This window comes from Ascaphus truei, chromosome 7 (assembly GCF_040206685.1).
Source record: "Ascaphus truei isolate aAscTru1 chromosome 7, aAscTru1.hap1, whole genome shotgun sequence".
Taxonomy (NCBI): domain Eukaryota; kingdom Metazoa; phylum Chordata; class Amphibia; order Anura; family Ascaphidae; genus Ascaphus; species Ascaphus truei.
The window spans coordinates 68,344,513-68,488,691 of record NC_134489.1 but is presented as its reverse complement, the minus strand read 5'-3'; the positions used below and the strand labels follow the sequence as shown (position 1 = coordinate 68,488,691).

At 42.1% G+C, this 144,179-nt stretch overlaps 1 protein-coding gene across 2 annotated transcripts; it reads right to left on the bottom strand.

The window, feature by feature from the left end:
* Positions 1 to 23,409: 23,409 nt before the first annotated feature.
* CWC22 (CWC22 spliceosome associated protein) lies at positions 23,410 to 95,451 on the bottom strand. Of its 2 annotated transcripts, none has more exons than XM_075608920.1 (19): positions 95,172 to 95,451; positions 81,115 to 81,182; positions 80,201 to 80,434; positions 78,421 to 78,654; positions 74,380 to 74,508; positions 73,726 to 73,894; positions 73,002 to 73,055; positions 71,426 to 71,561; positions 69,144 to 69,350; positions 68,230 to 68,292; positions 67,672 to 67,794; positions 64,648 to 64,729; positions 58,363 to 58,423; positions 41,072 to 41,149; positions 35,189 to 35,341; positions 34,698 to 34,825; positions 31,719 to 31,820; positions 31,454 to 31,620; positions 23,410 to 24,100 (listed from the first exon to the last, which is right to left on the bottom strand). In XM_075608920.1, exons 1-19 carry the CDS (start codon positions 95,196 to 95,198, stop codon positions 23,880 to 23,882), a joined length of 2,436 nt encoding a protein of 811 aa, XP_075465035.1. In that variant the 5' UTR covers positions 95,199 to 95,451; the 3' UTR covers positions 23,410 to 23,879. The 2 variants fall into 2 exon arrangements, with proteins under 2 accessions (XP_075465035.1, XP_075465036.1); XM_075608921.1 differs by having other exon boundaries at positions 31,457 to 31,620.
* Positions 95,452 to 144,179: the final 48,728 nt, after the last annotated feature.

The window sequence follows — 144,179 nt, the reverse complement described above, 5'->3', positions numbered from 1 at the left end:
TAACAGTGACTGTGGGTGTGGGACAGTAACCATGAGTGCAGGCTATTGGGATGTGTGGGGCAAGTTTTATGGTTAGTCAGTATTAAAATGAGAGGGTTAACACAATTTACAGGGGAAGAGATGGCAGGGAGGCATGGGTGAAATTAGGTGTGTATGTCTGGCTTCAGGCTTCGGGAGATCCCCAGCAGCAGGAAGGAGTAGATAGAGGGTTTGAATAAAGGATTTTTGTGGGTGTTTTTTATTGAAGGGTAAAGAAGTTGCTGGGAGAGAGTTGTATAAATAATGGTGCAGTGGGGAGTGGGGAAGTTTGAGAGAACAGAGACGTTCACAAAGGAGTGAGGAAACAGTAAATAGAAAAAGCAGTAGGGAGGGCATAGTGAGATGCAGGACAAGAGACTTCCCAGGTACTGGAGGATAGAAAGAGTACAAAGAATCACAGCTTTGGAAAGTTAATTTCTCACAGTTGCAAAGTTGTTGTGCAGAGTCCCGATCTTCCTCAAATCTTCACCTCCAATTTCAACTCCAAAATTAACTCTGCCACACACTTTAAATGTGAGACTTTTGATGTTACACAGCCATATGGCTCACAGCCAAGACAGTCTGTCTTAAATACTCAGATCACATGCAATTGAATAAAAATAAAGGTAGGGGTCTGCCTATCAACTCACAGAAACATACACCAATAGTTAATTAAATCTTAATTTCTCTTGATGCTAGAATTCAGCTTAAGGAAACATACCTGTTTGAAGAAATAAATCAGAATGTTAATCCAGATAATCAGAATGCATCCATGATTAAAGATATAGAAATAAACATCCAGAGATGATATTCATTTATATTTATACTTATATTTATATTCTCTCTCTCTCGACAAACAAACTGGGCAAAAACCCACTCGCGCCCCCCCTCAAAAAAAATCAGTCGCCCCCCCCCAAAACACTACCTCATGACACTTACCTGTGGCGGGGTCCTGATGGTGTCTCCTGGCCTTCTCCTGTCTTGTCCCCTTCAAATTCAGGTTTTTCCCCTGCAGCAGTAGTTAAAATGGCTGTGTGGCGTCATATGACGCTGCGTTGCCATGGCAACAGGACACGTGATGTCACTGCATCACGTGGCGTCCCGTTTCCATTTTGACTACTGCTGCAGGGGAAAAATATGAATTAGAAGACCAAGACGGAGAAGACCGGGAGACACCGGGGGACACCACCGCAGGTAAGCTCTCAACAGCGGCCAAAATGCACACGCGGTGACCGGGCGAGTGCTTTTGTCGAGCCCTGTATATGTAAGTGTATATATATATATATATATATATATATATATACATATATACACACAGTATATACAGTATGTGAAACAATAGTGTTTCATTTGTAATCTTATAATTTTTTCACATTTATTTTATATTTTTGTTTAATTTATAATGCATTTTAAATTTGGTTGATTTTTTAATGTTTTGCAACACTTTGTCACTTTACGGTCAGACTGCATTTGCAGCACTGACGTCATAGCGCTTTTCTCACCTTTTTTCACTTGATGCAGGGTATTTATAGCACAACTTCCATGACCATTGTATCTTAAGAAAGGCCCGCAAACGGACTGAAATGTCGATCAACTACCAATAAATCCTTTGATACTTTTTCACAAGACCACACGAGTGCCAACTGTATTATACTCTTGGACTGTCTGATATAAAATACAGTACACCGTTGTCAATATACTGTATGTATGAGCGGTCCCTGTGTTTGGGGACACTTTTTAAATGATAGTTGTACTACAAAAGTTCCTGCCACCCATTTTTATACATTCTTACAACATCATCGCCAAGCCGCCTGAATCCAGCACCCCGAGTCAAGGTAATCCATGCTGAGTAGTCAACCTTTGCACAGCGATGTAAACTCCCTAGGAGCCGGGCAGGAAGGGTTACACTGGTATCCCCCCGTTGCATATAGGTTTTGGGATGCCAGCAATAATAGCTGCTATAAACTACTAGAAAAGCAGAATATTCATTAGAGCTTATTAACCTAATGGCTGTACCATGTGTGCTATAACCATTCACCTCAATAGGCTCACGATGTACGCTACTAAATTGTTTCCATAAGACCTGATATTCTCATTAACTTATCAAAGTTTAAGAACTACTTCTATAATGAAGGAGGTAGTGGTGCATTGTTTCAACATGACAGACTACTGCAACACGAAGCAGCAACATGATATTAAATGCCACAGTATAACAACTGATCTAAAAATAGAACCAGAACCAGTAATACTTTATGTAGTTGAAGAGGCAGAGCTGCTGCTATATAAATTCTCTATTCCTGGCTCTTTTCCTCCCAAATATTTTCTCATCACTTCAAACCACTCTCCCATCCCACTGCACACACAAATTGTTCTCTTTTAGATATGTAAAATATACCAGCAAAAATTACACTGTTTGATATCAATACAAAGGGCCAGTGACCATCATGTATAAAATTATCTAAAGCAAAGGTGCTCAACTCCAGTCCTCAAACCCCCCCCCCCCTCCCAACAGGTCAGGTTTTAAGGATATCCCAGCTTCAGCACAGGTGGCTAAATCAGTGAATCAGTTGAACACTGATTGAGCCAGCTGTGCTGAAGCAGGGACTGATTGAGCCAGCTGTGCTGAAGCAGGGACTGATTGAGCCAGCTGTGCTGTATCCTGGAAACCTGATCTGGAGGGGGTGTCTTGAGGACTGGAGTTGAGCACCACTGAACTACTGAAAGTTTTCTTATTTCTTTACACCATTCACTGAAGCAAATCATTTATTGGCTAACAATGAGAGTGATGATATAGGAAGATGTAATGTAGAAAGGTGATTATACTTGTGACATTGAAAGGAACAAAACAAACAACAACAACAACAAAAAATATATATATATATATATATATATATATATAAAATTAAAAATGAATAGACGATACCGTTCCGTGGCTAACAAAATGCTTTTATTTGTGCGAGCTTTCGAGATACACTGATCTCTTCTTCCGGCGATGTTACAATGAATGAAGCAAAAAAAAAAAAGGGTTTTAACTTTAAAACAGTGCATACTGGAATGTGTAAATAAATTAACGACTTGGATACATAAAAAAAGCTTTTTAGCAATGTCACCACAAATATGTAATACAATCAATTTGCATATTTTTTATCCTCTCAGAATTGAAAGTAAAACAAAAGTACATCAGAGTTCAAATATTCCTTTCTATTTCTACACTTTCAAAGAAGGGGGACAGAAAATCTATTTGCAGCATAGCTAAATACTCCACCCAGTGCAACGTATGCTCAAGTGGTAAAAATAACAAGGAACTTTGCCACTTGTAATTATGGCATATGCTAAATTTAGTGTGTGACTGAAAAGTTTTATGCTATTTCTATCTGTAACCTTTAAAAAAACACATATATAGATGAAAGATGTAGAGATGAGCAATATCATAACAGAAAATGAAGGCTGGTGCCAGGCAAAAATAGCTCAAATAAAGATCCAATAAAATGAACAGATAAATACTAGTAAATCCCTATATTAATAAAAAAAAATCTAACAATACAAATTGAATATCAAAAAAAGTGCTTTATATATTATTTATTGCACATCTGTGATTTGCATTCGTGACCATTTATTACATTTAACATTTCCTTTTAGGGCTGAATATAAATATATATTTATGGATTTATGAAATTGTTCAGGCTGATATGTATGCTGCTGGGGATTTGGATGTTAGAGAAGCACTTTTTTATATTCTATTTGTAATTAGGATTTTTATTAATATAGGGATTTACTAATATGTATCTGTTAATTTTATTGGATCTTTATTAGAGCTATTTGTACTTGGCATCAGCCTTCATTTTGTGTAATGATATTGCTCAGTGGCCACTGAGGTTTAGAATGTGTCTCTCTTATAAGAGCAGTGAAGTGTTGGATCATTGGAGCAACACATTCCTATAGGTAAGCATAGGTTACCTGAGAGTATTTAATGGAATTTATGACCGGAGAGAACCACACCCCTGACGAAGAAGATACCCTCGAAATGCGTTGGGTGGTTCTCTATTGGTCATTGCAAAGGCTTTGGGAGTGGAGGTGATGGAGTGGCATGGGAGATAGATTAACTGAGGCTATCCTAGATCCTCCCATTGAGTGGCGTCAGGACGTTGGGACACATCACACATGGTGCGGAAGAACTGCCAGGTTGTCCACACTGGCAGACGTGCCTGGGAAGACGGGAGGATCTGCTCCGCACAGCTGACTTGGACTAGAGGACTCCACAGCCCCTGTTTTTATGCTGTTACTTAGTAAGTGTGTTTTTATTGTGTCATAAGCCCAGTAAAGTGACTTATTGCACTATGAGGTGTGTGCTCTTTTCTTCCTTTGTTTTTCTGTAGTATCTTTGGGACGCCTGGGTTGCGTTTGGGATCCTGTTTGAAGAGAGCAGCACCCTCTGAATTGGACTTGATACCATTTGTCTGGTTATTGTTTGAAGATATGTATATCCCTTTTTATGTGTGACATTATTTGATACCATTTTTATTGTGGTACCTGATTTTTATTTGAATTTTATTTAATTCTTATGTGCTTCACTTTGCAGACTCTTTTCTGTGAGCCATTCACACTGTTTTTTCTGAGCGCCCGAGGCTGAGGCTTTTTAAATATTTGTTACATATTAGGGGTACTATATTGTATGTCCCCTTATTTTCCAATTGAAGCCTTGGAGTATATGTTATTTATCCATTTTTAGGTTTGTGTCGTCAGCTTGTATTAGTTGATTTTTCAGATATTCAAATTATCAGCTAAAATGTTTTAATGACAGTTTTCCTTGTAATGTAAGTCCCCCAAATTAGCTTATGTTATTTGTTTATTGTTATGTTATTTCCCATTTATTGCTATCCCAATGGGAGAAGCGCAGGGATTCACTTTCTGTTATTAACTGGATAAGGAAGAATATTGGAAATATTTAGACATTTAGCATAATCAATTATATTGGGAACGGGATCTTATGGGAAAGACTCCATTCAAGACCTTTTACTTGAATTAAGCTGGGCTGAGCTATGGCGTCTTATCTATCTACAGGCTTCTATTCTCTACGCATGACTCCACCAAACCAGGTTATACCACCAATTGGGAGAGGGATTTGGGGATGGAGTTGACATGCTAAAAAAAAGCTCTATGCACACATTTAAAAGAAAATATAAGAACCTAATGCGCTTGTATTTAACCCCCTTTAGACTGAGAAAGATTTATCCTAAAACGTCTGGAGGGGATGTGGGCACTCTGGTACAATGCCTCATCATTAGGAAATACTGGACCGACATTCAAAAGCTTTCCTCAAATGTATTGGGGACTCAGGTCTTTTCTTACTAGTTAAGCTCCCACAGGGGATGACCACATCTAGCTTCTTTAAGCCTTACTACATCTTCTAAAGGTTACCAGCTTTTTTAAGGAAGAAAAAAAAACGCATGCCCCTCTCTTAGACATATTGCACCAACAAATCTGGGACTTGATGCCAATGGAGAAAGTCTCTCATTCCATACAAGATTTAACAGACAGGTTCCTTTTAATTGGGGCTCCATGGATAGCTTTTCATGAATATATGTAACCCCTCCTAATAAATAATGCCGATCCAGTCTTTTCTTGATTGATCACAGTTAAATCCCTCTGGAACGTTTTAATGTTTGTCTTTGTTCTTTGCTTTCTCCTCTTGACCTCTTTCAAAGGTATCTGTCACGGTTGTGCTCGCCACAAACCAGGGTCGGACCGCGTGGCTGAGGTGGGGTTGTATAAGCACCGACCTTAGACCGTGCAGGCTGATCCGGATTGCGCAGTTCGTAGTCGTACATAGCAGGGTCAGGACTGGAGAGAGCAGCGTAGTCAGTGGACGCGCCAGGGTCAGGATTGGAGACATCATGGTAAACTTAGTCCAAGCAGGGAGTCGGCAGCAGGAGATCAAGCAGGTCTTCCTGCTTCAGCGAAATGGCTGCAGGTCGGGAACGGGGTTTGCGCGAGTGGGTCTACGGCCCATGGTGCCGGTCTCAGGAAGAGGAAGGCTGACTGGAGTGGGCACACCGCCAGGCAGCACTGGTAAACCAATGCTTCAGCGCAGGAGACCAGAAAGAGCCTGTGCGGGGAGAGAGAGCTACAGGCCTCAGGACTCAGAGACAGACCTCTGCTATGGGAAGGGCAGCAGGTCTCAGGAAACAGGGAGCTGAAGTTACGCTGGAGATCCACTGCTTCAGCACAGGAACCAGGACACGGTCTCTGCAATGGAGAGAGAGCAGCAGGCCCCAGGAACCAGAGAAAGGCCTCTGCTATGGGAAGGGCAGCAGTCCTCAGGAAACAGGAAGCTGAAGTTACGCTTGAGATCCACCACTTCAGCACAGGAACCAGGAACATGAACTAGGACAATAACAGAGTTAGTAACAAGAGAAAACAAGCCAGGGGCTTGTGGCAGAACACTTGGTAACATCCAAGAAGGATTATGCTCGGCAGAGAAGCATTGTGGGAAAGCTGTATTTAAAGGTCAGCGAACCTATAGCAAAAGGGGCGTGTGAGAGCATTGCTCTAATGACTGAACCCAAGCTGGGGCTGCAGTAATAGCTTGCACAGCTGCAGAATATATTATGTGGAGTGTTCCAGGACTGCACAGGTCTGTAAGGCAAGGTAAGCAGTAAACTGAGGTGTGGATTCCTTACAGTATCTTTATAGATGATTATACATAATGTATTCTAACTACCGGACATATTGAATATATTTGCATAAATGTATTTTGACCTGATATTACATTTTTCTGTTAATGTTTATAAATTGACTGAAAACCAATAAAAACATTTTTGGGAAACAAAAAATACTGGTTAAACTAATTCTACATGAGTAAAAACTAGCAATATAGGAGAAGTGTTGCCTCTTGGGATATCAACATACAGGTAATGAATCTATAAGTAATAAAATATTATGGCTCGTGGCAATAGCTAAACATTAAAAATGTCTTCAATTTTGACAAAAGCATATACAGTAGTTGAAAAACTTTTTGCACTGATGATTGGATTGCCATTTGTGTCCAATATTGTGAATTTAATCTTCTCAAACAATTCCCTTTCACAACCTTAAAGTCACCTGACTACTTGGTTGTTAATTTTGTTTTTTAGTGTTGAAAAAATTGGATCAGTCTACAAGAAATCTAACTCGCATATAAACTGTACTGGATCTCATAGAATAACTTAGCATTATTTCCCCTTTGCCCAGGTAACATTTACATTTGATAAAGTTTAACACATATGGGAGCTGTATGATGCACTATTAAATAAAACCTTATTGTTCTAAATAAACATGCCAGACAGAGGCATAATTAAGGCGCTAGCAACACTGCAGCACATTTATTAAAATCAAAACCAAACAACATTTCTTTCCATATAAACTGAAATCTTAACCCCCTCGCCTCCCCAACCAGAGAGAACACACAACACTCACTTAACCATGGCCACGAAACCCAGCCAGGAACCTGACATTAAACATACAGTAAACTGAAATTGGATTAAGAATGAAAAAAGACACTCGGGTGCATAAATGTTACTGATGAATTGAAGTATTGTGGTATACCAAGTTTTCTTCGGAATAACCAGATTATGCTATATGTTGATATATAAACAAAAAATATTTATTTAAAGTATACTAAAATAAGCACAAAAAGACTCCCATGTATGGAAGTAAATGAAATATGGAGACCTGTAACTTGCTTAAGCTTAATCAAACCCGCATTAATGCATGAAAATATAACAAAACAAATATAACCAAAACTTGAATCGGATCTTACATATATTGGACCCCTTATACTGTTTAAGATACTAAACTCTAGTCATAACAACAAATTTAGGATTAGGGTTGAATTTACACACAATAAACACCACTTGTGATATTAATCTCTTATGTCCAGAGAGTTTTGTATTCAAGTCCGTGTAAATTGTTTGTACCAAAGGTAGCTGTGACCTGGTAGCCTGAAGTTCTCTGTATGTTATCCTTTTAGAAACAATTGTAGATATTTGCAGAGTCTGATGGATACAATATGAAGTGCTGGATTACTTGTACTAGTAGAGATGTTGATGTATTGCGATATATGACATGGATGATGATCAAATATTGGCAATGTAATGCTGCATACAGGACAATCTGGTGGGTATTTTTGCCAGTAACAGTATATGCACAGTTTTTACTCATGGACTCCCAACGGTAAGGGCAGGAACCTCCACCGCATGATTCGGTGCGATTTTGCACTAGAGTCTGCTTCCTATGCTTGCAGATTTCTCCCGTTTGTAGATTCAAATTCAAAGAGGATGTACTTTCTTTTTTCACACAACTGTATATATGTATATATATATATATATATATATATATATATATATATATATAGGTTTACTGGCTATGCATCTTAATCCAGGCTGTGCTCAAAAGCTGTGCATTGCAGCAAGCATAAGCCATAAGCTTATAGGGGACCATGTCATATGGTTTTGAAGCAAAAGGTGGCACTGTGTTCATTTGCATGTAATTTCCCAGAATCCCTTGATGCAGTGGAAGCACTGTATGCTGGGTGATAATGGTGAAAGGCAGGGTTGCAGACCTGTCTAAGAGATGCAAATGAGCACACAGTAATACACATACACACACACACACACACACAGACACACACACACACACACACACACACATCAATAACTTCTGAAACAGAAGGGAGCAATTCAGCTCCCACCTGAATCACTCAAGAAATCCACGTTTCATATGTACATGTATATTTCCCTGCGTGAATTAATTACCAACAAACAAAACATACAAAAAAAATGAAGAAACACCAATTAGAAAAAAAATCGATATATAGATCACTCAGTCTGAGATCTTGTAGCTTTGTTCAGCACAAACGTATTAGTCCAGAGTGATGAATTTACATAGTAGTAAACATGGTTGTAGGCAAGCACATCTCTCGTACAATAACCAACAGCATAAAGTAAGGACGCTGCTTCCACATGTATCAGCAGGTAGCATTGCCATAGAGAGACCATCATGGCGGTTAGTGGAGAAGCAGCAGCCTGATATGCATTTCGCTCACTTTGTCAGGGACGTGGCTTGAAAGCATGCATGGTATGACTTTTATACCCAAATTAACAGCCTTCCAATCGGAAAAAATATTAAATACATTACATTACATACTAATTGAAAACACTAAACATCCATTCATAGAGAACATTAACTCAATTCTAGCGCACACAGGAAACCAATAAAACATTATTCTTCCTTTAATTCACTGGGGGATACGGGATCTAAAAGAAAGATTCATCTACTCATGCTGTAAAAATAACCTTTCATTGTCTCCACTCTGAATAGCCTAAATGATTTATCAATACAAAGGGTACTTATAGCTCATTAGCAGTCAAAATTACAGTTTAAAAAAAGGTTTGACAGCACTAGTAAGTAGTTTTCCTTTGCCAAAATAAGTTTAAGCATTATTAATGTTGCCAACATGTTCCAATACTCTTCTTCTAAGTCATCTAGTGGTCATTCCCATACATTATAAATTGCATGAACACTTTAAGCAGTAGATGGCATTACTGGTGAGGCAATTGATGAATCCTTTGATAAACACGTACATACATTCGCCAGGACTATTGGTAAATTCAATAGTTTTATACATTAAGTGGCATACCTTACATTTCCCACATTTATAAGAGCCCACTATTTTCTCATTCCTGTGAGTTTTGTTAACAAAATGGCTCTGTACCAAACTATCTTTTAAATTAATTTTAAATTATTAGATCGTCTGGGGGTTATTTGGACCCAATGACCTAAAGTTCTATGTAGATCATCTGTCGTCAAAATGTGCCAATGGCATGGTAGTATCAAACAGATGGAATCACATTGATTATGGACCCTACATACTTTAGGGGAGCACAGTCCAATTAGTATGTCCAGTTGCATAGTTATTCAGCTTGTGACCTTTGTTTATTTTCTCTTTTTTGCTCTGGGATGACCAAGCATGAACTTGTTCTTGATATAGATATATCCATTTTGTCTTTATACCCGATTAGGTTATCACATGAGCTTTAATACCTAATGCCTAATTAGGAATCATACGACTTCTAGGTTACTTTACAGGGATAGTACTCATGTACCTGGTTTCATTTAGTACCCTCACCATATAGGCTCATACACAGTTTCCTTAACACACAGAGTGCCATCGTATTATTGGCTTCAATTGCCTTTAGATAGATATCTTTCACAAATTGTGTGGTCTACCTATGATGCAGGTGTCATATCTCACCCAGGTAACTGGATACTGGGGAGCGCAGGTATATATAGAAGAGAACAAACACAAGCACATAGTGCAAATATGTCTGTTCAGGTGGTATGGTTCTTAGAACAAAATAGCCCAATGAGATTTCAACTTACAGATTTCTCAAAGGACTCGTGTATTTAAAGGTATCTTTGTTAGATTGGTGGTTAACATCCAAATCCCCCTTGAATCAATATGATGGGACGTTAGCAGGATGAAAAAGAGGCACAAGACATAGTGCAGACTGTTCCGACTTTTATGTATAAAATCAATCAATATAAAAATTTGCACTCACATTCTGCAAATCAAATCAAGCAGATTGAGATAATATCCCCGCCGAGATGTATGTCCGCTCCCGCAGGTAGACTAATATGCTGCGCCTGATGTGATGAGGATAAGGACGGGTCCCTCTGAGGCTGGAAAGAACGCTGGCGGTCAGCTGACAGCTCTACACGCGTCTTCCCATTGCCTTACTCCGGGTCCTTGCGTCTCTCGTCTCTCACGTTTGGCGTAACCGGAAGCGGGGAGGTAGGTGGGCTGGAGTCCTCCAGTAAATCCCTCTGCTGACTGCAACAAGCTGCCACTCTATGCGTTTCACCGTGAAGGTTTCATCAGGAGTGGTTCTCAATAAAGTTACAGAATCTCACCCAGACTCTTCCCAGGATCCCTTGCTGCAGTGGAAGTGCTGTGTGCTGGGTGATAATGGTGAAAGGCGGGGTTACAGACCTGTCTAAGACATGCAAATGAGCATACAGTAATATTTCCATTTGCTATATATATATAATCAAAAACGAAGAGACGATACCGTTCTGTGGCTAACTAAATGCTTTTATTTGAGCGACTTTTCGAGATACACTGATCTTTTCTTCCGGCGATGGTACATTGAATAAAGCAAGCAAGGGTTTAACTTAAAAACAGTGCATATAGGAATGTTTTCCGTGACTGAAACCTAACACTCCCCCTGTGTAGTATGCAATTTATGACTTGAGGTGTTAAATAGTCCCTGAATGCATACGAGCTGCGCTGTACTGCGCACACCCAGAAGCAGCAGAGCAAGACGGAGACATCATTTCGATCCTAGCGCGCAGGATAGACTGTCTTGAGCTCGGCGTCACCTCTCTCCTACTCACGAACGGGGTAGCATAGACTTTACTACTTAGAGATTATACTGGATAACAGATTTATTACATGCAAGTTGTTACTTGCTATTTTTTTTTACTTACAATATATAATTCTGCAACCTCGGTGTGCTCTGTGCTTTCTTTTTTCTAGGTCTGATCCATCTATGGAGTAATTCCTCAATGGATCTTCAGTGGAGAAGGGTAACATATACACGCACAGGAGCAGCAAAAGGAAGGAGTTGGTTCACACCAGAGACTGTAGAAAGCATGAGCACGGATCAATAACCCCCTTTTTGTGTATGTAACCCAGGTCTCCAGCAGCTCCTAGAGACCCCCCTCCCTTGGAGCAGCGTGGTCGCAGGTGCCGCCGGAGACAGCGACGGACCCGACGGCTGCTTCCAAAAGTGGGGGCCGGAGCAGGGAGTAGCGTGCTATGTCCGCGAGCAGGCTGGTTGCCGGGGACGCGATCGGGCCGTTGCTAAGGCCGTGATCGCGTTGCTGCGGTCCCGGCAGCTAGCGAGGAGGGCGCCGCCATTGCGGAGAGACTCGCGCATGCGCAGTGATCGCGCAGGCGCAGGTAAGGCCCCAGAGCTAGGGAGAAGTCGCGCGAGTGTAGGGAAAGTGCAGGAAGGGTTGAGGTGGCCTCCAAAGACTCGTGCATGCGCAGGGCAAGTGCGCACGCGGCCCCAATGTATTTGCAGCCTCCACGGGACTACAACTCCCATGAGGCTTAGGGGCAAGCACATCAGGTGCCTCCGTGTGGCCAATAAGGGCCAAGGATCTCCAGAGGGAGCAATAAGATACATTTCGCGCGCTGAGAACGGCAGTTGGAGCTGGGGAGCTCTGAGGGAAGGAAGGATGCAGAGAGCATGTGCAGCTCCTGCATCGAGTAAGGTCCCCACATCCCAAGTAAGGCCCCAACTCCCCACCAGGTTAGTGGGTAAGTGTTGAGGGACGGCCCAGATAGGGACGCTGCCCTTAGTGCGTGTCTGTGTGCTGTCTTGTCAGGATCACGGCTGGCAGTGCTGTGAGGCCTGACAAGAAGGCATAGTGATAGTGTGCAGCAAGTGGCTGTACGCGTTATGAAGTTTGCAGTGCGTAGTGTTAGTGTTAGTGTTAGGGTTCAGTGAGTGTCAGGACTGGGATGAGTTAGGGGAGTGGGGCAGGTTATTACTCCGCAGGCCCTAGGAGATTTCCCCAAGCCACCCCAGGTTGCGGTTCATCAGGGACAGGCCCTAGGTTAGGGTTCCTGTCACGTTAGGTTTAGTGAGAAAGAGATAGGGATATAGCGGCGGTTGCTGTTCCCGTGATGCGGTTGATGTTGCCGTGATTCAGTTGGTGTTCCCGTGAATCGGTGGGACCCTCGTTGGGGGTTCCTGGAGAAGTACCTGGATAGGATCAGACGGATGCATCGCACGTCTGACCCTTTTAGAAGAGTGTTGCAGGCCCGAGCATCGGAGTGCTCGGAAGGTATTCAATATATATGTGCACCAACAGGCCTAACACATCACTTAGTGACTGCGCAGTCACCCACGTTCTCTACTAGAGTGCGGGACATTGGGTGGGGATTCTCGGGACACTGGGTGGGATCACCTAGTGTTGGGAAGCGTCCTGCGCGACGCAGTAAGTGTCTCCTCTAGAGAGGGACACAGGTTATGATGTTGATATTGCTGTGATCTGTTTCTTGCATGTTGAGTAAAGTCCCTAGTTAATATATATATCTGTGTGAGTATCGATTATTGTGATTGTCCTGCGAGGAACTACTCCCCCTATGGTGGGAGCCATCGCAGGTGGAGGCGTTGCATCGTTGGAAGTAAGTACCTATAGTATAATGGCCCCAGGTTCCCCATGGCGGACGCTCAGCCCTCCTGTGAGCCAACAGGTATAGCACCACACTAGAAGTAGTCAGATACACCTACACACCCCAATCTCACTTAGGGTGGGGGTAAGAGGGCTACATGTATAATGATTCACATCTTCTATAGGTGTAGCCAGAATAATTAGGATTGGATCTAGCGGGAATTTGATATCAGTCACATCTTTTATTAGTTTCAATACTGTCCTCCAGAATGTCTGCATTACTGGACAATACCACCAGATATGTGCCAAATATCCTATCTCTCCACAACACCTCCTACATCTATCCAAGGTCCCCAGGAACATCTGCTTTAATCTTTTGGGGGTGTAGTCCCAACATAACAAATGTTTACATATATTCTCTTTTGTTTCCGTAAATATAGAGGTTTTACCCGCATTCTCCCATATATCTTCCCTTGTTATTTCAGTCTGAAAATCTAGAGCCCACTGGTCCATAGACCCACTGGTCCATATATTTATGGTTTGGGGTATCTTTTTTTTTTTTTTTTAAGAATTAGCACCTGGTACAGAGATGATATCAAATCTCTTTGATATTTTTTTTGCTTTACATAAGTCTTCAAATTGTGTATATCTAGGAAATTCCTCATCATAAAAGCCCTGACACACAAAGTGTCGGACCTAAATAGCTCAATTTGGAGTAGACCATATTTTCTCATCAATTCCTCGAAAGCCATTAGCTTGTCTTTTTCTAATAAATCTCCTACCTCCAGAATTCCTCTATGTCTCCAAATTTCAAAACCCTGACCCTGAAAACCTGAGATAAACCCTGGAGTACCGAACATGGGTGCAAGCATAGAGGAGGGTGACATAAACTTATACTTCTTTTTTGCTTCCTGTCAAAATTTCAAAGTAAATCAAATTACTGTCGGCTCAGACTGTCCCCCGGGTCCCGTCCCAGAACTTGACAATAACAGAGAAGGCAGTCCAACCGGGCTTTTTAGCGATCTTTCCAGATCCACCCAGGCATAAACTCCTCTCGGGGAGTGCCAGTAAACCATTTGTTTCATATGGGAAGATATATATTATTTAAAATATTTGGAACTGCCATACCACCTCCTTCATTAGTGTCCTACATAATTGATCTAGCTACTCTCAGTTGTTTGTGTTTACAGATAAACTGCTTAATTAAATTCTGAATTTCTTTTATATTTGAGTGCGGAACAGATATCGGTAATGTCTGAAAGTAGTGCAGCTCAACCACGTTATAGCGCGATCATCTACAACACGGATCCACTTATAACGTGGTCTGAGCGTGGCTCCCGATTTAAAAACATCCTCAAGTTTATTTTTGCAAAATAGCCGCGTGAGGACTTACCCGGCATCTTCAGCTCTCTCCTTGCTTCATCAGGCTGCGTCCACATGCGCTGCGCACATCTCCAAGGTTTTTTTTAAATAACATTTAATGCTTTATTACACACACACACACACACACACACACACACGCACGCACGCACGCGCACACACACACACACACACAAATCGAACCCATGACCCTTCATACACTGGTAGCGATTCTTACCTGCTACACCATAGGATTGGTGTGATGTCATTGACTATTATCAAACTTAACTTCTAGTGCATTTTTATTCTCTTTCTGTATGATGCTATTGAAGTAAGCTGTCCTCTAATTGTTGATTCTACAGACCCATTGTTAGACCGAAAATATTTTTTTAGTGAGTCTCCAATTTGTGTGCTAATCTCTGGATAATTTAGTAAAGAATCATTCATTCTCCAATGAAATGATTGACCCGCCATTCGCTAAGATTCAATCAGGATTACCACTGGGCGTGGTCCGACCATGTGATAGGCTCTATATCTGAGTGGCCCAATACTTCCAGGATATTTGGAGATACAAAAATATTATCGATTCTAGAGTACGAATCGCTCTTTTTTTTTTCTATTTTCCCCATGTTTCCCCTTTCATGTTTATTGTTTTATATTTTACTATAGGGATGGTTCTACCTGTGACCTGGTATCTGCCACTCGCGGCCCATGTCCTGATCTGTCACAGATGATACGTCGATGAATCTGGAGAATGAGCGGACTAGGGACCCGTGCTGTGGGTGAGGGGCCTCGGCCCTAGGACTGTGAAGCAACAGAGATTTTTGGGGGGTTGGACACCACACTTGCAACCAGGTTAAAGACACAAAGAACGATACGCTCCATTGAAGGACAAGTGCAAACTCTACCTGAAATTAATTAGATTCTATACATCTATAGTGGTATCATAGTAGGAAAATCTATGTTTATGTGGTGCGCAATAAGTAGGAATTGTTGTATTTATTATGTTTCTATATTCTGACCAAGTTACGGCGTAGGTCCGATCGGGAGGCTGAGAGTGACAGGGGGCGGGGTGCGGCGAGTGGGAGGGAAAGCAAGATTTTAATGGAGCCTCCGCACCTTTGGTTGACAATGTAGCCATGTTGTCTAGGCCCTAAACATACAATACCCTTGCCTCTTAGCCAGCTGCCATCCGATTTTTTACATTTTACGATTTTAATGGTTCCTAATAGTTTAACTAACAATATTTGTTTTGAGTTGCTTTATTTTGGGATGGCTAAGCATTGGTGTTCTCCTGCTAGGGAGCTCCATTTCAGCACAGGCATTTTAGTTAGGCTCCAGGCCATGCCCGTTCACAGAAATTTCCATTAAATTATGCCTAGGGCAGTACAATTTTGTGCAACTCCCACAATTAAAACAACTCACTTTTGACAACAATGGTGCAGATTGGGCTAGTACATATGTGAACACAAGCACAATTTAAAATGAGATTTTTGTGTGTGCTAAAACAGTAATTTCCAGCATTTGGTACATAGGTCCTAAGGGGTTTGAGGGGAAATGTTGGTATATTTAAGTTAAGTTTCTTTGTTTGTTTTATGACCATTTTCTCTCTTGCTACTATGAAAATACATTAGTTACCTATGCATGATAGTATATGGTTCAAATTCATTATTTTAAAAGTGTAAGACATCATATTGCCTTCATGTAATAGGACAATTTAATCTTCATTTGTCCCTACTCACCTCTGGTACCTCACTGTTAATTTTCTCATTCATTTTAATTTAAAATACACGTAATCAGGTTCAGTTTCTATTACATTAAAGGGAGGAAACATTATCTTGACAGATAACAATACAATACAATATTTGGAGCTCTCCAGATTGAAACAAACAGGTGGCGAATTGGTGATTTGAGTTCAAATGCAAGTACAGTTGCAAATGTACATTCAGTTGCCTTCAGCTCAGCTTTGTGCTTCCTCATTTCCTTTTCTTCTTTGCCCATAGGCAGTACACAGGTGTGGGGATATCCCACAGCAATACACAACAGGGAGGGGTTACACTACTGCCTGCCGACCTTGTGACCAAATGTTGCATCTGTTTAAGCTTTAATATTCCATCTATAATGTTTAATAAAAGTGTGAAAACTGGAGCATCTGGCGTCTCTAAAAATCTAACAGGATGTTCTATGTCCAGAAACTGGTCCTCCCATGCATGAATAGGCAAAAATATTACCTCCTTTAACCATCTGGAAATTGTAGATTTTTTTTAAAGCGGTTGTATTCTCTCCTGTAACCTGAAGGTATGACAAATAATCTGACTTCCTTCAAAAATCTGACCTTTGCAAGTAAGACCTACAACATCTCACAAAGTCTGAACAATTACACAATTCTTTGTTTGGACAAAGGGATGATAGGATTATATCTTGGTTATAATGAAACTAGGAAAAGTTAAGTACTACCGTATCTTAATGAAAAAATGATATATGGGCTCTTAACTGTCCAGGTTTGAATTTCTCCTACTCTTCTGGCAGGAGTTGACGCAACAGACATTTTATCCGAGGCCTTCAATAATGGCTCAAACAGTTCTCTGCAGAGGGCTCGTAAAGCCAAATTCAAATGGAGCAAATAGATTTTATTGTTGGTTGTAGGTTCTTTATGGCTGTAAACAAATATTTTACTAGCAACTGAGCCTAGCTATTCACCTCTGTAAAACCTATTGCTGTAATCAGAGTTTTTAGTGTAGACTTTTTTAGATCCACGTTAAAGCCATCCAGCAGAAAATCCAATAATTTATGTACTGGAAGTGAATCTGGATTTTGTTGTGCTTCACTACGCCATTTAAGATATACGGTCTAAGCTCTTTCACAGATTCTAATAGTTGATTTTTTTATGTGCATGTATCAAGGTTTGTATGACAGACCTCTTGTCTGTAGTCTTTCCCATTCAATAACCATGCTCTTAGGTGTACTGTAGCTCCTGTGGATTTGGATGACACTGGACATCGGCACAACAAATCCTTTCTGATTAGTAGTGTCTTAAGAAGTTCCTGGGTCAGTAGTACAGCTCAACCCCCTTATAATTCTGTGCTTGGGGTCCAAAGTATCACATCGCTCTATAAGCGGATCGTGTTAGAAATAATGTACAATTGTATGCATTGTACAATAAAGTATTTAAGATACCAGTAATCGTGTTGTAAAGTATTCATAAATATGAAAATTGGGAGCCACATTTGCAGCGCGTTATAAGAAGATTTGCGTTGTAACGGATCGCGTTATAACGGGGTTGAGCTGTATCAGGATTGAGAACCACGCCCTTTCTTGGCCAAAGAAAGGACTATCTGAGAACATTTGCCTTGTTCTGTTTTAGTTTCTTTGATATCCTCAAAATCACTGGTATTTGAAGAAATGTATATGCTAGAGTAAAAGCCAATTTTGACATTTCGGCGACCTGGAATGGATGATCTTATATATTCAGGGAACAAAAAAGTGGTAGTTTAGAATTTTCCCAATTTGCCATTAGTTCCACCTGGAGAAGACCCCATTTTGGGTCACAAGCGATACCCCTGTGGGTTAAGACTCCACTCTCCTGGAACAATGGAATTGCGGCTGAGGTCATCTGCCTTGTTGCTCAAATTTCACTGAATGTGTACTGCTGAAATCATTTGAAGAGTGCCTTCTGCCCAAGCTAGGATGTTTCTGACCACCTTCATCATGGGAACAGTCTTCGTCCCCTCCTGATTGTTCAGATAGTTGAGAACAGTTTTGTCTGACTTGACTCTTGGAATACTTTCCTTTCAGGATCAGGGGAAAAAAAATAGTGAGGGCCTGAACTATGGCCATCACTTCCAGAATATTTGCTGGTAATGCCCTTTCTGAATTCGTCCAATTTCCCTGTTCCGGATGCATTCCTAAAAGTGCCCCCCAACCAAATTTTCTAGAGTCCGTTAAAACAGACCATTCTGAGACTGCACAAGAACCTTTTGAAAGATTTTTCTTGCCCCCACCATCAGTGACATCCTTGTCCCAAGCATGTAAGACGCTTTGCTGAAAGCGCAAGTGAAAATGTGCCCATGGAACTGCACGAATTGGAGCTGATTTATGGCCTAACATAGCCATACCTTGGAAGACTGATATGCGTTGTTTTGTCCTTAATTTCATGACTTCTACTATTAATCTTTTAATTTTGTATCAAGGCAGAAAAACATTCACTTCTGTATTGAATATGAACCCTAGATATCATAAATTAAGTTGGGGCTGTCTGGCCTTTTTCTCAATTGATTATACTTCCATGTTAATGTAGCATCAGCATGGTTATTTGAAGATTTTGATGCAGAACTGCTCGACTGTCCCCTAAGGAGTACATCTAAATAAGAAATTGGACATACCACTTGTTTCCTTAAGGCTGCTGCTAGTACCACCATGATCTTTGTAAATACCCTCGGGCTGATACCAGACCGAATGGTAGAGCTGGAAACTAGAGTCCTTGGTTGGAATGAACTGCAGAGCGCAGAAAATCCTGATGCCTGAAGAATTGGTATGTGGACACATGTATCTCTCTCAAATCTATTGAAGCCAGGAAATCTTTTAGGAAGAGTTTATTACGCTCCTGATGTGTTTCCATCTTGAATCGCTTGGGTGCAATAAATTGGTTCACATATTTTAGATCCATCACTGGTCTGAATCCACCTGTCAATTTTGGAACTAGAAAAAAGATGAAAGGCACCCCTCATCCTACCTGGAGCATGGGAACTTCATCATAACTTTATTTAATGGTCCTCGCCAATATAGGACCTTGGTCCGTAAATTGCTCCCACTGAAGGGGGCATCGCCAGACCTTTACATCAGGTTAGAGAAATAATTAAAACCGAGCAGAAAAGTACATGGTAAACAAAATAAAACAATAGGGTAAAAGTTTGGCGGAAAAAGTGAGCCCTGCAAAGGGCTCCAAAGTGATCTTAACTAGATGCATTATGAAAGTCTGGTGGCAAGGAATTCAAGATCCTAGGAATATACTCAAAGATTCTACTTCCCAAGGTTGGATGTAAATCCTTGGGGAAAACCGTTGACTGATGCTTCTGACCTCAGAGTGTATACACACCAGCTGATTGAGGAGTAAGGTAGTGGTGCAAATAATCAGGGCCCAGGCCATGCAATACTTGATACTCTATAAGGGCAATTTTTTACTGAATATGGAAGGTCACAGGAAGACAGGACAGATCGCAGAGTGTGGGTGTAATATGTTCAAAAAGCCAACATGCAGAAGCATATGAGCAGCTACATTCTCCACTAGCCAGAGCCTACTAATCATGAATTCGAGTTATTACTCAGTTTATCAACTATTAATGAATAATTTGTTTCATGGCTTCTCTCCTGATAGGATTGAGGTTGAGGGGAACCAAAAATCTTCCAGAAGAACGTTAAGGAAATCCAAGGAGTATACTCTAAAAAGGTAGAGCGAACCCATTTGGCCATTGTAGTTTGGACCCACTGATCTTAGATCCCCTTTGTCTTCCTTCAAACGGCCTCTGATCTTACTACTTCATGTGGCAATCATAAAGTTGCTTGTTTAGAGTTCACACATCCCCTTCCTGCTCTTGAAGGGTCTTGCTGAATTGTTAGCTTTCTGGAAGTATCTGAAAATTTGCTAGATATCTCGATCCCTTTGAGTGTTCGGAAACACCTCTTCCTATCCGGTAAAAATGAGCCCTTTCCTCCTGTCAAATTTTCTATTAGAAGATCTAATTCTGGCCCAAACATAGAGGAACCTTTAAACGGCATTGAACATAAATGACTTTTTGACGAGAAGTCCACCAGCCAGGGTTTAAGCTAACACTGATGCTCGCTTGTCTGGTTTCTCCCCTTCGATTTTCAAATATTTTACATGTACCAGAAAAAAAAAAACAACCTCTCTTATGACTTCTGAACAAGGTATAAAACAAAAAGTGATATATATATATAAATATATATATGCGCAGGCGTGCCCAGCCGTCGGCAACAGCTCCTGCGTGCTGAGCGTGGGAGGCCTCTGAATGCGTGCCAGCTGCCGTAACGGCCTCTTTTGCCAGCAGTGACGTCACTTCCGGGACTGCACTACCATCCCCAACAAGGCAATTCACTCAAAGGAAAAATGTTCATTTGGTAGGTGCCAGTATAGAAGTTTCACTGAAAAAAATCTTATATATTTTTTAGTTCTACACTGACCTGACAAGCTACATGATTGACTGTACAAATATCAACCCTTGTATCTAATAAGAACTTTGACCTTGGCAGACATATGCAAACTGCACCATGAGGTCCAACAGCAGACTAATGCTAACTGCTGCTAAATTTCATGCACTATTCACCATTGGCAGACTTGCATGAACTGCGGTCTGAGATCGAACAGCAGACTTAAGAACTGAACAATGACGTCATCCCTACGCCCCATGGGCTTTCCAGCGCAGCTTAGCTACTTCCGGACATCTCTCCCCTAACTGGTGCACTCACACACCTAACCTGTGCCTCTACCGGAGATAGGACACAAAATAAATAAAAAAAATCAGGAGGGTGAAAGGAGTGTTTTTATGTGTTAGCCGGCCTTTGAAAATCTGCATTCTATCAAAGGGCAGGGACAATATTCTTCCCACTCCTGCTGATGGAGAACAAGGGCATATATAGAATACTAGTGCCATGGCACTGAACAAGCCAAAAAATGAGAACCCCGAGGGGGTTTCAGCCCATCAACTCAGTGTTGGCAATGCTCACACATCTGCTGTGCTTTTCATTTTATTTTAAATCAATTAAACAAACATTTTAATACAGTGCAAAAGCACCTCCAGCTATAGTGAGAGAAAGCAGACATTCTGCATGCAGCAATGTTAATGTGCCTGCAAGGTTTCACTGCAGGCTTTTGGTTCAACTAAAGATTTACTTTGTCTTACTTTTAACTAGGTCATTACCAACATTTAATTTACCATAAGCAATTTTTCCACATGGTTCACACATTTGTTCAATTTACCACTATCCAGCACTTGATAAGACGATCCATTAGAGCTAAGCAAGAGAAATGATTAAGATGGAGACAAAAATTGTAGCTACATTAAAAGTGTCCAAAAAGTTATTTGTGATCAGATCATCAATGGGACGCCGCTAAAAATAAAGTGATAACTATCTCAGAAGGAACAGTACATAAAATATCTCCAGTTTCCATTTTATTTCAACATATTGTATTGTGACTGAAGTCATATTTTGCTAGAAGACACTGAAACTGTACATGAGAACCCAGTTTCATGTCAATATACAGATTCTGCAAGATCACAGCAGAGTGTGCCATTCGTGCAGAAATGTGCCTTTCCCTCTGTTAGTCTACTGCTAAAAGTCAAACACTGACTATTGTAACCTTCTAGTATCTGACCTTCCTGACTCAACTGTCTCACCTACAACCTATCCAAAAAAACATCTCGGCTTCTCTCCTTACTCTCCTATTAAACCCCATACTTACAAAATTCTCTTTGAAAGGTTATACACTCCTATGCCCCTCCTTATATCTCAGTCCTAATTTCTCGCTATACACCTGCCAGACAATTGCCTTCTGCTCAAGGATGTCTTTCGTATCTAAAGCTGTCTCCTGTCTAAAACCTCACTTACTGTCCTATGGAATGCCCGACTTGTACATATCCCACCAGCACCCTCTCTCTCCACCTTTTAAGGCCCATCTTAAAACACACCTCTTGCATTCGGGTAGCTCTGTAGCTGATACTATACATCTTGTATGCATTTATCATGACCCCTTGCATACGCACTTACCATAACAACCTCCCTAATGTCTCTACAGGTTCACCCCACTCACCACTTAGATTGTAAGCTCTTCAGAACAGACTCATTTCCTTAATGTAGTGTATGAAGTACTTATTCCTATTAGGTCTCCTATTATGTCAAATGTAATCCTGCTGTAAAACGCTATATACATGGATAGCACTATACAAATAAAGATATACAGGCATACCCCGGTTTAAGTACACTCACTTTAAGTACACTCGCGAGTAAGTACATCTCGCTCAATAGGCAAACAGCAGCTCACGCATGCGCCTGTCAGCACGTCCTGAACAGCAATACTGGCTCCTTACCTCTACCGAAGCTGTGCACAAGCGGGGAGGCTATAGAGCCTGTTACAAATGTATTATTTACATCAGTTATGCCTGTATATGACGATTGCAGTACAGTACATGCATCGATAAGTGGGGAAAAGGTAGTGCTTCACTTTAAGTACATTTTCACTTTACATACATGCTCCGGTCCCATTGCGTACGTTAATGCGGGGTATGCCTGTACATACATTCTTTTAGTCACAAATAATAAAAATAAATACCTTGTTGGTTTCTTGAAGGCAACGTAAAGGTATGTAACAAGGCAAATTGGGAGCAATAAACAGGTTTTAATTAATTGGTCCATTTTTGGAGCACAGGTGTGTCAAATGTAAGAAACCGTTTCTTACACCTGGGGCAGATTGTTAGAAGCCAAAAAGTTATGACACCTTAAACTTGCCTGATTTTCAGACACAGAAAAGGACCCACAATTTGATACAGCTCAATCTGCATCAAGCAACTCCTCCCAAAATTGCAATAAGCTCACGCATATTGGGCAAGTAATGGAGCAAAGTGCTTGATACATTGAGTAAAGCGGATGATGTAATTTGTCAATTTTGCTCCACAATTGCTTTATAGCCCTCAGAACATTAGTATACATCTAAACCTCTAAATGTATCATGGTACTGAAATGTATTTATAATGTATTTGATCACAAGCATACTAATCAATCCAAAATAAGAAACTATTGTTATAAAAGAACAATTTTAATAGTGACATCTGTGCAAAAAAAAGGACAGTTACAAAATCTTTTAGGTGACATCTATTGAAGGACAGCCATACTTTCCAATCATGTCCACAAAAGCGTATATTTCATATGTCATCAATAGCTGCTAAAATACAGCTTCTTATTGGCATGGCAAATACTAGTTACTAATGTTTATGCAATGGATAAAGTCCCAAATTTCCTTAGTAGTCTACTGGCAAAATACACCTTTCTAACGCTGGAAAAGACCTTACAGCCCATTGACCTGAATTGGCCTTCCAGCACCGGAAAGGTTCCTTATGGCAGAAGTCTGCGTAGTAAATATGGCCCAATATAACTTAGGAAAAAATACTCTGACGACAGTCCCACTCCAAAAATCACCACCTCTAGACTTACTACCACCAATATCTTACACAGAATGATTTACTTTGGCTTAAAAAACATCAAACATATTAATGAGACAGAAGAGGTGATCGGTGGGAGCTTCTAGAAGGCAAAGAGTTTTTTGTGTGGCTCTCTGATTTTCTCGACTTTTTTCTATCATCATAGCTGTCCTTATGAGGTTTTTTCCTTTCTGGAGCTTTTTTAGGTTTGTTTTCATGGTCTTGCTTTTTAGAAGCCGCTTTGTGTGACGGTTTACTTTTCCTTTGCATACGCTTTCTTCTAGAAGCATCTGAAATGTAAACAAAAAAAACAATACATTTCAGTTCATGGTGTTGAAGTTTTGTTTAATGGTATTCTGGATTATGCACTTGTAAATACAGTATATATCACACAAAAACTCAGTGCAACATTTGCACATTCTGTTGTACAAGATGGGAAGGGGGCACCCTTAATTCAGGTCACTAACCCTCTCAGTAGCGGACTGGCCACAGGACCAGATTGCTAACCCTCTCAGTAGCGGACCGGCCACAGGACCAGATTGCCACAGCCCCTCCAGCACCACATCAATGATGACGGAACGGGAGGAGCCACCCCCCTTACGTTTCTCATCAGTGTAGATGGCGTCCTGCTCACATGATCTCCCCTAGCAAAACAAGTTTTTTTTTTTACGTAGATACATCATGGGGGTCCAGAGTGCCAGACCCCATAGTAGCTACGTCTTGGTGCACTCAAAGGGTTAAATAGCAATCAGGTCTTCCACGGGATCAATAAATTGGTTGTGTCTTAATCTGTTGTGTATTTCTCAATCATTCTAAAGATGACGTTCAATTTATTTTTAAACATACCTCAGGTCTCCATAGGGAGCCAGTTACCTTAATCACAAAGAACCTTTTTTGGCACCTGTGTTCATTTTGAGAATGCTTGAGTGAAAAATCCCCATGCATGTCTTTTCTACTGTTCATGTGCTCGTACATTATAATTGTATCTCCTACAAACACCTTTGTTGAACTGTTTTTTTTTTTTTTTTTTTTTTTTTTAAATTTTACAAAAAATGGCGACGATTCATCCCCCTCCCCTCCTCCACCGCCCCCCCCCTACCCCCGCACCCGGGTTTTGCAGTGCGCGGGGGCAGAAGCAGCATGAGGAGAATGCCGGGGAGGTCAGAGCATGCCGGGGGCGGGGCTTAGTACCGGAGAGAGAGGTTGTGCTGATCTAAAAGAGGTAGAGGTGTGTGTGTGTGTGTGTGTGTGTGTGTGTGTGTGTGTGTGTGTGTGTGAAAAACGGGCTGGTGCAGAGGTGGGGGTGTGTGAAAAACGGGCTGGCGCAGAGGTGGGGGTGTGTGAAAAACGGGCTGGTGCAGAGGTGGGGGGTGGGCTGCTGACGTGAGGGGGGGGTGCTGACATGTGAGGGGGAGTGGGCTGCTGACATGTGAGGGGGGGTGGGCTGCTGACATGTGAGGGGTGGGTGGGCTGCTGGCATGTGAGGGGTGGGTGGGCTGCTGACATGTGAGGGGTGGGTGGGCTGCTGGCATGTGAGGGGGGGGCTGCTGACATGTGAGGTGCAGGGGGGGGAAGTGATGTGAGTTGCAGGGGGGGGAGAGAGTGTCATATTGAGGAGAGGGGGAAAGTGTCATTGAGGGGAGGGGGAGAGAGTGCCATATTGAGGGGAGGGGAAGAGTGTCATATTGAGGGGAGGGGGAGAGTGTGTCATATTGAGGGGAGGGGGAGAGTGTCATATTGAGGGGAGGGGGAGAGAGTCATATTGAGAGGAGGGGGAGAGGGTGTGATTTAGGGGAGGGGGAGAGTGTGTCATATTGAGGGGAGGGGGAGAGTGTCATATTGAGGGGAGGGGGAGAGTGTCATATTGAGAGGAGGGGGAGAGGGTGTGATTTAGGGGAGGGTGAGAGTGTGTCATATTGAGGGGAGGGGGAGAGAGTGTCATATTGAGGGGAGAGAGAGTGTCATATTGAGGGGAGGGAGAGTGTCATATTGAGGGGAGGGAGAGAGAGTGTCATATTAAGGGGAGGGAGAGAGTGTCATATTGAGGGGAGGGGGAGATAGTCATATTGAGGGGAGGGGGAGAGGGTGTGATTTAGGGGAGGGGGAGAGTGTGTCATATTGAGGGGAGGGGGAGAGAGTTTCATATTGAGGGGAGGGGGAGAGTGTCATATTGAGGGGAGGGGGAGAGAGAGTGTCATATTGAGGGGAGGGAGAGAGAGAGTGTCATATTGAGGGGAGAGGGAGAGTGTGTCATATTGAGGGGAGGGGAAGAGTGTCATATTGAGGGGAGGGGGAGAGTGTGTCATATTGAGGGGAGAGGGAGGGTGTGATTTAGGGGAGGGGGAGAGTGTGTCATATTGAGGGGAGGAGGAGAGAGTGTCATATTGAGGGGAGGGGGAGAGTGTCATATTGAGGGGAGGGGGAGAGTGTCATATTGAGGGGAGGGGGAGAGAGTGTCATATTGAGGGGAGGGGGAGAGCGTGTCATTTAGGGGAGGGGGAGTGTGTCATATTGAGGGGAGGGAGAGAGTGTCATATTGAGGGGAGGGAGAGAGAGAGTGTCATATTGAGGGGAGGGAGGGAGAGAGAGAGTGTCATATTGAGGGGAGGGGGAGAGTGTGTCATATTGAGGGGAGGGGAAGAGTGTCATATTGAGGGGAGGGGGAGGGTGTGATTTAGGGGAGGGGGAGAGTGTGTCATATTGAGGGGAGGGAGAGAGAGAGTGTCATATTGAGGGGAGGGAGGGAGAGAGTGTCATATTGAGGGGAGGGGGAGAGTGTGTCATATTGAGGGGAGGAGGAGAGAGTGTCATATTGAGGGGAGGGGGAGAGAGTGTCATATTGAGGGGAGGGGGAGAGAGTGTCATATTGAGTGGAGGGGGAGAGAGAGAGTGTCATATTGAGGGGAGGGGGGAGAGTGTCATTGAGAGGAGGGGGAGAGGGTGTGATATAGGGGAGGGGGAGAGAGTGTTATATTGAGGGAAGAGAGACATGGGGGGATGCTGACATGGGATGCTGACTTGGGGGGGGGGCTGCTGACATGGAATGGGCTGGGGGGATGTGGAGGGGGTATTGTGTTTTTTGATGTGGAGGGTGGTATTGTGTGGGTGAGGGGGAGAGATGGGTGTATGAGAGATAGATGGGGAGTATCATAAAGGTTGATAGTGAGGGGTTCTGGGGGAGATGAGGATGATGATGATGATGATGGAGAGGTGCTGGAGGAGAGATGATGATGATGATGATGATGATGGTGATGATGGTGATGGTGGTGGTGGTGATGGTGGTGATGATGATGATGATGATGATGATGATGATGATTTAACCCGTGCGGCCCAAATTTTTTTTCCTTTGAGCAGTTCGGCCCTTCTCACTTTACGAGTTGGGCAGGCCTGATGTAAAGCATGTGACATACTATACATTTACATTGTTACCTATCAGGCAATCTTTTGGTGCTCCTGTTATAAAATCCTTATGGTTTGACTAACAGAATAACTGCTTCAGTCCGTGTAACAACAGCTATAATGCATCCTTACATCACTAAGGTAACAATCTATTGTTACAGTTTGAAGCTCAAACTGCTAGGGACATTGGCAACAAATCATCACAAACCGGAAAGTGTTGCAAAGATCTTGCACTGCTTGGGAAGTGGGCTAAAACATGCTATAGAAATCAAATGATGCTTTAAAACTGATAAAAATGGCATTAAGGGTTGAATAATCAAAAACAAATGCAGTAAGTATTATCTAATACTACAAATTGTTTTTAAATAACCATACAAGATTTCACATGTTTTGCTGCTTTAAGCATGGTTACACATTTGTTTTAAACATGATTAGATTTGTTTAAGGAATACAAATAGTGTTACATTATTTACAAAACGTTATTTAAAAAGGAGCGATCAGGGTGTGCTCATTTAGGCACGATTATATTGGTTTACCTTTTGCTGCGCTTATACATGCTAAGGGCCCTTTTGCTTAACTGGTATGCTAGATTTGTTCTTTTTCTAGTGGTAAAACACTACCCTGTCCACATTTTTTTTTTGTAGTCTTGCTCTTCATCCCTTTGAAAAGCATAGGCTACAACTGCCTGCCTGAGTTTGATAAAGGCACTCAAAGTATTTCTAAAAATACTGTTTACAATCCCAAGTTTTGACCGTAAAGCCCAAATCATACATTGAGATCTTTCCACCTTTCTCTAATTTTGATATTACAGCAGACCTACAATACAGGCATACCCCGCTTTAAGGACATTCACGAGTAAGGAAAAACGGTACTGCTTCACTTTAAGTACATTTTCGCTTTACATACATGCTCTGGACCCATTGTGTACGTTAAAGCGGGGTATACTGTATATGGTGAACTGGCCTTCCCCTTGGGGGTGATGTGTTCAGTTTCATCTAAATGAACAGGACTAAAATCTTCTCCAGAATTGGGTTGCTAACAGCATATTGAATAGGAGCTAGAGACTGCAGAATAATGTCCAGCCTTTCTCAAATATTGATGATGTGCAGACCCCTAAACTTTAAATAAAAAAGTACACATCTGTTCTTTTAAAGCAGCAATCCCCCCAGAAGCTTGTATGAGGCGAACGCAATGTCCTGCTCTTTAAAATAAATAATTTTAAAAAGTAGTTAAAATCATGATTTTCTTATTTTGTAGCACCTGTGGTTACTATGGTAACCTTTAGATTGTGCTGGGATATGGAGAGCACTCCATTTAAACCTCCCGGACACCTAATATTTTAAACGCTGACATCTGACCGAAGCGTAGAAATGTAAAAAAAAAAAAAAAACTGCTTTGAAAAGGACAAGAAACTGCAATTAGCACAGGCTGCTACTTTAATTCCAGAAGCAGACTGCCCTTTGTGCCTCTTTAATAATGTAATGCCACAATGTTCTAGGAATGTGTGGCTCGACTGTTCCAGATGCTAAATTCATCATTACTAGAAATCCAAAACAAAAACCCTTAGTTTTGAGATATAAAGGATCAAGATTTACAGATTACCATATCTATATCTATATCACTTAGGGCAAGTTGTTTGCAAGGAGCACGACAATCCTAAGCAGAGAACCTGATTTAGCATTTTAGCCTGACTCCTTACAAGCTCTTTATTTTAGAATGCCATCAACATATGTAGCGTTGTGCACCAACTGCAGAAGAGTTTACCATATCATCCTTACTATAAAAATTAATTATGCAATACAGCCTTTTGTAGGACCTCATACTACTGCAGTATATTAATCATAAAGAGGGCTCGACATGTCCACTACTGCAGTAGTGTTATAAATCAAATTAATCTCAAATCAGCAAGATCCCCTAAATACAGAAGTTCATGCTGTTTTATCATCTGCTCTCTAAGTCTAAGCAATCTACATAAAAGGCCTGGTGATCTAGAAATTACATTGAGAAAGCACTTTTTAATATTACCAATGCAGTAATGCTAATATCAGTATGCAGCAAAAATTTGCCATATTTAGCATGTATAGATATAAAAAAAAGTGCACAGGATAGCATTTCTGACATCTAAAAACCCAAAGCCAAAAAAAGATATTTTTCGAAGCACACAAGTGGAGGACCAATGTGTCAGCATTATCTAGAATTTAAAGAACATGGAAATTGTTATATTACAAATAAATGTGAGAAACAACGCTGGGGAATCAGACAATAGCATTTTAAATGTTTAAAGCTCTCAAACTGCACGAAGTTAAATAGAATTGTACATATTATTAAATTGTCAAGAATTGTGCAGATCAGTTACAAATGGGTTAAGGATTACTTTTATTAGGAGATTATTTATAGATTTTCAGTTTCATAGAATGAATCTTGAGCTAGGCAATGATGAAATGGCTACTGGAACTTTAACTCCAATTAAAGTAATTTACTTTAGAAGAGGTCAAGTACTGAAACTAAACAAGAGAAAATAGCCCCATGTAGCTGTCTGTCCAGAAGACAACCATTTTATAAAGAATCTAATTTGCTTCCGTAAATAAACATAGCCAAGTCGAAAGCAAGGATTAGGTGTCTCTTTTTTTTGTGGAAAATGATTAAACATTTATTTTTTTCAGGGGGCCTCTGAACTGGGACATGCTTGTCAATAAAGTGATTTATTTTACACTTAGCCCACCCTATCTTTACAAAGAAGATGAGAGCAGACACTGGCTGTCCAAGCACTCACTGAACAGTGACCATCAGTCCAAAGGAAGTAGACAGAGGAAAACAAACACCTCCCACCCAAGTGCAAGTCACTATGTTTACAAACAAACTTCAAAACATTATTTTAATATATGTATAGGTGACATATTTGGGCAAAAAGGAATCAAATCCCCCAGATGTAACCCCTTCGACATATCACTACCATTAGATCTTAGGAGGGATTTCCCCTTTAATTATTGTTCGTTTTGAGATATCTCAAAATGACAAATTAATTTTAGCCCACTGGGTCATTTCCTCTACATTATGATTACAGTGAGTACTTTTTAAGATGTGCCCTAATTAATGATTGATATTAGTTGATGCAATCTATATATAATTCCTGCTATAAAATGGTGAAGGCAAGTATGAAAACTGTATTCCAGCGACTGCCATACTTTCATCTAATGCGAAAGTTTGCTACAAGAACATTACTTGAGCAACTAATTAATTTAGAGGTTTTAATGAGCCAAAACAGAACTCCAGGGAAAGAGATCAACATGTGGACCGAAAAGACAAGTAAAAACATAAGAAATAAACCACACTACATAAGGGAAGTTTTTCTTATTTTATCTTGGTATTTCGCAAAGAATCTGAATGTTCAGAAGAGGTAAAGTTTGGGTGTAACATTTATTTTAAATGGACTGTCGGTTATGTTAAGCAAATCTGAAATTCTGTGTCCAAACAGTTTCTGATGTCCCAAAATAAAAAATGTAATAGGATTGGCGCTGAATTATTATATTTACTTAATGCACATTTTATTTCCTCATATTTTGCTGTGTGTCTGGTCACTCCTCTGACCCATTAATATCTACGTTCTGACAGAAAATGTCCCCTGCCCATGTACACTCCCCTCTTTGCCTATGAAACACTTTCTTCTCTTGTTCTCTGAATTCCCAAGACAAAACGTTTCCCTCCTGGTCTGTGTAGTTTCCAGTTAAAGAAAACCGACTAATAAAAACAGCTGCATTCCTCCTCAGCAGACCTCAGATCTTTTCCTCAGATTATTTGTACAAAGTAGTCAGGAAGAGATAGAATGTCACCAAGATCTTCACAGTAGGTACAGCTCAACCCCGTTACAACGCGAATCCGCTCATAATGCGATGCAAGCGCGGCTCCCAATTTTCGTATGTATGAATACTTTACAACATGATTATTGGTATCTTAAATACTTTATTGTACAATGCATACAATTGTACATTATTTCTAACGCGATCCGCTTATATCGCGATGTGATTCTTTGGACCCCAAGCACAGCGTTATAAGGGGGTTGAACTGTACTCATTTCTCCAAAAGGCTACTTTTGCCATTATTCATTTATCCCTATTTGTGTTATTCTTCAAGCATATTATATCTACATACAAACACAAATGTACGTGTAAATTCCTGATTTGGGCAGAAAACAAACAGAATCCAAAGGGAAACAAAAACAAAGAATGTTATGAGATCATATGAACTACCTGAGTCACTGCTTGAGCTGGATGCTTCACTTTTACTGGATGAGCTAGAGCTACTGTCAGAGTCTGATGTGGAATCTGAAGATGAGGAATCAGAAGATTCAATATTCTGCTTCTGGGTCATGATCATCTTGGGTGCATTCTTCAAATGTTCACGCAGTTCATCCCTGTGTAAAGCAACATAAAAAAATACATTAACTACTAGTAAAGAAAATGCAAAATGTTAAATTAGATAGCCTCTACAATATTGAATAATTGTTCTTACGTTAGTCCTCCAAGGCCAATTGAAGTGAAGAAATTGATAGCAAAGCGGGTGTTTTTTGGGTTGTCCATTGGCAGCAATCCTTCAAAGAAAGGTTGAAGAGTTCTGATAAAGAAACAAAATAGGAATGAGAAAAAAGCAATATTATAAGTAATATTAATGACTGTTGTGGTAAAGAATATGGTCAGAATGATGGAAACTTAAACAATAGAAGGACAAAAACGTATTACAGGCATACCCCGCTTTAAGGACACTCACTTTAAGTACACTCGCGAGTAAGGACATAATCGCCCAATAGTCAAACGGCAGCTCACGCATGCACCGGTCAGCATGTCCTGAACAGCAATACCAGCTCCCTACCTGTACCGAAGCTGTGCGCAAGCGGGGAGACTATAGAGCCTGTTACACATGCGTTATTTACATCAGTTATGCACGTATATGATGATTGCAGAACAGTACATGCATCGGTAAATGGGGCAAAGGCAGTGCTTCATTTTAAGTACATTTTCGCTTTACATACATGCTCCGGTCCCATTGTGTACGTTAATGCGGGGTATGCCTGTAGATTGTTTGCCAAAATATATACATTCTCTAATAGCTAATCTTTATTTTTTATTTATTAAATATTTTACCAGGAAAAAAAAATACTATGAGAGTTACCTCTCATGTTCAAGTATGTCCTGAGAATAAAGTAAAGTTGACATAATGTACAAATTAAAAAAATTGTACATTACAAATAACAAACATGTTTAAAGTAGAAAACGTACAGTCCTGCATAAACTTAGAAATGAACTCTAAGATCAGAAAGGCTGGGACTGTGTGCATATAGGATAGTATCATCAGCATACATAAGCAAAGAAGTTGTCTCAAACAGTGGGCAGGTAATTTATAAAGACAGAAAAATGCATGGGCCCCACAGAACAGAGCCTTGGGATACCCCACAGGTAATATCCAAAAGGTTAGAGGTGGAGCCTGACATACACATGCTGGGATCTAGCTGATAAATACGAGTACTGGAGCATTATAGTGTGGTCAACAGTAAAAAAAAAATATACGAATATGGTACCAGTCAATAGTCCTTGTTATATACTACATTTGATCTTAATGCACATTTTTAAGAGTGTTGTTACTGTTGAGTGATTTGGTTGGAAGTCAGATTGAGACAGACTAAGAACATTTGACTTCTTATAAAAGTTGCTAAATTGGAAATTAACGCATTTTCCATGACTTTGGATAATAGAGGTAGAATATAGATAGGTCATCAGGTTTGAGACAATGTCTGTTCCCACTTTTGAAGGCAGGGATAAATAGTGGTTTTCCAGGCGGTAGGAATTTGAACAGAAGACAAAATGTAGTTGATTATGGAGGCATCCTGTTTTAGCAATGATGAGGGCATCAAGACATAGGAACTTAGATTGCAATTGCTAAACACATTGATTGTGTAGGAGCTCCCCAAACTAAAGCTAAACAATCTACTCTTCAGACACTGGGCTAAATTGAAATTCATGACTACAGTGAGGAGTGGGTACTGATATAGGAGTCTGCTCAGTCTGGGCTTCCAGATTAAGGTCATGTTGGCATCTTGATAATAAGGAAGTATCACATCTCACAAAAGGTTCATTGAATGTGTTGACAATCGCTGAATGATCAGACAAAATTACATCCATTTTGGTAATGATAGGTTCTTAATGGCTACAGGACTAAAATATTATTTATGACCTTCCAGAATTTTGCAGGATTTTGTGTTTTGATAACCATTGTCTAAGTAGTAATGTGTGTTTGCCTTGTGTATGTATTCCGCAGGGATCTAAAATTTGAATTCTTGTATAGAGCTAGTCAATTTGTTTCTATTCAACAAGGCATCGCTAAAACTCAATAAGATTGGGTGTAACCCAGGAAAGATTGGCCCCGTGGACACCAGAGTTTTCGGAACTCTAACTAGAAATAGTGAAATGAGGAATCGGGGTCTATTATCAAACTGATTTTGAACCAAAACCAGTTGGTAAGGTCAGAAAGAAATAGTTGAACGTTAAATCCTTTAAATGTTCTAGAGAACAGAACTTTAGAGGTAGATTTTAATAGTTTGATTTGATGTGCACAATACACTATTGCATGATCACTGAAAAGGTCAGCCAATACACTAAAGGTTTGAATTCTGTTGGGACAGCAGGGTAAGGTGCAATCTCAACAATGTGGGGTTACAGGATTTCAAGTCTTCAATAGTAACCTGCCTCACTCCAGAAGTACTTCATAAAGATTGTGCTATTTAAAGTAATTTTATTAATGCAGACATGGTGCTCCATGTTTCGGTGGAAACCCATAGTCAGGCAAAAACGTAGTCTTGTACGTTTTTCCTCTGACGAAGGATTTACCCCAAAACGTTGTGCACATATGCATTCATAAAATGACTAAGTGGCCCAATGACATCATGAAGTACCTTTGGAGTGCGGCAGGTTTCTACTGAAAACTGAAATCTAAAAGGCGTTTGTTGGGGTTCCTGCTTCCTTGCCTAAGCACTGGCTGCATTTACAGCCACCATGTTAAAGGCACAAAGTGCACCTGCCATTACCGTGTTCCTAGATGGTTACAGGATTTTTTATTTGGTATTGTAGGTTTAGAAATTAGTTGGGTTAAAGTTGGTGATTTGAATTGTACGTATATTTTGTATTGTTGCATCAAGTCAGTTGAGGTTGAAGTCACCCAGAATCAATAGCTCACTATTTCTATTCAAAGAAGAAATACTGCAATGGAAATTAGATACATAACACAGGGATAGTAGGGGTGCCTTGGTGGGGGAGGGGTGAGGGGGCAATAGGATGCCAACAATAATATGCTTAGAAAGAGGGAGGCAAAATCTTGCCAACTACATTTTTAAGTGTGGGTGGGCTCATTTAGTAGTGTGACATTAATAACCTTCCTGTATATTTAACAGTTCCAAGAACGTGTTTATTCAAGTATAGGTGAAGTCTGATAAGCACTTACATATCCTTTAGTCTGGCATTTAGCTTTGGAAGTCCCATGTATTCGCTAAGCTCCTGGAAGAATATTTTGACAAATATTCTGCTGGATGAGGTGGTTGTTTCTTCACTTAGATTTATGCACTCCAACACCTGTAAAAATGTTACATATGACATTTGTTGCAAGCCATCTATGAAGATAACAAAAATATATAGTTCAGATTTTTTTCTACAATTGAAATGGAGATACACTGCATATATTTTCTACAACATTGTGTGCACCCAAAACCCACTAAGAATCTAATACGTAGATTTCCAAAACAAAATCCAACTGCCTTGTAAATGTGCAGTAGAACAGCTTGCTAATGGACAATAGTGACATCATTTAATGCTAGCTTGTATCTCAATCTAATGTTCATTCTCTAAGCCTGCAGACCTGAAGTTATCTTTAACCCTAGAAAATGTAGACATTATAAAATAAAAAAAGTCTATGTATAGCAGGATCTTTATACTTACACTCCAAGGAATAGAATCAGTGTAGAGGAGATGGGCAAACATCTTTGCAACATTTCTCAATTTGTTTGTTTCCAGACGGTGGATAGTATCGTACTGTTCTTTGAAAATACCTTCAAAAGCTTCCATGTATTCCTTCTTTAACAAACAGAAACGCTGAAACATTGCAAGAGACAATTGGCTCAAGAACATGTACATAGTAGTGCTTCAGTATTTATCCCTCAGAAGGTTTTAGACTAACCTGAACATTAAATTAAGAACACAATGTGGGATCCTGATCAATAATTTTATATAGCACAGTGCATATAATATATATATATATATATATATATATTTTTTTTTTAAATAAAATGTTATCTAAATGAACAAGTATTGTAAATTATCTCATCCTGGATCTCATCCTACCTCTCCCATCATATTCAGTGTCTCTTCTGCTAACACCTCCTCCTCCTCTATTGATCTCTCTGTGGGGGTACCCCAGGGCTCTGTCCTGTGACCTCTTCTCTTTTCTCTGTATACACTCTCTCTAGGTGACCTAATAACAATTTTTGGGTTTAATTATCACCTCTATGCTGACGACACACAAATATATTTCTCAACACCTGACCAAACACCTGCTGTACAAACCAAAGTTTCTGAATGTCTCTCTGCTATATCATCCTGGATGGCCCTCCGCCGCCTTAAACTCAACATGGCTAAAACAGAGCTCCTCATACTTCCTCCCAAACCTGGCCCTACTACCTCCTTCCACATTACTGTTGGAACTATGATCCATGGGTGAATACCCAGTAGCCCAAGCACGCTGCCTTGGGGTCACACTCGACTCCTCTCTCACATTCGCCCCTCACATTCAAAACATTTCTAAAACCTGTCGCTTTTTCCTCCGCATTATAACTAAGATACGCCCTTTCCTCTGTTTTTCGACTGCTAAAACTCTGACTCAGGCCCTCATTCTCTCCCGTCTCGATTACTGTAACCTCCTGCTGTCCGGCCTTCCTGCCTCTCACCTGTCTCCCCTACAATCTATCCTAAACGCTGCTGCCAGAATCACTCTACTCTTTCCGAGATCTGTCTCAGCATCTCCCCTCATGAAATCCCTCTCCTGGCTTCCGATCAAATCCCGCATCTCACATTCCATTCTTCTCCTCACTTTTAAAGCTTTACACTCTTCTGCCCCTCATTACATCTCAGCCCTAATTTCTCGTTATGCACCATCCAGACTCTTGCGTTCTTCTCAAGGATGTCTTCTTTCTACCCCCTTTGTATATAAAGCCCTCTCCCGCTTTAAACCTTTTTCACTGACTGCCCCACACCTCTAGAATGCCCTTCCCCTCAGTACCCGACTAGCACCCTCTCTATCCACCTTTAAGACCCACCTTAAGACACACTTGCTTAAAGAAGCATATGAATAGCACTGTGGCTATTCTGAACATGATACATAAAGCTTGGCCCCCTGCAGACGCACTTACCAGAACTCCCTCCTACTGTCTCTGTACATTCTCCCTACCTACCAATTAGACTGTAAGCTCCTCGGAGCAGGGACTCCTCTTCCTTAATGTCTAAAGCACTTATTCCCATGATCTGTTATTTATATTATCTGTTATTTATTTGATTACCACATGTATTACTGCTGTGAAGCGCTATGTACATTAATGGCGCTATATAAATAAAGACATACAATACAATAATTTTGTTTGCAAACACCAAAATAAATAAGCATTGACCACAATACGGATTACAACCTGCACAATCGGATGCACGTAGAGCCCAGGTGTAGGCAACCTGTGGCTCCCGAGCTGCATGCAGCTCTTTCACCACCTACATGCGGCTCTCCCCTCTGTGCTGCTCTTGGCCGCGGGGGAGCAGGCCAGCGCTGGTCAGGCCTCTTGTTTCCACCCGGCATCTCCCCAGCTGCTGCCATGTTTCCTACACTGTCCCACACCGGGCCTCTCTGAAGCTGGTGCACGACGTCAGAGAGCCCCGACGTGGGACAGAGCAGGAGCCATGCTAGCAGTTGGGGAGATGCCAGGTGGCAACAAGAGGCCTGACCAGAACTGCCCCCCTCACCCCCCACAGCCAAGAGCAGCACAGTGAGGGAGAAAGGCAGCAGCTGGGGAGCAGCAACCCAGAACAGTGAGGAGAAAGGCAGGCCCAATGCAAGTATGTACGTACGTACGTATTTGGGGGTGGGGAGTAGTGTGTGCGCATGTATTTGGGGGGTACTGAATGTGTCGGTATGGTGTATTTGAAAATGACAAACTGTTTTGCACGGAAAACAATGAAAAAACAAACAAAATAAAAAAGGAACCCATTATTTTGAGATGCATTTTATTCCCCCATATATTTGTTCTTTTCCCCAATTCTGATTAAAGTAAGTTTGTTGTATGTTAATGCTTATACAGTATATACCTATTAGTGTGTGTACAGTATATGTATGCATCATGTGTTTGTGGGGGTGTAATATTCATGCATGTGTTGCGGCTCTCTGAATATTTTGGATAATTAATTTTTTTTTTATAAGAGGGCTCTTCTTCCTTGAAAGGTTGCAGACCCCTGAGTCGTAGACAAACCTAAAATAAATTAATTGGAGCAAAGAAATATTGTTCAAAATCAGCAAAAAATTATCTGGTGACATTTTAAATGGCACTCCCTCAATGGACTAAAGTGACCAAAGCTAAATGGAGCTGACTGACATCTTTTCAACAATATCTGATAAGTATTCTTTAAAAAAAAAAATATATATTTTTTTTTTAATACTTTTCATATTTCTAAACGTGGCACCTTTCTGTAATAAACAAATGCTTTGCAGTTGCATTCCAAACTTTATCGAATGCCTTTTGGTGATTTACAGTTTTGTCAATTCTGACTTGCAGATAAAGGAAAGTATTCATTTTTTACTGATGGAAATGAGCGGAGATGTACAAACTTTTCACTGGCACTTTCGAACTTTGATAAATTTTTCAGTGAAATAAATGTCAATTTTAAAACTTTTCAGTTTGTCAAGTAATATGAGTTTTAGAGGAAAGGGACAGTATGTGGAGAGATACCCGCTAATACCCCTATACAACATATGTAGAGATACCGGACAAATATGCCAATTGAAATCTTTGAATATACTTAACATATAAAAATTGGTTAATTTCCAGGTGTATACACAGGTATCTCTCCACATGTATAGGGGGAGAGTTTTGGAAGGTATACAAGTCATATTACAGTTCAACAATATTTCAGATGTAGCCTTTAGTCAGGTAGCAACTATAAGCGAGTTCCTCCTACCCCCAGATTATACGGGCCATCCCTCAGAAGACCATAGTAAACTAAAGGCAGTGGCATGTACTATGGGTTTAATGTAGGTGACCGATACCATGTTTATACCAGTTTCTATGTGCAGGGAGATTCTTTATTCAGAGTATCTTTGATGTTGCGCTTGACCAAAGTCAGCAGAATTATCCGGTAACATTCAAATGAAGGTGACCCAGAGAAAATTGAAACCGACATTTTTAAACAAGAAAGAAATTCATGGAACTAACTTTTCGGGGGAATTGAATCTTTTTAAAGAAGCTGATTGTTCTGACATTATTTAAGGAAAACGTTTTGCCCCCTCTGGGATTGCCTCTTTCCACCGAGTGCCGCATGACACGAGTACAATGTCTAAGTCTGACATGCCTTGTGTCCCTTGATGTAGTAGCTACGCCATGGGCTTTTTGCTTTTTTGCTGGGTGGGGCGGGGGGAGGGGGGGTCATCTTCAGCGCTTCACATGCAAGCTAAATGAAAGAGGAGCAGAAGAGGAAACGAAGACTCTTCCATTCGTCATCAGTGACATCATGATTATGTGATTGCTCCGGAGGATCGATCTTACGATCGCGAAGTGCCAGTGGGGCTTGTGGCACTCTGGTGCTGCGGCCTCTGACACTCAAAGGGTCAACAGATATTGCATTTAGCCTTCATTGCTGCAATGACTGTAACCACTGTGCGCACACAGCTGTATTCACTTGCAACACCACCTCAGTTTTAGCTGAGAGGTAGTAACACACACAGCTCATTTTCCCTATGATGGCATCCTAAAGGATACAAGTGTTTTCCTGGTGCATGACTGCATCAGTTCTTTCGGTGGAGACCCTCTTTTTTTTGTTTGGTTTAGTTTCAAGACTTCTAACCTCAGGTATTTCCTTGTACAGGAAATATAGTCAGTGAAAACTTTCTTGCCAGCGAACCAATCAGTACTGGCAGCAGGTAGACATTAAGAGTGGAAAGGACCAATTCTTTCAACAATGCCGCCAATAACAATTGATTGTTTTGCTAAAAGTTTTTGGCGCCGATAATATAATTATTTTAGACGCTCTCTGGACTGATGCAGAATTGCTTCTTTCAAGTTTTGGACCCACTTACAACCAAATTGAACTAAAAAAAGAAGATGGGATTTATTCTATATTGTCTGATGCGGCTGTTCTTGAGAAAAAATCCTCACTGAAGCCTCATTGGGGATTTTGATTAGAAAATGGCCTGAAACAGCCGCTTCGGATGATATAGAAGTCAAAGTATTAATGAAAGCTTTAAAAAAAACAAAAAAAACCCCATCATCATAAAGTAATTCTTTAAAAATATTGAAGTTTAATTTAGAGCAAAAACCCTTCAATATGTATGGTTTGTTTATAAAGGTTCCCTCTCAACACCCCAGTTATTGTGCAAATATACTTATTTAGTCCGAGAGCCAACTAAGAAGGGAAACGTATTAAATATTAAGACGCACAAAAGGTAGATGAAGGGACTAAGGACACCTAAGTATTAATGTACTATACATGGTTTCTAAGCATTTCCAATGGAAATTATAATCATTACACATCTAATTTTTTTAGAAGGCATAAACAATATGACTAATTAAGAATATTACTGCTATTATTTTGTTCCAAAATGGGTTTAGACCTTTTTTGGTGTAAATTATAAATCAGAGGTGGGCAACCCTGTCGCCAATCGCAACACTTGGCGAATTGGCCATGAAAGTTTGGCGAATTTGAGTTTGCCAGCTCCCACAGTAAAATCAACTTTTTCCTGACGGCGTGTGCTGGTTTCCGCTTTCTGAATGAGTCAACAAAGTGAACCAGCAGCAGGTGATAGTGCTGAGGTGAGTGAAGCAGCAGCAGGTGATAGTGCCGAGGTGAGTGAAGCGGGCGAAAAGTTGGTGTTTTAAATGTTCGATTGAGCAACCTAATTTCTCAATTTTTACATGGTGTGGTGGTTTTTACTTCTCATTCGCCACGTTGCGAATTCGCTTCTCATTCGCAACAGTGGCTCCATTGAAAAATAAGTTGCCCACCTCTGCTATAATCATTTGCTTCATAAAAAAAAGACACAGGTCTTTTCCATTTTTCTGTACTTGCACATATACAGTACATACAAAAAATAAAGCCTGCCTCAATAAAATGCTATATTTATAATAGATAAATTATACATAAGCAAAATCTAATAATGCAGAAGATGTAATTGCAGTATATAATTTAGCTCAAAAATGAATATTGCATTTAAAGGAAAAAATGACTACTTGATACATTTTTGGACTAGGCATATGACTGAATTCTCACAATTGTGGCTTAAATTATTATATTTTTAATGCTGTTCAAATCTGTTCACGCTACAAGTGTTACATTTCCACCGCCTTTAGTATGAAAATGTCCTACTTTACAGCAAATAAGGTATTACAGATGCATAGTGGCTAATCCTCCAAAATAGATGCATCAACCCTTCTGGTTTCACATATTTCTTCCTAATTAATCATAAATGCAACGCTGTGAGGGGGTTTCAAGAACCCTTCAAAACAATAAACACGTAACGACAAAAAGCGAGGATCCAACGTTTTAAGATTTTAAAAAACTGAACCATTAACTTACCCCTGCAAGCAAGCCAAAGAACTTCTCATATGTTCTCTGCTGAGCACAGCAATCAAGTATCATGTTGCAAAGTTCTTTCTGTTAAAAATAAAATGTAAATCATCAGTAAGCAGTTTTCCCCACAGCTGCAGCACAATAGACTGGGAGCTAAATGTGCAGGAAGGCATTTATTTCATTTCTTGAGTATGTAATGAACAATACAATAAACATGATTCTCTTAAATACAAGGGATTTCTGTACAATGGCAATATATTGATGACAATGTACCCCAAAGCTTTATAATAATAATACATGTAACACATGTGGAGGGCACACACCATCGATACAGGGGTTAAAGGCTCTAACATGTACTCATTGGGACCGCCAGGTAAAGATGGAGATAGAAATAGACTTACAGACGTTGCCGCTAAAATGAAATATAAAGTAACCTAGGCAGAATGTGTGAAGACTAGAGAGCACCAATAATGGGACCTGGAACTCTAACACCAGTCGACAGTGCAATGAATAGATATGCGGTGGCCAAGTCCAGTACTCAAGGGCCACCAAAAGGTCAGGTTTTAAGAATATCCCTGCTTCAGCACAGGTAACTCAGAGGCTCAGTACTACTGTAGGTGTACTTTATAGCAACAAATACTCCCTGTCTGCTGGTCAGAAAGCACATCGCACAGCAGATGTGAATGCCAAAAATAGACTATGGGGACATAGTATATGGCACGGCACCCCAAACTCACCTTAGCAAACTTGATACCCTCAACAATTCAATATGTCGTTTTGTTCTCCAATGCAACTACAACACACATCACTGCGAAATGCTCAAAGAACTAGATTGGTCATCACTTGAGCCTAGGCGGAAAGCTCACCTTTCCTATCTTGCCTTCAAATACTTTCTAGGCACGCTACCCATCTATCTGAACAAGCTCCTCACCTGTATCACATGTAGCACTTATCTGAGATTTGACTCCAAAAGACTGTTCATGGTCCCATGGTTCAACAAAGTATTTGTCCGCTCCTCCTCCTACTGTGCACCCCACAACTGGAACAATCTACCGGAGACTCTCACTGCTGCTACCAGTCTAAGTTCTTTCAAAACTAAAGCCATCTCACATTTTAATCTGGTCTGTAGCTGTTACATACGCCAAAACATATACAATCTTTAACTGTGTATGCAATGTCTTGTATATAATGTATAACCCTGTTCACTTATTGTAACTATGTATTTGTAACCATGTATTTGTCATCATAACTATGCCCAGGATGTACTTGAAAACTAGAGGTAACTCTCAATGTATTACTTCCTGGTAAAACATTATATAAATAAAATTATAATGTACAGTACACTTTGAGACCTGTGAGGTTTTTGAAAGATTTGTAAAACAATTGAATCTATTAAGAATTCTCATTTAGTTTCCTTAAAGTTATGACAACCTACAACTACTATCACTATAAAAAGGGGATCGATTTTACAAAACAAATTGTTGGTTAATTATAAAATCTAGAAATACATTTATGGCAAAATATTGATGAAAAACCCAATTTTGCAGATTTTAAATGACCATTGCTGCAATTTTCTACAAGAAAACAGTATTCAGTATGCTGTAAACACGGCAATATTAGCAGAGTAAAAACGCAGAAGCCTTTCTAAACGCCCCCAAAAAAGCAGTTTGCATTAAATAATGTGTGACATTTCTTAATGTGTTTTTATGTATTGGCTTTCAGGTTTAAAATGGCAAATCTGATATGCTTATGGTTTTATCTTAAAATTAAGATTTTATTTTATAGATCAGTCATACGAATGCTCTCTCTATATTGCCAAGTGCGACTACAAGTCTCACATCGTGTGTTCATCATTACACTCTTTGACCAACATACATAGTCAACAGGATACTGGTCTACAACAAATCCACTATACTACAGTGTACTGCAGCCACAACCACTTCAACAAAACACCAATTAAATGTGGAGAAAAGTGGTAATAACCATGTCAAAAACACCACGTTTGTATGATTAATTAAACACATCAAGTCTGCATCATTAGAAAAAGCTAAATTGGTCTTGTGTGTTTCTTTTATTATTCCAATTATAAAAGTGCTATCTAAGCAAATTATTCCTTACCAATTATCATGGTTTTCTCAAAGAAACAGATGGCAGGCAAGGAGCAGTTTATTTTAAGTAAATCAGGATGGTGCAGAAATTGAGAGATTAAGTAAAACATATCTAAATGTTCAGCAACTATTAAAGAAAAAACACTTATTATGGAGAATAAAAATGCATCTGGGGTATGGTAACTATATCAGGTTAAGGCTGACAGCTGCCTTAATAAAATACATTTTAAAATATTTTCCAGATAGAGTTGTGCCAAGTTGTGCCTTTTATTAAAACAGGATAACAAGGACACGTGCGCACACCGAAAATGTTCCTGACATCAAGGGGAACCCCAGTGGTTGCCGTGGCTACACTCCCTGGCATTACCGACTGCTCTTTGATAAGAGAGAGGGTGGAACTCTAAAATACTTCTATAATGTTCCAGTCTTAGGGTAAACAAAGTCAAGAAGGCCCCCTTTCAATATGCTTTGAAGCAAACTTCCATGCTTGAGAAGAGATCCGCTCCAGTCAAATGAACAGGATTCATATCTTCTCCAGCACAGGAAGGATGCTTATGAGTACAGTATACTGTATTGAAAATGGGCCAAAGTCTAATTTATATGGCCCAGTGTTGCTTTTTTTCAGAGATACGCTGAAAGTCAAAAACAATATTCCTTTTGGAAAGTAACCGTCAGGTAAATATATTTTCTCCTATTTCCTGTTATTACAGATATCCTTTTAAGTCTTTTTCTTAACTCATTTCAGGATTCAAGCTCCTCAATAGAGGAATGGAGGTTAAAATGAAAACAAGAAAACATCCATGGAAATTCTAGACTTATTTCTGTACTTGTTCAAAATTAAATCTGGCAATACATTTCTTCTGCCGTAAGATTTGCATGTAAAACTTAAAATTATTTAATATAAATCAACGTTTTGGTGTATTAATACACCTTCATGAGGACGTGATCATGCAGGTGAATTAATACACCGAACAGTTGATGTGAAATAAACTATTGATTTTATTTAATACAAGACTGATGGCCTAGCCTCTGAATAATTACTCAAACCATGCAAAATCGGTTCCTGCAAGGACGAAGCACCCAGCTATTAATAATAATAGCATGTTCTTGTATAGCGCTGCTAGTTTTACGTAGCGCTTTACAAAGACATTTTGCAGGCACAAGTCACTGCCCCCGGGGAGCTTACAATCTATGTTTTGAAGCCTGAGGAACAGGGAGATAAAGTGACTTGCCCAAGGTCACAAGGAGTAGACACCGGGAATTGAACCAGGCTCCCCTGCTTCAAAGTCTCAGTGCCAGTGTCTTTACTCACTGAGCCACTCCTCCTCTGTAGAATGCAAGGTGTGTATTTCCATTTCTTTATCAGGTGTGTACAGTATACACAAACTACAGAAACCACTCTTCTGGATATGTTGTTGTAATTGTATGAGGATTCTACTATTCAGATAGCTTCGACAAGCATTTCTCAATGTTGGTAATATTGGGAGAAGGGAGAATTGATTATAAGCTAAAATTCACATACAAGCACAAATTCAATTAATTTCTAATGTTGAGATTTGTCAATTGTCGTCTCATTTGTATATTGGCGCAAACCCTTTACAGTAGCTTAGGACCCACTGGTGCACAATTTTTAATTCTCTTTTAGCAACCATGCATCTAACTTATCTACATTAGTCTGAAAAAGAGCATCCAGTCCAAATTAAAACCATCCAAAAGTTCAAATTGAACATGGAAATTGATCACTTGATAGGCTTCTTTCCATGAGAAAGTTATGCTTTTAGTCTTCCCAACTTTGGAAGCAGTTACTACTATAAAACTCTACTTATCAAGGACAATATCTACTAACTAATATTTAGATGGTATATGACTCCTACTAGGTTACACTCTTTTCTCCCAGGTGTCTCCCCATTGTGTTGGCTTGGTGAAATGGGGAATATACTGCATATATTTTGGTCATGCCCCAAGATCCAACCAATATGGGGAGAGATGTATATAAAATCAAAAAATAAATAGACGATACCGTTCTGTGGCTAACGAAATGCTTTTATTTGTGCGAGCTTTCGAGATACACTGATCTCTTCTTCCGGCGATGTTACAATGAATGAAGAGATCAATGTATCTCGAAAGCTCGCACAAATAAAAGCATTTCGTTAGCCACAGAACGGTATTGTCTATTTATTTTTTGATTATTGAAGCTTAGCTAACACGGTATAGATACAGATACATATATATCTTGGAAAACCAATGGCCAACCAAAACAAAAAAGAAGCCAAAATGATCTCAAATTTTTAACGCCACTAGGTGTACAATCTCCAAGAATTGGAAACAACCTGACCCTCCTTCTCTGAACCAAATAAACAACAAAATCTGGCATATAGTTTATATGGAAAAACTCTCAGGTTACCTGAATGGCTCTACCTCACAATTGTTGTAGACTTGGCCACCTTGGTTTCGATACACATGTATATCCCCATATTTAGACTAAAATAATCTCTTAACAGTGTGTTTCACGATGTATTTAAATTGTTGCCCTCTATACTATATATGTAGAAATGCTGTCCACATTCCCTAACCCCCCCCCCCCACTGTGTTATTACCAGATTGATGCCTACAATGTACCCCCATCCCCCCTTTTCTTTTTTTATTTATCCTTCTCTTTAAAAAGACCAATACAAATTCAAGGGAAAAAAAAAAAAACAACTCTACTTATGTATATAGTTTTTCCAAAACATAAATGTACCCTGCAGGGTGTTATTACAAGAAGCCAATGAATTGAGTCTTGTACAACACAATGAAACATGGTTTGACGATAATGAAGTCTGCAGCACTAGCAAAACAAATTAATTCTCAGCCTAAAATGTGCAAACACTGTTTTCCCTAGCGGTTCTTAGTAATTAAGTATTTTAACATTTTAATTAAATTTTAATTTTAAAACGACTTCCCCACTATGAAAGGAATTTAAAGATTTTTGTTTTGTATTTTTGATTGATACTATTTATAGTTATTAAATCTGTTGCATTGTAAAAGTTCTAGCAAGCATATCAACTGCCAATAAGCTTTTCAAATCAGAGTAAAAACTATCTTTACCACAGAACTTAATATACCGTGACAGGCAACTCTATACTTTAATTGATGTGTGATACAGTACATGACCAAGCCCCCCTCCCCCCTTCAAAACATTTAAAGTACATAACTATATATAGAGAGACATTGTGAATTGTTTTTATGATTGCACAGAGAGAGGAACAAGGAGTATGATGAACGTGTGATTTTAGAACATTAGCATATTCTTCCTTTGTATTCACCATATTAGACTTTGCTATTGTATGTCTTTATTTATATAGTGCCATTAATGTACATAGCGCTTCACAGCAGTAATACATGACAATCATATAAATAACAAATAATATAAATAACACAAAGGGGAGAAGTGCTTCAGACATGACTAACATTTTGGAAAGGGAGTCCCTGCTCCAAAGCGCTTACAATCTAATTGGTTGGTAGGAAGGATGTACAGAGACAGTAGGAGGGCATTCTGGTACTAAGTGCATCTGTAAGGGGCCTAAGGTTTATGTATACGGTGTAAAACAATCATTTATAGAGCTCCTCATATGCTTCCTTAAAGCAGCTTAAAGGTCAAGCAATATCCTACGTGTTTTTATTTTTATTATATTTTTTTATTTTTATAAATCTGTTCTGTACTATGAGAAAAAATACATGTAGCATTAAAAAAAAAAGTTTTTAAAGACATTTTTAATGTTTCTAATGTAGGAAGTATTTCCAAAGTGACAGTCCCTTCCCCCTCTGGCTCTTAAAGCTGCAGTTCAGTCTTTTTTTTTTTTTTTTTTAATTAATTTTTTTACTTCAATAGTTTCATGTGGGCAATCTCTAATTACCTAAAGAACTGTATAGCTGCCAGTCAATTCATTCTCCATGTATTGATCGGCAAAATTTGGTGACATTATTAGAGAAAGGATATGTTTTTCATCTGCTTCTGTCAGTCAGTGGAAGCTCATGAATATTCATGAGCACTCCTGCACTGACATGTGCTAGACTAGAGGGAGGGCAGGGCTGACAAAGAGGTGTGCCAGAGCTTGTGACAGGACATGAAGGGGCAGTGCCTTAGTAAATGGTTGTTAAAATAGAATACAAGAAAATTGGTCTTTCAAAGTTGTTTTTTTAAAAACAGAAAATGCTAAAAGTATTTTTTCTTACTACAGAACTGATTTATTAAAAAAAACCACACATGCAGGATATTGACTGAACTGCAGCTTTAAGCAGTATACCAATTGTATCTAGTAACTGCCCAGTCACAGAATATTGCTGGACTACATTGCCCACAATGCTGTCGAAGAACTGAATTAAATAACCCGAGCAAGCGATCGATTACAGGAGAATAGATCGATCTGCAACTTAGCTAATCACTTGTCAGTGTGCAGATTGTATTGATGTACATATCGAATGTGATTTTTTTTTTTTTTTTTTTTTTTACGACAGCTTGAACTGCAGCTTTAAGCAGGTGTGTTTGAGTTGGGTCTTAAAATTTGATAGAGAGGGTGCTTGTCAGATGTTGAGAGGAAACATTCCAGAGGTGTGGGGCAGTCAGTGAGAAAGGTTTAAGGCGGGAGAGGGCTTTAGATACAAAGGGTGTAGAAAGAAGACACCCTTGAGAAGACCGCAAGAGTTGGGATGGTGTACTGTGAGAAATTAGGGCTGAGATGCAAGGAGGAGCAGAAGAGTGTAAAGCTTTATAAGAGGACGAGAATTGTGTGATACGGGATTTGATAGGAAGCCAGGAAAGTGATTTCAGCAGGGGAGACACGGAGACAGATTTAAGAAAGAGTAGAGTGATTCTGGCAGCAGTGTTTAGGATAGATTGTAGGGAATACAGGCGAGAGGCTGGAAGGCTGGACAGCAGGAGGTTATAGTAGTCGAGAAGGAGAGAATGAGGGCCTGAGTCAGAGTTTTAGCAGTCGAGCAACAGAGGAAAGGGCGTATCTTTGTAATACTGCGGAGGAAAAAAACGACAGGTTTTGGCTACCTTTTTAATGTGAGAGGAGCATGAGAGAGAGGAGTTGAGTGTGACCCCTAGGCAGCGTGCTTGTGCTACTGGGTGAATGCTTTCCATTGTTGCAATTAGAATTTGGAGATACGAAGCTAGGTCATGTTTTTGGATGTCAGTCAGTACACACGCATCCACCCATACCACACAGTCTTTATAAATGGTCCTATCAGATTTTGTTTTTAAAATGGCCACCGTTTCAGAGATTCTATTCACTCTCTCAGAATCCACCGATTCTTATTCTCACTGTTTGGTTCTACCTCCCAACAGAGGTTAGTGACAGATAGAAATGAAGGTGCTAGCTTTTTCTTTTCTGCCACGTAATTCTATCCCAGCCAGTAAGAATTTTCAAAAGGGACTTTCTGCCATTTATGACGTTCTGAGAGAGTTCAGGGCATGTATAAATGTGGAGGAAAGGGAAATAATTTTCTTTTCAGTAAATCGGGATTGTATTTTTAAGAGAAACTTAATGTTCACTATGCAATAATCTGTACTCTAAACAGATAAGGATATAATTAAAGTTCGAGACATTATGCACTACATAGACAAAAACAGATAATGTCCAGTACAGCCCCTATAAACACAATAGTCAAGACAACATTGGCAATACTGGGTTATATTGGAAACAAAGGTTTTACTACTAAACATCGGAAATAAGCCCCTTGATTGGTAATCATGGAAAAACATTACAATTAGGAAGCCATCTGTGCCTTACAGAAAATAAACTGGAAGGATTTCAGTAGACAGATGCCCATAAACACAACATTTCCAACTTTGCTAATAGCCCCTTAAGAAAATAAGCCTACTGTATATGCAGCAAGCTTATACTTGCTAAAATAAAAGGTATTTGACCCACTATATCAAATTTGATCTAGGTGTATAGTAAAAGGTCTTAATTTAATCTTTATAAGCAGTCAATTATCCAGGATTGGCAATACTTAGCACCTATCTTATTTGGGTTAAGCAACCAAACCTCAAGAACTTTCAAAAGACCAAAAACTATTCTGTAACTTCTGAGGTGACCGAAGAAAAATACACACAAAACATGCAATATCTGAAACGTATATATTTCTCACACTAATGTTCAGTCCTTGTTGTCCCACTGCTGGATGAAGATCTCCCCAATGATCTTTCAGGTACTGTGGTTACAAGCCTCTTCTCAGGTTGCTCCAACAAATTTTGAGATTTCATCCCCCCATCTTACTTTTAGTCATTGTCTTTTGACATGCCTTGGAAGCTCAGCATCACCTTCATGCAACAATGGTAATTTCTTTTTGCGGTATGTCCAGCCCATTGCCATTTTAATTTCCTTACTGTTGTAATGTCACATTCTTTTGTTTGCTTTCATACCCATTCATTCGTTTTCATGTGCTGTCAAGTAATGCCCAGCATACATCTCTCCATACATTGAGATGTCTGAAGCTTTTGAATTGCCCTCGCATTTACGGTCAAGGTTTCACATCCATACGTGATCACAGGCAGAATACACATGTCAAACATTTTCCTTTTGAGGCACAGTGGAAGGTTGCATTGAATGATTGTCTGGTTTTTCCAAAATGCATTTTATCCCATCTTCATTCTCCTATTGATTTCATTTGAAAGGTTCCCATCAATTAATACTGGCTGGCCAAATTTACCGATTAGATAGACACACACCCAGATACCTATTAGACAGACACACAGACACTGATTAGATAGACACACACACACACACATTACACAGCCCCACCTGACGTCAACAGCAATAGTGATATTTTTTCAATTCCATCATTGCATTTTTGAGATATCAATCGCTACAAAATGAGAGAAGATGATATGGCTGCTGCCATTTATCTACTTTAGATAATAGATTATTAGGAGTTAAAGGTAACAAATATGAGGTTGAGATAATTTACTAGTTTGTAATTTTTTGGGGGAAGAATTACAGATTTATACATAAAACTTCAGTACAGACTGTTGCAATTAAGGTAACAGCCAGCCACAACTTAATTTAAAATGTGTTAAAAAACTTTCATATTTCACAAATTCTTTAACAGCTGGTCAGATGCTTAAACTTAAAATACTGCTTCAAATCACGTGTGAGTGAAAGCTATTGAAAATAAGATGTACATTTTAATGAAAAATACAAATGGTTAATGAACAAATTTACGTCCTCTAATTCAATGCACTGTGGAGCCACTTCCCTTAACCAGAGAACATTTCAGGCTCATTCATTTGAATGAAGCAGCTCTCTTCTTCAGTTTCACAAACCTGAATGCAATGTTAAAATCACCAGTGGGGGAATATGACAGACAGACACTACCATCATTTTAATACAACGGTGTGGATTAGATTTCAGCATCTTTAAATCTGACTAGCTGAGAGCCCCGGCGTTGCCCGGGATGTTTGTGGTGTGGGGGTGGCATTTGGGTGGGGAGTGGTCCACGCGGCCCATGTGCGTACACGTCTATAAGTGCATTAAATGTAGAATTTGTAAAAACAGCATCAAGTAATCAAAAATAAATCACAACAAATATAACTATATACTAGAAAGTTTAGTGATCTAATCGTTGCCAGTCATGCAGCATACCACTAATGATCTGCATCATTAAAACATTTTTATTTCTGGCCAGTGTGTACTTGGAAAACCATGCAAGGAGTGTCACTGTGGCCAGATCAGAGAAGTTCGTGATTCTCAGCCTACAACAATAGTACAGCACAGACTAGGAATGAAGAACAGCCAGCTGGAGCGCACTTCATTTTAATCCTTTGGCATCGACACTGGTGCTTAAACTCCCAATTTGTTTTAAGACATCCACTGACTAATAGAATGTTTCAACTGTGTAACACCTTGTATTATTAAACTTTGTTTCATAAATGAATCAGTGCTCTCCAATCACTTCACTAAAAGGTTAACCCCCCAGGGAAGTTAAAATGGCTTCTGAAATGCAAACACCGACAACAGAAGTAGCAGTGATAACAGCAAACAACTGTCAATGGCTGTAAAATCATAAACAGCTCGAAGTTGAGCAAAAATTAAATGTTTTATTAAAATACAAAATCAAGATTACCACAACATTAACAATTTGCTTGTGTTATGACTTAATTTTCGTTTCTTGGGAGGTGAGGGGGGTGTTATAAAGGGGGAAATTGCTGCTTTGAAGCTGCAGTTCAAGCTGTCGTTTAATATAATAATTCGTTCTCCTGTAATCGATTACTGAAATTCGGCTGGGGTTCACTAAATGCATCTTGGGTAATCCTCTGCTGCACTGACAGCCAAAACTCTGTGAGGAAGATCATGTGACCAGGCAGGCACTAGATTGTTGGCAATTCTGTTTCAAAAGGGCATGTGACTTTGTATATGGTTGCTATAGGAACAAAAATGCCTGTTACATTAAAATACATTCAAAATGTCTTTACAATTGTTTATTTGTTAATTTTTTTAATGCTACAAGTATTTTCTCATAGCACAGAACTGATTTATTAAAGTAGGATATTGCTTGAACTGCAGCTTTAAAATGTGCTGGCCTATAATTTCAAGTCCCTTTTATACATTACCTCAATTTTTCAGTTTTCATCATAATAATAAACCTCAGGGTCTCACATCACGTTTCAATTCCAGAGAATTAAAAAAAAAAAAAATAAAGGATTGTAAAATCATTTCGTTCTTCTAGATGTGAAATGTATTTCGGATTATTAAACTAAATGTATTAAAAAAAACAAAAAACAAAAACAAAGGAGTTACATATTCAAGTGCTATTACTTGTGTAAATCCAGTATATAGTAGACTGTAGTTAAAACTGCATTACAAGCATAGGAAAAACACCAATAAAAAAAATACAGCGGGGGTCATGCATGTCTGCTGAAATAGCTCCGTGCGTCCCGCTGCTTTAATTTCAGTATAGCCTCCAAACGGCACCTCGTATCCACTCAAAAAGCACTGCAACAGGCGGGGGAAGCCCGCGGCATGCTTGCAAACAAAGATAAGAAGATTCCCGATCTCTGCCGATTCGGCAACAAACAGCCCACGATGTCGGAGAGGAAATATGACGTCGAGGTGTGCAGACTGGAGCGTGCACCATCGGATTCGAAGCAAGAGGAAGAGAGACACAGCAATATCGAAACAAGACCTAAAGGGTATGTTTAACGAGATGCAGGATGCATTCCAAACAGCTTTAGAGAAAGCAGTGGTGGAGTTTAAGTCAGAAATCTGTTCACTTGCTAAAAGTACCACAGAGCTGGAAAACAAAATGGACACCACCTTTCAAAATCAAGTAAAAACAGACGATGAGGTCCTGCGGTTCAACGAGGAGGTAAGAGCCATGAGAGACAGCATGGATGATCTGGAGACTAGGGAGCGGAGGCAGAACCTGCGAGTTCATAACATCCCAGAGACGGTAACCACAGAGGCACGGCAGTTCTAGCTTAAAAAAGACTGTTTCTATTAATTCATCCCCATCTACAAGATATTGAACCGTTTATGGACAGAGCTCACAGAGCGTTGGGCCAGAGATTTGAGGAAAAGATCGGGATTGGCTGAGCACCTGAGAGGACCCAGGGGAGATATTCTATTGGCCAATGACCCTTGGATAGAATTGCCCGGGTTTACGGCTGAACCCTTGACCGGAGAGTCTACGTAATATGACTTTCCGAGCAGCTCATGTTGGGAGTGTTTTCTCTTCTGTTTCTCTCTCTGTCCCCTATTTTGAAATACAGGTCTGGACCCGTTCTCTCCCCAATGTCATTTACCCATTGACTGGGTGATGGAAATCACCCAGCGTAGGGGAGGAGACCCTCTGAAGATTAAAGATGAACAAAGGCCTGCATGGAGCAGGGAAAAGATCTGACTGAGGGGCCGGGCGTGGGGTAAGTGGGCCTAGGCCTAACAGGTTTGAAGTGATGGGACTGATGTGGATTAAACTCCACTCCGACACTCAGGAAAGAGTCACAAAGGACATTAAGGTTTATTATGAGGCAAGAGCAGATGCTGGTCCAACTATAACAGCTTTAGAGTGTTTGTTGGGAAAATATAAAGTTATATGTATATTTTTCCTCCATTTTATTTCCTCTCCTCCACCTTTAAACATATGTGAAGGGGATATCGGAGATGGAGGGAGAGGGGAGGGGGGAGACAGGACTCAGGTATTTCTATAAAGATTTCTATGTTTACATGTTTCAAAGTTTGAAAAGTTGGTTAAAGGTTAACTACAGGCGCTTCAACTAGGCTATACCAGAGGTACGTTCAGGAGGCGGAGATGAGGTAGTGGCAGTGTGTATGGTAGAGGAGGGAGACCAGGATGCCCGATGTCAGGGCGACCCTAGAAGGGCCATATGCCTATCAGTCCAAGCCAAGAAGGGTCAGGCCGCAAAACTTTTTCGTTCAATTAATGGAGAAACTTGCCTCATTTCTGAACCATACTACGAGGAAGTTCTATAGAATATGGGAACTATGTGAGGTTGGACTGCGTGGAGAGGGTTGAGAAATGGGAAGTCATCCATAGGTGTACGAAGTGAGATATAAGGGAAAGGCCTTAAAAGTATAAAATGTTGTATGATAATGGAATGTGATTGTTGATGTGTGTAATAATTATGGATAAGATGGTTATTCCCCCACCCCTCTTTTCTTTTTGTACCCCACCCTTTCCCATTCCAATGTTGAAAACTTTAATTGAGAAAAAGTGAAAGAAAAAGTAAAAAAAAAAAAAAAAAGAGCAATACAGTGCGGTGTGTGTTTAAATCCTGCCCAGAGAAAATATAGACTACACATGAAAGTAAAAGTATAAAAGATTACTTTGCTCACAAAGCAACTCTAATTTCATAAAACCACTTCTAAATCTGGCTTCAGAACATCAGCTTGTTGGGTTTGACACTTGGCAACATAAAGTGGCATTAAAAACCGTCAGGGTGTATACAAAGCCCCAAATTACAGGGACTATACTTTAGTGACTGAAGATGTAACAGCTGCCAGTGTTTGCTTTATGTTTCACGCGTTTCTTCCCCTACCATTCTTCTATTAAGATACAGCTTTTGTGACTTACCAAATTTTATAAAAGCACCTTTGAGAAAAATACGCTACAATCAGATTACATACATAAAATATGTTCAATTCGATGTACTTTTTAACCGACAATTAAACTGAACAATGCAAAGCATAGGGCGCACACTAAAAGCTTAACAGTAACCTCTGTCCCAGCCTTACAACTGCCAATTTGTGTCTCGGTCATAAGATTCATGTTGGACTGAAAGTGAATGCTATTTTCTGCTAAAATAGTCTTCTAAACGGAAATGTGTCAGGCTGAAAAATATTAGGCAGTTAAATGTAATGTTTAAGTTCGGAAACTAGAAGGTACAGTGTTGGCTAAAAGAAGTGTACCGTATTTGACACGAGAAAACCAATACGAGGATGGGTACAGTGAAACATTTAGATCTATAAAAAGGTGTCTGAAGCAGGAATAACTAATGAATCGCCAACATAAAAAAGCCTAGAATGGAGCTCTGGAGAAGCAAGATATTATCTGTACAGAGGCTACTTATAAGTGGAGTATTAGCTGTAAGTAACAAAAGAAACAAATGACAGACAGGCGCACTAAGGGATAATGAACACTTAATTAAGACACTCTAATAAAAAACAGGACAGTGGGCATACTGCCTCCACTGATACAAAGAAACCAAAACGAAAGTAAAATTATATGTGTTAAAATGACTGGTTGAATCACCAGAATCACCAGTATAATGGGGGGATAACACCGGGTCAACACCGAATCTAACTAGAACTGCAGAAAGGGTCCGGACAAATCCGAGTACATACCCTGTTAGAAGCGTGAAGGCCCGCTCCCACCGGCTGCAAAACTCGGTGTTATCCCCCCATTATACTGGTGATTCAACCAGTCATTTTAACACATATAATTTTACTTTCGTTTTGGTTTCTTTGTATCAGTGGAGGCAGTATGCCCACTGTCCTGTTTTTTATTAGAGTGTCTTAATTAAGTGTTCATTATCCCTTAGTGCGCCTGTCTGTCATTTGTTTCTTTTGTCTGTGAGCCCCCCTTGTGGGAGCTCACCTCTATAGGGGATGTGTGGAACCCCCCCAGACTAATGGCTGCAAGAGGGACTTTTTACAGTGGCATCTTTAGCGCGGAACAACACATCTATCTTATATTAGCTGTAAGTGCATACACTTTGAAAAGAAAGAAGTTTGTTTCAGTGGACCCAGTTCTAGCTCCTTGTGACCTTCAGCTAGTCAAATTAGGCGTAACACTAATGCTAAACCTCACCCTGAAAGCAATAGGATTGTTTCCTAATAAATCTGCAAATCACTTTGAACAACCTTCAGTCTCCAAGCTGCAAAACCAATAAATAGCTCCTTTCATCTGTGTCTCAGGCATACTAACTTAAAGGTGCAACCCTATGTACCTAGCCCTTGCCTAAAAGTTAATATTTTGCTGCTTTTATCAATTACAAATTGCATTGTTTAGGGATGTATAAATAGGGGAGGGTTTGTCAATCAAGGATTCTCTAACATAGTCAAAGAGACAAAGAGAAGGGAAAAAGTTGACCGCACAGACATCACACAAAAAGGTACAGAGGGAGCCGATCTTACTGTTCCCAGAGGTGGTTCATTCATTTCAATGTGACATCCCGCAGCATTAACCCACCAGGGCCACAGTCAGCGCGATCATGGGACCCCAGCGATGGGAACAGTAAGATCGGCTACATCAGTAGTAGCAAGAGGAAGTCAAACCACTCCCAAGTCTCGACTGAACAGTTTTACAAACAAGCTTAAAAAAATTCTATATATCCTTATTGGCATCAGATATAGGCTATAAAGCATCAATCACCCAGATGTTACTTCCATTACTACATTGTGTAATCATAGGAGGGAGTGGGCATTTCAAAATTGTTGCTATATTGCTGGTGAATGAATGCATATGCCTCTCTCTCTATAGTGCCCACAGTGTACCGGGCGCGTTACAAAAAGAGACAATACAGTACAGGGACTTATAATACAATAAGTGCAACAAGAAAATCAGACAACAGGAAAGGACATCCCCGCCCTTGAGAGCTTACAATCTAAGTGAAATGAACAAAGAAAATTGAAAGGTTATAACGGATGCTTCAAAGGAACACTCTGCAGGAGTTGTGATTAATGGCTTTTGAAAGATTGGATCACAGATTCCACTTCCTGTAGAACAGCCCTACATAACCAGTGACTGACTCAAATAGAGTAATGTGATTAACTGGCACTGATCAAGAAAATAGTTACGCAATCTAGAGTGGGCTGTAAATGTTAACACAGTCAATTAAAATAATTATCATTTAAACATATTAAGAAAGTGGGTAGGAGATGATGGCGGATATTAAACAGTCACGTCATGTTAAAGACATTACTGTTTCCCAAGACGAAGCAATTTGATTAAGACCTGGTGTATTTAATGGGCGTAATCGTATTATATCGTACTGTACTCATGCTGAGCGTCACAACTAGGCATAAAGTACAAGACGAAGGCACAGGGTATCACTCAGGTTGATGGCCTGTGTGCCAAGTTAACTGTGGCTTCTTTACACATCGAATTGCTACAATACAAAAAAAAATTGTGTTATGAGCCAAGAGATACGGGCAGCCTTACTCTCTTCATATACACTCTTTTAGCCTCCTGGCATCTTCACAGTGACAGACATTAAGCTTTAGATTGCAGAATTATATAGATAGATTATAAAGTTTAGCTTGAAAATGCAATCCCTGGGAGTTTTACAGAAGTAACCGTTTTCTGCCTCTCATGCCCATAATTCTAAGCTGGTTCATGGCTGAGTATTGGGATGGGGAGAGGGAGGGTGGGGGGGGGGGGGGGGAGGAGGTAGGGGGGGGGGATGAAAGAGACAATCCTTTGTAAAAGTACAGTTAACAGTGTAATTCTTTCCATTCAGTTGCACAGAAGTAAATGATTTGTTAACGGCATTGACTTAATTCTAACAATAATATGGGTCATTAAAGTTATGTAATATAACTTTCCAAATATTGTGCAGAACATAAGCCTTTTAGCCAATTCCTTTTTAAAGTCACCAATTTAAGATTTCCACTCCCAGTGAGGCCAGTAAAACATTCAGTGTGTTACCGGTACCTCTGCAAGTAGAGAGGTTAAATCAGCAAGCATGCTAAAAATAAGAATTGTTTTTACATAACTGGAAATGGGGAGTCCCCCAGAGCTGTACAGTGTTCTTTTTCAGCTAAGGGAACCCCCTGCAGTTTCAGAGACACTTTGTGCTGAAGGTAACAATGTTAAACCATGGAGAATTCAATATGGCCAACTGTATCATAGCAGCCCCCAATTGGTCCGCTGATATCACACGATTTGGTGGCTTTACTGGCTTACCAGGAAGGAACTTACTTTACAGTAAGAGCAGTTCAAATGTGGAATTTATTACCCATGGAGACTAATGGCTGATACAATAGATTGTTAAAAAAAAAAAAAAATTGGACTTTTTTATTTTATAAAGGACTGATATACAGGGATATACCAAATAAGGAAACATGGGAAGGAAACTGATTATTTGAAGTCAGGAGGAATTAATTTTTTCCCTTTATGAGACATCATTGGATGTTTCACTAGGTTTTTTTGTTTGCCTTCCTCTGGATCAAAAGTCAAATATACGATCAAGTATCCGTCATCTAAATTTAACATAAGGTTAACGCGATGGGAATTTCTGTTTCTTCAACCTCATCTACTATGTAACTTCAAACTCGGTACCTCCATCGTCAAATCTCAGGGAATGGGTTGTGGGGCCCGTAGCTGAAAATAGTTCCCCTGGTTCCAATTATGTGGAAAGAATAGTAAACATGATGACACATTGCCATGGTTACGCGTCCTGAAGCCGGCTGAACCTCGGTAAGTAGATGTTGCAGAGGCCTCGTGCGGTCCCCCAGCATTTAATTTAAATGCATTGGGGAAGAGCACGGGACCTTTGCAACCGCCCGCGATCACCCCCCCCCAAAAAAATCTTGCGACCCCCAGTTTGCACACCCCTGCATTAGATGACCAGAACTTTAGTTCTGTGTTCAGATATCCTACAATTCCCAAATACACCATATAACTTTGAATGACCAAATAGCATTAAAATAAACATAAGGAACAATGACAAAAATACCCTACCGTCTGGGTACTGGGAAACTCCATCTTGATCAGTTTGTGTGCACATTCTTCAAAGTCTAAACTGGAAAAATAAAATAAGAAGTGTTAATCTGAAAGTTCTCCCTTTTCATAACTGAAGTGGAAAATCATAGTTAAAAAACAAACAAACAAACAAAAAAACATCCCACCTAGTTTACTCCTTTATATATATTGATGTGGTGGGTGTTGGGGTTTGAGCGTGCTGGGAAAGTGTGTGTTAATTCAAACTGGCAACAGTTGTTTGGAGGTAGGTGGCCCCTCCTCCCAAAGCTCACCACTCCCCACATTTTTAACTGTTCTCATTTACTGTATGGACAGGACCTACTATGGTTGTTCCCCCTCATACAGAGGTAAAGGAAAGGTTCACGGTGTAGTGTTAGGACCTGCATATTTGGTTATGCCTTGACGTGGCATGCAGGCTTATGACTCTTTGGCCAAAGGGTTTAACTAAATAACCAAGAAATTATCATTATTGAAGTTTTTAACTTTATACTTATTACCATATATGTTTTGTCAATTGGATGTAGCATTGGGCACCCCCATCTTTGTTGTATATATTTTTTTGTAAAGGAAACTAATTACTAGCAGTAGTCAATCATGATACAGAACATAGGAAAGAAATTCAAGCAAGCGCATTACGATTATAATGAAAAAAAAATCAGTGAATTTGTTCATGTTCAATGTGGGTCATTGCAGACGTGCTCAACTCCAGTCCTCAAGTGACACAACCCACCCCCCTGCCACGTAAATTAATTACTTAAACCCCTTTGCTTTCTTTAAAATCATGGGGTAATGTATTTGGAAAACAAAATAAAATATTACTTGACAAGGCTTAAAAAGGAAGAAAAAAACTGATCATGTATTATTTGAAAGGGGCGTTATTATAGAAAAAATTTAGATGAAAGCAGTTTTTCTGGCAAGGAGCAGCAGGCTCTACTGGCAGCAAACAGGTTAATGATCATATCGGTGAACGTGTAATAAAGAAAGAAATAAAAAGGACTTTAGGTTGTCAACGGTATTTTTAATGGCCCTGATAATGCACCACTTCCAACACTTTTTGTTGTTGTTATTTGTTTAAATCTTACAAAATGTGAAAGCACTACGAAAAGATTTCTCCTAAATATATAAGGTAGAGGATCAGGGGAGAGAGACTTGATTGGAGGTGATAGGTGAAACTGGGAAGGGTGTCATTCAGATCTAAAGCATTTTTATAGATCTGAAAATTGCCTCCTGGGAAAGCAGAGTGTTAAATCACTAGGAGATTTTAAGCTGAAATCGGACAAGTTTATTGCAGAAAGGCACCAGTAAAGTTATAGGAATTTGTAGGCTCCATTAAGCATTTGCAGGTAGAAGTACATGTGGCTGTCAGAGAAACCCATTACACCAGCATTATTCTGATCCAGGCTTTTTGCCGATTATACACATTTCGAAATCAGACATTTTATGCCTCCGATTTGATTTTTTTTTTCCTTGCTCAAAATAAATTGGGTAGTGCAGAAGCTCAAAGGAACCACAGTTAGCCATAATTTCTACATTTCCCATGCAGATATACGGTTTTAAGAAACCTTGCGGATTATTCATTAAACTGCAATAGTGCCGATCGAGGCACTCACAGAAACGCCCATTGAAGTCAATGTGAGTTTGTGTGTGATTGAGTCCTGATTAGTATTGACTTCAATGGGCGTTTCTGTGAGATAGTGCTCCGATCGGCACTATTGTAGTTAAATGAATAAGAAGTTTACACCACCAAACTTCAAAGAACTCAGGTTTTCCATAAATATCGTGACGTAAAAGGGTCTTGGGAGGTTAAATTGCATGGTTTAAATGACCAATGAGATGGCCTTTCGTAGAGTGACTCATTGAAACCTTTTAAACCCTTTGAGTGCCGGAAGGGCCGCAGCACTAGAGTGCCAGAGTCCCTCCAGCACAGTGATCTGCTCCCCAGAGGGAACACATGACCGGAGCGTCACTGCAATCTCCCTAAGAAAATTCACTGAAAAAGCCAACGACAAAACCACTGTCATCGGGACCCTGGAGTGTCAGACCCCATCATGTGGTGACTATGCCATGGGTCATTCCAGGTGTTAAACTAGTATGAATCCTCAAATTAAATACACACGTGTTTATCTCCATTGGAGTATGTAAGATTGCCCCATTATATATGGATTATGTTAAAAGGAGCAGTCCTTGCCACTATGAGAGATATAGATATATATTTTATTTGAAGCAGGGTATCTTGGAAACTGAACTGTGTTTATTTCAGACCCAGAGAGATTCTTACCTTGGAAGGGGGTGCCGTTGTCACGGGAGACCAGTACTTTTAACGGGGTCCGAACACACCATGTCCCAGCCGTTCGCCCTATGTCACCTTGTCAGGGGAAGGGGCAACAGGGATGTCATAACAGAGGTTAGGCTGGGTCTGGCTTGCCTGCCTGGTCTCCTCGGTGAACCTGGTATATGATGGCTCAAAATGCAGGTAGCGGCGAGCAAGGTGGTGGGTGGTGGTGCCAAAGGCATGTCCACCAAGGCAACCGTCCGACTTTGGCTCCTTGTGACAGCGGCCACAGGAGCATCTTCCTCCACATAGGAGCACACAAAACACCCCAGGTCGTTGCCGAGCAAGATGCCGGTGTCTAGTCCAGGTAACACGCTGACATCTTACTCCTCGACCGGCACCCCAATGAAGGAACACTCTGGCAACCTGTATGGACCTGGGGGTACCGTCTGGCATTCTCACCTGCAGCCCATCCCTGGGAGCAGGTGCTCTGGGTTAACCATATCAGGTCTTACCAGAGTGACCGTTGCACCCGGTGCCCATCAGGTTGACTGCCTGCCGATCTCCTATGGTCACTGGGCGCACGTCTTTGCTGGACATTGATGTTCCTCCAAATGCGTTTCCACGCCACCAACTGCTGCTGCTGGGATCACTGGCTGGGTCCTTAACTGTACTTGCTACACGGCTTCCTTCTGCCCCTTTGCAGGGATCAACCTCCCGCAGGCAATCGGTCTCGCTGCTTGGGAGCGTTGCCCCGGATTGGGGAAGCCATGGGCAGTCTATCCGCAGATGTCCCAGCCGGTTACATTGTAAGCACCGGCACTTGTGGGCAAACTCTGTTGGCTTGACTGCAGCTCCTCCGGCACTAGACTCGATCCTCCCTGACTTGGTGGCCTGGGGAGGATCAGCCCATTTCAGTGCTCGTGCTGTCGGCACCGGAATGGGGATCAGGACCCGCTTTCTGTAATACAGGCGAGTAGTGACATAGTCGTCCGCCATTGTGGCAGCCTCTAGGAAGGTGGACAGCTTGTGATCCATCACCCACTCCCGCACGTCTGGAAAACATTTCAACAATAACTTCTCTTGCCCGAGCAGATCCAGCTGTACGTGGCCACCTTGCACCCACCTACCCACCACCGGCTGCGGTGAGCTAGCCGGGAGAAACTCCACGTGAGTGTCCCGGCGCCCTTGTCTATTGCCTGGAACTGCTCACGTTATGCCTCAGGGTTGAGGTTACCTGGTTAGCAGGACAGACTTACTTTACAAAATAATAGTCCTGCCCATCCTCTCCATCTCTCTCGCAAGGTTACCTGCGCCTTCCCGCTGAACTGGGGACCCAGAAATTTGACCTACTCCCGCCACTTGTGTCTCCCACACTGATTTTCGAAAATCTGTCGTCAGTGCCGTCTACAAACTTGGCAAAGCTGTGGTAGGACACCTTGGCCGGGCTTGCTTGGGAAACGCCATAGCCGGGAGCAGGGACTGGGGTTCGTTAGGTGAGCCGAGCCAACAGCAGGCACTGCTCTGGGTCAAGGACAGCAAACAGCCACCAAATTATCCACCGAGATAGGAGCAGCTGGTGGAACAATCGCGGAAGGATTTGGATCCTCCCTCCTCTGGGTCCTTGGCCCCCAATGTAGGGTCTATGGCCACTAACCCCTCCTCAGCAATCTCTGGCATATCGGCTTTGTGCCATTCCAGGTCCTCCACAAGGTTATTCTGGTCCGTCCATCCGTCGGCAGCCCGTAGTGCTTGCAGCAGTCTGTTCCAATTTCGAAAACATCCAGATTGGTCCGCCATTACGAATTTCGTTAGTTTACTACAAGGAAACGCAATCCGAAGTATCGGAACGAAAAAAGGCAGCGTTCGCAAACTGTGCACTGTGAAGTTGTAATTACTTGTCCTGCGGTCTTAGACCGGCTCTGAGCTAAAACCTTCCCGCAAGAAGTTTCAGCACTGAGTCCTAGTGATCCCACCTCTTCCACCAGAAAAAGGCCTGTCACGTGAGACCAGTACTTTTAACACCAAAACTTTCAGGATCACTATCACCAAGCACAGGACAAAGTAATTGAATAAACGGGGTTTATTCTGTCATAACCAGCAATTGCACAAAATACACAATATCACATACACTCACCACACTGGGGACCTGGGGGAAGTATCTAGTCTCACTAGGTGCAGGGGCCTGCTTCAAGAAGGCTTGCCCTTTCCACTTAATGCCCAGGATATCAGAGTGCTGAACACACAGCAGCCACTCTGACATGCATCTCCAGCTGGCCAGTCAAGATCCAAACTCCTTCACAGAATGTCTCTCAGATAGACTAGTGCTCTGATCATCAGCACCCCTTATATAGACCTCAGTGGCTATCCTTTACATGGTACAGGGGCTGCTGGCCAAGCAGAGCACACATTGAGTTGGTGCCACGAAAGCCAGATGAGGGGGTGCTAAGGCACTCAAGACCTCCCACTGTCACACATTCACACTCACAGAACCAGTCACACCCACAGAATCAGTCACACAGTCAGTCGCACGCACTCCCACACACTAGGAATTCACTGTTTGTATAAATATAGAAGTGCAAATAGCTAAAACAGGGTGTGTGTGCAGAGCACGTGCATTCTAAGTGAAACTTTTGTGTTTTATCACGAAAAATTGTGTTTTGATTTTTAATAAAAAAACAGCACCATCACAAATACAATTTCTGTGTCAAAACAGGGACAAAAGACAAAAAAGTTTCACTTAAAATGTGCGTGCTCGGGGCACACCCTTTTTTCCCCGCTTTGTGACAAGAAGCTGGTACACATGTACATTTTATACAATTTGGAATGTAGCTTCACCCAAAAGACTCAAGGCTAATAACAGCAGAGATAGTTTGTGATACAGCAGCGTAATAGTGACATAAAACTTTCACTTTAATGATATAAACTTGCAGGTCCAGATAAAAGCTTTAACGTGAATGTTTGCACAGCTTATAATATATCTGGAGATTAAAGATGCAGCTTCACATGGCATCGCTGAATGCATATATAGATATGTAATACGTTAAACCGATCAAAGAATTTGTAGGAGGTAACGGAAACTGTATTTTGATAAAGTGTTGGCTACATGTCAAGGAAAACTGCAGTGCCATTTAAAACTGGGGAACCTAAACATTTATCACAGAATTAATATTCTAAGATTCTGTATCAGCGCTCTTGCTAAGGTAGTCAACCAATAGACCAGAGGTGGCCAACTCCAGGCCTCAAGGGCCACCAACATGTCAGGTTTGGAGGATATCCCTGCTTCAGCACAGGTGGCTCAATCAGTAGCTCAGTCTTCGAATGAGACACCTGTTCTGAAGCAGGGATATCCTGAAAACCTGACCTGTTGGTGGCACTTGAGGACTGAAGTTGGCCAGCCCTGCAATAGACAGTTTATTAAAATATATAAGACAGTTCCAAAGTGCGGGGAAACAGGTTCAGGCGAGGAGAATCCTGCATGTGCAGCCAACACAACATAAACAAGATCTTCAAGGTGCAGGTCTTCTCTGGGACAGAGATACAAAGTAGTGCTCTACTCACAAGTTCATAATGCAATTCTCCATTTAAATGTGACAGCCAACAGTGGAAAGACAATGTTTCAGGTCCCATATGGACCTTTCATCTGATGTGCTCAGATTGGCTAAAAAAAAAAAAAATGCAATATTTGAGTGTAGGAAACCTCATAGCATTTCTGAGGCAGACTACCATCAATTTTTTTAAAATGTTTCTCCCTGCCTCCGTTAATTTTACAATGTAACTTCTCCCCCTGCACCCTACCCCTTTCCCACTGCTGATGGATGCCTTGTCCTCCCTTTCATCCATTTATTGCCCTGTGTTTATTTACTGCTCTCATAACGGATGGAGCCACCTGGGCTGAAGCAGGGATGTCCTGAAGCATAAATATCCTGAAAACTTGACCTGTTGGTGGCCCTTGAGGACTGGAGTTGGCCACCCTTGCTGTAATGCCTTACCTTGACTGGATGGCCAGGTAAATCGTACGACGGAATGAGACCAAATTAACTTCAGTTTTGTCGTGAATTGTAACCTTCTCTCCTAAAAAAAAAACAAAGAAAAACCTGTTTTAACAACTTGTAGAATATCCCTTTTGTACATCATTCCCTGAGCGGACCTGAAACGTTGTGTCCTCCCATGTTCTCACAAGAAACTGTGTTTTCTAAAACTGCAAACAGAGGTGCAGCTCTACTTTTCCAAGGGGATTTACCCTTCTCCCCCCCCCCCCACTAAATCTTATCTAAACAAAGAAATAATTATGAATGGATTATTAGACATGCGATATGTTAAAGCAGCAATCTCCCCAACCCCCCAAAAAAGAAAATATATTGTGTTCAACTACGTGCGTGCGTGCGCGTATATAAATGTATATTTTTTTTTATAGAAAACTTTAGTTATTATTGGTTTATTTAATTGCGTTTTTGGATGGCCGCAGCCGTAGGCATCTGCAAACCTCCGATGTCCAACATTATACAGTGTTAACACACAATTTAGAGACTTTGAACAATGTGTGACGCTTCAGTGTGCCGCCCCCCCCCACCACCCCCAATGGAAAGTGCCTTATTGATAAAATGGACTGAAGGAGGACAGACAGCGAAGCAAACGATTTTGTCATGGCTGGTTTCAAAATGCTACAGAATTTTTATTTTGACAAGAGTGTAAACACATCACTAAATAAAATAGGGCTCAGCATGGGAAAGATCACAAGTAAAGTTTTTGAAAAGTTACCACTATCGGATGTGTGCAAATTCATGTTTGAAAACAAGCTCACTTATACTCCCAGTTTTGGTAACCAGTGCCTACTGCTCAAGTAAAGGCTTCAGTTTATTTTTCTGCACAGATGGCAGTAGAGACTCGTGATGAAAATGGCAGTCTAATAAAATATAGCTCTTGGCTGTAAAAGTAACACAAATCTGGGAAATAATTAAGTCCAATAAAAAGGAGCTGTGTGCGACTCGCAGCTAGCAGCACTGCTGCTTCCTTTGAGCACATCTGACTACCCCCTCACATGAACCAATGCTGCTCTTTGGTGCATGGTGCAAACACACCACATAGGAATTAAGAAAATGCACTTTTACAATGAAGCATTTCCATAGCACGTGACCGTATGACCCTCTGCACACACACTTGATTGTTCCCCAAACATACAAAGCTATACTGTATGCTCGATGTGACAGACTCCCATGCCACAGTATCTACTTCACCCTATTACACTGACGTGCCAGGTATGTGTATGTTTGTCGACCTGCTGTCTTGAGTAGAAGCGACAACCAAAATGATGCTACTGCACTCTTAACACCACAGCACTTACTACCCTAGCCATTGCACAGCTCTTCTAAGGGTTTGTAGAAGCCTGGAATATTGCAGGTTGAGATTGCATTGTCATAAATACGCTTCTAAGGGAATATGCTCTGCAACTAACAACAAAGGGAGCTATGTACCAAGTGCTTTCGCAACAACTGATACTTAACCAGTTCTGTGACAAATTAAAGAGACTAATAATACATTTTCTTATAGACAACACTGATAAAGCAGTGAATGCCAAAATATTTGTGTGCATGGTTTTTAGTGATGTGTTGTAATCCCCGAGCGATCTTTTATTTAATTTCTTTGCCAAAAATGCATTGCCAGCCTGTCTTGCAGTGAAAGGGTTAAGTAAACTGCTCTGCCCATGACAAAGGCATCGATCATCCCTACATCATTAAAAAAAATGTGTTTTAAAAAACACTCACTCATTCATTTCAAAAGGTATTTGGCCATCAGTTTAAAACGACATAACATATCTCAGACCATTTTCTACTGTGACCTTAAAAGTTTTGTATTTCATTTAAAAGGGCAAAACATTTTTTTATTTTTTTTTAGTAATGTCCAATTAATTTATAACCACCCACAGCCAAATAGGGACTCGTGCAGCTGGGATCTCTGGCAGCCAGTGTGAACCTGAATAAAACCGTCGTAATGCAACAAGCCATAAAACTGGATGGAAAAACAAAGTTGAATAAGTTGAGACAGGCTGATTTTGTTGCGAGCTCATCTCTAGGCCATATTACTTCAGCACCTGGTGGTGATTTATCATCAAATAATCTCCGTTCCAATTTGCAACGGATTAAACATTCTACAGTATGTAATTTTTCATTACATTTGGTGTTTGCCAAGATTACGCTGTGACAAAATGGGCAGCAGGGCTCTAACAATTAAAAGGTCAAACCCTGTCCATTCTCGTCAGTACTATATGTGGAAAACCAAAAAGTTAACATTGGGCACAGGAGAGAAGCCTTGGTACGTTTGGATGTTAGAAACTCTAAAAGCAGCGATAGAGCTCTGTTTAGGAGATAGTGGACACTCGAGGTTTAACCTGAACCTTATATGAAAAGGCGCTTTAAATCACCGTGAAAATCAGGCATTGTATCCCTGGGAAGAGAGACCATTGTACAGGTATGAAGTCTCGCGTAATCTGTGTTTTGGGCTTGTTGACCCTCTGTTTACTACAGTATGTGGACATTGTTGGGGGGAAAATTTGGTTGAGGTTGACCCCCTTGCCAGAAGAACCTACAGAACAAAGCCAAAGCTTTGTTCACTGTCGACAGCACAGCGCGGGCACCTGGAGCCCCGATTTGGCCACGTGCGGTTTAGGAGGTCTTAATCAGAGCTCATGGGATTGGCCAGGTTTTAATCACCTCTCCCCCGTCCCCTCTTTACGTCACAGGTTTTGCGCGATTTCTAAGGGGGACTCACGAGCAATACTACCCAGAAGCACTGATCGTAAACTAATTAAGGCGGTTCCTCCTTCCAACACCGGAACCGATCACATGAGCGCCGGAAGTCCGTGGTCACAAAGGTGGCAGGACCCTGACTCATACTGAAAGGGTTCATCCTCATTTTCTTTGTATTGTAGTTCTGTCTACATGCTACAACTGTGAAGCCCTGCATACATGGCTGTCGTTTATAGGGAAAGACTATAAGCACATGACCAAAGCACCCACCTTCTTCGCCAGCTTCTTCTCCATTCTCATTGTCTTCCTCGCTATCGTCGCCATCATCATCGTGGCTTCCTGCATCCTCATCCCCATCCCCATCAGAATCACTGTCGCCTTCATCAAGGATTTCTTGAAGAAAGTACGAAATAGAAAAGCTTGATAAAACATATACAAAAATGTGATTGCATTTACATTCTTTTGGTAGCAGGGAACGAAAACCATAAGTACAGGACTGGTTCATAAAAATAACCATATTTATACATTTTCTAGATGAATGTGTGCCAGTGCAGTTTCCAGTCAGATCAATTAAAAAAGTTTAGTTAGTTAAAGCTCATATAGGAAATGAAAAAAAAAAAAATGGTGTGCTGAGCACGCGCATTTTAAGTGAAACTTTTGTCACTGTTTTGTCACAGAAATTGTATTTGTGGTGGTTATGTTTTTAATTAAAAATCAAAACAATTACAGTACCAAAATGCAAACAAGTTTGCCAGTCAGTGTGCGCGCGCGCGTCAGCCTCAGTGTGCGCTTCTGTGTCAGACGTTAGTGCAGATAATTTACCCATACCTCTTTTAATGGTCTTGTATTTCTCTTCATTTTCAAGAAAATTGGGATCCATCTTGAAGACATCTACAACAGAGGAAAGAGAACTTTTAAAAAAACGCTGATATTTAAAGAAAAACCTATGCCTCTTCTATTGCAACTAAAGATTGCTACGGCTGTGAATATACAGGTAAATAAGTAGCACGCCCTTAATAAATCCTTTATTTCATGTGATGAGGGTGCTTAGTATTTTAAAGAGCATAGCTACTCTATTGATTTAGAATTTCAAGTCAAATAAGTGGCCTACAACTAAATTACCGTATTTAACCGATTATAGGGTGACCCTCTTCTTTCATTGGAAAGAAAACCGTTTTTACAACACACGCTCCTCTCTCTCATTTCTCCTCTCTCATGATTTAACCTTCCTGACAGAAGCAACATGGCGGGCTCAGGACTTCAAGGCAGACCTTCCTCCATTTGACCCTCCTACATCTGAAGGCTGATTGGCTTGCAAAGTGGGCTGGGCCAATCCGAAATCAAGTAACACTAAAACTAACACACACTCCCCTTGCACCCCCACTGCCATTGTATGTATGTATGGCTTTATTTATAAATTCTCCTCCCAGTGTTTCCTGGGTGAGTGAGAGGCCGCCCAGCCTATCAGAGGGGGTATGATGTACATGTGGATCACAAGTAGCTAAAGCTTTATTATTCTGCTGCATTATTCTTTCAAAGTTACAGTGATCAGGGATGTGTTATAAAACATTGTGCATGAAAATCTAATTTTAACAGGAATGGTATTTACCCAGAACAGAAATCCACTATAAGATTGTGGTCATGATGAAATAGGAAACAAAATACCTTGCAGGCACTTCACTCACAAAAGGAGAAAACAGATTTACGTAACTGGAGATCTACATTAGAAAATTAACACTTACTAAGTACATCCTCAGGGTTATAGTCATCTTCTAAGGGTAGCATGTGGGTGAACTGATCCTCCTCCTCCACCAAGTCCAGTCCTTCTGTAATAACTGGGTGATCTTTGAACCCATCTTTTCTCACCGCAAACATGACTTCAATCATATACTGAACACGCTTATCTATTTCAGATTCATGCAGGATGTTGCGAAGACGTTCAAATATAGCTGTAGGGGAAATAAAGAACATTGTTAAAATCCGCAATGTAAAACAATTGTTTTGCAACAGAGAGTCCAGTGCTTTGTGTAAAAATTACAAATTTGTTTTTTTTTTTGTTTTGTTTTTTAAGCAACAAAGAAACTACACTGGAGCCAATTCCTACCCTGCAATAAAACAGGTTTTCAGACACACAAACACACACAAACACACACACACACACACACAAACACACACGTGATGTACCGGGTCCTTAACACTGGGTAACCGGGGAAAAAATGGCGGGGGCAAAGGAAGACAGCAGCCGACGGTGGATGGAGAGGAAGATGGCAGCCGGCAGAGGACGACGACAGCAGGCGGCGAGAGAGGAAGATGGCAGCCTGAAGAAAACTACAACAGTCGGCTGCTGTCGTCCTCTGCAGGCAGCTATCTTCCTCCGCCAGCTGCTGTCGTATTGTGGTGGCTGCCGTCCTGCTCTCCGTCCACGCCCGCAGTCGTCCTCTGCCGGCTGACGCCGTCCTTCTCTCCATCCGCTGTCAGCAGCTGTCCTCCTCATCTGCTAAAGTACCTGGCACCAGGTTCCAGCACCCTGTGCTGGGTCCGGGTAATTTCCAGGTAGGGAAAATATGGCCGCGTATGCTGGGTACTGGTACATCACTAGATACACACAAAAAATTCTTACAAACACGAACCTTATATTTGACAAACACCAAATTGATCATCTCCATATTCTTGAACAGTCAATTGTGAATTTGCATATTCCCATAGGGAAAAAGCAATACCCAACACAACCTATTATCCTGGAGTTTGTATAATAGGTGAATGAGATTTTTGGAATACCTATAGTTATGAATACAAAAGGATGTGTACAGCAAGAAATGTATACAGAAAAAAAGCTACAAAAGGGGTATACTGGTGAGTGAATGGCAATTAAGAATAGTTAAAGCAGCAGTCCCGTCACACTTGCCAATTAAAAAATAATTATTTGAATAATAATTTTGCCAGAAATGGAGGGCAAATACACAAAATGGCTACGAGGTCAGGCTCGCCCCGGCAGCCAGCAGAATGATGCAATGTCATCGCGAGATAACGTTGTGACTTCTGAGTTATGCGCCTGCAGCCATATCTGTATTTTTTTTTCTTCTCCTGCTTAAACCACCACAGAAAAGAAGAAAAATCTCAGGAACCAACGTTCTGGGATCAGGTCCAGGTATAGTAAACATTTTATTTCAGAGGGAATGCTCCTTTAATAGTTTTAGCAGCCATTTTGGTACCAAACGTGTAGCGATTGCAGATTGTGATATCTTATAATGGAACACGCGTTCTTTGCAAGTTTAATTATAGTGTGCAGAGCTTCCAAACCTCACACGGCTCTAAGTTTACTGTGACTGAGCCCACGAGTAGGGCCATGTTAGGAAAGTCAAGTGGTCCACATGTATCATCCATTATATCGATAGATCTTGAGGCTCAAAATTGACAGTAAGATTATTTGTGGCTACTTCTTTTATAGAGGTGTAGGGAGCAAAAAAGGACTTACGGGCAAGCAGGCCACACCGATCACAGTTTCTTTGCACTTTGCGTTCTTACTTTAAGAGAGATCTCATTAACCTTTCCAATGTGTTTTTATTCAAATCTGATACTCCATCCAGGAGATAAGCGGTTGAAATAGTAAGTCTGGGAGGTTCGAACGGAGCTCACCCTGGAGCAGTGTAAAGGTTACCATAGACCCAGAGACTAAGGAAATCCATTTTTTTTTTAACAGGATTAGTTCAAGCAGAAAGCTACCAACATTATACGAGTTAGACTACCATAGACTTCTGGGAGGTGAGGGGGGGGGGGGAGCGGTAGGATTAGCGCTTTTAAAAAGGCAAGAAAATGTTTCCTTTGTTGCAAAATATAAATTATAACAAGTGCAATTAATGGACAGCTTCAGTTTTTGATGGTAGAAGCCTGCAATACTGTTTCAAGTGTGCAGCACAGAACGTCGTCTTATTGAGGCTGGAGTTCCACACTTTCCAGACATTAATATTAATAAGGAAACTAGCATTCCATCAAACAACCAAGACTCAATATACTTCATACGTACCATTAATGCCTCTGGGTGTTACTTGTGTTAGCTTAAGTCCACTTTCCTTTAAAAAACCAATAGAAACTTCAACACTGTCATCTGTAGGTCTTTCCAGAAGCAATGTTAGCATTTCTAGAGCCAACACTTCATGGGCCTGATAAAATAACACAAAAATAGAGATAGTTATTACAATTTTTAACTCTGCTAAAGCTGTCGTAGCATTATGCAGTACAACCCAAAAGGTGGATGCAACTTATGTCTGTAAGAATGCCCGCTCTTGATCACCCAAATCTATAATAAAGTAATGTGTATATTAATGTTAGGTGAACACAGAAAAAAATCCACTTAAACTGCTTGAGCATCTTCAATAGATAATTGAAAGCCTCTCATAAAATTCTGATCCAAGATAGTCTTAAAAACTGCCAAACTACACAAAGCGTCTGACGAAGGCCTTTTCAATATCTGAGGTTTGCGCACCCCTGGTACAAGGTAAAAATCAAGGCAATTTTTTTTTTAAATACGTACATAACCCATACAGATTAATAAATAATCCTTACAGTGTTTCTAATGCAGATACTTATTTGCCCGAGTATCCCTGAGCTTTAAATGTAATTTCTAAGACTGAATAGAGGAAAATATCTTATACACCATTCAGAGGTTTTAAAACCCAATTATTTTTAGAGGCATACGTCTCCAGCACTCATTGTGTTTAAGTTCTCGCACAATATGTATTTTTCAGATTCAGTTTTAACCTGTGCCTGATGTGCTATGGGAAATGATTGCTGTCATGGTCGGTGTGACAGACAATCTTCTGTGGATTAAATAACTACAGAAGTTGAGGATTTATAGCACAGATCCTTTAAAAAATTGGATTTCACATTTTTAAAAACTCATTTGAAAGGTGAGAGGTTTTTTGGAATATATACGTTTTTTTCTCTAAGGAACAAAACTCACATTTGCAAAGCCTGGGTTAGTAACAGATAGCTGTTGCAAAACCTTCCATCTCATGCATAAGCTTATAACTTATCAGCCTAGCTCATTACTTTTACCCTTTGCCAAAGTAACACCGGACTTAACATGACCAGACCCGATCTGCAATGGTAATTGCTTAAAAAAAAAAAATATTTGCCAAAAAGGTATGCATGTATATACAGAGAGAAATCTGCCTTGAGTACACTCAATTATTTGACTGAAATAAGGAATTTTTTTTGGTACCAATTTTTTTTTTTAAAAGATAGGAGAAAGGAAGAGGCACACAAATTGTAGTGGAATCAAATGATTTCAAATGTATTAATGCATCAGAGCTAACAATGGTACCGTTTCAGGACAAGCAGTCCCTTCCTCAGACCAAAAAATTAAGGCATTTCTAAAAGTCACAATTTGCTACAACTGCTGAAATTCACACTGTTACAGAAACAAACACTGTTTAGTTGCAGCGCTTAAACAGTTAAAATGTTACGCGATTACTTCCATTATTCCAAGGAACTTCCACAAAGCGGATCAGGACAGATGCACACATCTCTAGATGCTCCTCCAACCATCAACACCATAAAAAAAGGAAATGACAAAGATAGAAAAAATATACAGTACTTACTACATTCTGATTGATAAGATGGGCAACGAACTTTGAAGAAGTCATGCAAAGTGGCTGCGGGAAGAGAGAAACAATTTTATTTACTTATTTATTTTTCCATTTACTGCAAATTATTGTGTACATTTTACACCGTGACCGAAGACTGAACTTTTAGTACTGATACAGATAATACAACAAAAAAGTGTTCTGCTTAAGACTTTAAAAACTTCAAATATTTATTGCTAACACACAAATGCAGCACACTGATGATCAATAATACGTGAAAGCTGCAGCTAGTCTTACAGAAAGCCAAGAAGCAAAATAAATTTTATTTTTACTTTATTTTGAATAAAAAGGAAACCAAGGCCTTTTAAAAAAAGGTGCAAACGATCAAATAAAAAATGCAGAAATATTGAAACAAAATCTTCATTAAGACTCATTTAATCACACAGTTAAAAACAAAAAAAGTCAGCAACACAACTTATTTTCACGAGAGAACAGTGGTCATTTTTAAACTTTGAAAACCAGTGGAAGAAGATTTATGGGATGCTAAATGATAAAAGAAAAAGATGGAAAGGCTAATTGAACAGCAACTGGATGTCTTTTCTTTAGATAGAGTAACCCAGATTGAACATACTTTATAAAAAAATATACACTTCCTCTCATGAAGGTCGCACACAAAAATGCAACACTTCCCATCCATCGCAACGTCACACCTATTCACTGTATCAATTTCACCTCTAACCTTATCATTTCTTCTGTACCCCTTGCGGAAATTTAGAATGAGCCTTTTTAGAATGAGTTCACCGATCTGAGGAAACTTTGAGTTGATGATTGCTACCACTGCCGAGTAGACATGAGTAAAGATCGGAGATTGACTCTGTGCTTGAAGAATAGATCTAGACATCTGACCTCTGCAAGATAACAGACATGTTAGTGGAATGAAAAGATCATAGATATAGGATTAATGGTAGAAGAGAGCATCATTGGTACATTTGGACAGAATTATAGCACATGGCGAGAATCTATGATGTGAAGATGAGAGCTGATGGAAAGTTATGGCTCTTAACTACAGCTTGTGGTAGTGGTGAAGCATTTGGTTACGGTTACAACTGATGTGCATGAACAAGACTGCAGCATCCAGAAAATGGGTAATATTTGCTAGGAAGAGCATCATTAATAGGTGCAAGAAAAGTGTAACAATCACTGCAAATGTAACTTGAATTTGCCATTGAGGATATCTGCTTACAGGTGTGCGAAACTAGACTTGTTAAAGTTAAATTCATGCAATTTATTGTATCACTAGTCATTTCTGTAATAAGGAGGCCAAAAAAGAATAAAAAGGTATTAGTTATGTGAAACCACACATAATAACAGCTATAATGTGACCATCACTTGCCTTCCACGAACAATGTTTTCTTGAAGTAGCTCTTGGATGATATTCCCAATATTAGAGACGTTTACTTTGTTAATGAGACCGTTTACAGACTTCTTCAAAGCCTCCCAGCTCATTCTCTGGTACGCCAGGCTGCCACGTAAAAATAAACCATTACAATCCAAACAGATACATAATAAAAACTATGGGCTAAACCAGTGGTGCTTAACTTCCGTCCTCAAGCCAACCCAAACCCCTCCAACCGGTCAGGTTTTTAGGATATCCCAGCTTCAGCACAGGTGGCTCAATCAGAGGCTCCGTCAAAGACGGAGCCTCCGATTGACCCACCTGTGCTGAAGCAGGGATATCCTGAAAACCTGACATGTTGGAGGGGATGGGGGGGGGGGGCATGAGGACTAGAGTTGAGCACCCCATGGCTAAACAACCATATGATGCAAAGTAGTGTTAAAATACACTATGCATTGTGTATTCATAGTGCTGATGTGTATTCACAGGAAGTGGTATTAATTTTGAGCACTTCATTAGTAAGATTTTCATCTTGTCCGATCACATTTCCAAGCATTCTCATATATTCTATTGTACTGCAAATCTCCACCTCTATATTTCGACAACGCCTCCCAGTCTCATTCCAAATACTTCCATTAGACCAGCTACCACCGCATTTTTAAACTTTTGTTCTCACTCTCCCGTCTTCGATGAATATTAAAAAAACTGAAACAACTTCCATCTGCTATACTTGCTTCCCTCTATACTCCTGTCATTAAACCTAAATTTACAATTAGATTGCGCGATCCCCCCAGAGAAACATTCTTGTGTAATGTTTATATAAATTACTTTTCTTTTATTATGTATATATGGAACTATGAATATGATGTATTTCAGGGTCCTGGTCTCATGTTGTATATCAGATGGGTTCAGCTTCCAACTAATAAAGAAATAACAGCATTACTTTTCATAGGCCCTAAAAGCCTTGTTCAACAGCCTTGAAATGAACGTGCTCCTTACCTTTTCCCGGAATAAGTTAACGGAGGTGATACATTGGGTAGCTCTGCCCATCAGTCTTGATTAGCACAGGAAAAAAAAAAGCTTCTACAGGTGTGGTATAAGAGGCTCTTCCTCTCACTTGTAGTCAGTCGTAGGATTCCCTAAGCTAAACATCCCTTGCTAATTCCTATTAAGGGGACGGGAAAAGACTCAGCGCCATGAACTTATTCAGAGAAATGGAAATTACGGCAAGGAACCCATTTTCTATTTTCCCGTTCAACGTTCATGGCGTTGATATGTATGGCGAAAGAGAGGTGGAATCATGTCAAGCCACTTGGGATGCCCCTGCAAGGTGTCTAAAGTAATAAAGAAATTACAGAATGGGTGCTAAAACAAATGGTCCAATCAAGGAGTAAAGATCATGAGCAAAAGGGAGTCAAGCACACCAAAAAATAAGAAAAGAAAAAAAAATCAAAAAAGATAGCAATAAAGGTAATTTCTTTTACCTGATGAAGCTGGATGTTGGCACCAAAACGTTGGATGCTACCTTGACTTTTTGTAGTTATTAAATGACCTTTTGTGATACGTATGGGACATACCCAAGTAGTCAAGTTGAGGATGGAAAAATTAACATGATACTCTGAATATAAGGACAAAAAAACATAGATGCCCATATTCCTTTTATGCCAATTTATTGCATCACCGCTTGTAACAACCTTGCACCCAAAACTTGCGTTAGCCACTTGGAAGTCAAGTCTATAATGCTTTATAAATGTTTTGAGTGATGACCATACTGCTCCTTTACACAATTCTGTGGATGATGCTTGTGCACCAAGAGCCCATGATGTAGCCATTGCTGTAGTTGAATGAGCTTTTAATCCTTCAGGAACTGGTTTCCCTGTATGTCTGTATTCATCACGGATACAGGTGGCAATCCAATGAGCAATGGTTGCCTTCTATGCTGCCTGCCACTTTCTGGTACAATGTGGAAATACAAATAGTCAGACTTCCTAAAGTCCTGCACCCGCTCCAGTGTTTTACACATCTCTTTACAACCATTTGTTCAGCTGTTCCTCCTTTGGATTTTTTGGCTGTGGACCAAATGATGGCAGGAAAATCTCCTGATTTAGATGAAATGCAGATACTACCTTAGGCAGGAAATAGGTGACAGGCCTCAGGACAATTTTGTACTGATGTATAATTAGGAACTACTCTTTACAGCAGGGGTGCGCAAACTGGGGGGCGCTCGATTTTCTGGGAGAGGGGGGGCGCGGCAGTTATAGAGGCTCCGCACTCTCCAGACAGGCAGGGGACCATGCGAGGCCTCTATAAACATACTTGCCTTCCAGCAACGTGTCGTCATGGTAACCCGGCGGCAAATTACGCATTGGGGTCACGTGACATCACATGACCCCATGCATCATTTGATGCCGGGCGAGGCATCGAGAAGAGCAGGCAGGTTTGCGCACCTCTGCTTTACAGGATAATGCCTGCAACTAGCTTGCAACTCTGATTCAAACAGATCCCCAATTACTTACTTTTGTGCCGCTCTGAAGAGTCTCTCTTTTTGTAAATCCTTGAATTTCCATTTCCAATGCCTCCCGTACCGCTTTAGTCAGTGGCGACACCAACACTGTATCAAACAGAGCATCCTCGTCCTGATCAGAGGAGTCTAGGCGTTCTCCCTCAAACAATATCTGAATATCTGATTCCGTAGAGGATGACCTTCTTCTGTTCAGACTGTCTGTGACCTTAACCTCTGAGTGTCCCTTACTCGATTGTGACACTACCGTTACCACAGTCTGCCTCACGGTGTCCTTCATCAATTGAATAAAATAATTAATTTAATCTGGAGTCTGGACTGCTGCAGCTTTAATGTAGTCCTCACATAATTTCTTCCCTTCCAAAGCTGGCATGCCACATGCTGCATAGCTCTTGTTTCTTAATACTTTTCTTTTTGTGATGCAAAGTCTCCACAGACAGCTTTGAAGTTCTCTCTTCAGATAGTCCAACAAAAGTACAGTATACATAAAAACACATACATTAAGTGCAACAAACCTTTTGCGTGCTCTCTGAACAAAACTTGAACTATTACTCACCCAGAAAGCTTTGGTAACGACACCTTGGCTGTATTGCTCTCCTTAGCTTGCAGCATACACGACTCCTTCAGACCTCCACACAAGCAGCATTCTATTGCTTCAGCGGTGTGTTTTACAATCCCCCACAAGTATTCCACAAGCTTCCAGCTGTACTTCCAGCACTTCTGGTTTCCCGCGTGTTCCATGATGGCACCACTAAACTTCTAATGCTACAGCGCGTGCACATCTCCTTGTGGGGTCTGTCTCCCATTGCGCTCAGAAGCAACTCTGCTGTCCGCCCTGGTCGTTGCTGGGGCCTCCAGATAGCTGTGTCGCGATGACACACCGGAGCATAAATCGAAGGAGAGGCTGAGAGAACTCTGCTGGCTGAACTACATGTAGTCCTTTGGCGAGTGTCCAAAAAACAACAAACCTGCACTACGGAGGACAAAAAAAAGATCGAACTACAGGTGAAAGGAGCCTTTTACAGTACACCTGTAGAAGCTTTTTTCTGTCTTACTCAAGACGGATAGGCGGAGCTACCCATACGTGTCACCACCCTGAACGTTGAATAGGAACAAGTATTTGTATGCAATCACCAATTTAAAGGAGCAGTCCATGTTGCTCGATTTTGGGGTATTTTCAAAGCACAACCCGGGGATCCCTTGAAGATGATCCACAGCCCCCTTCCTCCAGCAACTACCTGGTTCCCAAGATAGAACTTTTTCTACTACGGAAGAATACTTGCCAGGTGGATACAATATTACTGACAAGGTTAGCCTCACTACAGAAGCTCAGAGAAATCACAAGATGACACTGTTTCGTTCAATTGGTGACCCCATGGCCATATTTATAGTTTGCGTCACACACTGGCACAGAATTACTCTATCTCGGGAACCGCAGGGGATAAGCAATTAGCCCAAATACATTTATTTTACATCCTGTTAACATAAGTTACTTGGAAAGAAGCAAAACCACGTACCTGCTTTTATCAGTTATTTGCTCCTGCATCATGCGGAGCTTGGCAGGGGGAATGTAGGCTCCACCCGTCCGTGTAAGGATTGGATCAAGTTCGTCTTTCTTTTTCTTCACTGGAGGCTCGGCAGAGGTTTGCTCCTCTGTCCTCTCCTCGCTTTTCCTTGAGGATGGCGATGATCTCCTGTGTCTCCTTCGATCCGAGTCCCTGTCCTCATCCCTTCGCCAACTTTCTCTCTCCCTGGAACAAGAAGGACCAAACTAAAATCAATATTTATTGTAAAAAATAATTAACAGAATAAAATATTGCTATTTGTCACTAACAGCAACTAAGCAGATAACCTATAACAATGCTAAAAATAATTTTCAAAGGTGAAACATCTTTTTTTATTGAAAATCTTACGATCTTGTACATGTTACATATCACCATTCTTACATAATAAAGCATACTTCTTGCCAATACATTCCATTTTGCTTCTGTAGTTTATACATTTCGTAAGTTCCCATTTTGTTTTATTTATACAACAACAATTTTATTATATAACAAGTCTACTGGGCAATGTCAACCAGTTCATATCACATCTTTAACTTCTCTACTCCTGATAGTCACCCGGGTTTGTGTGCCGTCAACTTGTCTATTTCAATTGTCATGAGAGGTCCTTCTTTATTTATAGGCTGTACACTCTACCCCACAATCTGTTGATCCTTATGTTGCGACCAACTGTTATATTCTATTTACATTGTATTGTGGTAACTGTCATTAGTCCTGGCTGGTCTCTCCTCGGCTCAGAACTAGGTGAAGCATTTTTGGTAAGTAGAGAGTCCTATATTAACCAAGTGGAGCCATGCCACAAGACACTTTCCAGCACCGGAAGAGACCTTACAGCCCAAGTGTTGTGTTCTGGTGACAGTGAGTGTCTTACGACATACCTCCACTTAATGATAATTAAAGAAAAAGAAACTACATTAAAAAAATCCTAGTAACTGCAATAACCCTTGAGTTCTTTGTATGACATTCTGTTAATGGATGTGAGGATACGCAGTCGAAGGAATTAACAGCCAACTGCTGCAAATTAAAGCTCATCGGCGGTTCCTGAACAGATTTTCGAAGCAACATCTGTTGCTACTACGTAGCCATCTTCAAATGGTCTTCGCCATATAGATAATAAAAGCTGAACCGAAATTAAAATAATGTGAAAATCTTTTCTCAATTACTAAACACAAAATATTACCAAAGGGAAAAGAAAAAAACACGACACTTTCATTGCACAAATGTTGAAATACATGTCGGCTGTTTCCAAGCAAAAGTTCCATTTTAAAATGCGGAGAAGGTTATGCGTTGAAGTGCGATAGTGTAGATCAGGCACTACCGCACAGAAACTCCCACCAACTTAAATGGGAGTTTGTGACTTAGTGCCAATTGAGCACTATCTTTTATTAATTATTTCCCCGGATGTGTCAGATTTTCTATTCTTGAAGTAGCAGCTACAGAAAAGGGGACGACTACTTGTGATATAATAGGTAAGGCCCCTAATTGCAGAAAATGTATAGACAAACTGCTGTTTGCAGAGGTTATCTGACTTATAATTACTCTTTAACAGTATGTTATGGAAGATCTAAAAACTCCTACTAACTCCAACTAACAATTTCATTCAACCAAGGGCATATTTTTTACTAATCAAGAGGTGGCTTTTGGATAACAGTAATTGGTGTAGTAAAGGGCGAATTTAAAGGTTCATTGTAATGACAAATTAATTTAAGGCCGATTTTACATTGAGAACACTTACCTTGAATCCTCTGCTCTATCATCATATCGCCCATTCCTTGACCGGTCTTCATCATATCTGCTGCGGTCAGAGTAGCCCCTGTCACGGTCAGAGTAGCCACGGTCAGAGTAGCCCCTGTCGCGGTCAGAGTAGCCCCTGTCACGTTCGGAGTAGCCGCGGTCTGAGTAGCCCCTGTCGCGGTCAGAGTAGCCCCTGTCACGTGGAGACAGAGACCTTTCCCGTTCTTGAGGTCTACTACAAATGCATACAAAAAAGGAAACTGGTTGTACAAACAGTGACAAAAATGAAATCAAACATGTAACCTGCAGGTAATTTGGTCATTCAATGGATGCTCTGCAGTGTGTTAAGAGACCGGCAGATAAGGGTCGGGGAAAATATGGGACTCTCACTGAGTTTAAATAATCCAAATATGTGCAATACATATGCTCCTCAATAGAAATAGTCGATGCTGATATTTAAGGACTGTTTTTCAGCACGTAGTGCTCAAAACAACATTTTATCACCATGTCTTGAGATTCTTATTTTATGAATTACCTAAATCTGTGTGTATCTGCATTGGTTAGTTTTTTGGGGACAAAAAAAATATATAGTTTCTTTTTTTAAATGTACAATTAAATAATGATTTTATTGTTGTTTAATTAAAGATGCATTTATTGACATCCAACAAGTTTAAGAAAATAATATTCTCTGATCAAATTTAAAAATTACTTACTATAAATTGAAAAAAGTAATAAGTCACCATCTAAATCTTTATATTAAAAAATAAATAAAATATGAATAAGCTAAAGCAACATTAATTGCATTGTACACATTCTAACATTTGTTTAATACTGATGCTTAGGAGACAGAGGATAGAAAGTTAACTTAACTGAAAAAATTACAGCACAATCCCCCTTAAAATTGTAATTTCCTACCTGTTCTCTGGAGAGGAACTTCTCTGGCGAGAACTATGGGTATCTCGTTTCTCATCGCTGGAAGAATGCTGCAATTTTTAAGAAGAATTTATTAATAGATTGCTATTTAACTAAGTGTTTGTCATTTGTTCGATCCTCCCATTTTGGAAGAAGGTTAAAACATCACTGAGGCTCTCACAGAGACCAGAGAGTAATTCATTAAAAGTGTGATACTGTCGCTCGGGGAACTATCGCATGGAAATTCCAGTTGTATTCAAGGGGAGTTACAGTGTGATAATGCCCAGATTAGGTCATCGCAGTATAAATAATAAGGATTTAGTGTTACCTTGGGGGTTATTTTTTTTCTTCTCATCCCAATCCTTGGGTAAATCGTGTGTTATTTAAACACGTTTCACTTTCACCAAGCAGTGGCTATGTAATGAGATACATTAGGGTCCATTCACAGAAATGGGCTGGAAACCGTCTTATGGCAGAGAAGCTATTAGTGAATATGGGCCAATATATGATTATATATCATTTTAGAAATTCTACCAAAAAAAAAAAAAGAATAGGTATAAAAGGCTAAGAAAAGTAAGCTTTGGGGAATGACAATTGCTTTTCTTTTTTAAATGGTGTTAAAGCAGCAGATCAAGCAATATCCTACAAGTATGTATATAAATATTATTAAGGTTATGGTGGGTAAAAAAGTGACAAAAACCCTCCACAGTAAAGCATAAAGCAACTGTAAATATTCCTGTATATTCATTTGCATGTCTTAGACAGGTCTGCAACCCTGTCTTTCATAATGATGATAATGGTGAAATACAGGGTTGCAGACCTGTCTAAGACATGCAAATGAATATACAGGAATATTTACAGATAGATAGAGATATATAGAGATATATATATATATATATATATATATATATATATATATATATATATATATATATATATATATACGCACACACACACACACGTATCAGTTCTGTACAATGAGAAAATACTTGTAGCATTTTTTTAAAAGACATTTGTAATGTATTATAATGTAACAAGGTTTTTTGTGTTTCGATAGCAACCATTTACAAAGTCCCAGATACTGAATCAATACTACTCTGCAGTCCTTTAATGAACCACCAAGCAAAATCTTCTATCGATTACAGGAGAACGGATCGTTCGGCAATTTAGCCAATTACTTATCAGTGTGTGGATTATATTGATGCACCTATTCAAAGGGCAGTGGGGGGGCGGACGTCAGCTTGGACTGCTGCTTTAAGCTGTGTCAAATATTATAACCACAGTGTTTTTACACTGACCTTTGCCCAGGGAAGATCAGACCTCAGACTGGACAGTATTTTGACACCAATAAAAGTAGGGAAAACACAGACATAATTTAATATGTAGCGCCTGGCTGCAACCCAAATCTTCAAATCACAAGCTGGCAAACAGTTAAAGTAAAGTTCCTTTCATACATGGATGTAAAAATGCATCAATTTTAGGACCAACAAATATAAAAATCTAGACACCACTGCAGAACACTGGCAGGTTGTTTCTTACATGTTGAAAGCCAAAATGTATTCAATGCTGTGTAGCAATTTTAACCACATACAGCTCAGAACAACCGAGCTTTAATAATCCATTATAGACAGAGGACTAAAATGTGTAGCGGTGTACTAAAACCTTGACTGCGGTGAACTGTGCTTCTCAAATCATATACATTTTGGGTGGCAACACTTAGAAGCTATTTAAAAATGAATTATCTGCTTGTATGTATATATGTGTGTATATACATATACAAAACATACACACGTCTGTAACCATGTATCGGACATCAGAACTCTGGGCCAAGGACATACTTGAAAACGAGAGGTATCTCAATGTACTTCCTGCTAAAACATTTTATAAATAAACACACACACACAGTGTAAACGCCATAAGTCCCAGTGCCCATGTCACCGTCTTTCGATCACGGTCTTCCTAGGCAAGACTGCTCCTTTAGGCTGAGATGTAGCTACTACGTCATTGGCTCTGGCAATCCAGGGGCCCGTGTCATAGTGGCAATGTCACAAAACGCACGCTCGGTTTGCTAGGAACAGGGGAGTAGCTATAGCCCGCGCAAAGCCTGGGGGCTCGCACATTTGGCGTTCGCTCTCTAGGGTGACTAAACCAAATTTGGATTGGTCACCCTAGAGAGTGACCCCCAAGCACCCGTACTATAGCCATGCACCTGTCCCTAGCAAACCAACCACACCTTTTATGACGTCGCCGACTGCGCATGGCAACTGCAAGCGCCGATCGCAAATGCGCGGCCAACACAATAGAAAAATTTGGCCTGGGTGCCCGTGCACACCTACTTACACCACTGGCTAGGGAATATTGCATTTGCCATTGACGCTTTCTACAAACGAAATAGAAAGAAGGACTGCTCCCCTCCTGTACCATCATCACTGATGGAGGGTTCACGCAATTGTGAATGCCTAAGGGGGCATGGCACCCAGGTGCCAACGCCCCTCTGGCACTAAAAGGGTTAAAGCAGGAGCCCACACTGATCAACATTTTTTTTTTGTGCAAACCCACTTCCTGCCCTTTCCAACACAGTTTTTATTTTTAATATCAGATGAAATATAAGCATTTTAAATTGTAAGTGTCCGGGACGCTAAAATGGGACTCTCCCTAGAGCCCAGTGCAGTCTAAAAGTTACCATGGTAACCTTAGATGTTAAAAATGAAGGAAAGCCATATTTTAACTAAATATCTCTAACCCCTTTTGCTCTTATTCATAATGATATTGTCACGCTAGAGACAAATATGGTACTTTTTGTGAACAAATGCAGCAAACACAAGGTTAAGTCATTAAAACAAAAAACGTATTTTTCTCTATCTCCTGTGGCATTGACACGGGGTTGTCATGGTATCTGAATTAAAGCAGAAATATGTTAGCTGTTTTTTTAATACGTCAGTTGAGTAGTAATAGATGATACTACATTTTAATTTTAAAAAAATCAACTCTGCCGTTTATTAATGCATTTTGATAATGTACTGCTCAAAAGTCACATTCACTTCCTTTTTTGATACACCTTTTTAAGCGCTTCCCTTTGGCAAAAAAAGTATCAAACAGATCTGTTGCAGTGTTCCTAGCAGCAGACTGTCTATTGCTGAGTTGCAAGCTGTAACAAGAACGTATTACATTGCAGCTGTAGCATTTCACAGATTATAGCACTGAGTCAGAAGGTAGCCATTTTGATAGCCCTCGGAGGAGATTTGCCGATGGATCACGGGAGAACACCTCGATTTGTAGCTTAGGTTACATATATATTTTTTATTTAATAGATATCTATACATATATATTTAGGCACTGTACCGTGTATAAGTTTCACTGGATGTGCACTGAGCTCTGTCTGTGTTTCATGTTCTGTCTCTGGTTTTAAATATATATTGCCATGCTCAGTAGCACTCCTCTGTGACACTTATATGTTTATATATATATTGTGGTTATTTTGGGTGTTTAATATGAGCTTGTAGGTGTCCTGTATGTTTTACATATATACACACATACATCCATCTCCAGGGCTGCAGCTAATGAGCCAATAATACAATTATTAAAACAATATGTTTACAAATCGTAGTGACGGGTGACCATGTACTGATCAACCAGATATTTTACCTGATCCATAAGCTAACTTCAAAAGGGGGCACCGTAAAAATGTCAGATCTTTCTGTCTCGCAGACAAAAGGTGGCAAGGTGGCGTTTAACAGGGAATGAGAGAGGACTCATCTTGTAAGATCTTAACAAACTTCATCTTTCTTTTCTCAGGTATGACACACACACACACACAACACTTCTCCGTGTAAGGAGCATGCTGTTGGTGATAAAGCAATGAATAAAAAATAAAAAAAACCTTGGAGATAGTCGAAATCGGGAGCCAAGCTCAGAACGCGTTATATATGCGGATCTGTGTTGTAGCGGATTGCGCTATAACGGTGTTTAGCTGTACTTACATGTGAACAAGTCAAGTGGAAAGTGAATTTACTGGGAGATTATATACCTTGGAGGATAACCTCCCACAAGCTGCTCAACAAGCAGTTACAGGTGGATTGGTTAAAAATACATTAATCACACCCTAATAGCTATTAACATCTGCTGTGCTGAACTAATTAGTAAATCCAACAGCTAGCATAGGTATGAGATGTCTGATTACATATAACATTGGTCTTCTATGCCTCTCGGGCCAATTTAGATTGGGCTCTAGATGAGCACCGCGGACCGGAAGTGACGTGACGGGAGTGAGTTCCAAGCGGAGGAGAGGGTGAGAGCCCAACAAGCCACACTCGCTTTTATTACATGCCTGTATTTTATGTTGAAATTGATATTCACATCTTGACGGAAGATCCACCCGCTGATAACATCTTTGCCACTGTTTTGGAGATGCCTTTATTTGTTTGAAAGAATGTGAGTTTAAAATCTAAAGACTCCTCCAGCACAGAAATGAAACATAATCCATACGTTATTACACTATATTATTCATTTTCTTTCCACATATATTCTACGCATTGCACTCCCCTATCGTCCACCAACGTTGTCCCATACACCTCACACTGATGGCACGGATGAAGGCGTGGGGCTCCTCCTCTCCTCAAATCTGCCGTTACCAAACTCTTCCTATTCCTCAATCACTTCTTTCCATTCCTTCCTTTGAGGCTCATACTGTTCAGCTTTTTTTCTCCTCTCCCTTTACACGTGTGGTCTTCTATCGCCACCGACGACAGAGAAGCCCAATGCTACATCCAACATGACAGAAATACACAGTAAAATACTTATATATTCTCTTGAAAAAGGGTAATTTAGTTTAACCCTTTGGCCAAAGCGTTGTAAGCTTGCGAGCCCCGACAAGGCAGACACCCGTTCGCAAGTCCTAACACTACCAGATAAAATACTAATATATCTCTATTAGGATTAAAATTCTCATTTACCTCTATTAGGAGGGAGAAAGACCACATTGGATCTGTATCCAGTAGAATGAAAGGACCTGCTCACTTGGGAAGTGGGGAGGGGCGGGCTTAAAACCTGGGAAAGAGGAGCCACCAACCCCCAACAGCTGAAACAGCTGATATAGGTTAACAGAACACAAAACCCCAGCAAGCTCTTTTTGGGAACCCCTGAGCCCCCACAAAATATATGTATGTGTTCTTCTATCGCCACCTACATCTTTTCATCCCCTTCGGTCTCTCTCTCACTTTGAATCCTGGCGCTCCTTTCTCTCCTCAGACTCCTCTGTTCTTTTCCTTGGGGACTTCAACTACCATATTGATGTATGTCTTTATTTAATTACGCCATTAATGAACATAGCGCTTCACAGTAGTAATACACGTGACAATCATATAATTAACAAATAATAATACAGATAACAGATCATGGGAATAAGTGCTTCAGACATAAAAGTAACATTTAGGAAAAGGAGTCTCTGCTCCGAAGAGCTTACAATATAATTTGTAGGAATTGATTACCCCTCTTCTCTCCCTTTGGCTTCCCGCTTTTTCTCTCCAACCTCTTGTTTTGGACTTCGCCAAAAGACGGCAGCTAGCACCCATAAGGATGGCCACTACCTGGACCTGGTTTTCACTAAAAACCACTTCACTTTTCCCCTTTCCTCTCTCTGACCATCTTATCTCATTTTCTCTTGCTCACTTCTCCACCTCCACCTACCCCTCACTTCTGCAGAAAACTACGTCCCATAAACCTCCCGGCTCGACACCACTTTACGCTCCTCCCTCAACCCTGCTACAAACTGACAACCTGGTCAGAAACTACAACTCTGCTCTATTCTCATCTTGATCTAAATGCCCCTCTTTTGCTCTCCGTCTTCTAACACCAGACCCTGGCTAAACTTCCACACACGCATGCTCCACTCCTGCACTCGTTCCTCTGAATGCCTCTGGAAGAAATCTCACACTCTCGCAGATTTCATTCACTACAAATGTTTCCTATCCTGTTTCAATTCTGCCCTCTACCAGGCTAAACAAACCTACTTTTTGTCACTAATCAACTCACAAGTCTAACCTTCACAGACTCTTCTGTCTTTGCCTTTCTACTCAGACCACCGTTTGTTACCTGTCTTTCTTCCCCTATTTCACATCAGGACTTTTCTGACTATTTCATGACAAATGTATATTATATTCGGCAAGCCATCCCCTCTGTATCCGCCTCACATTCTACATCTCTTTCCAACTCTTCTAATGCCTTGACTTCTTTTCTCACTGTCACAGAGGAGGATGTGTCGCTACTGATCTCATCTTCTCCCTCTACCCCATTCCCTCCCATATCCTAATACCTCTTGCTCCTACTCTAATCCCTACACACATTTTCAACTCTTCCCTTTACTTTGGTCCATTTTTCGCCTCCTTCAAGCACGCAACTGTAATAGCACATAAAGAGAAGGGAATAAGGACCCACGTATATCTCCAATAGTGCGCACACCAAAGAAGTATCTGTTATGATGAATGAAGGTGCTTAATACTTAACATTTAATTAATACAATTACAAATAAGGCAACAATGAAAATAGTGGTTTAAAACTAAGAGGGTGGGGGGAGGGGAAGGGAGAAATGTTGTTAACTGGTCTAATAGGTAATCAGATCCAAGGTGAGCTAAAATAACTTGCCCGATGGTATTCAGTAACCACATTGCTGATAGTTCTAAAGTACAGTAATGTACAGAGATATACTCTATCCAGATATCTGAATAGGAAGCATCTCAAAATATACAGGTATAAATAGGCACTAATGTGATCTTAGTGCTATATATGTATTACCTGATAGAGATGCATCTTATAAGCCACAAAAGAGAGGCACAATCATAGCTGCTGCACATCTGTGTAAATCCACAGTAATGTAGTGTGTACAGTGCATAAAACCACAAAAAGCCGCAAAATATCAGGATATCTGTAGTCTATAATTAATAAGACAGACCAATTGCCATACTGCATTACAGTGAAGTCCTACATATCAGAAGAGAGTGTTGAATATGTAAATATGTAATATATAGCAAGTAAATACTAGCTAAATATAAGTGTGCTGCGGCTCTTATCGTAAAGATTTCATGTGCTAGACATGTATCGCAAATTGGACTCTTAGAACCAAGCAAGCTACTTTCTAATCCTCCACTTCGGTTGTCTGACACTGCCCTGTCAGTATCAGCACTGAGCACAGACAGACTCTCCACACCCTTAGCTCCACCGTCGGTGACATCTGACGTCACTGTAAAAATCCCCCAACAGTAATACCCTTACACAAAACAAGCTTAACCATACCTGTCCCTCTAATCACCGTTTCCCTCCTGCCTTTTGCCTCTAAACTGCTTTAACACCTTGTGTTCTCTCGTTTGCTCCATTTTCTCACGACCTACGCTCTCCTAGACCCTCTACAATCTGGCTTCCGCACTGCTCACACCACTTAAACAGCCCTCACCTCAATATCTAATGACCGCTATGCTGCAAAAGACAAAGGTCATTACACTTTGCTCATATTACTCGACCTCTCTGCAGCCTTTGATACTGTGGACCACCCTCTACTTCTTCACATTCTCCATACTCTTGGTATCCATAACAGAGCTCTATTCTGGATCTTCTCTTACCTCTCCCATGGTACTTTCAGTGTCATTTGCCAACACCTCCTCCAACTCTATCGATCTCTCTGTGTGGGTGTACCCCAGAGCTCCGTTCTGGAATCGATCTCTCCCTCTCCGCTGTCAACACACAAATTTACCTTTCAACCCCTGACCTTGCACCTGTGGTACTGACCAAAGTCAATGAATTTCTTCCTGACATATCAACCTGGATGGCCCTCCAATTAAATCAACATGTCCAAGACAAAGCTCCTCATACTTCCGCCCAAGCCTGGCCCTACTGCCCCTTTCTACATTACTGTTGGCAGTACCATCATTTACCCAGTATCACAAGGACACTGCCTTGAGGCCACACTTGACTCCTCCCTCATTTTCAGAATGTAGCAAAAACCTGTAGTTGTAACCTCCGTAACATTGCAAAGATCCGCCCTTTCTTCGGTCCATATATGCAAGTATGCCTTTTTTTATATAGTGCTTCTCTCTACTGCAAAACACTAATGCAGGCACTTATTATCTCCCATCTCGACTATTATAACCTTTTACTGTCCAGCCTTCCTGCCTCTCACACCTGTCTCCCCTACAATCTATCCTCAACGCTAATATCACTTTACTCTCTCATAAATCTGTCTCAGCGTCTCTCCTGTTGAAATCCCTATCCTGGCTTCCTATCAAATACCGTATTACTTACAAAATTCTCATCTTCTCTTTCAAGGCTATACACTCTTCTGTCCCGCCTTACATCTCAGCCCTAGTATCTTGCTATACACTTGTCTGACTTGCGTTCTGCGCAAGAATGATTTCTGTATCTAAATCCCTCTCCCACCTAAAACCTCTCATACAACCCCACACTTCTGGAGTGTCCTTCCCCCTCAATATCCGACTAGCACCCCTCTTTCTCCACCTTTAAGACCTATCTAAAAAACACACCTCTTTAAAGCATGAGTAACTCCCCTGGCTGATACTATACCTTTTAGATGCACTGACCCCTTGCAGACGCACTCACTATAACACTCTCCAACTGTCTTTAAATTCTCCCAAATTACCACTTAGATTGTAAACTCTTAGGGGCAGGGACTCCCCTTCCTATTGTTAATGTCATGTCTGAAGCGCTTATTCCCACTGTGTTATATTATTATGTTACGTGTATTACTGCTGTGAAGAGCTATGTACATACATGGCGCTATCTAAAAATATACATACATACAAAGGGCACTCCATTTCCATACAGATTTTAACATTTATGATAATTAAAATCTGGTGTAATTCACAAGGATAATAAAATATAGATTTTTGACAAGTCAAAATACAGAATAGTACTGACACTAAACATGACAGGGTATCTGTGTTGCATAGATCAGATATTTGTGTCCCTCTCAAACTTAGAATTAACCATGTCAAGACAGGTGTCTATGTGTGCAGTAAAATCCTGCGAGTGCAATGATGAAGGTAGCATTATTCTAGGGCATTTTATACTCATTTCACCCGGTCTGATAAGTGTCTCAGCCAGGGCTTAACCTGGCTGGAAAGTGGTCGGTCAGATCCCGGCACCCCTCCTGGGGACTACATCTGAACTGTTGTAAATTACTTGGGTATGGTTTTCCGACGACAAATGAACGCCAGTATGTCTTTATTTATATAGCGCCTAAATATACATAGCGCTTCACAGTAGTAATACATGTTGTAATCATATAAATAACAAATAATATAAATAACAGGTCATGGGAATAAGTGCTTCAGACATAAGAGTGACATTAAGGAAGATGAGTCCCTGCTCCGAGGAGCTTACAATCTAATTGGTAGGTAGGATAACGTATAGAGACAGTAGGAGGGAATTCTAGTAAGTGCGTCTGGGGGGGAGGGAAAGGGGAGGAGGGGGGAGGGAAAGGGGAGGAGGGGGAGGGGGGGAGGGAAAGGGGAGGAGGGGGAGGGGGGGAGGGAAAGGGGAGGAGGGAAAGGGGAGGAGGGGAAGGGGGGGGGAAAGGGGAGCGGGGTGGGAGAAAGGGGAGCGGGGGGGGGAGAAAGGGGAGCGGGGGGGGAGAAAGGGGAGCGGGGGGGGGGGAGAGAAAGGGGAGCGGGGGGGAGGAGAGAAAGGGGAGCGGGGGGGGGGGAGAAACGGGAGCGGGGGGGAGAAAGGGGAGCGGGGAGGGAGAAAGGTGAGCGGGGGGGGGAGAAAGGTGAGCGGGGGGGAGAGAAAGGTGAGCGGGGGGGAGAGAAAGGTGAGCGGGGGGGAGAGAAAGGTGAGCGGGGGGGAGAGAAAGGTGAGCGGGGGGGAGAGAAAGGTGAGCGGGGGGAGAGAAAGGGGAGCGGGGGAGAGAAAGGGGAGCGGGGGGGAGAGAAAGGGGAGCGGGGGGGAGAGAAAGGGGAGCGGGGGGGAGAGAAAGGGGAGCGGGGGGGAGAGAAAGGGGAGCGGGGGGGAGAGAAAGGGGAGCGGAAGGGAGAGAAAGGGGAGCGGGGGGGGGAGAAAGGGGAGCGGGGGGGAGAGAAAGGGGAGCGGGGGGGAGAGAAAGGGGAGCGGGGGGGGAGAAAGGGGAGCGGGGGGGGAGAAAGGGGAGCGGGGGGGGAGAAAGGGGAGCGGGGGGGGGAGAAAGGGGAGCGGGGGGGGGAGAAAGGGGAGCGGGGGGGGGAGAAAGGGGAGCGGGGGGGGGAGAAAGGGGAGCGGGGGGGAGAAAGGGGAGCGGGGGGGAGAAAGGGGAGCGGGGGGGGAGAAAGGGGAGCGGGGGGGGGGAGAAAGGGGAGCGGGGGGGGAGAAAGGGGAGCGGGGGGGGGAGAAAGGGGAGCGGGGGGGGGGAGAAAGGGGAGCGGGGGGGGGGAGAAAGGGGAGCGGGGGGGGGGAGAAAGGGGAGCGGGGGGGGGGAGAAAGGGGAGCGGGGGGGGGGAGAAAGGGGAGCGGGGGGGGGAGAAAGGGGAGCGGGGGGGGGAGAAAGGGGAGCGGGGGGGGGGAGAAAGGGGAGCGGGGGGGGGAGAAAGGGGAGCGGGGGGGGGAGAAAGGGGAGCGGGGGGGGGAGAAAGGGGAGCGGGGGGGGGGAGAAAGGGGAGCGGGGGGGGGAGAAAGGGGAGCGGGGGGGGAGAAAGGGGAGCGGGGGGGGAGAAAGGGGAGCGGGGGGGGAGAAAGGGGAGCGGGGGGAGAAAGGGGAGCGGGGGGAGAAAGGGGAGCGGGGGGAGAAAGGGGAGCGGGGGGGGAGAAAGGGGAGCGGGGGGGAGAAAGGGGAGCGGGGGGGGGAGAAAGGGGAGCGGGGGGGGGGGAGAAAGGGGAGCGGGGGGGGGAGAAAGGGGAGCGGGGGGGGGGGAGAAAGGGGAGCGGGGGGGGGGAGAAAGGGGAGCGGGGGGGAGAAAGGGGAGCGGGGGGGGAGAAAGGGGAGCGGGGGGGGAGAAAGGGGAGCGGGGGGGGAGAAAGGGGAGCGGGGGGGGAGAAAGGGGAGCGGGGGGGGAGAAAGGGGAGCGGGGGGGGAGAAAGGGGAGCGGGGGGGGAGAAAGGGGAGCGGGGGGGGAGAAAGGGGAGCGGGGGGGGGAGAAAGGGGAGCGGGGGGGGGAGAAAGGGGAGCGGGGGGGGGAGAAAGGGGAGCGGGGGGGGGAGAAAGGGGAGCGGGGGGGGAGAAAGGAGAGCGGGGGGGGAGAAAGGGGAGCGGGGGGGAGAAAGGGGAGCGGGGGGGAGAAAGGGGAGCGGGGGGGAGAAAGGGGAGCGGGGGGGAGAAAGGGGAGCGGGGGGGAGAAAGGGGAGCGGGGGGGGAGAAAGGGGAGCGGGGGGAGAAAGGGGAGCGGGGGGAGAAAGGGGAGCGGGGGGAGAAAGGGGAGCGGGGGGAGAAAGGGGAGCGGGGGGAGAAAGGGGAGCGGGGGGAGAAAGGGGAGCGGGGGGAGAAAGGGGAGCGGGGGGAGAAAGGGGAGCGGGGGGAGAAAGGGGAGCGGGGGGAGAAAGGGGAGCGGGGGGGGAGAAAGGGGAGCGGGGGGGGAGAAAGGGGAGCGGGGGGGGAGAAAGGGGAGCGGGGGGGAGAAAGGGGAGCGGGGGGGGAGAAAGGGGAGCGGGGGGGAGAAAGGGGAGCGGGGGGAGAAAGGGGAGCGGGGGGAGAAAGGGGAGCGGGGGGAGAAAGGGGAGCGGGGGGAGAAAGGGGAGCGGGGGGAGAAAGGGGAGCGGGGGGAGAAAGGGGAGCGGGGGGAGAAAGGGGAGCGGGGGGAGAAAGGGGAGCGGGGGGAGAAAGGGGAGCGGGGGGGAGAAAGGGGAGGGGGGGGGGGAGAAAGGGGAGGGGGGGGGGGGAGAAAGGGGAGCGGGGGGGGGAGAAAGGGGAGCGGGGGGGGAGAAAGGGGAGCGGGGGGGGGAGAAAGGGGAGCGGGGGGGAGAAAGGGGAGCGGGGGGGAGAAAGGGGAGCGGGGGGGGGGAGAAAGGGGAGCGGGGGGGAGAAAGGGGAGCGGGGGGGGAGAAAGGGGAGCGGGGAGGGGGGTGACAGCGGACAGGAGGGGGGTGACAGTGGACAGGAGGGGGGGGCAGTGGACAGGAGGGGGGGGCAGTGGACAGGAGGGGGGGGGCAGTGGACAGGAGGGGGGTTGGTTTGCTTTAAATTGACGGGTCCCTCCACTCCACTCCCCCTGTATCTTTCTCCGCTCCTGACCCCCCCCCCCCCCATGTGTAGCTCCGGTCCCAACTCTACAGTGTCTGAGACACAGTGTAACACACACACGCACACAGACACACAGACACACAGACACACACACAGTGTCCCACACACACACTGTCACGCTGTGACACACACACACACACACTCACACTCACGCACACACACACTCACCTCTCCTTCTGGCCGCCGCCATGTTAGTTAGTCCGCGAGGGAGGAAGGGGTCCTTCCATCTTAGGTGCCGCGTGGCAGCGGTAGGCTGCCCTGGCCAATACCTGTCCCCGCGCCAGGGAGGTGAGCGGGAGGTGAGTGGAGGGAGCGGGAGGTGAGTGGAGGCAGCGGCAGGCTGCCCTGCCCACTGCCTGTCCCCGCGCCGGGGAGGTGAGTGGAGTGGGAGGTGAGTAGAGGGAGCGGGAGGTGAGTGGAGGCAGCGGCAGGCTGCCCTGCCCACTGCCTGTCCCCGCGCCGGGGAGGGAGTTGAGAGGGAGGTGAGTGGAGCGGGAGGTGGAGAGAGTTGAGCGGGAGGGAGGTGAGTGGAGCGGGAGGTGGAGGGAGGTGAGTGGAGAGGGAAGTGAGTGTGATGGGGGGTAGAGGACAGAGAGAGAGAGAGAGGTGTGTGTGTGTGTCTGTGTGTGTGTGTGTGTGTCCCTGCCTTTGGCCCGTCACTCCGCCTCAGGCCAATGAGAGGTGTGCGGGGGCGGGCGGGCCAAGGGACCAATGAGATTGCCGCTAGGGACGCAGACATACAGTGCTTTCAGAAATATATAGTAGATATAGTAGATGTGTCCAGGAAGGGGGGGAAGGCAACGAAAATGGTATTCACAAGTACATATAAATTAGCATAAGTGCCCTGCCCAGAATCTTCCCTAACTCTAGCAGACGGATTGAGTGTCTTCAGAGCAAGAGGTAGAGCAGGCTGTCAGCCTAAGGCTGAGTCCATGGTCAGCGCTCAACCGATAACGCTTGTCAGTGATCCCCTGCAGTCGCAATGAGTGCGGCTTTAGCAGGGGCTCCCGCACGCATCCACAGGCGTGCGGAGGCATAGCAGACAAGAAATTTTTAGTTTGCGCGCTGACGGGAACGAGGGCCGATCACGTGAGCGGTTCGCCCAATGAGGGCAAACCAGCTCCGTGACGTCACTGGCCCGCCCCCAGACGGCGCGCGGACTAAGGCCAGGGAAAGCACCTGCTTTCCCTCAGCCTCCGCACGGCTGAAGTCTCTATGGGGGGTGGCTGAAAGGGTAAGTTTTCGGCAAGCAATTGTTTTTCTTTTTACCCTTAGCCCACCCTGTCGTCATCAGCAAGAGAATAAAGAAAAGGGAGGGGGTGATAGATGGGTTTTCATGAGGGAGCACCTCTTTACCAAAAAAAAAGTGAGAAGCCACAGGAAATTAAACCACAACCAAGCTTAAGATCACCATGTTCACAAAATACGTTTCCAAATGTAATTATACATGTTAAAAAAAAACCCGATTATCCAGATTGAAACATGTCACTGCTATTAGTACGCTTTGGTACTACGCTGTAAGGCTATCCTAGTTACACATCAGTGTTTAGAATATACAGTACTTATCAAAAACCCTGGTGCTCAAATACACCTTTTGTTCAGTGTTCCAGGTCTGGGTCCCAATACAGTTTAGAAACAAATAAGCGGACGCACACACAGGTAAAACTTGTTGCACGATTGCTTCTGTAATCAATTCATAACAGGAGCAGGAATACAAATAGTAACGTATCGGGGTCTTCTTCAGACATCCCACCCATGTGATAACAGGTGCCCCTTTAAAAAGGAAAACGCGCTGCTTGTGATGAACATGAAGCTGATTAGGGGGGGAGTTCATAGCAGTGTGACTCACCTTCACTTGCGCCACGCTGCTCTTCATGATGTGCAGCTGCTCTTCTCCCGGACATACGACCAGCGCCCCGAAACTGCCAACCGTTTACTGGCTCACTCCACACTCCCCGCGACCGCTCAGGTAACGTCCGCCCGATACCTTACTACTGTTAAACCCCCCGCGCCGTCTCTTTAAACAAAATTAAAATAAAGGATTACAATCAACACTATTTACCCCGCGCACAATGGCGAGACTAGACCCCACTTCCGGTTTCCAAGCGCACTCTTTGGTGACGTTGTGATGACAATTACGGCGCGCGGCTGAGGACAAACTATATAATCACTTGGATTCCCGAAGCGTGTTGTTGTCACGTGATTTCACTGGCTTCGTCATTGCTAGACAAGCAGGCTTTGTACTGGATACTGACTGAAGTTGAAATCAATACTTGTAGGCAGAAATATTACAGACGCTTATCTTTCAAGACAAAAGTGTTCAAAAAAGTGACACTTAAACAATTTGGTAAAATAATGATAATTTTAAGGGAAGTGTTTTAATTAATTCAAATATTTTACACCATGCATAAGATTCTCATATATCATGCTAACAAGGAAAATGAATATTTTTACCAACAAAATAATTCCCTTTTTTGAATGATTCTAACTGCTGAGTTCATTATTAATTAAATTCAAGTTCGTATGAAATTGTATTGTATGTCTTTATTTATATAGCGCCATTAATGTACATTGATATGTAGTACTACTGTGAAGCGCTATGTACATTTATGGCGCTATATAAATAAAGACATACAATACAATACAATAGCCCTTCACTGTAGTAATACACAAGCTAATCAAATAAATAACAGATAATATAAATAACAGGTCATGGGAATAAGTGCTTCAGACATAAAAGTAACATTAAGAGGAGTCCCTGTTCCGAGGAGCTTACAATCTAATTGGTATGTAGGGGGAATGTACAGAGAACTCAAAATGAGTTTAAAACAAAATGAATACACAAGTAATGCTGATTTGTACTTAAATAATGTTTAATAATATTGAAACACTTTTAAAGTGAAAATATTTTAGGTTTTGTGCCTTGTGAAATATTAATGTTGATTTTTTTTTTCAAGTAGGCCTCAAGCACATATCCTCCCATATTAAATGTTTAGCTATTGACATAATCATGATTATTTCTCAAGAAGTAGAAAGGCAAGAATCTAACAAGGCCACACCTTGTCTACAGACAGGAGGTTCTACAAACCGTCCTAAAACACTGAAGAAAAGAGAAAAGGGAGATCAGATATAGATTGTAGGGACTCAAAAATATCTATTTACAGGGAAAACCATACAAGTTTAAAAAAAAAAATATTTAAAAATAATTATACTTGTAAAATGGACTTGTAGTCTAATCATAAGTGAGTTATTTTTCTATCCAATAAGGAAGAATGAACATGGCTGAATATAATAGTAACCAAATAAGTAAATCTGCATTACCACTTGGTGATTACCCATACCACTTGGTAATTACCCAGATCTTCTGCCATATTTAGATGTAATCTAATACCCTCTAAACATACTGTAAGGAGACTTGATTGCTATGAGTTTGAAGCATTGACAGGACTAGCTATCATCACACAATCTACATTTGAAGACATTGCAATATCCTCCAATTTTGTCTGCTTTTGCCCGGTGAAAAATAAGATTTGTATAGCCATGACTGGTCCAGCTATCTATCTGCCCCACCTGTCACGTAAGTCTCTGTTGCTACAAGCAGTGACAGGCTATCCTGTGGGGTTTACCTCCCCTTACGTTTGCCTCCCTGAGTGGCGCGAGAGGAGGTGTCATGGGGTCTGTGTTGCAGCCAATCCTGGTGCAGACCCTATGCCCTTCCCTTTTGCAGCAGGGAGGAGGCATTTCAAATTGCAGTGTGCGTCAGTCGTCCTTCCCCCAGGAAAGAGAGATGAGCTCAGCCCCTCCTGGGGCTGGGATTGCAAGATTTGTGCATGGCACAAAGCCGCAACCATTAACTGCTGGCCAGCACCATCCAGGGATCTGAGACCCCTTCTCTACTATATGTAACGCTGTTTACCATCTGCAGTGGTTGCTACAAATAAAGACCTCATTTATATACCCCTGGCTGAGTTGCGGTCTATTAGCCAGAGGTATTGGAGAGAAAGAAATGTCATGGTAGGGAATGCCTGCAGCCTTGCTGAAGCCTGATGTGTCTGGAAGCGCTGTATCACCATGGAAAGAACATAAGGATCACAGTAAGCCTGTCCTGGTCCCCACCCCATCGCGGACATCTCAGCTCTCCTGGACCCTCACAGGTATGCACACACAAAGACATCAGTAGTAGCAACATGTTTCCAGAGAGGGGAAGGGCTACAATTGGGAGGGGTGGAGTGTGTACTAAGTAACTAATACACACCATTGTACAGTGCACCATGTTCAACTAAAGAGTGAGTGGCGATAAATACATTTTATACATTTTTCTTTCAAAATAAGCAACACTTTTTTTTTTACATCAACACCTGAACTTGATTATAATCCTGTTTTAATGTTGTACTTTCAGTTCTTTGGGTTGCACAGTATTATTTAGTGTTAGCAATTGTGGAGATAACACCATCTGACCTTTCTCTAATCTCTCCCTGTACCCGTAAATCAGTTCTAGTTGGGATAACACCATTTGGGCCTGTGTAGGAAATATACTGTACCAGACCGTCATAACGAGAACACCTTCTGACCTGTCGCTACTCGCTACCAGTTTACCAGTCAATTAATTCCACTTTGGTTAACAGTTAGGTAACCTGTGTTAGCAAGAGTGTACAATATATGGCAATACAGGAATTATAAATCCCATAGAGTTTACTATCTAATTTGGGTACCTACAGCATGGGCACTTAAAGGGGCGTTACCTCTTGGGTTTTAGGAAGGGGGTCTTCGGAGCTGAACTGCGTTAATTTAAGCTCTGGGGAAACAATGCTTCCTGAGAAACTTACCTCTAAAGGGGCTGCTAACCACCCCAGCCCTGTCCCAACCCCCATTTTTGTTTTACAGAATTTGAACTGAAGGTTCCCCCCCGAGCCAAACGCCAGTATTTTCAGAGATTCTTACCGGTGACGTTACTGGGTTTAAATCTCTTTCAGGAGAGCAAAATGGCTGCCATATCTTGGTCTAGGAAGTAATAACTTCACCAGTAAGTATCTCATGAACTGGGGGGTCCCGGAGCTGCAAATATGTCGCTGTTGATCGCCTCTTCTCCCTCTACCACTTGCCCTCTTGACCCCATTCCCTCCCATCTCCTAAAACCTCTAGCTCCTACTATAATCCCTACGCTCACACACATTTTTAACTCCTCCCTCTGCTCTGGAACCTTTCCATCCTCCTTCAAACATGCAACAGTCATACCATTACTCAAAAACAGCATGCTTGACCCTACCTGTCTTTCTAACTATCGACCTGTCTCCCTCCTGCCTTTTGCCTCTAAACTCCTTGAACGTCTTGTATTCTCTCGCTTGCTCCATTTTCTCAACACCTATTCTCTCCTAGACCCTCTACAATCTGGCTTCCGCACTGCTCACTCCACCGAAACAGCCCTCACTAAAATAACTGACGACCTCCATGCTGCCAAAGACAGAGGTCATTACACTCTGCTCATATTACTCGACCTCTCTGCAGCATTTGACACAGTGGACCACCCTCTTCTCCTCCACATTCTCCATACTCTAGGTATTCGGAACAAAGCTCTATCCTGGATCTCATCCTACCTCTCCCATCGTACTTTTAGTGTCTCTTCTGCTAACACCTCCTCCTCCTCTATTGATCTCTCTGTGGGGGTACCCCAGGGCTCTGTCCTGTGACCTCTTCTCTTTTCTCTGTACACACTCTCTCTAGGTGACTTAATAACATCTTTTGGGTTTAATTATCACCTCTATGCCGACGACACACAAATATACTTTTCAACACCTGACCTTGCACCAGCTGTACAAACCAAAGTTTCTGAATGTCTCTCTGCTATATCATCCTGGATGGCCCTCCGATGCCTTAAACTCAACATGGCTAAAACAGAGCTCCTCATACTTCCTCCCAAACCTGGCCCTACTACCTCCTTCCACATTACTGTTGGAACTACAATCATTTACCCAGTAGCCCAAGCACGCTGCCTAGGGGTCACACTCGACTCCTCTCTCACATTCGCCCCTCACATTCAAAACATTTCTAAAACTTGTCGCTTTTTCCTCCACAATATAATAAAGGTACGCCCTTTCCTCTGTTGCTCGACTGCTAAAACTCTGACTCAGGCCCTCATTCTCTCCCGTCTTGATTACTGTAACCTCCTGCTGTCCGGCCTTCCTGCCTCTCACCTGTCTCCCTTACAATCTATCCTAAATGCTGCTGCCAGAATCACTCACTCTTTCCTAGATCTGTCTCAGCATCTCCCCTCATGAAATCCCTCTCCTGGCTTCCGATCAAATCCCGCATCTCACACTCCATTCTTCTCCTCACTTTTAAAGCTTTACATTCTTCTGCCCCTCCTTACATCTCATCCCTAATTTCTCGTTATGCACCATCCAGAGTCTTGCGTTCTTCTCAAGGATGTCTTCTTTCTACCCCCTTTGTATCTAAAGCCCTCTCCCGCCTTAAACCCTTTTCACTGACTGCCCCACACTTCTGGAATGTCCTTCCCCTCCATACCCGACTAGCACCCCCTCTATCCACCTTTAATACCCACCTTAAGACACACTTGCTTAAAGAAGTATATGAATAGCACTGTGGATATTCTGAACACGATACATAAAGCTTGGCCCCCTGCAGACGCACTTACCAGAACTCCCTCCTACTGTCTCTGTACGTTCTACCTACCAATTAGACTGTAAGCTCCTCGGGGCTGGGACTCCTCTTCCGAAATGTTATTTTTATGTCTAAAGCACTTATTCCCATGATCTGTTATTTATATTATCTGTTATTTATTTGATTACCACATGTATTACTACTGTGAAGCGCTATGTACATTAATGGCGCTATATAAATAAAGACATACAATACAATACAAATAGTGCAATTCTGGTTAGGAGGACCCCAGCTTCCAAATCTGCAAAGAAAAATGTAGGTTAGCTAGGGTTGTTTGCTTCTTTAGTGCACTTTCAAACTTGCAGAAGCTCTTACAACAACTTTGTCAGACTTTCTATTGCAGCTAGCAGGAAAACACAAAGCATAAGCGTGCACTACAACATTAACTGCAAGAAATGATTTAGTCATGTGAAGACTATCCATTACTTCTCCCCAAAAATGTGACTTTTGGTATGTTTTTTGCCCTAACTGTGCCCAAGTTTTGCAGCTGGAAGACTCTATGAAATAGACCCCCCTTTATCTGAAGCCCCAATAAAATGTTGTGAGGCGCACTTACAGGTACAGTAGTTTACATTGAAGTGATGTTACCTGATTGTTAACTGCGTGTACATCCACATCATGTCTTCAATTATGACCCAGAAAATGTTTCAAGTGTTTTCTGAAATTTTCAGTTTCCCAAAATGTGAAAGGAGAGACGCTATACCTGCTGATGTACTTTGTCGGATCCCTGACTTGAATTTCAGTATTGGTAAGCCTATTTTTTGTTTACCCAAGATCAGAGGCCTACTCGTCTTGCACCCCCGTACCCATACCGGCACCCTCTTTGTGCTTGTTAACGCTACCCAGAGGCCTCACTACCGGCAGCTCAAGCTCTATCAAGGCGCAAGAGAGATGCCCAACCAGCATCAGCACCGGCAAGCACTTTGTCAGGGTCGCCTAGAGCTCCTGCCTAGCCATAGTTCTTCTTTGTCCACCGGGTGTGCTGCTGCCTTCTGTGTGCTCTGGGGTTCCTCTGTCTGTCTTCTTGTTGCTCCTGTCTCTGTCCTTTATAGCTTCTGCTTCCTTGTTGGTTCATTGCCTTTGTTTTGAGTCAGACTCCTATGCACATGCTTCTGTCTCTGATCCTGATCTGTTCCTGTACCAGTCCTGTATTTGATTCTGTTCATAGTAAAGGCCCTTGCTGGTAATCTGGCTTGTCCCTGTTTGTTCCCCAGTCTCAGTCCCTGCTCCCCGGTCTCAGTCCCTGCTCCCAGACCTGTTCCTGCTGTCCTGTTCCAGTCTCCTTGTTGCCGACCTCTGCTTGTTACCTGGCTACGCTATCTGCCGCCTGCCTCGGACCTCTGCTTGTTACCCGACTACGCTATCTGCCGCCTGCCTCAGACCTCTGCATGTGACCCCTACTACGCTTCTGCTGTTCCGGCCACCGAGATCCTACCCGCCACAGGAGTCTCCCATGACAGAAAACAAAGGACACTTCTGGATCTCGCCAGAAGAGATTCTCTGCCTTCCTGCTTCAGCAGACCCCATCCGCTTGGAGGAAGATAAGTACTTTTTTTTGTTTTTTAGAAATCCCAGTTGGGATCCTGATGGTTTTGTTGCTGCAAAGGTTTCTGCAGGGTTTTTTGTGCCACTTTCTCCCTGAGAAGATTTCCCTTTTACAAAAAAAAAAAAAAGCCTTCCCTGCAGTACCTGTTTTCGCCATTTTCAGACTTTCATTACCTGGACAAGAATTGTCTCTGCATTGTGGGTGGGCCACTGCAGATTTTCAGACTCACATTTCTATTTAAGACGGTTACCTTGATTTACTGCTTTCCCTGGTTGGACCACTGCTGTTCACAGGGTTCCCATTTCAAAAGACAAAAGTGCTCCCATTATTTTGTTGCTGCATGCTGTGATTTTTCTGCAATCTGTAGTTCTTTCTATGATTGGTTTCAGGTTTCCCTGTAGTTTGTTTCTCTGTCTGTTATCCCTACACCTGATATCTAAAGTTTCAGATTTAACTGCGGGTTTCTCTATATGATATCCCTACGCCTGATGTCTAAAGATTCATATTTAACTGCAGGTTTTCTGTCTATATGATATCCCTACGCCTGATGTCTAAAGTTTCAGATATAACTACAGGTTTCTCTGTCTATGTTTTTTCCTTGCATTTATGATACCTCTGTGACTGATGCTAAGGTCTCAAAAGGTCAGCTCTCCTATCTTGTGTCTCTCTGTGTCTAATATTCCTGTTGTTCATTCTAATGCTTCTGCTTTAAAGACACATTTCTGCTTTACTGGTTTCTTGGGAAGTTTGGTTTCCTTACAGTATGTCCAAAGTTATGGCTCCCACTCTGAAAACAGTCTTGAGCAGTAAATGTGAACACAGTACCACTGATTCTTCAGAACTTCTCAAAGCAAGGAAGAAAAAGAAAGGAGGTATTACTGTGGAAGTTGCAGAAGGAATTAAGGATGAACCTTTAACCTCAGAGTCTACACTTGATGAAAGAGATATGCTGCAGCTTAAGGCAACTCACAGACTTATCCCAAGAATAGTGGAAGAAAAGAAAGAAGTATTTAATCAAGGAAAAGATGCCCTAACTCAGACACTTCAATCTGCACGAAAAGAGATTGATTGTCTTCATGGACGTTTAGCTAAAGCGCAAGAAGCCAAGGCTGCACTACAAAGCTGTCTATCCTCAGCAATTACTAAGTGTGTTCTCCAGGAAAAAGAAAAGCACCAGTTGGAGAGTGACCTGGATGTCATGTCAGGTGAGCTGGAGAGGGCATATGCTGATGCTGCCGAGGATCAGCGCCTCGCTTCTAAAAGTAACAAATTCCTGGAAATCTCTATGAAGGAAATTGACAGGCTTAATACAGAGCTTTAAGTCTCCCAGGAGGAGATACGTTCTGTGAGAGATCTTCGAAGGGTTAAATAGCAGTTTTGAAACTGTAACCCAAGAGTGCAAGAATCTCTATGTCCAAGTCAGTGAAGGCGATAAGAAACTCCATGAATTAGGAGAGGAGAAGAAACAGTTAGCCCAGGAAAAGTTAGACGTGCAGACAGCACTGCAGAATGCAGAGAGAGTGCTGCAAGAAGAATATGTCTCGCTGGAGCAGCGCACACAAGCAGAAAATATGCTGCAGAGTCAGCTGCAAGAACTGCGTACACATCTGCAGGACATGAGGGAGAAATGGGTGAATGCTAAGGAAAAGCAGCGAGTTCTGCGGGAAGAAAGTTTCCAGACTGCCTACAAAGTAAAGATGCACCATGATAAAGAGCGTTCTGCTCGAAACGCGTTGGTGGGGGCCCGTGGGCTCACTGTATGTTTATGGCTTGATCCATTAAATATTTTTTATGGGACACACACTCTCTCGCAGATTGTTCTTCCTTTCTTGTGTTCAGTTGTGCTCCAACCTTCCTACACTGCTTTACAAAGTAAAGATGCTGCAAGAGTATTTGAGTACCCAGTGTGTCCCCAAAGAGCAGCATGGGGAGCTGAAGACTACACTAAGCATAACCAGAGCCTCTCTGGAGGAGGAGCTTAGAGCCCAGGTAACCCTATAGGAGAGGGAGCACAAGGCGGTACAGAATCTGAAGCAAGACTTAGGGATGGAGCAGTGTCTCTGCTCCTCTAACAGCCAGTACACCCAAGAGAAAGAGACCTGGAAAAGACAAGCTGCTGAGACCATAGCAAAGGAATTTGCAGAGCTCCAAGACGTGAGGAGGGATGCATGGAAGCGAGCTCAATATGATCACAAAGCCCTGAGAAGAGAATTGCAAGATGCACTTAACCAGGGATCTCTCACTGAGATCTCTCACCTAAAAATGAAAGAGCTAAAGCTGACAGCTGAACACACATCACAGCATCTCACAGCGCTGCCAAAAAAGAGAGGGCGGAGGTGTCCGTCCGTCAATTGGCTGGCCTCACACTGCGCTATGAGGTCAAGATGGCTGATGCCTGCAAAGTGTTGAATCACACAGCCCATCAGAAAGCCCGGCTGCAGCTGGAGCTGGACAAGGTCTGGGAGGAGTACCGGCAGCTACAGGTCAGAAATAAAGAAAAAGAAACACATTTAAGCCTTGTTCTAAGTCAGCTGGGAGATATGGAGTCGCGACTCAACTCCAAAGAAGCTGAACTGACAACTGCTTTGAGTGGGAAAAGAAGTGCAGAAGGACAGCTTCAAGAGCTGAAAACTCAAATAGCTGGTCTTTCATTGGGTGATGCCACGAAACGGCAGTCGCAAGAGGAGACCATGGAAGCGAACTCTGTGTCCCCACTGACTCATGTGGAAAGGCTGCACCCGTCCTTGAATCAAACGTTCCTGATGTCTCTGTCCCTGCATTTGGGTTGAACGCACCCATTCGAAGGTTCCTTGCAGCACCCAATGTACCTGTTGCTCCTGTGATTAGGATAAATGCACCTCTCACAGATTTCCCATCAGAACTTGACGTACACACTAAGTTGGCCTTCCATCAAGGTTTCCCTGAAGAGCCTGGAGGGTTGTATGGAGTCGTTGCTGATTCCTATGTTCCTGCGAAACATGGAGTGTTGTCCGAAGGACATCGTGAGTCGGCTTTCCTGCTAAACCTGGAGGGTTGTCAGGAGGATCTACTGGCTCCTCTGCTCTCACTTTGAAGACAAGCGCACGTTCTTCCGTTTATCTACGAATATCTGATGCGTCCTCTGCTGAGCCTGTGACCTACTCTGCAAAGTCAAGCTTACTGCACACAGATTCTCTGGCGTTTGGGTTGATGCATCCTGACATTCAACTGTTCCGAGAGAGAATTGAATTCCTCTGTCGGCTTTCTGATGGACTTTTTCAGTCTGTACCTGTGGAACACCTTCTGCCCGCTGACAAACCACCAGAGGGGGGTCACCTTGAGTCCACTTTTCATCAAGGCCTCCGGGAAGAGCCTGGAGGATCGTCCGGAGAACACTCTCGAGAGGGGGGAGTAATGTCAGGGTCGCCTAGACCTCCTGCCTAGCCATAGTTCTTCTTTGTCCACCGGGTGTGCTGCTGCCTTCTGTGTGCTCTGGGGTTCCTCTGTCTGTCTTGTTGCTCCTGTCTCTGTCCTTTTAGAGCTTCTGCTTCCTGGTTGGTTCATTGCCTTTGTTTTGAGTCAGACTCCTATGCACATGCTTCTGTCTCTGATCCTGATCTGTTCCTGTACCAGTCCTGTATTTGATTCTGTTCATAGTAAAGGCCCTTGCTGGTAATCTGGCTTGTCCCTGTTTCTTCCCCGGTCTCAGTCCCTGCTCCCCAGTCTCAGTCCCTGCTCCCCAGTCTCAGTCCCTGCTCCCCGGTCTCAGTCCCTGCTCCCCGGTCTCAGTCCCTGCTCCCAGACCTGTTCCTGCTCTCCTGTCCTGTTCCAGTCTCCTCATTGCCGACCTCTGCTTGTTACCTGACTATACTATCTGCCGCCTGCCTCAGACCTCTGCTTGTGACCCCTACTGCGCTCCTGCTGTTCCGGCCACCGAGATCCTACCCGCCACAAGAGTCTCCCGTGACACACTTCAGACGGGGAAGTGGGCCCGCTCCAGGCTTCTGCAAGTACTGCACCGACACACTTTAATCGAGCAAATACCCAGTATGTACCTGGCAGATACCTGGAATGCGCCGCTCCTCACCTCTGACAAGCCCTGTTGCGTTTGCCTTCCCAGCCTGGGTTCATGCCTGGCTGACGGGCGGCTGATCTGCTAAATGATAATGATTAGGATTTAATAGGCTGCAATGCTTCGCGTGTCTACCAGATGGCATAAATTCATGAATTGTAATGCAGTATATATATATATATATACTGTGCAGTATTGCAGCCAGCGGGAATAAAATGCTTCAATCCCTGCCTGGAAAATAACGCAATGCACTCGGGCAGAAAACAGTCACAAACCTCAATACACCCGGGTATACCCGAATTCGTGGGACTAGCCGAGCTCGAATAAAGTGTGTCGCCAGTGTACCCCTCGGCCAGACCGGTCTAGGCAAACTAGGATGATCAAAAATTATGACAACACCCCTTGACCCCAACCTCTTCCAAAAGACTACAGGCCTTCCACTCCTAAACTGGTAAATATAAATTGCCTCCACACCCAGGGTGTCCATCTTCCATGACGAACACCCCCAGGAGTAGGAGGAGAGACACTACAAGGAGGGACAAGAAACAACTGGTGCACATAGCCACGAATACAACCTCACTTTGAGTAACAGTGTTCTCATCTTACATATATGCTTACATGTTGAGCCTCGTATGGCCTTCCGTTCTACCCTATTCGGTCAGACCTCCAGTGGAGCGACAGTGCATGCACACAGCTAGTGAGGCACTGTCACGGTAACTTATGACAAGATATAACAAACACCAAATATCTGGGTTGAACTGAACGAGGCTTAGATATAATAAAATATATTTATTCCTTAAAAAGGTGAACACAGCAATATAGTACAATTAACAGGCAAGAAGGTAACACTTACTTAGGGTTGGGGAATGGAGAAGTATCAGCTAGCAATTCTCCAGCAATCCGGTGACATTCAAGATGAAATCAGAAGAACAAGTACTGTAGGGTTGACACAGTTTATATACCTTTGTAACCCTATTCTTAACATTGAATACAGACTACTGGTGAACAATTATCTGTATCCAATCCCTAACGTGGAAACACAGTTTAACCCATGCCCCCCAGCTAGTTAGCCCATGTGTACTGGGACTCTGAGGGTCTTATTTCTGTAGCCACATAATTAAATCAGGGGCGACGACCAGTCTACCAGATGAAGTATCTGGCAGGATCTTCATTGTTTGTAGGTGTAGATATAACACTTACAAACCACTCCAGTTTGATGATTCTCCGCCCTCAGGTAAACAGTTAGAGTGGCAGAGTCTTTTGATCAGTACTTGGTTCCTAGACTTTGGGTCGCCCCCCTGACCATTTGCATTCCTTTGTGTGAAGGAATCTGCGCGGGTTTTTATCCCCGCCTTGGAATACAATATTAAAGTTAAAACACAGACATTATAATGAAACAGGGGAACATACATTTTCCTGACATGACAAGGTGTAAGCCACATTCCTGGACCGCAGTCCAGTTAACCCCTTGCCTTCCTGGTGAGATCAGGGGGTGGCCATATGGGGTGCAACCCCTTTAATACCGGGCCAACCCCCCTCTCCCTCTACAGGCACCCAAACATTGCACACTCCCTTAGACTGCCCTGGGTTGTAGGATTAATCACTCCATACCTAAGCTTGAGGGGGCCCACCTGATTATTGCATCAAATATCCAAGCAGAATACTGAGCCACTTGCCCCTCGAGCACATGGCAGATGCAGTCTGTCCCTTTTTTACCCCACTTTTTCTTTTTACAACCTTGTGGCCCTCAGGGACCAAAAAATACAGCAATGAGCAAACTGTTATATATATGAAAATGTATCAACTTACTTCCCTCTCCCCATTTTCTTTTTCCCTCTCCCCATTTTCTTTTCTGTACCCCATAACATATACTGCATAATAAACAGTTGGGAAAAAATCAAACACATTCTATTTTAGGTTAATTGAGAACTGATGCAAAAAGAAGTTGAATAAGTTGACTGAGGCTCTACTATAATATACAGTACATACAATAATCCAGTCACAGACTTAAGAAAGATAAATTGAGCATACGGGTACAATCATATGTTTATTACCTTCTTGCTTCTTAATCTAATTTATATTCTTACTGCTGCCTTTTATGGAGCATTTATATTCTTTTGCTGACCTCCCTATTTTATCCTGAGGCCAAACATGTTTTATCCTCTTTATGCTTTTTTCTTCTCTCTCTAATAACATTTACTGTACCACTGTTTCTAGTTAAAATAATGTTTTTTAGAACCATATACTGTAGTTCTCTATGAGACTGCATTTATCGTTGGCTATTACAGTTCTGAATGTAAAAGCTTTTTAGCAAATATGGCTATCTTCGTTCTTAAACAATGTACTATAACTACCGATGTATCATTCTGCAGGGATCTGTTCGAAGTTAACTTTTCTGAAATGCCAAAGTTTATTTTTGTTTGACCTTATGTTTCTGCTCCACCTGTCTGCATTCACTCCGTAATTGTTGTTGATAATGGACAGACTTCCATGTGTAGTAACAGAATGCATGATCTTGTTAACGTTTTATACGTTACAGTAAAAGCGATGTTATCTGGAATTTTACCAACCGGCAAGCTTTAGTATGCATAATTTCTGTTATATCCCAATACAAATCTTCAATGTAGTAAGTGGAATCTTTGTCAAAGCCATCCGGCACCTCCAGATCGCTCCAACTATTTCCGAGTGCAGTCAGATTTGTTTTACTGTATTACAGTAGGATTAATACGTGGTGAGTACCCGCATACTATTTTATACTTTATACATTATAATGTATTTAAAAAACAAATGTAAATATGTAGTACAAGTATGGTATGATATAACTCTTAGTTAACCAGAACGATTTCTTATCTGACAGCTCATGTCTGGCACATGCCGGATAACAAAGCTTTTACTGCATTATGTTAAAGCTGCAATTGGAGGAATGGCAATTGCTTTTCTTTTTTAAATTGTGTTAAAGCTACAGATAAAACAATATCCTACATGTTTTTTTTTTTTTTAAATAATAAATCAGTTCTATGAGAAAATACTTGTATTTTTTTTAAACAACTTTTAATGACATTTTTAATGTATTATAATGTAACAAGCATTTTTGTTTCTATAGCAACCATTTACAAAGTCACATCCCCTTCCTCTTCTGAAACATGCTCTGACACAGCCCTTTTTGAGCCCTGCCCTGTCTCCAGCAGTGCACAAATTGTATCTAGTAACTACCTGGTCACATGATCTTCCCCACAGAACTTTTTATTGTTGTTCCTCTTCTGCTGCACTGATAGCCATTTAGTGAACCCCGAGCAGAATCTTCGCCAATCAATCACAGGAGAACTGATCGATCTGCAACTTAGCTAATTACGTATCATTGTGTGGATTGTATTGATGCACATATTAAAGGGAAAGAATAATTATAAAAAATTTAATAAACTGCTGCGTTAATATGCACACATAATAAAGAATCCCAGTCGACACTAATGTTAAGATGGTGTTATACTCCAATTTTGTTTGAATATGTCCCTATATACTGTAGTAGTAGATGTTGGAAATAGAGATGTGCACAGCATTACATTTGCTTCGCAACATTGTTTGCATTATTTTTCTTACATTTCACGTTTTTGCGAAGGTTCATATTGCTCAGAATTTCACAAATTTCATCGATTTTACTGGAATGTTACAAGAATGTTATCCCTTTTCACCAGAATTTAGAGAAAATGGCAGCGTTTAAAGGAATCCTGTGACCTTTCACATTGAATCAGACATCACTAAGGAGCCCTTGTTGATGACATTTAGAGTGGAGGACAATTTTGATCAGCCCAGTACCTGCTGCGACGGCCGTGGAGCGGATGCTGTTGCTGTGAATACTCTTGTCTGACCCTATGACCCAGGGTGGTCTGAATGCTCTCAAACAAAGGCACTTATGTAAGTAATATACCTTATGTTTTTAACATTAAAAACAGTATTGCACTATTTGCTTTCCCTCTTTTGTATATGGATTTCCCCCCCTCTATGTGGATCTGGAGTACCTGTCTGGAGACATAAGTTGGTGACTTTGAATAACCACAACGCTTTCATTTCACGTTTAACACGTGAGTGCAAATTTTATAGAATTTCCAGCATTGAAATTATCTGTTGGAGCAGACATATTGCACTATTTTGTGTTTTCACTTTCTTTTTCATATCCTGATGTGATTTGCGCACCTGTTTCTCCTTCGTTTGCTGATTGAATTTGGTTTGAATTCTATGTCGGGAGCTGCATTCATTAAGGATAGTATATCATTTGTGTTACTTTGATTTATTAGTAATATTATTTGCGCTTGTCCTTTTTTCACTGTTTTGTTTCCTACCTGTACCTGACAAATTAGTCAAACACACTGGAAAAACTCAACAATTCCTTGAATCATAATGTACTGTAGCATAATAAGATTATGAATGTCTTTTTAATGGAAACATTACTACTTTAATTAGAATGTGACCATTTATTTTCAACATCTGGGAAACATGTATGAACTTTATGTAATAACCCTTAACAATTTTGCCAAATTCCAATCTTATCTTCAATTATTAAACAAAAAATACAACTGCCTGTTAAATAGATTTTAATGTATTTCTTTTTATAGCAGTACATTATTTATTATGTATGTATACACAGTATTGTTTTTATAAGTGGAACTTCCAATAAAGATAAATATTTTTATATCTGTAGTATGTGAAATAATTTAGTTATAAATAAATGTGGCAGAAATAGCATTAAAAAAAAGTTGTTTGAACTCAGTTCTCTTGAATTCCCCCACAGAAATAACTCTGTGTATACATATTTGTATAAGCGTATATATTTGAATTGGTGATTGTATTAGCAAATGTTTTATATATATATATATATATATATATATATAGCTAGCAGTGCATTAGTTATATTGTTGTCTATTTTATTTATGTACTGCTTTATGAAAATTTGATGAACATGTAAATGAAAAATATATTTATATATTGTCACTCTTCTTGTACTACATTCTAGACTATGTTGACATCTTAGAAAAACATAATAATAACACTGTTGACTATTTTGATTTAGAAATCAACTTCACAAAAAAAAATTCTTCATCTTGTATGGCTGCCATTTGCTAGTTTTAATGTTTTTCCAAACACTAAACGATTCTTATTACCCAACCCTGTTATTTTCCTGGCAGGCAATGATAGGTCCCATGGCAACCCTTATCAGTTCCTTTTTGTAATAGGTCAGGTAATGCGAGCCTTGTGTTGCAGTCCATGTTACAGTGGCAGGACATAACAAGCTGGCAATTACACAACCATAGCGCTATACCCCAATATAAGGACATAACAAGGCAAGACCTAGCAGCTATAAAGAAATACATTTTGAGCAATGAAGCATAAACGGGGCCAAATATCAAAATTGTGTAAGAGCAGTCAGTTTGACTACTGTATGTAAGACAGGCACGCATTGCTGCCATCAAATGGATGATTAAAAGGTGCAGAACCCCCACCCCCACCCCCACCCATTATTACTTATTTTGAAGGTCAGAAACATGTAATGTCCTTTACCACTATGAGTGCCTGCTCCTATATGGAATATATGAAGACACTCCCCCCGTGGGAGGCAGGAATGGCACGCAGCCCAAAATGAAACCGCAGCAGGCAATGGTGATGAAGCACACGATTTATTCAAACATCAGGGTAAAAGAGTCTGGCGGATCCTCTTACGCGTTTCAGCCCGTGGGGCCTTTTTCAAAGAGTGATTCACCAGTGCACAAGCTGCCCTAATATGAGATGTCTGATCTAAAACACCTGCGACCAAACAATGATCAGCAGGTGCCTCAACAAACACGTCACACAGGGAATACAATAACAAGACATAAAAGGGTTAAAAAACACACAGAAATTGCAGAAATATGGCATAGGTTAAATGAGTACAAATAGAAATATGCATACTAAACCTACTAACACTCTGCAACTAATATACAGAATAAAAACAATGTGGCATATCCAGACATTTGCTGAAATAAATATAGGACAGAGGATGAAACAGATGTAAATAAATATAATAAAGTATATAACCTAATTAGAAATAAATGAAGAAAAAAAAGGGGGGGGGGTTTGGGGGGGGAGGGGTGGGGGGGGGGAAAACATAATCAAAACTATATAAAAAATGATATAATCAAGAAGTCATAAAAGGTTATACTACAAAAAGTGTTGCAATTCCCAGTCCATGTTTAAACCATTTGGATACAATGTATGGAGAGAGAAAATCCAATACATTTCTCTCCTATTGAGAAGTTGAATTCTATCTCCACCTCTAATGTTAACGGGGACATGTTCAATGCCAATGAATTTAAAGTTAGATATACCTCCTTGTGGGCACTCAGAAAAGTGCCTAGGCACTGGATGTGTGATATCTTTTTTCCGAATAAGCCTCGCATGTTCAGAAATGCGCACTTTAAGTGGTCTAATAGTGCGACCGACATATCTCTTCTTGCACCCACATATGATGACATATATAACATAGCTGCTATTGCAATTGATAAAAGATCTAATTTTATGTCTATCTTTGGGTTGCACTGTGTGTATTCTCTTAGTGGGAACAGCAAATGGGCACCACTTGCACAATCCACATTTGTGAAATCCTATAGGTATATGTCCCTTTGAACTGGGGGGACATGATTGAAATAAACTTCTGGACACTGAAGTGGCCAATGTCTTGGCTATTGTATTCCCTGTGTGACGTGTTTGTTGAGGCACCTGCTGATCATTGTTTGGTCGCAGGTGTTTTAGATCAGACATCTCATATTAGGGCAGCTTGTGCACTGGTGGATCACTCTTTGAAAAAGGCCCCACGGGCTGAAACGCGTAAGAGGATCCGCCAGACTCTTTTACCCTGATGTTTGAATAAATCGTGTGCTTCATCACCATTGCCTGCTGCGGTTTCATTTTGGGCTGCGCGCCGTTCCTGCCTCCCACGGGGGGAGTGTCTTCATGCTGCAGATCTTCACTGGCTGCGCGCCGGACGGCTGCTGTTCCTGTCATTCCAGGACATAGAGGGATACATCTGATGCGAGCAGAGCCAAGTTTGCAACCGGTTCTCAGATTGCCGGTGCTGCTGTTTATTCTTACTACTGGCCTCCCATCACTTTTCAGAACCGTGAGTCTACAATTACAATTTCACTGGTGCTCTAAGGAGAGCTATTTGTTTATTGCTAAGACTGTGTTAATCGGTTGTTTTGGGATCTGGTCAGCATTACATTTACCTATTATCAGGATGCAGCTGTCTTCTATAGACTCTTGGAAGCGCCTGGATAGTTAACCTCTTGGTTACCTGGTTTCATATATATGGAATATATGTTCGTTTAAAATGTACAAAATAGGACTCTCTAAATGCTATAGTGCTCTCACTAAACTCTGGATTATGATGTATGCTGTATGAACCATTAGGCCTCGGGCATGGTCAGCGCTTAGGCGCTGACCCGTGCTGAGGCGCGCTTACGCTCGGCAGTGAGCCCCTGCAGCCGCAATGAGAGCTGCTTTAGCAGGGGCTCACGCACGCTTCCGCAAGCGTGCGGAAGCGTAGGTCTTAGCCAATTTTCAGTTTCAAGCGCTCACGGGAGCGCAGGGCCGGTCACGTGAGCGGTTCGCCCTAATGAGGGCGAACCAGCTCCGTGACATCACTGGCCCGCCCCCCGACACGCCCCCGGACGGCGCGCGAACCAAGGCAAGGCTCAAAATGTGTTTCTATGCTGTCTGTTGTGACATTTCATGTTACCTAACACTAAGGCCCACATCCACAAAGCTCCATTATTGACTTCACAAGGCGTTAGCTTAAATCATCGCATCGTTAATTACATACAGGTATCTTCAAAGCTCACTAACACCTGTGCACAAAAAGGAGCACACATGAGATACCTGAGACAGAAGAATCTCGGAAGAAGAATCTTCATTGCATATTGTGTAAGTTCAAAATAGTTGAAGTAGCACACAGCCAAAAGGAAACCCATTATGGCAATAATTACATTTATATATATTTTAATTAATTTTTACCCTGTCTTCATTTGGCTGTGCGCCGCTTTAACTTTTTTGAATCTATGGACTTTACTTGCAGCTGATCACGCTGTGCCCAGCATCCTCTTGGTGGTGTGAAGAAAGAGTGAGTACTATATGCTTTTAGCTTAACGACTTAAATGGTGTTTTACTGAAGATCACTTACAATGTTCAAATTGGTTCAAGACCAAGGGTTTAGAAGTGAGAAGCTTAACCGGTTTGTCATTTCCATACCTCATTGGTTATGAATTATGAAGAAGAGTACAAGAGCCATTAGATACATTGATCTGTTCACTTCACCCTAACGGGGGCCACTATTTCAGCATGTTTTATTGAATAGCCTTTGAGCATATTTTTTCTTTGTTTGCTCTTGAGCAGTTATATACAAACTTTGCCATATTATATAAGTGCTTATGATTTTGTAGCAAAGAGGGGAAGTGGATCATGTAGAACAATTGGCCGTTATCTACTGTCAATTTTGATGTTTCAACTTCAATAGCATTAGTCAATACTTGTGTTTTGTTCTTTGCAGCCTTTTCAATCATACATTTGTGTTCATCAAATCCTTAGTGAGATGAGTTAAATTTTTCCAAGAAATATCATAACTGATGGATATTAAATGCAACATAATTCCAAGGCAACACTCAGGGGCGGGCTGGCCAGGGGTGCAGGGAGGTAATTACCCCCCAGGCCGATCCTATTTGCAGGAATGCAGGCCGCTCTCTGCTTTGCAGTAACTGTAGCCGGACTGGCTTTGTTCTCAACAGCAGGCCGACCTGAGACTGCAGTAGGAGGTGAAAGAAGAGTGAGCTGGGGGCGCAGCTTGAAGGACAGAGGAGGGATAGGCCAACACACAGCTAAGGCCTTAGGCTAGGTCCCCGCTGCCTGCTGCAGCGTCCGCTATGGCGTGTGTGCTGCACGGACAAGAGCCGCCCATCAATGGGGCTGAGCCCACTACCGGGGTTGGCCGCCGCGTTGCGCAACCAGATTTTTCTGAAGACAGAAAAACTGTCTTCAGATCTGGCGATGGAGTGTTGGCCACGCCCCCCAGCAGTTCAGCCAATGAGGGCGAACCTGCCGTGTGACATCATGGCCTCACCCCGCCGCTACACCCCCGTCATGCCCCCCCCTCCCCTGTCTTTTCCCTTGCAGCTCTACACAGACTGGGGAATAGAGCTGCATGCGCCGCCAGCATGGCAGGTGCGCGTGCAGCGCCGACACCGGGGACGGAGCTTAAGACGGGGCCAGGGGGCTTAAAGCTGCAGACCAAGCAATATCCTACATGTGGTTTTTTTAAAATAAATCAGTTCTGTCCTATGAGAAAATACTTGTAGCATTTTTTTTAAAAACAACTCTGAATTACATTTTTAATGTATTATAATGTAACACATTTTTTGTTTCTATAAAACCCATTTACAAAGTCACATCCCCTTCCTCTTCTGAAACATGCTCTGGCACACCCCTTCTTGAGCCCTGCTCTCTCTCTCTAGCAATGCACCTATTGTATCTAGTGACTGCCTGGTCACATGATCTTCCCACAGAACTTTGTATATTTGGTCCTCTTCTTCTGCACCGAAAGCTATTTAGTGAACCCCCGAGCCGAATCTTCGTCGAGCTATCACAGGAGAACAGATTGATTGGCAACTTAGCTAATTATGTATCATTGTGGGGATTGTATTGATGTACTGTACATATTAAAGGGGGGGGGGGTGTCAGCTTGGACTGCTGCTTTAAGATAGTGAGCTTTGCCTTAGCTGAGGGGGGTGCTAACAAGAGGGTGTGGATATGTTGGTGTATATAGCATGTTTCTGTATGATGTGTGTATGTATATGGCGTGCTTGTGAATGAGGTGTGTGTATGGCATACTTGTGTATGAGGTGTGGGTATGTGTGTGTGTGTATAGCATACTTGTGTTTGAGGTGTGTATGAGGTGTGTGTGTAAATAGTGTATGTGGTATGCCTGTGTATGAGATGTATGGTGTGTATGCATACATGATACATGTGTGTACTGTATACAGTTAGGTCTGGAAATAATTGGACACTGACACAATTTTCATAATTTTGGCTCTGTACGCCACCACAATGGATTTGAAATTAAACAACCGAGATGCAATAGAAGTGCAGACTTTCAGCTTTAATTCAAGGGGTTGAACAAAAATATCGTATGAAACGTTTAGGAATTGCAACCATTTTCATACACAGTCCCCTTATTTCAGGGCTCAAATGTAATTGGACAAATTAACACAATCATAAATAAAATGTTCATTTGTAATACTTTGTCGAGAATCCTTTGCAGGCAATGACTGCTTGAAGTGTGGAACGCATGGACATCACCAAACGCTGGGTTTCCTCCTTTGTGATGCTTTGCCAGGCCTTTACTGCAGCTGTCTTCAGTTGTTGTTTGTTCGTGGGTCTTTCTGCCTTAAGTTTTGTCTTCAGCAAGTGAAATGCATGCTTGATCGGGTTAATATTAGGTGATTGACACGGCCATTACATAATATTCCACTTCTTTGCCTTAAAAAACTCCTGGGTTGCTTTCGCAGTATGTTTTGGGTCATTGTCCATCTGTAAAGTGAAGCGCCGTCCAATCAACTTCGCTGAATTTGGCTGAATCTGAGCAGACAATATATCCCTATACACTTCAGAATTCATCCGGCTGCTTCTGTCACATCATCAAACACTAGTGACCCAGTGCCATTGTAAGCCATGCATGCCCATGCCATCACACTGCCTCCACCGTGTTTTACAGATGATGTGGTATGCTTCGGATCATGAGCCGTTCCAAGCCTTCTCCATACTTTTTTCTTACCATCATTCTGGTACAGGTTGATCTTAGTTTCATCTGTCCAAAGAATGCTGTTCCAGAACTGGACTGGCTTTTTTTAGATATTGTTTAGCAAAGTCTAATCTGGCCTTTCTATTTTTGAGGCTTATGAATGGTTTACACCTTGTGGTGAACCCTCTGTATTTGCTCTCGTGAAGTCTCCTCTTTATACTGCACCGACACACTTTATTCGAGCAAATACCCAGTATGTACCTGGCAGATACCTGGAATGCGCCGCTCCTCACCTCTGACAAGCCCCGTTGCGTTTGCCTTCCCAGCCGGGGTTCATGCCTGGCTGACGGGCGGCTGATCTGTTAAATGATAATGATTAGGATTTAATAGGCTGCAATGCTTCGCGTGTCTACCAGATGGCATAAATTCATGAATTGTAATGCAGTATATATATATATACTGTGCAGTATTGCAGCCAGCGGGAATAAAATGCTTCAATCCCTGCCTGGAAAATAACCCAATGCACTCGGGCAGAAAATAGTCACAAACCTCAATACACCCGGGTATACCCGAATTCGTGGGACTAGCCGAGCTCGAATAAAGTGTGTCGCCAGTGTAGTAGACGGATAATGATATGCCTACCTCCTGGAAAGTGTTCTTCACTTGGTTGGATATTGTGAAGGGGTTTTTCTTTACCATGGAAAGGATCCTATGATCATCCACCACTGTTGTCTTCCGTGAACGTCCAGGCATTTTTGTGTTGCAGAGCTCACCAATGCATTCTTTTTTTCTCAGAATGTACCAAACTGTTGATTTGGCCACTCCTAATGTTCCTGCTATCTCTCTGATGGATTTTTTTTTTTGCAGCCTAAGGATGCCCTGTTTCATTTGCATTGAGTGTTCCTTTGACCACATGTTGTGGGTTCACAGCAACAGCTTCCAAATGCGAATGCCACACCTGGAATCAACTCTAGACCTTTTACCTGCTTAATTGATGATGAAATAACGAAGGAATAGCCCACACCTGTCCATGGAACAGCTTTTGAATTAATTGTCCAATTACTTTTGGTCCCTTGAAAAAGAGGTGGCTACATAATAAAGAGATGTAATTCCTAAACCCTTTCTCCAATTTGGATGCGAATACCCTCAAACCTCAACTCAGACCTAACTGTATATATATATAAACAGTTTTTCTGGCTATGCATCTTAACCCTGGCTGTGCTCAAAGCTGTGACCATGCAGCAAGCTTAAGCCTATAGGGAACCATGTATAAAATGGTTTTTGAAGCAAAAAGTGGCACTGTGTGCTCATTTGCATGTCATTTCCCAGAATCCCTTGCTGCAGTGGAAGTGCTGTGTGCTGGGTGATAATGGTGAATGGCGGGGTTGCAGACCTGCCTAAGACATGCAAATGAGCATACAATATATTTACATTTGCTATATATATATATATATATATATATATATATATATATATATATATATCCGCATGCAGTGCCATGTACTTCTTTTGAATACAGTGTTTCTGGATTTCCCTGGCTGTGTTCTGTCTCGTTTTTCCGGACCTCCATCTGGTAAAATTTAGGGCCTTTTTAGGGCCTTTTTTTCTCTCTTATTATATATATATATATATATATATATATATATATATATATATACTGAGTTAAGTTATGGTGAGTAAAAAAAGTGACAAAAACCCTCCACAGGAAAGCAAATATGCAAATATAGCTGTATGCTCATCTGCATGTCTTAGGCAGGTCTGCAACCCCGCCTTTCCCCATTATCACCCAGCATACAGCACTTCCACTGCAGCAAGGGATTCTGGGAAATGACATGCAAATGAGCACACAGTGTCACTTTTTGCCTCAATAACCATTTTTAACATGGTTCCCTATAGGCTTAAGCTTGCTGCATGGTCACAACTTTGAGCACAGCCAGGGTTAAGGTGCATACCCAGAAAACCACCCACAGACAGCTGTTTCGACCTTGATGGGTCTCATCAGTGTGGGGTTGATTTTACTGGGAATGCAAGAGAGGCTATGGGATAGGCTAAACCCTATCCCATAGCCTCTCTTGCATTCCCAGTAAAATCAACCCCACACTGATGAGACCCATCAAGGTCGAAACAGCTGTCTGTGGGTGGTTTTCTGGGTATGCACCTTAACCCTGGCTGTGCTCAAAGCTGTGACCATGCAGCAAGCTTAAGCCTATAGGGAACCATGTTAAAAATGGTTATTGAGGCAAAAAGTGACACTGTGTGCTCATTTGCATGTCATTTCCCAGAATCCCTTGCTGCAGTGGAAGTGCTGTATGCTGGGTGATAATGGGGAAAGGCGGGGTTGCAGACCTGCCTAAGACATGCAGATGAGCATACAGCTATATTTGTATATATATATATATATATATATATATATATTTATATATTTATATATATATATATATATATAAAAACAAACACAGAGTAGCGCTAAATTGTTAGTGATTAAAGTGATACATTTGAAAAATTATGTTAATAAAGATGATTAAATAACTTATTAACTGTGATGATATTACTAATTAATCTAAATAAATAAACATATATTCTATAGTGCCAAATCGTGATATTGCAATAGATATTAATAAATATAAAATAAATATAATGTCCAATTGATCAAACTTGATACAGTTCCAAAGAAGTCCAGAGAAGGAAACCAAGCAATGAGATCCTAGGAGTATAATGCCGCTTCAAAACAAGTGGTGTAGCCTCCCACTGATGAACCTATAGATAAAAAACAAAAAGAAGCGCAAACTCCATAGCGCGTGACTGTATAAAAAATATGGCAAATTTATTAAAACAATGATCCCAAGGAAATGCACTTACAGGATCCTTTAAAAACACATGTGGGAGAGAAATCTCTGTGGGAGTCAAACAGCATGGACGGAGAGATCCACAGTGGGGGTATTGCACCTGGACAAAAAGAAGTGGAAAAGTGGACATCACCTACTGCTTCTGATTCCTGCTTTTGATCTACGTTGGAAAAGAGGATATCATCTATCTAAGACTGCACATCTCAACACTTAACTATTGCTGTGATGCCGCCTTTATTTTTTATATTTGCTGCAACCTCACTTATTTTCAAATTATGCACTTCCTTCCACCAGTCTCCTTATGTCTCTAACTCTATTCATATATCTCCATCTCTCCTTTCTACCCCACTTCTCAGTTCACATGAACTCCTTTCTTACCTGCGTCCTCTGTCACCACACAGCTATACACCCTGCACTAAAACACACCCCTATAAATCATCCGCACACATTCTCTTTCTATCCATGCTTCTCCTCCTTGCTTCTGGGGACATCTCTCCCAATCCTGGTCCCTGCCTTATTTCTACTTCTCGCCTCCCACATACAACTTCTACTCCTTCTGGTGTTAACCCCTCCAACCTCATACCCATCCCATGCCACCCTCCCTCCTCTCTCCCTTTCTCCTGTGCCCTTTGGAATGCTCGCTCCCTCTCTAACAAGTTCCTCTCTGTGCATGACTTCTTTCTCTCTCACTCCCTGCTTCTCTTTGCTATAACTGAGACCTGGCTCACTCAGTCTGACTCTGCTCTGGAAGCTGCCCTCTCTTATGATGGCCTTTCCTTCTCCCACACTCTGCGCCCTGATGGCAGGGGTGGAGGTGTGGGGCTCCTGCTCTCCTCTCTCTGCCGTTACCGAACTCTTCCTATTCCCCCCTCTCTTGCCTTTCCCTCCTTTGAGGTTCACACTGTCCAGATCTTCTCTCCTCTTCCTGTTCATGTGGCGGTCATCTATCGCCCACCTACCTCTACTCATCCCCCTTCTGCCTTTCTCTCTCACTTTGAATCCTGGCTCTCTTTCTTTCTCTCCTCAGACTCCCCTGTTCTTCTTCTTGGGGACTTCAATTGCCACATTGATGACCCCTCTCTCCCTTGGGCTTCCCGCTTTCTTTCTCTAACCTCTTCTTTTGGCCTTCAACAGTGGAATGCAGCCAGCACCCACAAGGATCGCCACTACTTAGACCTGGTTTTCACTAAAAACTTCTCTCTCTCTGATTTCTCCAATTCCCCTTTTCCTCTCTCTGACCATCACCTCATCTCATTCTCTCTATCTCGCTTCTCCCCTTATCCACCTCCATCTACCCCCCCGTTTCTGCAGAAACCTGCGCTCTATTCACTTACCTGACTTTGAGTCCACTGTACGCTCCTCCCTCTCCTCTCTCAGCTCTGCTACAGACCCTGACAAACTGGTCAGGAACTACAACTCTGCCTGGTCCTCCTCTCTTGATCTACATGCCCCGCTTTCTCTCTGCCGCACTCGCCCTTTTAACCCTAGACCCTGGTTAAATTCCCACACGCGCATGCTGCATTCCTCCACTCGTTCCTCTGAACACCTCTGGAGGAAATCTCATACTCTCGCAGACTTCCTTCACTACAAATTTATGCTATCCTGTTTCAACTCTGCCCTCTCGCAAGCTAAACAAGCCTACTTTTCTTCACTAATCAACATGCACAAGTCTAACCCACGCCGACTGTTCTCTGTCTTTGTTACTCTACTCAAACCACCCTCAGCTGCCTCTCCTTCCTTCATCTCCGCTCAGGACTTTGCTGACTATTTTAAGGAAAAGGTGGAATCCATACGTCAGAACATCCCCTCTGTTTCTTCCTCCCATCCTACACCTCTTCCTAACTCTCCTCCTGCCTTCCTTGACTCTTTTTCCACTGTCTCAGAGGAGGATGTGTCGCTCTTGATCGCCTCTTCTCCCTCTACCACTTGCCCTCTTGACCCCATTCCCTCCCATCTCCTAAAACCTCTTGCTCCTACTATAATCCCTACGCTCACGCACATTTTTAACTCCTCCCTCTGCTCTGGAACCTTTCCATCCTCCTTCAAACATGCAACAGTCATACCATTACTCAAAAACAGCAAGCTTGACCCTACCTGTCTTTCTAAGTATCGGCCTGTCTCCCTCCTGCCTTTTGCCTCTAAACTCCTTGAACGTCTTGTATTCGCTCGCTTGCTCCATTTTCTCAACACCTATTCTCTCCTAGACACTCTACACTCTGGCTTCCGCACTGCTCACTCCACGGAAACAGCCCTCACTAAAATAACTGACGACCTCCATGCTGCCAAAGATAGAGGTCATTACACTCTGCTCATATTACTCGACCTCTCTGCAGCATTTGACACCATGGACCACCCTCTTCTCCTTCATATTCTCCATACTCTTGGTATTCGGAACAAAGCTCTATCCTGGATCTCATCCTACCTCTCCCATCGTACTTTCAGTGTCTCTTCTGCTAACACCTCCTCCTCCATTGATCTCTCTGTGGGGGTACCCCAGGGCTCTGTCCTGGGACCTCTTCTCTTTTCTCTGTATACACTCTCTCTAGGTGACCTAATAACATCTTTTGGGTTTAATTATCACCTCTATGCTGACGACACACAAATATATTTCTCAACACCCGACCTTACACCTGCTGTACAAACCAAAGTTTCTGAATGTCTCTCTGCTATATCATCCTGGATGGCCCTCCGCCGCCTTAAACTCAACATGGCTAAAACAGAGCTCCTCATACTTCCTCCCAAACCTGGCCCTACTACCTCCTTCCACATTACTGTTGGAACTACGATCATTCACCCAGTAGCCCAAGCACGCTGCCTTGGGGTCACACTCGACTCCTCTCTCACATTTGCCCCTCACATTCAAAACATTTCTAAAACCTGTTGCTTTTTCCTCCGCAATATAACAAAGATACGCCCTTTCCTCTGTTGCTCGACTGCTAAAACTCTGACTCAGGCCCTCATTCTCTCCCGTCTTGATTACTGTAACCTCCTGCTGTCCGGCCTTCCTGCTTCTCACCTGTCTCCCCTACAATCTATCCTTAACGCTGCTGCCAGAATCACTCTACTCTTTCCTAGATCTGTCTCAGCATCTCCCCTCATGAAATCCCTCTCCTGGCTTCCGATCAAATCCCGCATCTCACACTCCATTCTTCTCCTCACTTTTAAAGCTTTACACTCTTGTGCCCCTCCTTACATCTCAGCCCTAATTTCTCGTTATGCACTATCCAGACTTTTGCGTTCTTCTCAAGGATGTCTTCTTTCTACCCCCTTTGTATCTAAAGCCCTCTCCCGCCTTAAACCTTTTTCATTGACTGCCCCTCACCTCTGGAATGCCCTTCCCCTCAGTACCCGACTAGCACCCTCACTATCCACCTTTAAGACCCACCTTAAGACACACTTGCTTAAAGAAGCATATGAATAGCACTGTGGATATTCTGAACACGATACATAAAGCTTGGCCTCCTGCAGATGCACTTACCAGAACTCCCTCCTACTGTCTCTGTACGTTCTACCTACCAATTAGACTGTAAGCTCCTCGGAGCAGGGACTCCTCTTCCTTAATGTCTAAAGCACTTCTTCCCATGATCTGTTATTTATATTATCTGTTATTGGATTACCACATGTATTACTGCTGTGAAGCGCTATGTACATTAATGGCGCTATATAAATAAAGACATACAATACAATACATCAAATGGATGCAGCATACAGCTAATGCCTCAAGCATCCCAGCGCCTCTCAGTGCTTCACAGGCACTTCTTGTGCGTATAGTAGAGCCCCAGTAGCGAGGGATTCAGTCGGTGGCAGCTGCAGGGAATTGCAAGGCACCTCTCTCCACGTCTCGTCTCAACGCGTTTCGTCACTGCACGTGACTTTGTAAGGGCTTTGACCAGCACCATTTATCCCAACATTTTTCATAGTTACCCCAGAGGGGGAGATAGATACCTGAGACTCCAGCAGAGACATGGTGGATACACAAACAACACTATGGCACCCTATGGACTCAATGTAGATATTGATGTGACTGCCTTTATGTAGTGTAAGTAGTCACATGATAGTTCCAGTCTATTTCTTTATAATTAGATTTACACATAATAATATATTTGTATTACTATTGTTAGCTGGAGTTGGTTGGGCTTTCCCCCCGGGCTAAAATTTACCAGCCAGACCGTGGCAACCCTGTTTCAAAAATCAGATGTCTGATTACTCCCAACGAACATTTGAATACAGTTAATTAGGATTTGAACGTTAAGTTGAAGAATATATAGAAAATATGGCTGCATGAGAGAAAGCTTTGATCTTAGGACACTTTAAGACAAAGTACACTTACTGTAGCTAATTACTAAAAATGTTATAACAAAAAAACATTCAAAAAAGACAAAGTGTATCAGGGTCAACAAGGTGCTGGTGCAGCAAAAAGCCAGATGTCTTGAGCTCGGACAGCTGCAAAAGTATTGAGCTGCCTGGTAATAACATGAGTAGTTAGTCCTTAGCGACAAACCAGTTGATTTTACAGTTTGCCTGTGGGGCACATCTTAATTCTCCTAACATTTTGTTCTTTCACCGAGAAGAATTATGGAGAGTGAAAAATTATTTTGATTATCACAGCAGAACATTTTGAGTTATGCTTACAATATATTCAGCAGTTATTCTTCATAAAAAAACTATCTAGCAAGTGTCAGAGTTTAGAGTCCAAGGCCGTGATTATACCAAAAAAATGCGTGCGGCGTTGGCCAGAGCTACGCCACGCAGCACCTAAACAAATAGTATGCATCCCCGCAAAGCACTTATACCTACTGCGACTGTCACGCCTTTTGCTACTGCAATGCGGGAGACAGTTGAAGCGTTTTCCAAATTTGTTTTCTGGTTGCAACGACCGCGTCACGTGACGCAGCCGTCCAATCAAAGAACAGATTTCAGCCTGTCTCCCCTGCAGTCGTGCGCGCCAGAGAATGTGCTAGTGCACATGTTGCTCTGCGACGTTGCAAATGTGATGTCACAGATGCCGTGCATCTGTATAACCGCAGCCTTACTTATCACTATCTTCCCTTTTATTTCTTAACTTTTTTAATATATGACTTGTCAAATATTTGTTTTAGATTTGTTTTGTGTTTATTTAATTATTCATTTTTTTAACAAATATATTCCAATACATTTTTAAACCTATATTAAATAACACGGATATATATGGCATCAGAGGATTTAAGTAAGGCATGGCTTATTGGCATTTGATAAAAGTGAATGTAACGTCTGCCATTAAAATATACATTTTTTAATCGGTGAAATTTTACCTATATTAGTATGATATATATTTATGTAAGAACGTCGAGCATCGTCATGGTGACACCACATCACATGACGAAGTGACGCAACATGATGCAAAGTTGCCATGACAACACCGCGTCACACACCGCTGGGACATTGAGTTGCTATGACAACGCAGCATCATCGAGTTGCCATGACAACACAGCATCATGTGTCACTGTGATGTCACGTTGTCATGACAAGAAGGCATCACATGACACTATGACGTCATGATGTACACTGTGGAGGATGGCCTCTGCCGAGCCTTCATGTGGCAAAAAGGTAAGTCTGCCACTACTTGGATGGGTAGCCTTAACAGTCATATTAAAGTGACTATGCCGATTGTCCCTTTCTATAACAGATTACATTCAAATATATGGATTCTATGTCAGGGTGTCAGTGCATTGTGATGCCCCCCGCCAAGCAAGGTTTTAAGCCCACAAATATGGGGAAAACATTAAATGACTCCATATTTGTAGGAATAAAAATGTGCCTGTGTGGTCTCGTTAAATTCGAAATGTTGAAATACATTATACAGGCAGTCCTCGGTTAACCAACGGAATCCGTTCTGGAAGTAGCGTTGGATAGTGAAACCGTTGTAAAGTGAGTCCCATGTTAATCAATAGCGGTGAGCGCTGGATAACGCATTCCGGCATCGAAAAACAGCCTTTAGGGTTGCATTGTAAAGGGTTGGATATGCCATTCGTTGTAAAATGAAATGCTGGATAACGAGGACTACCTGTATATGCCAATGTATATGCAACATATGTTTTATAGTTTACTTGCACACTCAGTTTAACTGGTATACTCAATGCTAATGATATGCAAAAATAACATGACATTACTATAGGTTTAACATCACGTTTTAATAAAGGTTTTTGTTGGAGATTTGTGGGTTCCTGTGACAGTGAGGGGGTAACCAGGCTCACTAATAAAAGTTAAGCACCATTGGTTACCTCTGATCTCTGTATCCCTGTATTCAGGAGCCCAGTGATTGTGTATGCATAGTATAAAATGATGCGACAATAAAGAATGTATGTGTTTATACCTTTCCAAGAGTGCCAGCAAGCAGAGATCGCTGGGTTATGAGTTTCAAGGGGGTTTTACAGAGAAAGTGTTGTCAGAATGTGCCCAGCTAGTCGGCGTCCAGAGTTGCTGGATACCCCAAAAAATGTACCCTGGAATCAGGGTGGATCCCCGGATACATATAGGCACACTGCACTGGCAAAATCTCCCCTTGAAAATGCTTGTATGACTCACTGCTAGGATTCCCTGCTGCAGCACACACCAGAAAGGTAAATGGTGCAGAGGGATGTGTGGTGTCCCTGGAATGGTCAAGGGGTCCCTAGGTTAAGGGGGGATGCCCAGTTAATGCCCAGGTCAGCCAGAACCCTGTATAGGGGTCCTGGAGGTGCTCCAACCATACAGTAGATAAGGTTGTGAGGCGTTTTAAAGTCTAAATCCAATTTATAGTGTGTGGGGAATATGGCTAGTAAGAAATAAAGTGCCAACTTCTTATTCTATTCCCCATACCCAAAAGACTTAGGAAAGTATAAAATGTATATTTTATTAAACAGTGTGGTTTAAAGTACATATATGCTTGTGCACATATTATGAGATGCACATAATGTACATATATGCACATTATGCACATATATTTCTGGATGATGTTCTGGGTGAGTCACTGGGCTACCAGCTTGGTGCCAATGTGGCTACCTAGACATCGACATGAAAGCCACAGAGGATGCCAGAGATGTGAAGTACATTTGGGCTGCAGGTTTATGCTTGAGTACCCACATCCTGGGATGAATGGAAGTCCTCGGGACTACCATTTGCCTTCCTAGACTATGAGGAGCCTAAATCAGCGGGTGAATAGCAAGCCCAGCTTCTGAATAGCAAGCCCAGCTTTTTTGCAGTGCTCATACCGCACATTGCTGTTATCATTTCTATCTATTGGGATTGATGCATGCCATTGGAACAGATGGATAAGTGAGTATACTTCACTTACCCTCAGCTGTTTTCTATATCAGTAGCCAGTGGGGTGAGATGCCTTGTACCAGCTAAAGATTTCCTACCAAACCCTCCACCCAACCCCTTTCATCAGTGAGCTCCATAAGGATAAAGACACAGATAAGTGATCATAAAAGATCACAAAGGCCCCTAGTAACTGCACTCAAAATAGGTCACACTAACAGTAATAGTGTAAACATAGCTGAAAGCTAGAAATAGCCTAACCCATGAATAGGGTCGACCGCTTAGGTCACACAAGAGTGCACACAAAAATAATAAAGTTTTATTAAACCAATTGATAAAACCCGACGGGGAGCAGCATCCTCCCAGCCTCCAGGCTCTAAGAGAGAGTGTGAAAAAGCCACCCTCTGCTCTAAATGCCTGTTCTAGTAATTAAGTGAGCAGGTGAGGGAAACCAGAACCATTGTAAAGTCTGGTAGGAATTTCTTATCCACCAGCCTTAGTGACTGTGAATCTGTGGGACGGATCACATCCACACTATGGGCTCTATGCAGTAAGCGCCAAAAAAGTGCAATCGCCAAGGGTGGTACCTTATCGGCATGATTCTGCCGATTTTCCCTCTCCGTATGCAATAAGTGCCGAATCCCTTCCGAATCAAGCCGAAAACATTTGCTCCCACTCTGCCGATGATTTGTCGATCACACACAGGTGTATCGGCGTGCATGGCGAGGTGGTGTTAGGTTCCCCAATTAAACTTCTTGCTGAATCTGCCGAAGCAAGCATGTTTTGGATTGAGTGGCCCATTTAAAGGCAGCGTGTATATTTATTCATTCTCTGTGTTGTTGGGAGAGAGAGAGAGAGACACACAGAGCTGGGCGATTTACATATTTCATATTGACTGAGACAATTGTGGTGTATTGTGAGAGGTTTGTCCTGTGTTGTTTTGTTTACATCTTTGTCTTGTTTTCACTTTGTAAGTGTTCAGTGCGATTGTCTTTAAATTTCTTTTCTGTTCTTTGTGAGTGCTAGAGGTATGGCCGCAAGGCGTGGGAAGAGTGATGCTGGTGTGAGTGGTACTGGTAGTCGTGTGAGTACGCGTCTGAGTGAACGTAGGATTCAGGGTAGTGCTGTTGCTGCGAGTGCGAATGGTGTTGCTGGGAGTGCGAGTGGTGTTGCTGAGAGTGCGAGTGCTGCTGGTGGCTCTGTTGCTGGTGCTGCTGGGGTGTCTGGTGGTGGGGTGGTTGCTGGTGGCCCGCTTTTGGAGTCTCTTCCATTGGAAGAAGGAGAGTCCAGTCAGCAGCAGCCAAGCTCTGGGCCTGCACGTATTCGGAAGAAACGTGTGGAGCGGCCACGTAATCCTCGGTTCAATGAAGAGGAAAACACAGTTCTTGTCACAGAGATTCTGGAGCACTATGACTGTTTGTATGGGCATTTACTAGGTAAGTCTATTTTTGCATTGATTCTTCAAAGACATGTTATCCTAGGTCATGTGAGATGTCTTAATATCAAAATATTATTCTATAATATCTATCAATTAAACTTAATTGTTACACACATATGCTTTAGAACTACCATAATAATCAGTCTAAAAATGTTGCCAAAGTTCATACAATATTCATGCAAGCTTCCTTACATTTGTATGTTTACACGTAAATGCTCATGTGGTACACATATTACACCTAAACCAGCATGTTTGGTATCGTCATATATTTTGTATGTATTTCAAGGGCGGACAAGTTCAGCATCAAAAAAAGAAATGTGGGATCAAATAACCTTGGCTGTGTCTGCGTGTGGGAATCATGTCAGGGACCGGGCGAATTGTCGGAAGAGATTCGATGATATCAGGGCAAACTTAAAGAAAAAAATACAAGCACAACGGATGCATGCTTCTGGCACTGGAGGTGGGCCGCCAGCACAATCTCTAATCTTAACACTATTGGAGGAGCAGATGCGGGAAAAATTTCTTCCTGTCGTCGTGGAGGGTTTGCCCGGGGACAGAGATATCGGAATTTATTCTGCGCCATTTCCACCAGGTGACAAATGTTACTGTACTACTGCACCGACACACTTTATTCGAGCAAATACCCAGTATGTACCTGGCAGATACCTGGAATGCGCCGCTCCTCACCTCTGACAAGCCCCGTTGCGTTTGCCTTCCCAGCCTGGGTTCATGCCTGGCTGACGGGCGGCTGATCTGTTAAATGATAATGATTAGGATTTAATAGGCTGCAATGCTTCGCGTGTCTACCAGATGGCATAAATTCATGAATTGTAATGCAGTATATATATATATACTGTGCAGTATTGCAGCCAGCGGGAATAAAATGCTTCAATCCCTGCCTGGAAAATACCTACATATATATCTGTATATATGTCTCTCTCTCTATATCTATCTATCTATCTATCTATCTATCTATCTATCTATCTATCTATCTATCTATCTATCTATCTATCTATCTATATTTATATCTAGTTGTCCTACAAAAAGTAAAAATTAATATATATGGTGGCAAAAGGTGGCACTGAGTGCTCATTTGCATGTCATTTCCCATAATCCCTTGCTGCGGTGCTGGGCGATAATGGGGAAAGACAGGGTTGCAGACCTGTCTAAGACATGCAAATGAGCATACAGTAATATTTACAGTTGCTATATATATATATATATATATATATATATATATATATATATATATATTGTGACAAACGGCTTACTCCGGGGCTCCGCCGTCTGTCCGGGACTGTTAGAACACGGTCTTTTAGGGTAGGTTAAATGATGAGACGTCACGTACTGTTCCTTTAAACAGGCTATGCCTGGTTTATTCAGTCCCAGGCACTGAGACTGCCACAGTTTAAACAGAAAACAAAGCCAAACAAAAAGCTGCTCGTCTGAGCGATAACTTAAACTTAGATGTCCCTGACTCAGAGTTGGAAGTGGCTTGTCCACTTCCACCAACAAAATAAGTACCTTTGCAGTCTTTAGACAAACTAACAGAATGAATGAAGCGATTTGGGAAAGAGGCTTTCTCACCCCTCTGCAGTTCAGCAGCCTTCCAGGCTCTTGGGCGGGGCTCAGAGGAAACAGGAAACAGGTCTTATATACCTGAACTCTAATCAGCATGACAGGTGACAGAAAACAGGCAGCAGACAAACTGTGGAATGGAGTGCCTGTACCACGAAGCTGCCCTGTTCAGCTTAGACAGGACAGAAACTGTTCAGTATCCTGGGAGCCCTGTATATGGAGTTTATTACCAACCCCTGGTTTCTGTCACATATCCTCCCCCCCAGCTCAGACCTCGAGGGGTGAGCGACCATGGATATTAGGGAGTGCATCCTTGACAACCCGTCGGCATTGCCATGTTTGTGCCCCGACCTGTGTTCCACAGAAAATTTAAAGGGCTGTAGGCTTAGGAACCACCTGGTCACCCTAGCGTTCTTCTCCCTATTTTGACACATCCAGGTAAGGGGTGCATGATCTGTGACCAATCGGAACTTTCTCCCCAACAGATAATACTTGAGTGTCTCTACAGCCCACTTTATTGCGAGACACTCTTTCTCGACTATGGAGTAATTTTTCTCCTGGGGATTTAGTTTCCTACTTAAATAAAGGATGGGGTGCTCCTCCCCTTGAGACTCCTGGGAGAGTACCGCCCCCAGCCCTACCTCAGATGCGTCGGTTTGGACTACGAACTCTTTGGAGAAGTCAGGTGTGACCAACACTGGTTGGGCACAGAGAGCTTCTTTCAGGCTTCTAAAGGCCTGTTCGGCTTCGGGGGACCACTTTACCATTAGCGGTCCTCTTGCTTTTGTGAGGTCGGTTAGTGGGGTTGCCTTAGTTGCAAAATTGGGAATAAACCTCCTATAGTAGCCAATTAACCCCAAAAAGGTCCTTACTTGTTTTTTTGTGACTGGCCTTGGCCAATTTTGTATCGCCTCTACTTTGAGTGTTTGTGGTTTGAGTAACCCTCTACCAATAGAATACCCCAGATACTTGGCCTCCTCCAGACCAATAGTGCATTTAGCGGGGTTAGCAGTTAGTCCAGCAGACCGAACTGCGTCGAGCACAGCTTGGACCTTTGGAAGGTGGGACTGCCAATCTTCACTATGGATTACCACATCATCCAGGTAGGCGGCAGCGTACCGAACATGTGGTTTTAAAATTTTATCCATCATTCTTTGGAATGTGGCGGGAGCTCCATGTAAGCCAAAAGGCAGCACCTTATATTGAAAGAGGCCGTCTGGGGTTGAGAAGGCTGTTTTTTCTTTTGCCCTTTCTGTGAGGGGAACCTGCCAGTACCCTTTTGTTAGGTCTAGGGTTGTGAGATATCGGGCTTTGCCCAGTCTCTCTACAAGTTCATCCACCCTGGGCATAGGATAAGTATCAAATTTTGACACCGCGTTTAGTTTCCGGTAGTCATTACAAAACCTTGTTGTACCGTCTGGCTTTGGGACTAAAACTATAGGGCTGTTCCACCCACTTTGGGATTCCTCAATTACGCCTAGTTTTAGCATTTTTTTAACCTCTAAACTTATAGCCTCTCTCTTGGCCTCTGGGATTCGGTACGGTTTAAGGTTAACTCGGACCCCCGGTTCAGAGACTATGTCATGTTTAATTACGTTAGTTTTACCTGGCTGTGTAGAGAAGATTTCTTTGTTCCTTCTCACTAAACTCTGGACCTCTCGTTTCTGATGCACGGACAGTGTTTCAGCTATGCTAACCTCTGGGTCAGTTTCTTGATTCTCTGACGGACCTGGGGGTACTAGGGTTAACAAGACCTCTCTATCTTTCCAGGGCTTGAGTAGGTTTATATGGTAAATTTGCTCAGGTTTCCTCCTACCTGGCTGTCTTACCCTATAATTTACTTCTCCCACTCTTTCCAAGACCTCATATGGCCCATGCCATTTAGCAAGGAATTTACTCTCCACGGTGGGAACCAGAACTAGTACCCTATCACCTGGAAAAAAAATTCTGACCCTAGCACCCTTATTATACGTATTCCTTTGTGCTTCTTGAGCTTTCTCCATGTGTTCCCTCACTATGGGTAGGACTGCAGCAATGCGGTCCTGCATTTGGGCAACATGCTCTATTACACTTCTGTAAGGGGTAACCTCGTGTTCCCAAGTTTCTTTGGCTATATCCAGTAAGCCCCTTGGATGTCGGCCATACAATAGTTCAAACGGGGAGAAGCCTGTGGATGACTGGGGAACTTCCCTAATGGCAAATAACAGGTATGGTAACAAACAGTCCCAGTTTTTCCCATCCTTATCAACCGCCCGGCGTAACATGCTCTTTAAGGTTTTATTGAACCTTTCCACTAAACCATCTGTTTGTGGATGATAGACTGAGGTTCTGAGATGCTTGATTTTTAGGAGTTTACATAGCTCTTTTGTTACTTGGGACATAAATGGTGTTCCCTGGTCAGATAAGATCTCTTTAGGAATTCCGACCCGGGAAAACAGAAGTACTAACTCTTTTGCTATGTTTTTAGCAGAGGTGCTACGTAGGGGAACTGCCTCCGGATATCGGGTAGCATAATCTAATATTACCAATATATGCTGATGTCCCCTAGCAGACTTTATTAGGGGTCCTACTAGATCCATAGCAATCCGGTCAAATGGTACCTCTATTATGGGAAGGGGTACCAATGGGCTGCGGTATGCTTTGAACGGGGCGGTGATCTGACATTCTGGGCATGAGGAACAATAGTTTGTAATTTCTGCCAGAACCCCAGGCCAATAAAAGCTTCGGAGAACCTTTTCTTTTGTCTTTTCCACCCCTAGGTGTCCCCCCAATGGATGACTATGTGCGAGGTGTAATACTACGTTACGGAATGTCCGTGGTACCAACAATTGTTTAGTTGTAACTGATTTTCTTTTATCAACCCGATATACTAGGTCGTTCTCTACCTCGAAGTAGGGGTAAGCAAGTGACCTATCTGGTTGGCCATGAGTACTATTCTGGTCCCGTATATTTCCCCTTGCTACCGCTAATGTGGGGTCCTCCCACTGGGCCTTCTTAAAACTCCCAGGACTGACCTCTAGGTCAGCGAGGGTCTTATCCTGTACTGGGGTGGTAAGTGCCTGATCAACATCTTGATTTGGGGTATTCCCTACCAAAGTAGTGATGGGGAAGGGAATTTCACAGCACTCCTCCTTTTCCCCCTTCTTATTTGGGCCCTCGTCAACCTCCATTTCTGAAAAAGGGAAAGGATTTGTTTCTTCTAACACTTCGTTATGGTCTGCTATTGAACTCTGGGCGCTATTCTGAGCTGGGGACCACATTTTTAGAAAATGGGGAAAGTCGGTCCCTATTAACACATCATGTGCCAGTTTGGGTACAACACCCACCTTGAAATCTAAAGAACCAAATTCTGTTTCAAAAAAAACATCAACAGTGGAATATTCATGATTATCCCCATGTATACAACAAATTGCCACTCTTTGTGAACTGTTTACCTGTTTCTTCTTAATGGGCAATAGGTATTCGGACACTAGTGTGACCATACTCCCAGAGTCAAGAAGTGCCCGAACCCTCTTACCATTAACCTTTACAAATGCCCACAGATGGTTATTCAAGGGGTCCTCTGGGCTAGGGCCCATACATTGGGACAACAGCGAATAAGGTTCCACGCTGTTGCATTGCATGGGCTCATCATTTAGTGGGCAGATTTTTGCTGTGTGGCCCCTCTCATGACAATTTACACATTTAGGTACATAGTCTGTGTCCCACTTAGAGCCTTTTCCCGGCTCCCCATGTTGGCTATTGCCCTTAGTGTGCGAACCACTGTTGCTGGAGCGGCGTGAAGGTGGTCGCCGCTCTTCAGCGCCCCTTAACCCCGGTACCCTTTTACCGTCTCTGGAAGAGTCCTGGAACCTCGGATAGTGGGGTTGCTCCACGACTGTGGGTTGCGGGTGCTCTTCTGCTGCACTGTACCTTTCTACAAGGGCCACAAGCTCATCCGCATTGTGGGGGTCACTCCGACTGACCCAACGGCGTAAGGCAGAGGGAAGTTTCCTCAAGAACTGGTCCATGACCAACCGTTCCACGATGTGGCTTGCTGAGTTGATCTCGGGTTGTAGCCACTTCCGGGCGAGGTGGATGAGGTCATACATCTGGCTTCGGGTGGCTTTATCCATCGTGAAGGACCATGCGTGAAACCTTTGGGCACGAACAGCCGTGGTTACGCCGAGGCGGGCGAGGATCTCGAACTTCAATTTTGCATAGACGTTAGCTTCGGCTGGCTCTAGATCAAAGTAAGCCTTCTGGGGTTCGCCGCTTAGGAAGGGTGCGATTAGACCAGCCCACTCAGCTTCTGGCCATCCCTCTCTCTGTGCCGTGCGTTCAAACGTGAGAAGATAGGCTTCCACATCATCCGAGGGTCCCATCTTCTGAAGGTAGTGGCTTGCCCTGGTCATTTTCGGAACTGGGGCTGCCTCTGCCAGTGGAAGGTTACTGATAGTCCCCCTCAGGATCTCGAGTTCCTGCTGTAAGCCCTGAGCGAACCGCTTTTGCTCCTCTCTCAGCAGGCGGTTTGTCTCTTGCTGGTTTGCATTAGTCTCTTGCTGGGCTATTAACAGCTGTCGCTGGGTTTCACTCGCCTGTTGCTGGGCTTCATTCGCGTCTTTCTGGACAGCGACATTGCGTACCAGCGCACTCACCACGTCTTCCATCTTGTTTGGAGAGAGAGAAAAAAAAACCTTCTTTTTTTTTTTTTTTTTTTTTTTTTAAAGTTCTTTAATCCCCAGACCTTTCAGTGTTCTGCCCGCATTCTCCACCATATGTGACAAACGGCTTACTCCGGGGCTCCGCCGTCTGTCCGGGACTGTTAGAACACGGTCTTTTAGGGTAGGTTAAATGATGAGACGTCACGTACTGTTCCTTTAAACAGGCTATGCCTGGTTTATTCAGTCCCAGGCACTGAGACTGCCACAGTTTAAACAGAAAACAAAGCCAAACAAAAAGCTGCTCGTCTGAGCGATAACTTAAACTTAGATGTCCCTGACTCAGAGTTGGAAGTGGCTTGTCCACTTCCACCAACAAAATAAGTACCTTTGCAGTCTTTAGACAAACTAACAGAATGAATGAAGCGATTTGGGAAAGAGGCTTTCTCACCCCTCTGCAGTTCAGCAGCCTTCCAGGCTCTTGGGCGGGGCTCAGAGGAAACAGGAAACAGGTCTTATATACCTGAACTCTAATCAGCATGACAGGTGACAGAAAACAGGCAGCAGACAAACTGTGGAATGGAGTGCCTGTACCACGAAGCTGCCCTGTTCAGCTTAGACAGGACAGAAACTGTTCAGTATCCTGGGAGCCCTGTATATGGAGTTTATTACCAACCCCTGGTTTCTGTCACAATATACATACATTAATTAGTGATAATCTATGTTACACCTATAAACAGGCCATTACTGCCTCATCAAGTCTTGCATGGAAGATAGTGCATTCAAAGGCGAACATTCATAATTTGCACAAACACATTTCGTTATGTTTAATTAAAGCTCTTTTTTCAATTCATGTAGTATACTGAGAGCATAAATAGGAACATGTACAATATGGTATTTAATTGTGTTCATATGTAGCTCACTTCAGATTTGTATTTCGCTCATGTACCGGTGTGTGAAACCAGCTGCAATTAATATGTAATCACAGCATAGAGGAGAACACGGGGGGTGGGGTTGGGCACCGAGCCAGATCACAGGGTCATGTTACGGTCATGTCTTGTGGGACGCCTTACAGGTGGTAGAAACAAATTAAAGGTCAGGGTGCTGTCACGTCTTGGGGGAGGGACTACAGTTGTTAGAAGCTGACAAGGTGAACAGAAGTTCATCACATTCATTTGAAATGGTAATTCTATGAAGACTTTCACCCACCAGGCCACTATATATGAAAACGTACGTTAGTCATTCGTTCACTCATTTCTTCTTTTAACCTTATAGATACGCCACATTATCACACCAGTACCATCTGTGAGTGACACACTGCATGTGTTGATGAGTGTCAGCCACATTGAGCGCTACATCTGCTTCTCTTAAATGTTCACACAGATCACTAAAAACATTCATTCATATTTCCACAATTAGGTACTGAATTATAAGCAGAGTCAACTTTGCTGTCATGGTAGTGATGTACATTATTATTGTTAGATTACTACATAACATATGCAGTGTATGTCCAACAGAACACTTAATTTTACAAAGCATTCCTGCATGAACATTGTATGTTGTATGGTTTTTACAATAAATGTGCCAATTAGGTTCACATGTACATTGATGTTAAGATGGATAATGTACAGCTTGCCAGAAACATATTGTCATTTCCTTATGTGATGCTGATATTTAGCCATAAATACTCCCACTACACAAACTTTATGTTAATTATGTACACATGTCAATAAAATTCTTATGTTATTCTTCTATATAGTTGCTCCTGAAGCTCATGTGTCACCTGACACTGAACATGTCTCATCACCTGGCTCATTGTTAGATCTCTACAGATCAGGTCCTTTTCTAGGGCAAGCAAAACTCTTCTCCCGGGAGCACATATAACGCAACGAATATGGGATGCTTTCAAATAGTATAGCATACGAGCTCGGAGCTGTAAGAATTCAAGGAGGCTCCTTGGTTGAATTCTCACAACTAAATTTTAATGGTTCACAAGCAGGCTTTATACATAAGGCAGGGACAAAAATACAGTTGTCATCTGTTACAAATATGGGTACACATCTAAATTTACATGTATCCTTCACATAATGCCTTTTCTGTAGAGCTTAAAACATTTAACTGCTGAGCAAGAGGAATATACAATGGTGACTTATAAGGCAGCCCTATCCTCTGTAGTCTTGTTTTAACAACATTTGACAGGCACTAAACAGCTGGTCTAAAAGCTATTTACAATAGCCTCCCGTGAAAATAGCAAGGCCAGCGTATTCTGTTTAACCTTATCAATTCCAGAGCTGAGAGAAGACAGTTTTAACCTTACACTCATCATCAAGCATGGAAGGGGAGTGTATGAGGTGCAGCACATCTAATGTGTACATTTCTAGATGTTAATTTGCCATGCTAACTAAATGCCTTTCACATGTAATTAACTTCCCATCAGTTATTGTCACAGAAGATGTAGTTTTTCCTGACAACGTGTATTGTGTGTGTTGTAAACTATCAGCTAGGAGTTGTGAGGTTACAACAACTTTCATTCATTCTTCTTTCACACTGAGTCGAAACATCATTGTTACTTCAAGCATAAACTTTTAATTTGACACAAATTATAAATTATGGAAACATGTTATGTGTTACACTGTGAGAACATCTCTCATTCGTGACGTGCACGCAACAGACGTTTTGCGCGCACATTATGATGTATACAGGCACCAGAAAAATCATATCAGTAGTAATGCCAGCAACGCCATTTGAAAAATGACACAGTTCTGTATCTGTAGTTTTATCCTTGCAGTTTAAACATATACGTTACTTCTGCGTGAATATTCACAATTATATAGAGATGTGTTAAGCGTTGTCATGCAGAGACATATATAAATGTGCCATCTTTGAACATCATGTGTTTGCTGTATTTCTCAGATGTCGCGGATGAATACATGGGACCAATGTATGATTTCAGATGAGCCAATCGTTATATTAGATGATTGTGACGACGAGCTAACAACTATTATAATAAATATGTAACAATGCTTTCAATGATCGGTGCGCAGATTAACAATCACTACATAATGTTATCCTATTGTGCAATTATTTACTATGCACTTAATTAACATAATGATGTTGCTAAGCACTCAAGTTAGAATTTATATTGTTTTTTGGTTCTTTTCTACTAACATTATATGTATTGCCATGTGATACTGTATATGCAACCAACATTATCACTCAGCAAACACATTAATCTACTACTGTATATATTATAATCTCACGTGTGACTTGTCAAAGAATGTAAATGCTACATAACAACTCGTAGACATTGTATCTGAACGTACACAATAACAATAGGGAGGTGATAGAAACTGTTTAGTCGTGTGCATTTTATATTTTTACCTAAGTTGTAGTGCTAACCTAACATGCATGAGCTAATGAATGTTAGTTAAAGATCATGAAACCATGAACATTTGTGTGTACATTTTATTCACACGACTAACTATAGTTTAGTGTTATTAGTAAACGTTCAACACATACATAGCTAAGTGAGGCCGATGATAAAAGCAACATTATTATGTTGGTTTATATTATTTCACGTAGAAATACATGCATCACACAAAAACTACAACACACACTGTTGCTGAAATGTGTGCGTATGCAAATGTCCACTTCATTTATGTTCATATGTTGACATTTGTTATAAAGGATCATGATCATTATGAATAACTAATGTGAATGAAATAAAAATTATATTAACAACATTGTCATTGTGTTGAATGAATTAGGAAAAGTTGATAATCCAAAGAACTATACTTTGGAATGGTGTTAACATTTTGACACATGTTACATGTACGTCAAATCAACACACATCTTTCACTTATACATACACATGTGACAATATAGTAATCAACATGAAGATGAAGTGATACAACAACTAATCACATACATTGCAATGTTAATGATGTTTAAAACATTGGGGTCTTTTCATACAAACATGCATTGAGTGTTAACATCGCTAATGTGCATCAATGGATGTTCTCCTCCCATAATCAATAGCTGAGCAGGGTTTATCCCCTTCTCTCCCCCCACCCTATATTCCATGAATGGATGTTGTTACGTTTGCTAAATTACATGTTATGTAATGTCCCTAATGATTTTAAAACACACTGCACAATAACCACCAAGTGTAGCTAAACGCACGTACACAATACAGAAACGACATGTTTCAATTGTCACATCTTTTTCATTACGTTCTGTTTATACATCCTGTAACTATACCTGTATCGAGGTTTGCACATCTTATGACAGATGTGAATTGAAATACATACCATGAGCAGTCATTGAAGTGATATACCTTGAAAAAGAAAACATGAATGAATATAAATCATTGACATGACATGTTCATTAAGGTAAGCAACACACAGAATTGACAATTTTGTATGTGATATGAAACAACATCTAGAATACGTCAAATATGATCTGAAATACACAATAGTGTACACATCATTGTGACTCACATGTCACACTGCAAAAGAAACATTGTATGTAACCATACTGCACTAGCTATTGACTATGGACATAGTAGGTTTATTGTGTATGCATAACCAAGAACAGCATGTAGATAAAATATAGATTTAGTACACATTATTTCTTCACGTACACACAACACCTTTTATTGGTAAGAAGTATAATACAACCTGTTGATGAATGACATACCGGTGCAACATGCAATTGTCCACACAGCAGAGAAGAGAAAGGTGTGCGAACCATATTCATCTGTTTCCTAAGAGAATGGTATTTGGACAAATGTATTTATCATAACAAAGAATGAATACATCTATGTAGTACTATGAACATATATGTATTTGCTTACATGAAAAAAATATGTTTCTGACATTCAGACTTGTCTCAACACCACTGGCTGTTTGGTCAGTGTCAGCTGGTAAATTGACGGGATGCTCCTCCTCCAAACCATGATGTATGTCTGTTTGTACATTATTGCGGAGTGCCACATTGTGCAAAATGCAACATGCAATTATAATAGACACTTTAGAAGGCTTATATTGAAGTGCCCCACCAGTTCTATCGAGACACCTAAATCTTGTCTTGAGAAGCCCAGATGTCCTCTCTATGACGGATCGCGTAGATATATGGGCAACATTGTACCTCGCATCTGCTTCACATTGAGGGTTTGCCACAGGGGTCAACAGCCATGGCCTAATTCCGTATCCTGAGTCACCTATAATCCATCGTGCACAAATATGAAACAATTTGTGTTAACATTATTACATACAACATTTCCTAGAAAACCAAGAGTTGTTTGTTAACACATCATAATATGTACTCACCCACCAGCCAACCAGGTCCAAAATTGCCTTCTTCGAAAGCATGGAAGACTGATGAGTTTCTCAGGATAGAGGAATCGTAACTGGAACCAAGGAATTTGGCTACCACATGCATAATCTTCATCGTGGCATCGCATACCACCTGTACATTCAGGGAATGGTAGTGCTTATGGTTGCGGTAAGCATGCTCACTCTGACTAGGCGGGATCAAAGCAACATGGGTGCAATCGATTGCACCCATCACACATGGTATCCCGGCTATGGTATAAAAGCCATTCCTGACTTCCAGCCACTCTGTGTGCTCTGTAGGAAAATGAATATAATTCCTAGCGCGTCTATTGAGTGCACATAGAAACTGGGTAAAGGCCCGCGTGAATGTAGATTGCGAGACCCCGCCCACTATGCCCACAGTTATCTGGAATGACGTGGAAGCAAGATAATGTAATGAGCACAGCATTTTAACAAGCCCAGGGACTGCACGACCTCTGGCTGTCACAAAATCTAAATCTCCCCGTATCTCTTCATAAAGAGCTAAGATTGCTGCTGAACTCAAACGATAGCGACTTACAATCTCCTCCTCACTCATCCCATCTAACAGGGTTCTCTCCCTGTACAAACGAGGATGAGGCACAACTTCTCTCCTCTCTCTTCTCCTCTCATCTCCTTGCCCTCTCCCTCTCCTGTCCGCGTGCCTGTCCCTGTCACTGTCCCTGCCACTGTCCCTGCCTCTGTACCTGTCCCTTCCTTGGCCTGTGACATCCTCTCCATCAGCAAGCCTCTCGTCCAATAGTATCTTCCTCCGTCTCATAAACATTCGCATCATTTTCAGGTCTGTAGCTGTGAATGCGCAGGTAATTGGCCTCCCTTAAATACCTATGTGATGATGTCAGGTGACTTGCTGAAGTGCAAGGTGTTACTTTAACATATCCAAGTAGTTCACTCCCAACGTGTATCCATTTGCAATTAAAAGGATTATTTATGTGTGTTCACCAGGCAATCATGATATTTGAGAATGATGTAACGTTAAGCTTTGTACAAGCATTTATTGTCAAGTATTTCTGGAATGTGTAATGCATGTACCACTTCTGAATGCAACACTCAGTCATCTAATTAGGATACAACCATGACATTGACGTTGAGAAACTACGTTGCAACATGTGTAATTTGGCATGTTATTGTCACCTGTTCACATGAAGTAATTGTAAGTACATATGCATCATTTAATGCCATCAGGATAGTTGCTATTGATTCAGTTTAAATCGTGTAAAAATGAGTAACTATTATAGATGTGTGTATAAGTTAGCATGAAGTGATTGTAATGCATCGTGTACAATGTAAACATGCAATGTTATTGAGTGTCCAATTGCGGACGTCATCAAAAGAGCGAGGTCACAAAGTACATGTAAACATGAAAACAAACAGCTACATCTACGTTTGATCATGCGTTACACATTACAAGCATTGTATAATGTATAGCAACATTACTATACGCTGGATCTGTTAGATGTGTGAAATGTGTTACATCATATAATAAATTGAAGCACACTTAAGTAACATGTTTGATATGATGTGACCTGTTCCTTTAAGAGTTGAGTATGGGATTTTCCCTTGACACATCATAACATTAAGACTAATGTGACACGCAAATCATCATAACATTGAAAAGTACAATGTTATGCAAATAATAAACGTAAGGGTGACACGATGAAGTGAATGACCTCGACACTGTAATGCCAAGCACATTTTTATTATGAGCAATAGAACGTAAACAGTCCTATAATGTTATAAGTCCCCGCTCCATTGACTCCATTGATGTAGAGATGAGGTTTTTTTCTAAATGCCGTCCCGGCAACCTTGCCGATCCTTCTCCCCTCCAACTTGCCAACTTTAGTTGGCGGGACCAATTGCCGATGAAATCTCCATTTCTGAGTGCCGATCAGCACCGATAAGCTGATCGGGGCTACTTGAATACAGCAGATTTCAAAAAGTGCTGAAAAGTGCCGATAAGTGGGTTAAGCCGCGCTTACTGAATCTCAAATCCAATTTTGGCGGGAAAATGCCGATAAAAGCCTTATCGGCGCTTACTGCATGAGGCCCTATGTCTGCACTTTCTGCTATGAATCAGACAGAAAGCTGCATACTATCCTGGGACTATGGCACTGTCACGGTAGCTTATGACAAGATATAATGAACACCAAATATCTGGGTTGAACTGAACGAGGCTTAGATATAATAAAATATATTTATTCCTTAAAAAAGGTGAACACAGCAATATAGTACAATTAACAGACAAGAAGGTAACACTTACTTAGGGTTGGCGTATGGAGAAGTATCAGCTAGCAATTCTCCAGCAATCCAGTGACATTCCAGGTGGAATCAGAAGCACAACTAAAAACTGTAGGGTTGACACAGTTTATATACCTGTGTAACCCTATTCTTAACATTGAATACAGACTATTGGTGAACAATTATCTGTATCCAATCCCTAACGTGGAGACACAGATTAACCCATGCCCCCCAGCTAATTAGCCCATGTGTACTGGGACTCTATGGGTAGCCCCATAATTAAATCAGGGGCGACGACCGATCTACCAAATGAAGTATCTGCATTGTTTGGAGGTGTAGACATAACACTTACAAACCACTCCAGTTTGATGATTCTCCGCCCTCAGGTAACAATTAGAGTGGCAGAGTCTTGTTGATTAGTACTTGATCTGTTGATTAGTACTTAGGCTCAATCATCCGGCTGCCCGTCCTGACCTATTAAGCATAGCAGATGGAGTCTGCATTTTTCAGAGCAGATCCAAAATACCATACATATACTTTAATATCTACACATATTAATAAGTTCCATTCTGGTGGGCTCAGTGGGTCGAAATTTGCCAGTTCTTAATGCCTACAGTGACTCCACACCTTGGCCAAATATCAACTCTCTGCGACCTCCAGAACTGGAGATACAGAAATGCACTTTAAAACATTAAAATACAGGATAATAATGAAACATGGGAACAGGGGAACATACATTTTTCATGACATGACAAGGTGTAAACCAAATTCCTGGACCGCAGTCCAGTTAACCCCTTGCCTCCCTGGTGAGGTCAGAGGGTGGCCATATGGGGTGCAACCCCTTTAATACCGGGCCAACCCCCTCTCCCTCTATAGTCACACTAGTAACAAATAGCATATTCCACAAAACTGTGCATGTTATAAAATGTTACCAGTACTCATAGATAGCAACAGTATATGTGAAAGGCTGTAGCAAATGACAGCTGGTATGAAGTGTGAGTCCCTGATCACAGCCTTGCCTGTCAAGAGATCGCACAGAGCTCTCAGTAAACAACCGCAGCGTCTAGCACAGTTTGTAATTGCTGAGGAGATACACTATTGTTGTTCCCCAGATCTACTACAAATTAGGAGGGAAGGACACATGGAGGACTAGTACATTCTAAGACAGAGCCATACTAGAGGCATGGGTGCTGAGGCAAATAAATGAAAAGAAAACGGGGGTCGCGGCGTTACACTATTTTAGGTGTACTACCTCTGTCAAACTTTCTCATACAGTATATAGGAATGGTAAAATAATGTAGATAAATCACCTGGGGTTTACATAAACCTATGAGTATCATGGTGGACATAACTAAGTAATCATAGCTTGAAGGTTAGGTTTCAGATGTATCGTTGGTAAATACAGTAACAAATCAATCAAGAGAGCTTACAAAAGAGCTAAATATACATCACGTGTTCATTTGCAGAAGGATAAACCCACAAGCGCCAGTCCAAAATTCATTAGATTCATAGGAACCTTCAATAAACAGTGGGACTTTGCCAACGACATATTAAAGAAAGACTGGCATATCCTCCTGGCAGACAAGGACCTAAAAGAGGTACTACAACCACACCCCTCTAACCAGTGGAAGAACACGTAATATCCGTGACATATTTGTCCAAAGTCATTTTGAACAACTTATAAAATGTACATGGCTTCCAGCCAAACCACAAGGCTCGTATAAGTGTCAGGAATGTAAGGCCTGTACAGTGTATTCATGCACGTAACCAAACAGTTCACAAACTGGAACACCATGTCTTTTGAGATTCGGAAGTTTGTGAATTGTCAAACAACAAAAGTGATATATATGGTGGTGTGTAAATGTCATAAAAAATATGTTGACAAAACCAGAGGAAAATTTAAACAGAGGATCCTGGAGCATATTGGGTCCATTAAAAACACTCCAATTGCCAGATATATTAATCAGTGCCACAATGGGGAGACTAATACGCTTCACTTCATTGGGATTGAGCAATACTCCCCTGGATATAGAAATGGTGACTGGGACACTGAACTCCTTAAAAAGGAGTCAGGTGGATTTATACAAGCAGATTGAACGAAGGTTTTGTGTTTACAACCTTTATCTGAAACACCATTGTCACATATATAAACTATGTGATCAAGCCTCCAGTTTCAGCATAATACCCTTCCTCTTTTTTAAGTTGGTATGTGGTACTACAGTATATGTCTGGCAACCACCTCATCTATATTTGTTATGGCCCCTATGATATATAAGTGATCTATGAGCTTATCTGATCTGCTTTTAGACCCGGGGCTCCTCCCTGTTGTTTTAGTATGCTTTTATTTTTTCCTTGGTTCTGTTTAATTATCTG

Excerpts from the sequence above, each read along its gene's own strand:
- CWC22 (XM_075608920.1), bottom strand. The coding sequence starts at position 95,198 with ATGAAGAGCAGCGTGGCGCAAGTGAAG. Across the intron at positions 58,424-64,647 it reads TACCTGGCCATCCAGTCAAG|TTTAGACTTTGAAGAATGTG; the intron begins GTAAGGCATTAC and ends TTATTTTTCCAG. Across the intron at positions 41,150-58,362 it reads AGTTTCCCAGTACCCAGACG|AAAGAACTTTGCAACATGAT; the intron begins GTAGGGTATTTT and ends TATTTTTAACAG.